Here is a 144,179-nt window from a genome sequence, read left to right on the forward strand (position 1 = left end):
CAATCACGGGTACCATCGTGACATGTGTGTGTTACCTGGGAATCATGGGGGCCCTGAAGGAAAACCGCTGTATGCTCATCACTGTGAGTCTGCACAGATATTCTTTATTTATTTGTTTTATTAGGTCATTTGTCAGAGACCAGGCACAATAAGTCTGTGTCCCAAATGGCACTCTATTGCTGCCTGATCAAAAGTAGTGCACTCTGAAGGTGCCATTTGGGACACAGCCATAATCTATGAGTAATTTGTGATCTGTTGTAATTGCAGTTTTTCATCCTGCTGTTTATCTTGATGTTGGTGGAGCTGGCCATGGCCTGTGTGTTTCTGGTGTACGAGAGGGAGGTAAGAAACATCTAAAGGGTTCTCTGCTGTCCTTATGACATCTATTTATTAAATAAAAGGTGTGATGGTGCTAGTAGAAGTCATATAAATATGTGACCTGTTTGCAATACAGATTGACACTTTCTTTGAGAAAGACCTGATGCGTAGCCTGGAGACATACAAGAATTCTACGTCAGAGGGGAACCTAACCATTAAAGAGGACTTTGATGTTGTCCAGCATATTGTGAGTATTCAGTAGGTGTAACGTTAAATTCATACATATCGCACTGTATACATAATACAAGCTGTACCTAGACCTCAATAACATTCCAGTACATTTCTCAATGCTGCTTGCCCGGACAGTGTTGTTACAGGATGGTAACCCAGTGGCTTTGCTGTGTTCAGTTCAGGTGCTGTGGGGTCCACGGCGTGGCAGACTGGGAGGGCAATGTGCCCCTCTCCTGTTGTACGAAAAACCCCTGTAACATCATCCCCCAACCTAACTGGCAGGAGGTGTGCTTGTTTCTCTGTCAGCATCCCAAAAGGCACCCTATTCCCTATATAGTGTACTGCTTTTGACCAGAGCCCTATGGGCCCTGGACATATGTAGTGCACTATAAAAGGAATAGGGTGTCATTTTGGATGCAGCTTTTGTCTTACATCTTTATTTTGAAGAACTGCCACAGCAATATGACCTCTGTCTCTTTCAGGGCTGCCATAAGAAGCTCAGGAACTGGTTTGCACATAACTTTCTATGCACTGGAGCAGGTGTCGTCTCCCTGTTCATTCTACAGGTACAGTAAACATCACCTTCTACGTCTTTTCTCATTTGGGTCAATGTGATTACCAGCATAGGAATAGAATTACTATAGAAATAGAAATAATCATTATTTGTATGATTACCACCAGCCTGTTTCCTCTTCCTTAGTCTGTATGGACTGTGGTCTGAGTTCAAATGTACTGACTATGCATCCAAAACATGTTTTTGTTCTTGTTTGCAGTTCATTTGCATGTGTTTCACCGTCCCCATCTTCTGCCAGTTCAGTCGTAATGGATATGGTTACAAGTGAAAGGAGAACCCATGAATTTCAACTGGCTTATTACGCAATACAGGATCTCATTAACTTGAGACAAAATAATAATAGATGTAATTTATATAGAGCTTTTCAATACATGAAAAATCTCAAAGATGTTTTGATGTCCTATGTGGCTCAGTTGGTAGAGCATGGCCTTTGCAACGCCAGGATTGTGGGTTCGATTCCCACGGGGGACCACTGCGATGCACTCACTGTGAGTCGCTCTGGATAAGAGCGTCTGCTAAATGACTAAAATGTAGATGTGATAAGGATATCATTTTCCTTCACGTGTTTGGTTTTTGTTTGATTGTTTGTTTAAGCAATAAGGCCCAAGGAGGTGTGGTATATGGCCAATATACCACAGCTAAGGGCTGATCTTATGCACGACGCAACGTGGAGTGCCTGGACACAGCCCTTAGCCGTGGTATATTGGCCACATACCACAACCCCCCGAGGTACCTTATTGCTATTATAAACTAGTTACCAACGTAATTAGAGCAGTAAAAATAAATGTTTTGTCATACCCATGGTATACGGTCTGATATACCACAGCTGTCAGCCAATCAGCATTCAGGGCTCAAACCACCCAGTTTATTACATTTACATTTTAGTCATTTAGCAGACGCTCTTATCCAGAGCGACTTACAGTTAGTGAGTGCATACATTTTTTCATACTGGCCCCCCGTGGGAATCGAACCCACAACCCTGGTGTTGCAAGTGCCATGCTCTACCAATAGAACACAACGCAATATGTGACCTTTTCTGAGAGAAGTCATGTTATGAGTAGTAGTACTTAGCATATGACCAAGCATCTAACAAAATAGATTGGCAAGAACAGTTGCCATTGAGACTTTGAATAATTTGAGCACAGGAGGTTGGTGGCACCATAATTGAGGAGGACGGGCTCATGGTAATGGCTGGAGCGGAATTCGTGGAATGGTATCAAATACATCAAACGCATGGTTTCCATGCGTTTGATGCCATTCCATTTGCTCCGTTCCGGCCATTATTATGAGCCGTCCGTTTTGTGTTTTAATTTCATTCTGAATAAATTGCATCTTAGAGACTAACATGTATGTATGTTATTGTGATGTTTCAAACCTATAGGAAAATAAATGTAAACATTCATCAACTGGATTCTTGACTGCTCATACCTGTCTATTAAACCACTGAGTCGCCATAAAAATGTGGATGCACATAACACCTTTTTACTCTTACAGAGTCACACTGGATTCGGAAAGTATTCAGACTCCTTTATTTTTTCCACATTATGTTACGTTACAGCCTTATTCTAAAATGGATTAAATTGTTTTTTCCCCTCATCAATCTACACACAATACCCCATAATGACAAGCAAAAACAGGTTTTCAGAAAGTTTTGCAAATTTATAAAAAAGAAAAAAATGAAATATCACATTTACATAAGTATTCAGACCCTTTACTCAGTACTTTGTTGAAGCACCTTTGGCAGCGATTACAGCCTCGAGTCTTCTTGGGTATGACACTACAAGCTTGGCACACCTGTATTTGGGGAGTTTCTCCCGTTCTTCTCTGCAGATCATCTCAAGCTCTGTTAGGTTGGATGTGGAGCATCTCTGCACAGCTATTTTCAGGTCTCTCCAGAGATGTTCGATCGGGTTCAAGTCCGGGCTCTGGCTGGGCCACTCAAGGACATTCAGAGACTTGTCCCGAAGCCACTCCTGCATTGTCTTGGCTGTGTGCTTAGGGTCGTTGTCCTGTTGGAAGGTGAACCTTCGCCCCAGTCTGAGGTCCTGAGTGCTCTGGAGCAGGTTTTCATCAAGGATCTCTCTGTACTTTGCTCCGTTCATCTTTCCCTTGATCTTGACTAGTCTCCCAGTCCCTGCCGCTGAAAAACATCCCCACAGCATGATGCTGCCACAACCATGCTTCGCCATAGGGATTGTACCAGGTTTCATCAGCATTCAGGCCAAAGAGTTCAATCTTGGTTTCATCAGACCAGAGAATCTTGTTTCTCATGGTCTGAGAGTCTTTAGATGCCTTTGGCAAACTCCAAGCGGGCTGTCATGTGCCTTTTACTGAGGAGTGGCTTCCGTCTGGCCACTCTACCATAAAGGCCTGATTGATGGAGTGCTGCAGAGATGGTTGTCCTTCTGGAAGGTTCTCCCATCTCCTCAGAGGAACTCTAGAGCTCTGTCAGAGTGACCATCGGGTTCTTGGTCACCTCCCTGACGCAAGGCCCTTCTCCCCCAATTGCTTAGCCGGGCGGCCAAGGATGATCAATGGAAACAGGATGCACTTGAGCTCAATTTCGAGTCTCGTAGAAAAGGGACTGAATACTTATGTAAATCATTTATAAAAATTTATAAAAACCTGTTTTTCGCTTTGTCATTTTTGGGTATTGTGTGTAGATTGATGAGGGAAAAAAATTATTTAATCAATTTTAGAATAAGGCTGTAATGTAACAAAATGTGGAAAAAGTCAAGGGGTCTGAATACTTTCCGAATGTACTGTATACTGTATGATTGAAACAACAATGAGTAAGCTTTTACTTCATTAAATATTTCTGAACTTTGGTTATTTATGGTTGAAAACATAGGGCCCAAATTTCCCTCAGTGTGTGGGAGAACAGGGTTCACAAGTCTTTGCTAAATGTAGCAGAGGAGGCTGGTGGGATAAGCTATAGGAGGACGAGCTCATTGTAATGGCTGGAATGAAATAAATGGAATGGTACCAAACACATCAAACACATGGAAACAACATTGATTTCATTCCAGCCATTACAATGAGCCCCTCCTCCCAAAGCTCCTCCCACCAGCCTCCTCTGGTAGGTAATGTGTCACAGAAGTTGTCATTTTGTCTTTCCCCTCAGTGCTATTTTGAAATGCATGGCCCCATAGTGTGCCGTAGAATAAGGAAGTAGAATGAATTGACATATCCCCTTGCCTACAGTCTACTGAGAATGGAAAGTACCAGTACAGTCAAGTCAAAGTTGCAGTACATCCTCTAAACAACGGATTGTAAAGGGTATTGGGTTTGATTGAAACTTGTATCACTATTTCAACTGACAAGGTAAGCACAAGGTTTCAATTGTATTCATTTACCAAAGCTCAATCCGTACCATTCCCACTCAACAGTGTCATCATTTTAAATGTGAAGTTATCTTTTATTTGCTGTAAAACAGTGAGGATATGTGTCTTTAGATTGCTATGAGTGATGTGTCTAGTCTAATAGACGTCAGGGGATAAGAAAAGTTGTTCCTGTGTATATGAAAAGCACAGGAGGTTGGTGTCACCTTAATTGGGGAGGACGGGCTCGTGGTAATGGCTGATTTCATTCGCTCCGTTCCAGCCATTATTATGAGCCGTCCTCCCCTCAGCAGCCTCCACTGATGAAAAGAGAGGAACTTCAACAAACCTATGAGAATAATCTAAAATTAAATGTTGGGAGTGTTGTATATTGAAAACATGTATATTTAATATAAAAACAACATTTCTCCAGTAAAGTGTTATAAGAAGAAAGATAAGGCAGTTTGGGGCTTCTTAGGCTGTGTTTATATAGGCAGCCAAATTCTGATATGTTTTTCCTTCATTGGTCTATTGACCAATCAGATCAGCTGTGAAAAAGATTATGTGAGAAGATCTGATGTGATTGGTCAAAAGACCAATTAGTGGAAAAAATATCAGAATTTGGCTGCCAATTAAGGTGCCACCAACCTCCTGTGCAATGTATCCAACCCAATATGACACTTATCCTCTGACACCATGCTGTGTCTGTGATTATTAGCCATATTTAAATGTAACTCACCGAGTCAAATTTAAAATACACTTTATATCCTCCCTGACATTGAAATCAATTACTGCCAAACAACCCAGCCTTAGAGGTTGTTTGGCAGTAATTGATTTCAATGTCAGGGAGGATATAAAGTGTATTTTAAATTTGACTCGGTGAGTTACATTTAAATATGGCTAATAATCACAGACACAGCATGGTGTCAGAGGATAAGTGTCATATTGGGTTGGATACATTGCACAGGAGGTTGGTGGCACCTTAATTTGGGAGGACGGGCTTGTGGTAATGGCTGGAGTGGAATTAGTGGAAAGGTATCAAATACATCAAACACATGGTTTCCATGTGTTTGATTCCATTCCATTAGCTCTGTTCTGGCCATTACTATGAGTCATCCTCCCCTCAGCAGCCTCCTGTGATTGAGTGGGTGTACAATTCCACTCATATTTCCATTCCGCAGTGGGATGAAACACTGTTATGATGTTGGTATACTTTCACTGATATTTCCTCAAAGACTAAGGGCTCTATTCAATCTACAGATTTTTCCATAGAAATCAAAACTGTATTGGTCTAAACATCATGTTAAAAGCTATGATGAAAACCCTTTAAAAATGTTTGGCCGTGTCCCCTAGATAAATTTAAAGGAAGTAAACCAGATACAGCATTTCCTCATTCTGTGACACTTGATGACCTCACTACTCACTCACAAACAGTACCCTGTTCCTTTTAATTTATTCAGATGAACAAAATAAAAATCTGACTCAATGATATTCGTATTATTTTTAAACAATTGTTGCTGTGTATTTGTGTTGTATATTATACTGTTTCCACTGATGGTCTCTGTGTTAAAGACACGCTTATCATTGATGTATTGGCACAATGTGTTTATCTGTCTCTTGTTTATTTTACAGGTCTGGAAGCACTTCTGGGAATGGCTCAAAATTGCCTCAAGTGTTTGAAATACACCATGTGTGTGGTTAACTTCTTGTGCTTTGTACGTATCTCCAACATCCACCTATTAGCCTTCTACTCTTACTTTCCTGAATGAGATTGAAACCCATGTTCAGGGTTTGGGAGTAACATGTAATCTGATTACAAAAAGCAGTAACTGGTAATTAGTTACGTTAAAAGCTAAAATATTGTAATCAGATAAACAGATGCAGTACTTTTGAAAAACTACATGATTACTTCTTGATTACTTTTAAATTCAGAAAGGATGTTTGCGGGGGAGAAAATACCTTTGTGTTTTCTCAATGACATTCAATTCAGCATTGAAAAAAGGCACAAGTTTAAGTTTATCCCACCTGAGGAAGTCAGAGACCACTAAGATGACACATTAAATGCATTTCATGGATCCCTTTTGTCTTCTTCTAATGCCTCTTAAGGTTAAGGGGAAAGTAATCCAAAAGTAACCATTACAATTTTGGACAGGTAACTGTAACAGATTACATTTAGAAAGTTACCTACCCAACGCAACCTTGCCCATGTTCAATATTTCAATTTCCATTTATCCTGTATGATGTACATTTTAGGACAGCCTCCTCCTGATAAGCCTGACAAGTCCAGATGAGACTGTCCTAATATGGACACCACAATAATGTCATATGACTCCATATTCTGTATGATGTATGTTGACACCATGTTGTGTTTGGTCAGATTTGTGGAACCGCAGTGTTTGGTTTTGGAGTGTTCATGATGTTGAACTCCAAGGTGTCTGCTCTCATCCCCACCCTGTACTCCCTGAATCTGTCCAACACACTCCTCATCACCGGCATCATCATGACTTGTGTGTCCTTCCTGGGGTTCCTGGGGGCCCTGAAAGAGAACCGCTGCCTCCTCATCACTGTAGGTCTCACATGGAACTCATATTTGACATTATTTTGTATTCATCAGCGACATTGGTCTCGTCATTCACTGTCCTTGCTTTAAACTGACTTACAAACACTTGTAATTTACCTCTTTTTATTTATCAAGGTACAATCACTCATTACAAGTACAACATGCGATTACATAAGGATTTTCCAGAAGGATGTGCATATACTCAGTTTGTCTTGATTTGCAGTTTTTCATCCTGCTGCTCATTCTGATGTTGGTGGAGCTGACTGTAGCCTGTCTACTGCTGGTATATGAGACAGAGGTAAGATATAGTAGGTGCACCATCAGACATTGGTAGGAGGTTAAGGGGTGAGAGAAAATGAAGTGAAGAAGAGAACATTAATACATTACTAATGAGGACTTACAACAGGAAAATCAGGAGTTGAGAGAGGGCCAGGGTTGTGAGGAAAGGTCAAAGATGATAGGAGATAATCAGGTAATGTTTTATGAGACGTTCATACTGCTAAGAAATTAATGTGTGTGCTTAGATTGACAGCTTCCTAAAGAAGGATCTCACAGACAGTCTGAAGATGTCCAGGGACTCAGCTAAAGGTGGGAATTCCACAATGAACACGGACGACTGGGACATCATTCAGACCACGGTGAGTGTGAATTGAGAAACATTTAGACTTTACAATGAAACATGGATGCCCCTCTTTCGCCCTGTCACGGGTGAGAACAAAAGTGAGTGGCAATGTAATGTAGCCTATGTAATTTCATGTGTTGATAACACTGCTTTTCTCATACTCAATTCTATTGCATGTAGTTCCAGTGCTGTGGGGTCAATAACGCAAGTGACTGGAAGGACAAAGCGCCTATGTCCTGCTGCTCCATGAGCCCATGTGACATCAAGCATCCAGTATACTGGAAGGCCGTATGACAAAACATATACAATATCCGCTCATATGAGTAACAAGCCTCAACTGAACTATAAAACTGTAGAAAAACATAGCTGATGTCACGCAATAAGGATATTTTCTCTTCTTCATCTCAGGGTTGTTACAATAAGCTGACGGAGTGGTTTGGGAAGAACTTCCTAGCCACTGGGGTTGGTGTGATTGTGCTCTGCATTATTGAGGTATGATCAGATTCCCTACTAGTTAATACAGGGTGTCAGTTTATATTGACATTCACATACAAAAAAGATGTATTCCTGACCAGAAGCGTCTGTCACCTGAGAGGCCTATATGTTACTCATCTTGAATAGCGTCTAAGAAATATGGTGTGCTTCCCAAATGGCACTCTATTCTCTATATAGTGCACTACTTTTAACCAGATGAACCCATGCAGGGAATAGGGTACCATTTGGGATGGTGTTGCAAAACTACACTATAATTTTAATGGTAGGTTTATTTGAACAGTGAGAGACAGAATAACAACAACAAAATCCAGAAAAACGCATGTCAAAAATGTTATAAATTGATTTGCATTTTAATGAGGGAAATAAGTATTTGACCCCCTCTCAATCAGAAAGATTTCTGGCTCCCAGGTGTCTTTTATACAGGTAACGAGCTGAGATTAGGAGCATACTCTTAAAGGGAGTGCTCCTAATCTCAGTTTGTTACCTGTATAAAAGACACCTGTCCACAGAAGCAATCAATCAGATTCCCAACTCTCCACCATGGCCAAGACCAAAGAGCTCTCCAAGGATGTCAGGGACAAGATTGTAGACCTACACAAGGCTGGAATGGGCTACAAGACCATCGCCAAGCAGCTTGGTGAGAAGGTGACAACAGTTATTATTCGCAAATGGAAGAAACACAAAATAACTGTCAATCTCCCTCGGCCTGGGGCTCTATGCAAGATCTCACCTCGTGGAGTTGCAATGATCATCAGAACGGTGACGAATCAGCCCAGACCTACACAGGAGGATCTTGTCAATGATCTCAAGGCAGCTGGGACCATAGTCACCAAGAAAACAATTGGTAACACACTACGCCGTGAAGGACTAAAATCCTGCAGCGCCCGCAAGGTCCCCCTGCTCAAGAAAGCACATATACAGGCCCGTCTGAAGTTTGCCAATGAACATCTGAATGATTCAGAGGAGAACTGGTTGAAAGTGTTGTGGTCAGATGAGACCAAAATGGAGCTCTTTGGCATCAACTCAACTCAGCGTGTTTGGAGGAGGAGGAATGCTGCCTATAACCCCAAGAACACCATCCCCACCGTCAAACATGGAGGTGGAAACATTATGCTTTGGGGGTGTTTTTCTGCTAAGGGGACAGGACAACTTCACCGCATCAAAGGGACGATGGACGGGGCCATGTACCGTCAAATCTTGGGTGAGAACCTCCTTCCCTCAGCCAGGGCATTGAAAATGGGTCGTGGATGGGTATTCCAGCATGACAATGACCCAAAACACACGGCCAAGGCAACAAAGGAGTGGCTCAAGAAGAAGCACATTAAGGTCCTGGAGTGGCCTAACCAGTCTCCAGACCTTAATCCCATAGAAAATCTGTGGAGGGAGCTGAAGGTTCGAGTTGCCAAACGTCAGCCTCGAAACGTTAATGTCTGCAAAGAGGAGTGGGACAAAATCCCTCCTGAGATGTGTGCAAACCTGGTGGCCAACTACAAGAAACGTCTGACCTCTGTGATTGCCAACAAGGGTTTTGCCACCAAGTACTAAGTAATGTTTTGCAGAGGGGTCAAATACTTATTTCCCTCATTAAAATGCATATCAATTTATAACATTTTTGACATGCGTTTTTCTGGATTCTTTTGTTGTTATTCTGTCTCTCACTGTTCAAATAAACCTACCATTAAAATTATAGACTGATCATTTCTTTGTCAGTGGGCAAACATACAAAATCAGCAGGGGATCAAATACTTTTTTCCCTCACTGTACCAGAACACCATGTAGGCTAACACATCCATTTTGTCTTTTCTATGTTGGTAGGTCCTGGGCATGTGTTTCTCCATGACTTTGTTCTGTCACATAAGCCGGTCTGGACTCGCCTACAAATTATGAAAATTCTGCCTCCCTGGTTAGGACCTTTCTGTTCACACTGAACACATCTGTCTTCAACTGTTTTACAAAGGATTTCCTTATACACGTATCTTTACAACAATAATTTGAAAAGCATTCACCTATGAGATTTTATATAATTAAATGTATGTTTTATTTGTTTTCTGTAACATGCCGCCAGTTCATGCTCTCTGAGGTTTCATTTCATGCTGAAAGGCAGGCACTTTATAATGTAAACCCAAATAATTCAATAAACATTGAGCTTTTAATTCATTTTAACCCCACAAAGATCCTGACTAAAAGTACTTTACCCTCCCGATATGTAACTGTATAGATTTTTCCACCATCAGTAGAATACTTGGGAACAGATTTCCTAAAATAATATCCCTTTGAGCTAAAAAAAATTATAGAAAACTGTCACCCATCACCATCTTTGTAACTATGCAGTGGCAGACTCAGTTGACAGCTGCTTGTCAACATCATAGTTTCCTGTTACTTTCAACCTGCATGGTGAAACAATTTAACCACTTCTTCTTTTAGCTTAGCTGATGGTTTCACTTCACTAATATAACAACGAGGCTGTCAGAAAAGGACCCTCCTTTCTGTGAGAACATTTTGTTGAAGGTGTGATGACACTACCAACTTGTTTGGGCTGGGTTTGTTATGCGAGTTCATTCCCAGAAAATGAAGGATGCTTTCCGTTTTGGATTTACAACATCTCCATTCAGGTCCCTTTCTATGTAGATTTGCAGTTTTTCACACCACCTTACTGTTTTCTCAATCCTGGGGCGAGATATATTTAACTTCAAATTGAGATATGCCGGTACATTTACAAATATACTTAAGAATAAAAACAGACATTTAAGTATTCCATAAGTATTCCACAGTTTTATTTAAAGAATAAAATCCTGCATCCTCAATATTTTAAGACAAAAAAACTAAAAAAATACTAAAATGTCCTTTACATTTTAAAATAATTGTGTTCTTTTTTTAAACCATCACAAAAAATAAACAAGTACAATTTTGTCATTTAAAAAAATGTAACTGTACACAGCAGAATATACCATTTATTGCAAACTGAACACCCCTGATACCTCAGAAACTATACACACACAATTATTGCAATTCACCTAGAGATATGCAAAACTACTCAGACACAGATCATCCATTCTCTTTTCTGCTCTGAAATATGACAGTTGTTAAATGAGTCCGGTTTGTTTCCCCACACTGCCCCTGTAATTACCCTGTGTCTGAAGCACAGCCACTGCTATCTTCAATGTGACGTCATGCCTCTAGTGCAGTCCATTTCAGGGGAGGTCAATTTCTTTATATTTAGTTTGTACAAAATTCCAGTAACTGTGGCACTTTTGTCCTCCTCTCTGAACACACAACAGAAGAAACAATGTCCTCTTTTGAAGAGAGTGGGAGATGCATTTGACTAAACTGAAATGTTAAGATATCTTCTCTTTATTTAATAGGGAGGTCGTTAAAAAAAACAGAGCCCTCCACCAGAGTGCCTCTGAGTAACAAACATACTATCAATTCAGCAGAAACTGACTGACATTATGGTAAAGCAATGCCACCAAACATAAAATGCTAGACTATTCCTGCATCATGGACACCTCTAAATGCACTGGATACTTTAACAGAAACTCTAGTCTATAAAAGGGATTTCATTTGGAAAGATATGTTTCATTCAAAAGCCTTTGGGCTATTCAATTATTTGTGTATGACCTACACCTGGGACAAACTAATGTTTGATGTGCAACGTCTTCAAACAGATGCTCCATGCCTTTTCTTGCTTTTGCTGCATATTGCATTAATAACATTGCAATATTGCAATGACACATTCCATATTTCCTGGTCTGACCAGAGGAGGGTAATGACATAACGTAGCCCAAGTCTCAGGAGGATACTGAATCAGCAGTAGGGCGGGTGTATACCACATTATTCCACCCTAGTAAATAATTCAGTGCTCACTATGGCCATGGGTGAAGTTAAGAGTTGCAGAGGAAAATGTGATGTTGTAATCAATCAAAAGCCAATTAAATGCACTTGCATAACAGAGTATCAGAAATCTGAAGCTCAGTTAGAGTATTTTGAGACAGTACCATGTCTTGAAAGTACATTCCGCTACGTTAGAGAACCCAAACCATTCATGATTGAAATGCTGCAAAGAGTGATCTCTTATCACTCAGTAAACATTTAATCCACCAAAAGGTCCATGACAGCAGATTCATCACACCGCTATCTGCAATGACAATATCAATAAATAAGATGAGAAATGTAGCCTTTTCCAACCCTTGTCTACCAAAATCTCCAAGTCAAACCTATTCACACAACCCAACCATAACCACCAACATAATTGGAATGAGTAAATAACAATAGGGTACCCAGCCCCTCTTTAAAACATTAAAACATCTAGGTTAAAAACCTGTATATCATCTGCTTTTTATTTTAAAAAACTGTCAGTTATTATTTGTTCAGTAACCATCACCCCACGATAGAATCTGCACTAGTTTAAATTGATCATGTCAAATACAGTATCACGAAGTCACACCCTCTACTGTCCAAGCCATTTCCAGCATACATAAAACCAAAAACAACAGACCCCTTATGGGTTAAAATCACAGTTACGATTAGTTCAAATTAAGCATGACACAAAAAAAAGAACAAGTTACCATTGATGATTCAAATCTGCCCCTCGTGGTAACCAGTATGCAGCCAAATAACTGCCATCCCATCCCAGTTGCACCATGGAGCGATCTACTTAGTATCAATTGAAAAAGCCTCACTCAAAATAACAATCAATGCACTTTCATTGAAAGAAGGAAACCAATAGGCCAGGGGTATTCAACTCTTACCCTACGAGGTCCGGAGCCTGCTGGTTTTCTGTTCTACCTGATAATTAATTACACCCACCTGGTGTCCCAGGTCTAAATCAGTCCCTGATTAGAGGGGAACAATGAAAAAAACACATTGGAACTGGCTTCCAGGTCCAGAGTTGAGTCTGAGGGCAATAGGCTAATCACTGTTAATACCAAGCAAGCAAGCAACCATCTTTCACTAGGTACAACAGTCAATTGAAGTAGCAACCCACAATCAACAGCAATAGGAAGGAGGAAGAGGAAAAGTCAATCATTTAAGTTAAAGGCTACCATTTCCTAAAGTCCGGTCAAAGTGTATAAGCTACTACAATCAGGAATTAAGAAAACAACAATGTTCCAAACATTTGGACATTTTCAAGTTATTATACCCCCACAAAAGTTATATTGAAAGCAGGATTCAGATAAACTAGATGCCACGTGATTGATAATGAATAGTCCATTTTAAACTAAACCAAAAACATCCACCGAAGAGACTAGAAATAATATTTTTCACTTCAACCACTGCCATAAGCTTCATGTGTCACAATGAGCAAAAAGCAAATACATATAAGTAAGGCAGCTTGTTTTAACATGATTTGCTAGCACAAGTGCTGGTCCATGGTGCAATGTAGAGTCAAGCTGACTGTAAGCATGTAAAGCATTGAGAATACTCTTTACTTGTTAAGACTACAGGTTTCAGGCCATACAGAAACTATCTGGGCTAAACTAGCCTATGTATTCACTGGAAACAATGCACAGGTTTATACATGTCTGGGTCATATTCACTAGGCACCAAATGAAAGAAAATGAACTGAAACAGGGAGGGACTACCTAACCATGTCCAATAAGAAGTGCTTGTTTTCATATTTCAGTTGCAAAATGTTTTGCTTTGGTGTGCACTAATAAATACGACCCTGCTGTGCCTATTAAAATGGTGCTGTACATATTTGATGCTGCAGTTAACTTGAGTCTCAAAGACAGTGGCATATCAAATCCATGTTGTATAGCAGCTTCTTCATGGTCATATTCTAAGACTGCACGACAACACTATGATTTCCCAAAACCATTATGGGACCAAAAGGACCAATAACTTAAAATATGGTACCCAAAAACCAAGTGAAAGTAATCTTCTGTGCATGCAGTTGTTGTTTTGTAAGCATTTCTCTTTCATCGCTTGCACTCAAAAGCGCAAAACACTGACGTTATTATGGTACGACTACAAAGTCTGGTGTCCTACCCCTAAAAGCAGCCTTGAGAAATCCATAGCCAGGCAAGTAGAGTTACAGTATAGGAATGTCTGGGTTCTGACATGGCCGGGCCAGTAGAGTTACAGTATAGGAATGTCTGGGTTCTGACATGGCCGGGCCAGTAGAGTTACAGTATAGGAATGTCTGGGTTCTGACATGGCCGGGCCAGTAGAGTTACAGTATAGGAATGTCTGGGTTCTGACATGGCCGGGCCAGTAGAGTTACAGTATAGGAATGTCTGGGTTCTGACATGGCCGGGCCAGTAGAGTTACAGTATAGGAATGTCTGGGTTCTGACATGGCCGGGCCAGTAGAGTTACAGTATAGGAATGTCTGGGTTCTGACATGGCCAGGCCAGCATGTGTTCTGTAGTTCCAGTGTGTCTAGGCCTGTGAGCAGGGGGAGCGGGCGGGGAGCTGTGTGGTTCTAATTTGTAGTAGGGAGAGTCTGAGGGCTCAGGGGGTTGTGATGTGCTGTGGAGTGTCAGCGTGAGGAGGGGTTACATGTGGTGGTGGTGTTGTAGGAGCCCCAACCAGTGTCAGAGGAAGGGGAATGCTGGGTTGCGTCCCAAACAGCAGCCTATTCACCTTATAATGCATTACTTTTGACCAGGGCCCATAGGGCTCGGGTCAAAAGTAGTGCACTATGTAGGGAATAGTGTGCCATTTGGGATATAGCCCCTGTGGGTGTTGGGATGGGCAGCTGTCAGTGGACTCTCTCACATGGGAGTAATGCAGCCAACGTTCGCGTCAGTGGTGATGGTCTCTTCTCTCTCTCTCAGACAGAAGGACAGACAACTCCTGGGCCTGGCTTGGCAGAGCTCACAGGGGCATCAGCCGAGTGGTGTGGAACAGGAGTGGGTTCAGTTCCTCTGCATGGACAGCCCGGTGGAGGGAGGGCTCTGAGGCACTCCGCTCGATTTTTGGCAACAGGTCCTGGACCTGCTCAATGCCTAACATGATCTGGGGAGAAACAAAATAAACATTGTTAAGTGGGAAAGGTACTCCCACTAATAAACAGCAAAAACCAAGGAGGCCGACATGCATCAAATAAGACAATAAGAGAACAGTAAATAAATAGAGGAATAAGTCAAATACCCTCTTGTTGCTGACTATGATAAACCAAGTACACAACAAATGCTTTGGCAGTGCTCTCTCACCTGTGGAAATAGGGGCCTCTCGTCACGTTTGAACTTCAGGCAGTCAATGATGAGCCTCTTCATGGACTTGGGTGAGCTACTAGACAGTAAACTGAGGTCTGGAGACAAGTAGCCGCGCCCAACCATAAAGAGTATCTGAGAGGAAAGACAGGATGGTAAACACGATACACAGTACAGCGGTATCGGTTCTTATGCATGAGAGGTTTGAATGTGAATTATCTTAAATGGCATGCATGTTAGCTGCACCCTTCAGATATATACTAAGAGGTAAACAGTTCCTATCTTCCTCTCGGCCATCAAATGTTATATTTATGGTGTTTTGTAAACTTGTAATACTTACATATTTAATAACTTAATTGTAAGTATTTGTGCTTGTAAATCAGCTTGTTGTTGCAACTTGTAAAAAAAACATCCTCACCTGGTCTCGGTTGTTAATCTGGGAATAAGGCAGAGTCCCCGACATCAGCTCAAACAGCACCACCCCGTAGCCGTACACGTCTGACTGAAACGTGTAAGGGTTGGCGTCCTGCATCCGGATCACCTCAGGAGCCTACAACGGAAACACACACATATCATTGGACAGCTAACTCAAGCACACACATTTTCTTTTAGGAAATGAACCTTTTCTAGCTGAAGATGTGTTACAACTGTGTTCTTTATACCGAAATAGTTTAATCACATGAGAAAGGCTACCCAATGAAACTCTAGAAAACTCACCAAACATTACAAATCACATGGCTAAATGTAGTTTGACAGTTGATGTGAAATGATGCTACCCGCAATACCAGGCAGTGATATAATAATAATAATAATATGCCATTTAGCAGACGCTTTTATCCAAAGCGACTTACAGTCATGCGTGCATACATTTTTGTGTATGGGTGGTCCCGGGGATCGAACCCACTACCTTGGCGTTACAAGCGCCGTGCTCTACCAGCTGAGCTACAGAGGACCACACTTGTCATACCTAGGTCATACTCCCTAGACACCAAATGGAAGAAAACAGACAGAAACGGAGAGGAACTACCTGAACTTGCCCAATGAGAAACTCTTGTTTTTGCTGCAAAACGTTTACCATTGCAAAACGGTTTGCTACAGTGTGCCATAATGAATATGACCCAGGAGTGCCAGGAACTTACCATCCACAGAATGGAGCCACTGGGCTGTTCTACCTGCTCAGAGCCACTCCATCGAGACTTCACCGTTGCCAGCCCAAAGTCCCCGATCTTCACAGTCCAGCCCTCATGGAGGAAGATGTCTGACAACAGAGCTCAGGAACATGGCAGCAAGTAGGTAGGTAGGTATATACATTTGTAAAAGCCAATCAATCACACTGGTGATGTTAACACAATCTTCAACACATCTAAATTAGACTTGAAATTGATAGCATTCTACAAAGGCTTGGACACAAAATATCTTTCTCTAATGGGGCTGACAAACGTGATCCATTTTATGTTGAAATGTGACAAATACGAGAGTTTGATCACTTCTTTGCCTTTAAAGAGGAAGAAGAGAAGATGCTCTGGCAGTTTGACGCCTAACAGGCTCACACTAAGCAACAAACACTAAAATTATGATGCAAAGTTTTCACAACTGGACACAGTGACACACTATAAAAACATGAATTTTAGTGGTGAGCACAGCACTGAACGAAATAAATTGAGTCTTTAAAAATACTTCTGTGGTTATTCTTTATTGGCTGCCAACTACGTTTCTGACCCACCACATAGGCCTACACTAGATAAAGGAAGCTCTGACACCCTCACCACAGATCCAAACTCAGGGCCCGTACTCATAAAGCGGGCTCCCGAGTGGCGCAGTGGTCTAAGGCACTGCATCTCTGTGCTTGAGGTGTCACTACAGACCCCCTGGTTCGATTTCAGGCTGTATCACAACCGGCCGTGATTGGGAGTCCCATAGGGCGGCACACAATTGGCCCAGCGTCGTCCGGGTTTGGCCGGTGTAGGCCGTCATTGTAAATAAGAATTTGTTCTTAACTAACTTGCCTAGTTAAATAAAGGTTAAATAAAAAAGTATGATTATGACTGCTGATCTAGGATCAGGGCCTTCTTATCCATATAATTGTATTCATCTTATTCTACTTCAGAGAGAAAAGACCAGCTCAAGAAAGGATACTGTTTGATTTCAGGTCTCGATGAATTATATTCTTGGCATGAAGATAACTGAAAAAAATAATAAAAAGGCTAATGTTATTTAAAACTGTATATAAAAAAGCAGTCAAGCTACAAAAAAACGATAGATCTGTTACTTTTCAGTTGTGACTAAAAAGCACCACGTGTTGTGACAAAATAAGACAGTTGAATCCTGCTCATGAGGCATTTATAAGTTATATACTTCAAGAATCAATTGCTATGTATCAAGAATTTTAAAGTTCAAAAATAGATTGCCCCTTTAATAACTGTGTGTAAAGAGCTGCAGCCTTACTCCATGCCCTGTGCGGTCTGCCTGGCCACGTCGATGCGACGCATGGTCTCAAACTTGGTCTCAGAGACGTGCAGATGGCGGTACAGGCTGCTGCCCTCACACCACTGTGTGATGATGGCAAAGTTAGGCTTAGTCATGAAGCCCATGAACAGCAGAATGTTGACGTGGCGTGTCTTTCTGCGGGGGATGGGGGGAACCAACCATGGAGCAATATTAGTCACAACACACACTGCATAACTGTCAATATCACACCTAAAACTGCATGTTTCACCATGTTCTATCTATAACGTTTGAGTAATGTACATACCGGTACAGCACCATCATCGAGTAATGTACATACCAGTACAGCACCGTCATTGAGTAATATACATACCGGTACACCAGCACCTCATAGAAAATGAATTAATTTGTCAATGTAACAATAAGAAGGCAGCTACTCACCGTAGCACTTGCATTTCATTTTTAAAGGCTTGCAACTGCTCAGGTGTTGGCTCTGTCACTTTGAGGATCTTGATGGCCACGTCTCCGTGCCACTTGCCCTTGAAGACAGTCCCGAAGGAGCCTGCACCTATCCTTTTCTGGATGTTGACTTCTCGCGAGTGGACCTCCCAGTAGTAACTTGAGTCTCTATAACCACCACGGTGCTAAAACACAAACCTGTACTTAACACCATTTTCAACAACATCCCCATCACTAATTAACAGCAAACACCAAGGGTTCAGAGTCTCGGACATCACTTTCTAAAAAAAGGTGATGGCATCTCCCAAAAAGACTGCAACAACCGTTCAACCGCCATCACCTTACATTTTTTGGGACTTTCCCCAGATGAGAACCTCATTCCATAGAAGCCTTTTAGCACTGCCGGCATATCTAATTTCTATTTACCACTTTCTTTTTGTCGTCAGATGAGGAGGGCTTGCGCTCCTTGTGCTCTGAGGGGGATTTGGGTGGTCTCCTGCCAGGGGAGCCCAGGGAGGGCGGGCTGGTGGAGGGTTTGGGTGAGGGTTCAGGACCTGTATATAACACAATACAGTACCAAATGAGCAAGTTATAAAACACTTGCAAGGGGAGAATAATCGAATAATAATCTCAAATAAAGAAAGAAATCGAATCATTTTGAAATCTCACCCATTGTATTGTTTTGTATTTTTAACGCCTCCTAAAAAGAGAAGAGAAACACAGCATAACCACTATCGTCCAATATTAATGAAACATTCAGACTCACATTGATGCCCGCTGTGTGGGTGTGATGTATGATATTGTAGGGGATGAGAAATGAGCAGAAGACATATTTCCATTTCCGCTGTAATAAATGGACTAATGAACTTGCATTGTATAGTAAATCCTGGCATGTAATACCAGGCCCTGCATTGTGGGTGTGACTGTCTCACCTCTATGATGCTGACATCGGCAGGGCCCACGATGCTGATCATGTGGACGTTGGGGGTGGAGGTGGACCGATGCCTCTGTAGGGACTGACCATCTTCACCTGGCAGGGGGAACCGGAAGGCCGAGGTTGGGGACAGTAGTCCATGCCTAAATGACATATAGGAGCACAACAGTACAGGTTAAGGTTCAATTTTGAAGAGTTACCGTTATCCATTTGAGGGGCACCAATACCATACGGTTTCTAGACTGTGACTGCATCCTAAATGGCACCCTATTCCCTTTATAACGCACTACTATGACCAGAGCCCTATGGGACTAGTAGTGCACTATATAAGGAATAGGGTACCATTTGGGATGCATGTGACTATGGTTCAGATCTACTTACCCAGAAGGATCTGGGGTTAAGGCTATGTCGCTCTGGGATATGGAGTTGTCGGGCAACAGTATGGATATCCGAGGGTACTCATCTGGGCAGGGATTAGGTGTGCACCTGGAAACAAGGTACAGTACACACACAAAGGGTAAGGAGCGCTGTTCCAATCACACAATGCTAACAGTAAAACAAATATGAAGTGATATGAGTGACCTTGTGAAAACAGGGTATCTGCAGGTTCCATGAAGTTAAATTTAAGACCTTTTTTAATGCCACTTGGAATGCAATTTAATGCCAATTTTGAGGCCATGTTGGCAAAAAGCACTATTTTTAGGGCTGGCCTTAAGGCTATAGCCTACATGGCTCATATTATCAGGCAGGTGTGCATTTTTAGCAATGAGCCTGACGGATGTAGTAGCATAGTGGCTACTGCCTAGGCTATAGATGGCTGAAGCATGGGGTTGCCCATCTGTATTTGTTTTGGCTACCCCAATGGGGCTAATCATTATTTTACTTTTTTATTAAAAAATAAATGCACTGTTGGTTAAGGGCTGTAAGTAAGAATTTCACTGTAATGTCTGCACCTGTTGTATTCGGCGCATGTGGCCAATCAAATTTGATTTGATTTGATCACAAACTCTAGGTTTCAGAATTTTGGCTTCGATATAAATACCAGCTTAGCATAATGATACTCAATACCATAACGATACCACTGTGAAAAAATGCCTTAAAGTCTAACACACAGCATTGTTACTGTATAAAACACGTGGTCAACTCTCCATCTGGAGAGCTAGGCCACTGGGTGTGCAGGCTTTTGATCACACTTGAACCAGCTTAACAAGGTCCTGTTGAGCAGTGGATTTGTAGAATCTGGTGTGTTAGAGTGGGGCTGGAAGAAAGGTCTACACACACAGTAGCTCTCCTGGAGGTATTATGCTATACCATTAGAAAATTAGCCTACAACCAAAAAGTCAAATACAATAATTCCCTCATTCAGTGAATCAGGTATCTAATGCCTATACTTTGAAGCAAGGTAGCTAAGCAGAGGAGGGCTTTAGACATACTTTTTCCAGTGCCAAGTAAGACATGAAAGAAGTTAGCCATTTCATCTAACATGTTCAGGAAATGCATGATGGATATTCAGAATAATCAGATATATTTTTGTCTCTTTAGAGATTAATTTGCCTGCATGTTTTTTGTGCATATTGTCCTAGGCTACAGCCTACGCTACATAATTTACCACCTGAGGAAGTGGGAACTCAAAACACATTAGCTAGATTGCTAACTAAATATGATTGTTGCTTTAGCCATTAAATTAATCTAACGGTAAATGTAAATATCCTACAAAAACCTTTTATTGGTAGGCCATTCTGAAAATATTTAGACCACTTGACTTTTTCCACATTTTGTTACGTTACAGCCTTATTCTAAAACGGATTAATTACATTTTTCCCACATCAATTTACACACAATACCCCATAATGACAAAGCAAAAACAGGTTTTTAGAAACTTGATTTTACTTCGTCATTATGGGGTATTGTGTGTAGATTGATGAGGAAAAAAACAATTCCGAATGCACTGTAGGCTACTTGATGTATTTCCTCTATATAAACCACGTTTCCATCCACAGTTTTTATTCGAGTAAAATCATACCGTATAAAAATAAATCACGACAGCTTTGATGGAAACAGGTAGGTTCGGTAGAATTTTATAAATGCCGACAGATCATTTGTTTGTTCGACATGGTGGGATCTTTTGGTGTCGGTCAAATTAATTATGAGAGAAATGGTGGTGTAAACACAAATTATGATAAAATAACCATTATATCGAAGTAAACTTGGAGTCACGTGATGATGTGTGGTCCTCCCACTATGACTCGGGAAACTATGCAGTTTATTAGATTAAATAAATTAATGAACGTCACAGGGTGGTGAAAGTCCATGGTGATCTTGATGCTCCTTTCCAATACATTTCAAGGGTGTTATTCTGGTGACATGATGATTGATGCTTGACTGCAGTTTGACGAATACAAATATTCTCGCTCATATCCATAATAATCTCATAATGTAGACTAGCCTACCCACACTGTATCTGCAAGCTATTGGCTAGAGCGCACGTGCCAAGACCAGAGTAGGCACATTTGCTATTTAACGCAACAGTTTTTGTGAAGCGATGGAAACACATTGAACTTTAGGTTTTTATTCGGTAAATGAAAACTTAAGCAGTAAAGTACATTTTGTGTGCACTACATCACGCACTGATATTTATCCGCAAAAACAAGTCCGTTTGGTGGAAAAACACCACGGGTGGAAAAATGCACATATTTTCTTTATGCAGATTTTAGAATATTCACATGAAAATCTGTCGCCAATTGGATGGAAACCTAGCTGTAGACAGTTGAGAAATAATTGTTATACTCACATAAGGCTGAGACTCTCCTTTTTTACAACGGTAACAGTAATCGTTTTAAAAACGGTCTTCTCTGCAATTATATTTCAAAATCTTGCTCAACTGTCAGTATGCTTGCGCTTATCAGAATTAATCTCTCTTCACCCTATGTGCAAAGGGAGGGGCGGGGGTGAGAGCCAGCAGGGAAACAGGGACACTCATTGTAGGAAGCAGGTTAATGCACATTACTGTTAACCAAAATAATGGTTTTAGAACCCAATAAATCATCAGGAACGTTGTGTAGCCTAATCACCGACGTACACAAAATTGCGTCGGTAAGAGGGTTTATCATCCCAGCTCAAGTTAATGTTGTCTATCAAACTGTATATGCTACCTTGCTCTCTCCTATGGCAACGGCCTGACTCACACATGACGTGCACACACAGAGGTGGATAGCTCTCGAACATCTTGAAATTGCACCTACAGTATTATTTGATGATTTGTTTTGTTTATTTTTCCGTGGTGGCAACAATTAAGTAGCAGCACAATATAACGGAAACACTGTAGTCGTCTCTTTCGCATTTTTTAAGAACTTTGACAATGGGATTTAAGACATTTTAAGACTTAAGACCTTTAAATCAGATAAATTAATGTAAGACTTTTTAAGAACCCGCGGACACCCTGTGAAAAACACAACAAAATGAATCTCGAGAACATTGTGGGATTTTAAACCTTCTTATCACAATGTACTGGAGACTCGCCACACTATTGACTCATACAATCTAGGACAGTATCCCTGTTCCGTCTCAATGTCCTCGACAGACTCACCGTTTTGTCATAGTGTCCATGTCCACACACACAGTGGGGACTTTGCTGCTGCAGTGCTGGTGAAACTTGTAGCCGCATGTCTGACATCTGAAGCCGTTGAACAGAAACTTGTGGCAGAAGTCGCAATAGGCCAACTTGAAGAAGGTTTTTCGTACCTGGAATACAAATTATGTGAAATATTTTATCTATTTTTCAGACATTTCAATTGAAGCGATATTGCAATGTTTAAGAAGGAAAGTGAGGCGAGGGTTTTGTGACGAAGTAGTGATAGGTCCAGTATTCTAACCCACACAGTCACAAGCATGTGTTGAAGGTGGTGGTGTTAACCACTACTGGGAAAATTGTGTTGCCATACAATACACGAATGCAGAGTGAAACAATTACAAAAGCTACTTACAAAGTTATGCATGGTGAGGGGGACATCATCCAACACCTCTACCAGCAGCTCTTCTCCTACCAGTGGGGTGATGTCAGTGTTCCAATCAGTTAGTCTCTTGCGACTGCAGGAGGGGGGTGAGATAAATAGACACAGGAAAACTGTATTGCCATGAAAGACAATGTTGCTAGAAATGTATTCTGGGGTTGTACATAGAAAGTTAAGAAACATCAACATCAAGCTCATCAATGCACCACATACAGATGTTATTGTAAAATGACACTGCTAGAACCAGACCAGACAAGAGGCTTAAAAATTGTGACAGTGCAAAACAAGATATTAAAATTGTGTTATAAAATCAGGTTTAAGGTGGAGTGACCCCAAAGGAATCAAAGGAGTCTGCCACAGTTTAGTTTACCATTCAGAAAGTATGACACTGGCACTCACAATATGTCTGAGTCCCAAATGGCACCCTGTTCCCTATATAGTGCACTACTTTTGACCAGAGCCCTATGGGCTATGACAGACACTTACCCCTCTAGGAGTCGAAACACAGCGCAACAGTCCTGGCTCAGGCCCCTTACTTTAAGGGCTTTATCCAAACTGTCATAAACGGTCTGCCCAGGGCGAACATTTACCTGCAGACACAAATAGATGTTTGAACAAAATAGAGTTTTATGGAAGCTAGTTTAGCAATTACAACTAGGGTGTGGAAGTGGCTGCTTGTGTCAGAGAAATAACTACTTTCACGTGATAAAATACAGACTAAAAACATTTAGAGTTATGAAATTGTTTAAGTCATATAGACTGGTTGGTTGTTTAGCAACAAAACCGACACGTGCGCAACTACAGGTCAAAACAGACGGGGTTGGCTTAGATTGTTGACAACATGTAAATTGTATTTAGTCTCCAATGTTTATTGAAAACAAATACATTTGCACAATGAGCACTTGTCTCTCAAATACACTATATATACACACAAAAGTATGTGGATTCTGCTATTTCAGCCACATCCGTTGCTGACAGTTGTATACAATCGAGCACACAACCATGCAATTTCCATAGACAAACATTGGCAGTAGAACGGCCTTAGTGAAGAGCTCAGTGACTTTCAACGTGACACCGTCATGGGATGCCACCTTTCCAACAAGTCAAATTTCTGCCCTGCTAGAGCTGCCCCAGTCAACTGCAAGTGTTGTTATTGTGAAGTGGCAACGTCTAGGAGCCGGGAAGTGGTAGGCCACAGAAGCTCACAGAACGGGACTGCATAGTGCTGAAGCGTGTAAAAATTGCCTGTCCTCGGTTGCAACACTCACTACCGAGTTCCAAGCTGCCTCTGGAAGCAACATCAGCACAAGAACTGTTAGTCGGGAGCTTCATGGCTGAGCAGCCGCAAACAAGCCTAAGATCACCATGCGCAATGCCAAGCATCGGCTGCAGTGGTGTAAAGCTCGCCACCATTGGACTCTGGAGCAGTGGAAACGAGTTCTCTGGACTGATGAATCACGCTTCACCATCTGGCAGTCTGAAAGACGAATCTGGGTTTGGCGGATGCCAGGAGAACGCTACCTGCCCCAATGCATAGTGCCAACTGTAAAGTTTGGTGGAGGAGGAATAATGGTCTGGGGCTGTTTTTCATGGTTCGGGCTAGGCCCCTTAGTTCCAGCGAAGGGAAATCTGAACGCTACAGCGTACAATGACATTCTAGACGATTCTGTGCTTCCAACTTTGTGGCAACAGTTTGGGGAAGGCAGTTACCCGTTTCAACATGACAATGCCTCTGTGCACAAAGCGAGGTCCATACAGAAATGGTTTGTCGAGATCGGTGTGGAAGAACTTGACTGGCCTGCACAGAGCCCTGACCTCAACCCCATCAAACACCTTTGGGATGAATTGGAACGCCGACTGCGAGCCAGGCCTAATCGCCCAACATCAGTGCCGACCTCACTAATGCTCGTGGCTGCATGGAAGCAAGTCCCCGCAGCAATGTTCCAACATCTAGTGGAAAGCCTTCCCTGTTATAGCAGCAAAGGGGGGACCGACTCCATGTTAATGCCCATGATTTTGGAATGAGATGTTCGACGAGCACGACTTTTGGTCATGTAGTGTACATCGTTACAGTTGTTGGTTAGCTAGCTAGCGAATTTTAGCATTGACATGAAATCAGTCAAAACACCTCAAAACAAGACATGGTATCAAGAACAAGATGAAACTAGCTGAAAAGAGCCACTCACTATTCCCCACATGACAGTTTCTTGTCATTATTGCTAGCCATCTGGCCATCCAGAATAAAAACAACTCACGGCTTCTGCCCCAATAGGTTCTAGGGTTGGGTGGTATGCAGATTTCCATACCTTCATAATGTGCCATCCCGTGATATACAGTATTACAGGTAGTGCACACAAGGGGAGCAATTTTTTTCAAACGAAAAAGAAAGCCCAAAATACTTCACTTACCAGAATGCTAACAAAATTCTTACAAGTACTAATGAATCCCCATAGCGGATTCTAGGTAAATGATAAGTGCATGCAAACATTTACTACTAAAGTCACTTCCTCACCAAGTCCGAATATATACCCGCCAGTTCAATGTCAACGCCTATTTTATAGTAGTGTTGCACAGTATGCCGAAACTTCTGTACATTTTCAATATCCCCCCCAAAAAAGCAGTTGGTACTAGAATTTCTGTTATGTTCAGTACTTGTCAAATGTGTCTCACGTGATTGAGAGGATCAAGTCTGTATCAGCGTAGCCCCTTTATAGTGCGATGAGCACTTACTTATTCATTGCTAGAACTGTCTGGGCTGCATTCGCTCCCCAGTCCCCACTCATGCTGCACAGAAGTTAACACACTTGAATAATGCAACACGGTATGTAAACATTTTGAAACTGATCATTACTGTTCACAAAAAATGTATATCCATACAGGCTAGAACACTTTCACAATGCAATGCGATACCGGTAGCTTCCAGCTTTAATTATAGGCTACCTTTCCTTGTTAGCTTACAACTAAATATGCTGATTTCAAAGCAGACTGTCACCAAAAACGTCATTAATTCACTTCGTCTCCCTCACCACCAAAAACTCATTCATTTCATCTTCTTTTGCCTCCTGTCTGGTTTCCACTAGATTCCATAGCCACAAAGTCAGATTCCACTGCCACATTATGCCTGAAAATGACATCATTAACATCTTAAAGAGACAGCGCACACTTTTAGAAAAGAGATTGCTTCTTCTATGCAAATGTTGTTAATCAGTACAATAAAAATTATGTTCTCTTAGCAGTTGCCAATAAAATAAGTCCTAAATAGAAGGGATTGTCTCATCTGTAGCCACATGAAATCAGCAGAACAAGCTCAATAACTCAATGCATGCATTCACCTGTACTGTGAATAAACCTAAATGTATCCTGTTTATAGAGATTTAGAATTAAAATGATTACCATTATGATGTTTTGTAGTTAGATTGGTAAAAATAAAGTCAAATTGATTGTACATAATGTTCAAATGTAATGATATAGTCACTTTAACTATACCTACATGTACATATTACCTCAATTACCCCGACTAACCGGTGCCCCCGCACATTGACCCTGTACCCCACTGTATATAGCCTCGCTACTGTTATTTTTACTGTTATTTTACTTATTTTATTTTTTACTTAACACATATTTTTCTTAAAACTGCATTGTTGGTTAAGCGCTTGTAAGTAAGCATTTTACTGTAAGGTCTACACCTGTTGTATTCGGCGCATGTGACAAATACAATTTGATTTGATTTGATATTGAATCCCCAACGATTGAACAGAGCAGTAGATTTTTTTATTTTTTATTTAACCTTTATTTAACCAGGTAAGCCAGTTGAGAACAAGTTCTCATTTACAACTGCGACCTGGCCAAGATAAAGCAAAGCAGTGCGATAAAAACAACACAGAGTTACATATGGGGTAAATAAAACAAAGTCAAAAATACAACAGAAAATATATATACAGTGTGTGTGAATGTAGTAAGTTATGGAGGTAAGGCAATAAATAGGCCATAGTGCAAAATAGTTACAATTTCGTATTAACACTGGAATGATAGATGTGCAAATAGAGATACTGGGGTGCAAATTAGCAAAATAAATAACAATATGGGGATGAGGTAGTTGGGTGGGCTAATTTCTGAATGGCTGTGTACAGGTGCAGTGATCGGTAAGCTGCTCTGACAACTGACGCTTAAAGTTAGTGAGGGAGATAAGTGTCTCCAGCTTCAGAGATTTTTGCAATTCGTTCCAGTCATTGGCAGCAGAGAACTGGAAGGAATGGTGGCCAAAGGAGGTGTTGGCTTTGGGGATGACCAGTGAGATATACCTGCTGGAGTGCATACTACGGGTGGGTGTTGCTATGGTGACCAGTGAGCTAAGATAAGACAGGGATTTGCCTAGCAGTGATTTATAGATGACCTGGAGCCAGTGGGTTTGGCGACGAATATGTAGTGAGGGCCAGCCAACAAGAGCGTACAGTTCACAGTGGAGGGTAGTATATGGGGCTTTGGTGACAAAACGGATGGCACTGTGATAGACTACATCCAATTTGCTGAGTAGAGTGTTGGAGGCTATTTTGTAAATGACATCGCCGAAGTCAAGGATTGGTAGGATAGTCCGTTTTACGAGGGCATGTTTGGCAGCATGAGTGAAGGAGGCTTTGTTGCGAAATAGGAAGCCGATTCTAGATCTAACTTTTGATTGGAGATGCTTAATGTGAGTCTGGAAGGAGAGTTTACAGTCTAACCAGACACCTAGGTATTTGTAGTTGTCCACATGCTCTAGGTCAGACCCGCCGAGAGTAGTATATAATATAATAATAATATAATATGCCATTTAGCAGACGCTTTTATCCAAAGCGACTTACAGTCATGCGTGCATACATTATTTGGTGTAAGGGTGGTCCCGGGGATCGAACCCACTACCTTGGCGTTACAAGCGCCGTGCTCTACCAGCTGAGCTACAGAGGACCACAAGTCCACTACCACAAGTAGTGATTCTAGTCGGGTGGGCGGGTGCAAGCAGCGTTCGGTTGAAGAGCATGCATTTAGTTTTACTAGTGTTTAAGAGCAGTTGGAGGCTACGGAAGGAGTGTTGTATGGCGTTGAAGCTCGTTTGGAGGTTTGTTAACACAGTGTCCAATGAAAGTCCAGATGTATACAAAATGGTGTCGTCCGCATAGAGGTGGATCCGAGCGTCACCAGCAGCAAGAGCGACATCATTGATATACACAGAGAAAAGAGTCGGCCCGAGAATTGAACCCTGTGGCATCCCCATAGAGACGGCCAGAGGTCCAGACAACAGGCCCTCCGATTTGACACATTGAACTCTATCTGAGAAGTAGTTGGTGAACCAGGCGAGGCAGTCATTTGAGAAACCAAGGCTATTTAGTCTGCCAATAAGAATGGGTGGTTGACAGAGTCGAAAGCCTTGGCCAGGTCGATGAAGACGGCTGCGCAGTAGTCTTTTATCAATCGCGGTTACAATATCGTTTAGGACCTTGAGCGTGGCTGAGGTGCACCCATGACCAGCTCGGAAACCGGATTGCATAGCGGAGAAGGTACGGTGGAATTCGAAATGGTCGGTGATCTGTTTGTTAACTTGGCTTTCAAATACTTTTGAAAGGCAGGGCAGGATGGATATAGGTCTGTAACAGTTTGGATCTAGAGTGTCACCCCCTTTGAAGAGGGGATGACCGCGGCAGCTTTCCAATCTCTGAGAATCTCAGACGTTACGAAAGAGGTTGAACAGGCTAGTAATAGGGGTTGCAACAATTTTGGCGGCTAATTTTAGAAAGAAAGGGTCCAGATTGTCTAGCCCAGCTGATTTGTAGGGGTTCGGGGGGGGGGGCATGGGCAAGTTGCAGCGGAGGGTGCAGAGCTGTTGGCCGGGGTAGTGGTAGCCAGGTGGAAAGCATGACCAGCCGTAGCAAAATGCTTGTTGAAATTCTCGATTATTGTAGATTTATCAGTGGTGACAGTGTTTCCTAGCCTCAGTGCAGTGGGCAGTTGGGAGGAGGTGCTCTTATTTTCCATGGACTTTACAGTGTCCCAAAACTTTTTGGAGTTAGTGCTACAGGATGCAATTTTCTGTTTGAAAAAGCTAGCCTTTGCTTTCCTTACTGATTGTGTATATTAGTTCCTGACTTCCCTGAAAAGTTGCATATCGCGGGGGCTGTTCGATGCTAATGCAGTACGCCACAGGATGTTCTTGTGCTGGTCAAGGGCAGTCAAGTCTGAGGAGAACCAGGGGCTATATCTGTTCTTAGATTTTTTAAAGGGGCATGCTTATTTAAGATTGAGAGGAAAGCACTTTTAAAGAACAACCAGGCATCCTCTACTGACGGAATGAGGTCAATATCCATCCAGGATATCCAGGCCAGGTCAATTAGAAAGGCCTGCTCGCTAAAGTGTTTTAGGGAGCGTTTGACAGTGATGAGGGGTGGTCGTTTGACCGCGGACCCATTACGGACGCAGGCAATAAGGCAGTGATCGCTGAGATCCAGGTTGAAGACAGCGGAGGTGTATTTAGAGGGTAAATTTGTCAGGATGATATCTATGAGGGTGCCCATGTTTACAGATTTAGGGTTGTACCTGGTAGGTTCGTTGATCATTTGTGTGAGATTGAGGGCATCTAGTTTAGATTGTAAGTTGTCCGGGGTGTTAAGCATATCCCAGTTTAGGTCACCAAGCATTATGAACTCTGAGGATAGATGGGGGGCAATCAGTTCACATATGGTGTCCAGGGCACAGCTCGGGGCTGAGGGGGGTCTGTAGCAAGTGGCAACAGTGAGAGACTTATTTCTGGAAAGGTGGATTTTTAGAAGTAGAAGCTCAAACTGTTTGGGCACAGACCTGGATAGCCTGCAGAGCTCTATCATACTATCTCTACAGTAGATTGCAACCCCACCCCCTTTCGCAGTTCTATCTAGATGGAAAATGTTGTAGTTGGGGATGAACATTTCTGAATTGTTGGTGGCCTTCCTAAGCCAGGATTCAGACACTGCTAGAACATCAGGGTTGGCGGAGTGTGCTAACGCAGTGAATAACTCAAACTTAGGGAGGAGGCTTCGGATGTTAACGTGCAAGAAACCAAGGCTTTTATGGTTACAGAAGTCAACAAATGATAATTCCTGTGGAGTAGGAGTGATACTGGGGGCTACAGGGCCTGGGTTAACCTCTACATCACCAGAGGAACAGAGGAGGAGTAGAATAAGGATACAGCTAAAGGCTTTAAGTACTGGTCTTCTAGTTCGTTGGGTACAGAGAAGTAAAGGGGCAGATTTTCCCGGGCGTTGTAGAATAGATTCAAGGCATTATGTACAGACAAGGATATGGAAGGATATGAGTACAGTGGAGGTAAACCTAAGCGTTGGGTAACGATGAAAGAGATAGCATCACTGGAGGCACCGATTGAGTCGGTCTCCGCGTGTACAATAAGATATAACCGAAACAGCAATAAGCAAGGCATATTGACATGGGAGAGAGGCATAAAGCAATCACAGGTGTTATTCGAGAGAGCTAAGACAACAGCTGGTAATGGCGACAAAGTTTGGGCTGAGGCTAAACATAAACAGGATGCGGTACCGTATAAAGGAACAGTCCAGAAGACATCAGCTGTATAGCTGAGTTATCATAAGGTCAGGTGAACAGCAATAGGAGTGTTCGGAGGTAGTTCGGGGGCTGCTATAGCACTGGCGAGCAAGAGGCCACGGCTAGCGTGTGCTAGCGGGCCGGGGCTAGCAGATGGATCTTTGTGGTCGACATCGTAACGGGAAGCCTGTTGTAACCACATCAGACGATTTCGTCAGCAGACCAGTCGTGTTGGATCGGCGGGGCTCCGTGTCAACACTACGAGGTCCCGTCCGGTTGACAGAGAGGTAGATAGCCAGGAGATAGGCCAGGCTCGAGGCTAGCTCAAGGCTAACTGGTGCTTGCTTCGGGGGCAGTGGTGATTAGCCAAACAGCAACATCCATTCGGTTGCGGCTAGCTAGTTGCGATCCGGTGTTAATGTCCAGTGATTCAGTTATTCCGGCAGAAAATCCGATGTTCTGGGTGAAAACCGCTAACGGTGGCTAATAGCAAGTAGCTAGTTAGCTGTCTAGCTAGTTTCAACTGGAGATTCTAGATAAAAGGTAAGTCAATAATAGAATCCGTTCCACATTGAGTGAGGCGGGTTGCAGGAAAGTATATTTTGTAGAAGGATGAAAAGTGTGATAGGGAAATATGTACGAAAAATACAAAAAATTCTAAAATGTCTATTTACACAGACACACAACAAAAAACACGACCGCACTGCTACGCCATCTTGGATTCAGCTGAGTCTATGCCTGGCTCAAGTGCCATTCTGTGACTTTGGCTAATACGTATTTTTTGTATTGAGTATCGTGATGGTATAGAGTATTGTGATGCTAAACCTGGTATCGAAGTAAAAATTCTGGTATCGTGACAACACCATTTTATAGCCATTCAACAAGCAAGAGGATCAATAGCTGCTTCTCTCCCCAATAGGCCTACTAGGTGTTTTCTATTGCTAGAAATAAGTTTAACTATATCGCTGTTCATTGTCTATATATAGGCTACTCGTTCAAGAGCTAGAGAGAAGGGGAATGATAGGCCAGTGAAGTTGCCAGCGGAGATGCGTGAATTGTGCAAGAAAGGAAGAGTGAAGACAGAGAGATGTGTAAGTTGGAAGTTAATTAATATATTAATGCACCATTCATATAGACTATATATTAGGCTATATATTATAGGCCTGCTAAAGTGAATCTTGGCAACCACCTCTGCTATAGGCAACCCTAAAAGACAGAGACAAAAAAAGATCTGCCTGTGTTTACCCTTATCAATAAGTGGTTGCACAAATTTAGATATATCACTCACTCAAATTAAATGTCAAAATAACCACCCATTGCTTCACTAAAATCGATCAGTGGCTGATCATTAGGCTATGGACAGATTGCATGCATGCGTTTCTATTCTCTAATGTCAATTTCATCTTCATATAGCCTATATCCCAGCTGTCTCTCTATATCTCCCCCTTAAATGTTTTCTCGTCAATTTAAATGATAGGCTACATTGATTTAGCATTATCGTATAATGTAGACTAGTTTTAGATATCCTACAGAAATGATTTGAAGCTTAAGCAAGGTTTTTAATACGTTTTTGGGGAAGGAGAAATATGATTTGAGTGAGATAAGCTGCAGGCGGCTTTGATTAATGGGTACTTTTAGGTGGGTGGGTGTGCGTGTAGCCTAAGAGTTCGCTAATTCTCCATGTCCATTCAGAAAGTGTCCTAAAATAGGCCTAGCCTGTCTGGATAGCATCTCTTTAAATCAGATGGAAAGAAAACTGTGGTCAACAAGCGTCATGATGGTCAGCACATGTGCAAGGAATGAAGACAGGTGCCCGTTTTGCATTTTCTCTCTTATTAAACGGGGTGCCACTGAATGAAACGTAGCCAAGCTCTTTTCATGATTCATCCTAATAGGATGAATAGCCTTTTCTCATTTTCAGTAGCATATTATTTTTCCAGTAGTTCAGGCTTTTTCTCTCATTACTGCGTCCTCTCTAGCCACTTTGAACAACATATTGCCACTGAGGATGACTGTTGCAGCGTTGGTGACGTTAAACACATTTTTGGGAAAAGTGGACGGAAAAAATGGAATCTGTATTTTTCGTGATTCGGACGAAAAGACCACAACGCCGTTGGTGAGAAACGGCCATAAGACAGACAACCCAAGTATATCACAATGCAGTTTGCAGAACGCATAAAACAAATATTAGACAGCAGGGATCTTAATCCAGGAGGGGATTGTCTCTGCTGTTGTTACAAAGAAGCTTGATCTTGCAAGCTAACGTTAGCCACTTAGCTAATGTTAGCAAAACCCACCTGGAGATAACTATCTTAAGAGGTGCAAAATAAACTAACTTCATAGTTATAAGATATCTGTCAAACCGTAGTGAATTTCATACAAGTGTAACCTGATCACCTCACTTAAATTGCGCTGCAGGAGTGACTCACATCACGAAGCTGCTGTTATTGCTCGTTGTGCTTCTTTGTAAACATACACGTGACTGGCTCAAACAGCTGCTTTGGGAAACTAGTACCAGTAAGCTTCATAATGAAACAATCTAACAGGCGAAATGATTAACGTTATCTGCTTTATCTACACTACATGACCTAAAGTATATGGACACCTGCTCATTCCAAAACCATGAGCATTAATATGGAGTTGGTCCCCCCTTTGCTGCTATAACAGCCTCCAATCTTCTGGGAAGGCTTTCCACTAGATGTTGGAACATTGCTGCGGGGACTTGCTTCCATTCAGCCACAAGAGCATTAGTGAGGTCGGCACTGATGTTGGGCGATTAGGCCTGGCTCACAGTTGGCGTATCAATTCATCCCAAAGGTGTTCGATGGGGTTGAGGTCAGGGCTCTGTGCAGGCCAGTCAAGTTCTTCCGCACCAATCTCGACAAACCATTTCTGTATGGACCTTGCTTTGTGCAAGGGGGCATTGTCATGCTGAAACAGGAAATGGCCTTCCCCAAACTGTTGCCACAAAGTTGGAAGCACAGAATCGTCTAGAATCTCACTGTATGCTGTAGCGTTCAGATTTCCCTTCACTGGAACTAAGGGGCCTAGCCCGAACCATGAAAAACAGCCCCAGACCATTATTCCTCCTCCACCAAACTTTACAGTTGGCACTATGCACTGGGGCAGGTAGCGTTCTCCTGGCATCCAGATTCGTCTGTCGGACTGCCAGATGGTGAAGCGTGATTCATAACTCCAGAGAAAGCATTTCCACTGCTCCAAAGTCCAATGGCTGCAAGCTTTACACCACTCCATCCGACGCTTGGCATTGCGCATGGTGATCTTAGGCTTGTTTGCGGCTGCTCGGCCATGGAAACCCATTTTATGAAGCTCTCGACTAGCAGTTATTGTGCTAATGTTGCTTCCAGAGGCAGTTTGGAACTTAGTAGTGAGTGTTACAACCGAGGACATACGATTTTTACACGCTATGCGCTTCAGCGGTCCATTCTGTGAGCTTGTGGCCTACCACTTCCCAGCTGAGCCGTTGTTGCGCCTAGACATTTCCTCTTCACAATAACAGCACTTACAGTTGACCGGGGCAGCTCTAGCAGGGCAGACATTTGACCAACTGACTTGTTGGAAAGGTGGCATCCTATGACAGTGCCACGTTGAAAGTCACTGAGCTCTTCAGTAAGGCCATTCTACTGCCAATGTTTGTCTATGGAGATTGCATTGCTCTGCACGGTTTTATGCACCTGTCAGCAACAGGGGTGGCTAAAATAGCCAAATCCACTCATTTGAAGGAATTTCCACATACTTTTGTATATATAGTGTATTACCTAGTGCACAAGTTGACTGCAGGTATTTATTTCAAACATACAAATATTCAAATGTATTTAAAAACTGTATTGGAAAATCACACAGAGGGTATTTCAAAATACCCCGGGATACTGTATATACGGTATACCACCCGACCCTAATGGGTTATCATGTTTGAGAGACAAGATGAGAAATAGATTGGAACTGGGCCTTAGGCACCAGCTGGTGCACAACACCAACTGTCTGCTGCGTAGGGGTTGGGCCTAGTCATTAAAAAGTCGTGAAATATTACTGTTGAAAATAACTCAAATGTACTTGTACGTGAGGGCCCCAAGAGATTATTTTTGAATGTCTTACCACGGTCCTCTGTTTATTGGGGAGGAAGACACGGATGGTGCCCCCGCCTCGGGGCACGTCCTCTGGACTAGTCTCTCCCGAGGAGGAGCAGGAAGAAGAGTTGGAGGACATAATGACAGGTAGGAAGAGCAGGGGAGGCAGCACTGAGATGCTTCAACGACAGGAGAACTTCATGCACTGGGGATCCGGGGGAGTGAGCCCTTACCTGGAACCTGAGACAAACAGTGCTACTAATTAGCTAGCTACAATCCATCTGACGCCAATGACCGAGTGAAACAAATGTGCCCATGATCATAGATCGACAGAATATGTTGCAACTAGCTAGGATGATACCACACTGGTGTGTGTACAGAACTGGTAAATAAACAGAAGAGGCCTCATTTTGACATTCCAAAATCCAGCTGCTCACAATAAAATCATTGACTGGAAGGGTTGCTTGCACCACACAACTGATCTGGTGTAAATTGCCAATGACTCGAGCAAATGTTATTTCTCATATGAAAATATTACTATTTTGACACGTCAACTAAACTTACTAGCTAACCAGCTAAGTTAGCTTTATAGGCAACTTTTCATAGCCTAGACATCTAGCTAACATTAGCTACACTATGTCTCGCTGCACTTTTACTCTGAACTGGAAACATTTAATGTGTATGCGAAATGGCATTAACCAGTAACGTTATTGTAAGAGCCTTGTTGTTGGCTCATCATAGCCCAAAGTGATTAGCCATCTACAAATGCTATAGCTAGCTGAAGTCGCTGGCAAATAAGATAGCTAGTTACGTATCCTAGTTTAGCATAGTGGGATTTGACTGCTTAGCAATATGACTTTTCGAAAATTTGGAAGCCATGTTTGTCTCAGTAAACCACTTTAGATTACAATTCATTGATATTAATTTGATGAAATGACAATACCGCTTCTACGAGGCTAAATTATAAATAGTTTCTTAATTCCTGTCAGGTGTTTTTTCACGTTTGAGTGAGCGCTTTCATGAGGCAGAAAGGGATTAGTTAGCTAGATGGCATGCTAGCTGGTAGAGCCCGAGCTAACGTAGCGCGTTAGCTTGATACTTTTGCTGTCTGACTTTATCACGTAAAGAAAAGCTTGTTTACGCAATAGTATAAGCAACTGTTTTATTCATAATGGACAATTAAAGACCACTGCAAAACGAGTCATTCATAAACAACTAATTGCAAATTTGGTTTTGGAATAAAGTCTTACCTGAAGCAGCCATCTTGAATTCTCTCAATCTGAAGTAGAATCTGTCAAGAATTTCTGGGAAAGCGGAACACCTCAGTGATGCACGCTCCGTATTGGTCCATTCTCACATTTACACTCGCTCATTGGATGACAGAATCGATACGTAAAGGGGGCTGCTGTTACAAGTAAAAATAAATGTGTCATTCAAAGTTATATTGTACAAATTCATGTTACAGTATGCTACACAGACAAATTATTCAGTTTACCTATTCAATCTTCGGGGGAAACATTGTTATATCAGAATGTATCAAATTAAACTAAAGAAATAAGAAGCAAAAAGCAAAACAGCTGCATACCATAAATGGAGTTTGGGCCTCAATGTCAGTGGAGGCTCCTCAGAGGAGGAAGGGGAGGACCATCCTCTTCAGTGAATTTCATTTATATATATAGTGAAACATTAAAAAAGTTATCCTTTTCAGATAAAACTATACAAAATATATTGTCACCAAATAATTGATTAAAACACACTGTTTTGCAATGAAGGTCTACAGTAGCCTCAACAGCACTCTGTAGGTTAGCATCATGGCGTAGCCGGAGGACAGCTAGCTTCCGTCCTCCTCTGGGTACATTGACTTCAATACAAAACCTAGGAGGCTCATGGTTCTCAGCCCCTTCCATAGACATACACAGTAATTATGACAACTTCCGGAGGATATCCTCCAACCTATCAGAGCTCTTGCAGCATAAACTGACATGTTGTCCACCCAATCAAAGGATCAGAGAATGAATCTAGTACTGAAAGCATAAGCTACAGCTAGCTAGCACTGCAGTGCATAAAATGGAGTAGCTGACTCAAAGACAGAGAAAGATAATAGTTGAACAGTTTTGAACAAATTAATTCCTTCAAAAATGAAGGAGGAACAAGAGCGAGAGCTATATTAAAAAAACAAAAAATCACTTTCACCTACTTAGCTAGCAAATGCAGCTAGCTAATTTAGCTTACTCAAACACCCGGCTCAAACAGAGGGACGCTATGTTAGCTAGCTGGCTATGACTATCCAACACTGGAACTCTTCCAAGTCAAGGTAAGCTTTTGGTTTTTACTAATTTATTGCCACCGGTGTACCTGCTAAACTGCTTACTGGCTGTACACTGTGCTGCATGATTGTAGTGGGTTTACTAACACGTTAGTTCTATTAGCTATGTTGACTATGATGTTACTTTAGCTAATATGGTGACCACGATGTAGGCTGTGTGTAACGGTTATGATATGAAGGTTTGGATTGGAAAGGCTTTTTCGCCTGGTCACATACAGCTGATGTGTTGTGCGCTGTGTGAAGGGAAGAGGTAAGAGGAGAGTGCGCAGATGCAAGAAGGTATACAACGAGCTGTTTATATGAGGCTACGAAAGTGAACTGTTTGCATGTGATCAGGGGTGTATAAATTCCACCAATTCTGTTGAAAAATGCTTCTTAAAACGGAAGCAAACGTAACGTGGATAGTCATATCTCAATTTGTCCAATAAAAATTATTGTTTGCAACTGTTGGACTAATGATTACACCCTAGATCAGCTAGATGCAGGCAAGTGTGTCACTGTCTGTTCATGTGTCACTGTCTGTCACCTCAAATCTTTCTCTCGACCAGTGTGCACCTACGTTGTAAACTTTCATTCATAGGCTAGGTTGAAGCAACCTCAAGATGGGTATAGGGACAATTCTAGTATCATGTAGTAGCCTAAACCTATCGATGTTATATTGAACTGGGTGAATGGAATATGAATGACAGTCATCCAATATGCTGTAATAGAAATAAGGCCATGCTCATAAAAAAAAAACATCCTCCCTCATCTGAAACGGCACAGACCGCCAATGCATCCTGTGATAAGGCAAATGTATGATTCAGATTAACAACAGTCATGTGGAAAGGTGGTTTGTATCATAAAAGCAAGGAAAAACAAGGTTAAAACCAGGACCTGCTTTTATTTTGACATATTGCTCATCTCTGGGCGAGTCAATACCTCAGATACAGTACAAATGTAGTACAAAATCATTAATCTGTAATATTGTGAGGCTGATGAGGAAAAATCGACATTTTAGCCCACTGGAAAATAAGTAAATGACTAAAACATCTGACATACATCAATGCCAACAATAGCATTGTTTTTATTTATTTTATTTTATTTTGTTCTGTTAATTTAATGGAAAAAAGCCCAATTTGGAGTTAGGCCATTTGTAGTATACATACCTTCTCTGGTAGAGTCTGTTTCAATGAAATTATTCAATGTCTGATGCCATATTTCCATGAAATACAAATCTGAGGAATATTGTGTAAAACTGAAAACACAACATTAGGCTACTATTTGGTTAGGCTGCTTTGGCCATGGCCTGTTCATGAGAGGGGAAAACTGAGATGTGGCTAACGTTACGCCATGCTGAGAAACTTCCTCTTTTTGGCAGTGTGTGTATATGAGTGGTGGCGGCATTCAACATCCGCTGTAGCCTCATTTTCCAGGGTACCAAGCTTGATCATGTACACTACAGACAGAAAAACAGTTAAATCACTAGTTTATAATATAACAATTACAATTTTGCATGTGCATCATCAATACACACGAGAAAAAATACACAAACGGTATAGGGGGTGCGGTGCAGGAAAGGGTAAAACTAAAATTAATCCAAACTTACACATTGTTCAAAAACATGGTGTTGCTTATGATGAGAAAGGTAAAACATTGTACTCTTTTTTTTTTATACATTTGATTTCAAATCTGGGCCAAACTTCTGACAACGTTCCTGTGGTCCGTTTTCTTGTAAGTGTGATGTCTGCAATAAGAATAGGTCCTTACTTTTAAGTAAATACGAATGTGTAGCTACGTTCCGCTACCTGACTGAGTCTACATTCAACATGTCTGCCCAAGATTCCCAAATAGCTTGTTCAAAGCATCCCTCTACTCACCTGAAAGATACAAAATCCTCCTGGTTGGCAAATGTGATAACTCGTCTACTGTCCTCTTTAGGCACTGGGAACAAATACTTGAGGATATTGGAAACCTGATTGGGAGATATTTACTTACAGTCAGTGTCAGAAACATTTGGATGCACTAACAGTATTGGGGTAAACATTTATTGAGAATTGTGAAGTGCCAAGTCCCTCACCCTCTGGCCAAGTCGTGAGGAGAAGTTGTGAAAAATGAGGTGGGGGTAGGCCTCAGACATGGTTCCAATGTCCGGCACATGGTCCCGTGTAGCTCAGTTGGTAGAGCATGACGCTTGCAAAGCCAGGGTTGTGGGTTCGATTCCCACGGGGGACCAGTATGAAAAAAATATATATATGCACTCACTAACTGTAAGTTGCTCTGGATAAGAGCGTCTGCTAAATGACTAAAATGTAAAATCATGTCTCATTACCATATTGTAAAGGGTGAAGTACGCAGTTGGTCCAAAAGGTAGGTGGCACACCACCAGCCCATCTATACAGTTCACACAGGCAATATAAAAGTAGTTATTTTAAAGTTCCCTCGATGCAGTGTTTTTACTTGGAAAGATGCATTCCAGCCTGTAAAAAATCTAATAAAAGCATATATATACACACATATACATACACACACAAACTACCGGTCAAAAGTTTTACAACACCTACTCATTCAAAGGTTTTTCTTTATTTTTACTATTTTCTACATTAATAGTGAATAATAGTGAAGACATCAAAGCTATGAAATAACACATATGGAATCATGTAGTAACCAAAAAAGTGTTAAACAAATCAAAATATATTTTATATTTGAGATTCTTCAAAATAGCCACCCTTTGCCTAGATGACAGCTTTGCACACTATTGGCATTTTCTCAACCAGCTTCATCTGGAATGCTTTTCCAACAGTCTTGAAGGAGTTCCCACATATGCTGAGCACTTGTTGGCTGCTTTTCCTTCACTCTGCGGTCTGACACATCCCAAACCATCTCAATTTAATTGAGGTGGGTGGATTGTGGAGGCCAGGTCATCTGATGCAGCACTCCATCACTCTCCTTCTTGGTAAACTAGCCCTTACACAGCCCGGAGATGTGTTGGGTCATTGTCTTGTTGAAAAACAAATGATAGTCCCACTAAGCCCAAACCAGATGGGATGGCGTATCGCTGTAGAATGCTGTGGTAGCCATGCTGGTTAAGTGTGCCTTGAATTCTAAATAAATCACAGACAGTGTCACCAGCAAAGCCCCCCGACACCACAACACCTCCTTCTCCACCCACACCGCGTCTCACAAAGACACAGCAGTTGGAACCAAAAATCTCCAATTTGGACTCCAGACCAAAGGACAAATTGCCACCGATCTAATGTCCATTGCTCGTGTTTCTTGGCCCAAGCAAGTCTCTTCTTCTTATTGGTGTCCTTTAGTAGGGGTTTCTTTGCAGCAATTCGACAATGAAGGCCTGATTCATACAGTCCCCTCTGAACAGTTGATGTTGAGATATGTCTGTTACTTGAACTCTGTGAAGTACTTATTTGGGCTGCAATTTCTGAGGCTAGGAACTCTAAATAACTTATCCTCTGCAGCAGAGGTAACTCTGAGTCTTCCATTCGTGTGGCGGTCCTCATGAGAGCTAGTTTAATCATAGCGCTTGATGGTTTTTGAAACTGCACTTGAAGAAACTTTAAAAGTTCTTGAAATGTTCCATATTGACTGACCTTCATGTCTTAAAGTGTTACGCTATGGTTAACCCAGCACTCAGAGAAACAAAACACGACTAAGGGAGTGGAAGAAACAAAAATTATTTTAATAAAAGTTCAATTTGTCTTAGTCCAAAAAACAACTGAAGAAAAGGAACAGAGTGGGCTAGTCGGCTCCGGAGGAAGGAGAGGCTGAGGCAGGCAGGCAGGCAGGCAGGCAGGCAGGCAGGCAGGCAGGCAGGCAGGAAGGCAGGCAGGCAGGTTGGGAGGTATGTCTGAACTGAAGACAAAACAAACGACAGGTTAAGGAGAGTAAAAGCCAGGCTGAAGACAAAGACAATTTAACTTTACTGGTGAGCCAAGTTACCGCTCTAGTAAGAACAACGATCTGGCGCCGGTGGAGAGCCATGCCCAGGAATTAGTAGTGCAGGTTGATGAGAGAATAGGATGCAGCTGCGTAGGCAGGAATCACTGGAAACAACCCGCAGCTGCACAGGAGAGGCAGATCCTGAGCACGCCCCCCGATCCACTCCATACACACCCACATAAAGGACACAAACACACATACAGAAACTGTCACGATTCAGACAGACGACCAGAGGACCACAATTGCGTCACACCAGAAAGTTTATTAAACTTAAGGGAAAAGGGAAGTAGGGAGTGAATGAAGGCTCCAGGGGTAACAGGGATCCCGTCCAATGCGCTGGGTCTGTGCCCCCCCCAGTGGCAGCGATGCGTCCTATGAAGCCGGTGGTGGGTGGTCCAGAAGTCCTGGGGGGGGGGGAGACACAGACACAACAGGGCGGAATGAAACCAGGCAGCAGTACAGTTCAAGGGAATCCAAAATACGTAGTAGCAAGGCAGAAGGCTGGTCAGAGTTACCGGGATTGAAGAGTAGTCAGGAGTCGTAATGGCAGAAGCAGGTCTGGATCTCCTAAGGCAGAAGAGTATCCAATAAACAGGCAGGTCCGGGGGTCACAAAACCAGGGTGAGCCAGAAGCGCGAGCAAACAGGTTCCGGGTGTGAGCTTTGCAGACGATCTGACACCGGAGAGCTGAAAGACAGGGCCTTAAATACTGGGAGAGGTTAGTGGGTAATGCAGCGCAGCTGGCAGAGTAATTAGAGCCGAGCAGAGCAGGGACAGGTGGAGCTAGTTAGGCTGAGTAGAGAGAGGGAGGTGAGCAGAGTGGAAGATAGTGGAAACCAATTAAGGTGGTAACCCGGTGGAGTGAGAGGGCTCATGACAGAACCCCCCCCCCAAGGGACGGCCCCAGAAGTCCCAAGAGCAACACCACGCCGGGCGGGAGGAGGGGAGCCGGAGGAGGGCTAGAACTCCTCCGAACGGTCCGAGTGAACGTCCTCATCCTCGGAGGAAGCCGGAGGGCCGTGGTCGGGAGATGGGACAGGTCCCGAGACAGGATCAGGCACAGGACAGGAAGCCGAGCGGGCCGGACGGTTAGGGACCCCTCTGGGGCGGCCCCTACGGATTGCAGGTTGATCAGGATGCCGTTGGTGGAAAGCGGTGATGAGAGTCCTATCCACAATCCGACTAGCTGGCACCCAGGTCCTTTCCTCAGGTCCATAGCCCTCCCAGTCAATGAGGTACTGGAGACCCCTACCCCTCCGTCTGGACCGAAGCAGGCGGCGGACGGTGTAAACCAGACCACCATCGACGAGCCGTGGAGGAGGAGGACCAGGCGCAGCAGGGACCAGCGGACTCTCATGGATGGGCTTAATCTTAGACACATGGAAAGTGGGGTGCACCCTCAGGGAATTAGGCAGTTGGAGCCGGACAGCAGTTGGGCTAATCACTCTTATGATAGGGAATGGGCCAATGAACCGAGGTGCCAGCTTCTGCGACTCCACCCTGAGTGGCAGGTTCTTCGATGACAACCACACCCTTTGACCAACATGGTAGGTGGGAGCAGGAATTCTCCGACGGTTGGCCCCGGTAGTGTAGCTGGCAACGGACCTGAGGAGTGTGGCTCGGGCTTGTGACCAGGTGCGGCGACATCGACGGGCAAAAGCAAGTGCAGATGGGCAAGTAACCTCCTCCTCCTGGCTGGCAAATAGAGGAGGCTGGTATCCATAAACACATTGGAAAGGGGACATACCGATGGCAGAGCAGGTCAGAGAATTGTGTGCGTACTCCACCCATGTCAATTGCTGCGACCAGGAGTGGGGGTTGCGTGAAGTCATGCATCGCAGTGCCTTCTCGAGCTCCTGATTAGCCCGCTCTGACTGCCCATTGGATTGGGGATGGAATCCGGAAGTCAGACTGACTGTGGCTCCCAGCAGGTGACAGAACTCCTTCCAAAAAGCGGAGGAGAATTGTGGACCACGGTCAGAAACAACATCCCTTGGCAGTCCGTGGATCCGGAAGACGTGTTCCAGGACCACCTGGGCGGTCTCCTTGGCGGTTGGGAGCTTGGGGAGGGGAATGAAGTGTGCCATCTTGCTGAAACGGTCAACGATGGTGAGAATGACGGTCATGCCACTTGAAGGGGGCAGCCCCGTGACAAAGTCAAGGGCGATGTGAGACCAGGGACGTCTGGGCACAGGCAGGGGCTGCAGCAATCCGGCTGGGGGCTGGCAGGACGACTTGTGTTGGTTGCAGATGGGGCAGGCTTGGACGAATTCCCGTACATCCTTCCTCAGAGAGGGCCACCAGAACCTCTGGGCGAGCAGGTTGTAAGTGCGGGTGGAGCCAGGGTGACAAGCTAGGCGGGAGTCATGTCCCCACTGAATGACCTGGGACCTCAGGTTTTCGGGGGACAAAAAGGCGGTCAGCTGGGCAAGTGCTGGGACCTGGCTGGTTACGGAGAGCCTCCAGCACCTGTTCCTCAACAGCCCAGGTCAGAGCTGCAACGATGCAGGGACTTGGCAGAATCGACACAGGGTCCTTGGAGGGGGTGTCATCCTTCTGGAATTGACGGGAGAGGGCGTCTGGCTTGGTGTTGCGTGATCCAGGCCGGTATGACAGAGTGAAATTAAACCTGGTGAAGAACAGGGCCCAGCGGGACTGCCTGGAGTTCAACCGTTTGGCCGTGCGGATGTACTCCAAGTTCTTATGATCGGTCCAAACGAGAAATGGAATGGTGGACCCCTCCAGCCAGTGACGCCACTCCTCCAAGGCAAGCTTCACAGCCAGCAGCTCACGGTTCCCTATGTCGTAATTGCACTCAGAGGGGGACAACCGACGTGAGAAAAAGGCACAGGGATGGAGCTTCCTATCCTCCGCAGCCCACTGAGAAATCACAGCACCAACTCCCACATCCGAGGCGTCCACCTCCACAATGAATTGCCGGTCCACATCAGGCATCTGGAGGATGGGAGCGGAGGTGAACCTCACCTTGAGGGTACTGAAGGCTTTGTCGGCTGCTGGGGTCCAGGTGAAGGGGTTGCTTGGTGCTGGTTAGAGCAGTGAGAGGGGCAGCAACGGTACTGTAGTTCCGGATAAACTTCCTATAGAAGTTAGCAAACCCCCAGAAACTGTTGCAGCTTCTTTCTGTTCTCCGGAACTGGCCACGAAGTGACTGCTGATACTTTGGCAGGATCCATTTGGATACTTCCTTCTGCCACTATGTACCCCAGGAAGGCCACTGTCTTGACGTGAAACTCACATTTCTCTGCCTTGGCGTAGAGGGAATTCTCCAGAAGACGATGAAGGACTTGCTGGACATGGCGGGTGTGTTCAGACAGGTTTCTGGAGTAAATTAAGATGTCATCCAGGTAAACGAAGACAAACTTGTTTAACATGTCCCGCAGTACATCATTCACTAGAGCCTGGAACACAGCAGGAGCATTGGTGAGGCCAAAAGGCATAACCAGATACTCGTAGTGGCCTGTTGGTGTATTGAATGCGGTTTTCCATTCATCTCCCTCCCGGATCCGCACTAGGTGGTAAGCGTTTCTGAGATCCAACTTGGTAAAAACAGTGGCTCCCTGGAGCAACTCAAAAGCAGAGGTGAGCAGAGGCAGAGGGTAACGGTTTTTCACTGTGATGTCGTTGAGTCCCCTGTAGTCGATGCAGGGGCGAAGAGATCCGTCCTTCTTCCCCACAAAGAAGAAGCCAGCACCAGCAGGAGATGAAGATGAACGGATTAATCCTGCGGACAGAGAGCCATTGATGTAGTCCTCCATGGACTTTCTTTCAGGAGCAGACAACGAATAAAGACGACCCCTTGGAGGAGCTGTTCCAGGGAGGAGGTCGATGGCACAGTCGTACGGTCGGTGAGGGGGCAGAGATGTGGCTCTTGCTTTGTTAAACACCTCTCTGAGACCATGGTAGCATTCTGGGACATTGGAGAGGTCAGGAGCGGAGTTAGTAGGTACTGGCCGAGGGGGTAGTGCGGCAGCAAGCAGGCAGGTTCGGTGGCAGTCCTCTCCCCACTCCCTGATCACCCCGGTCACCCAGTCGAGCTGAGGGTTGTGCCGGCGGAGCCATGGGTAACCCAGGATGAGGGGTTGGCCTGGAGAGGGGGAGCAGGTGAAACTGGATAGTTTCTTGATGGTTTCCGGACAGACCCATCGAGACCGGGGCCGTGACATGAGTGACCGATCCGAGTAAGTGTCCGTCCAGTGCCCGGGCAGGAATAGGAGGTGTCAAACGGAGGTTCTCCAGTCCCAGTTGGCGTGCCAGCTTGACGTCCATTATGTTGGCTTCGGCGCCAGAATCCACCAGAGCAGCCAGGGTGTGAGTTGAGTCAGAGAGGCGGAGGTGAACTTGCAGCAGGGGTTTGCGGTCGGAGGACTGGATGGTCATTGAACTCGACCGGACTCCCCCTACGCCCGGTGAGCTTCGGCCCTTTAAAGGGCAGGTTACCACACGATGTCCATCACCTCCACAATAGAGGCAGAGGTTTGAGGTGAAGCGGCGCTGGCGCTCTGCAGGAGTGAGGGAGGCTCGCCCAATCTCCATAGGCTCAGACTGATCAAGCTGACCTGGGTGAGTGGCAGTAGATGACAGGAGCCCAGTCGGATCTCTCCGAATGCCGGTAGTAGGTGGACCTTGGCGCCCCCTCTCACGACGACGGGTCTGTATCCTTCTGTCGATCCTGACAGTCAGTGCGATGGCTTCATCAAGAGTGGAAGGCAGTTCATGGGAGACCAACTCGTCCTTGATATAGTCAGCCAAACTATGGAAGAACGCGTCCACCAACGGTGGTGTGTTCCAAGAACTTCGTCTAGCCAGGGTTCGGAAGTCGATGGAATGGTCTGCGACTGTACGTCTGCCTTGTCGAATACTGAACAGTTCACGAGACGCCTCTGCGGTGGGTGAATCCAGGTCAAACACCTTCAGCATCTCCTCAGCAAACAGGTCGAAGGTTGCACATGCGGGGGTTTGACGTTCGAACTCTGCTGTTCCCCAGAGTCGAGCTCGGCCCGTCAGGTGAGTGATGGCATACCCAACTTTAGCCCCCTCCGTGGCGAAGGTCCTTGGCTGCAAGGAGAACTGAAGTCGGCAGCTAGTCAGGAATGGCCGGACCTGGGTTGAATCGCCGTTGAACCGCTCGGGGTTTCCAATCTTGGGTTCGGAGCAGCGGCTGCAATGACCGGGGCAGGTAACTCGGGGGCTGGGCTGGTGGGCAGACTGGCTGGGGTAAGGTTGGTGAGGAGTTGAATGAGCATGGCGAGTTGTTGTTGCTGCTGCTGGAACTGCTGCTCATGCTCATCGGTTTCCATGTCGGGAAAGTGTGCGCTGAGTCCATAATGGTCAGATCGTACTGTCACGATTCAGACAGACGACCAGAGGACCACAATTGCGTCACACCAGAAAGTTTATTAAACTTAAGGGAAAAGGGAAGTAGGGGAGTGAATGAAGGCTCCAGGGGTAACAGGGATCCCGTCCAATGCGCTGGGTCTGTGCCCCCCCCAGTGGCAGCGATGCGTCCTATGAAGCCGGTGGTGGGTGGTCCAGAAGTCCTGGGGGGAGACACAGACACAACAGGGCGGAATGAAACCAGGCAGCAGTACAGTTCAAGGGAATCCAAAATACGTAGTAGCAAGGCAGAAGGCTGGTCAGAGTTACCGGGATTGAAGAGTAGTCAGGAGTCGTAATGGCAGAAGCAGGTCTGGATCTCCTAAGGCAGAAGAGTATCCAATAAACAGGCAGGTCCGGGGTCACAAAACCAGGGTGAGCCAGAAGCGCGAGCAAACAGGTTCCGGGTGTGAGCTTTGCAGACGATCTGACACCGGAGAGCTGAAAGACAGGGCCTTAAATACTGGGAGAGGTTAGTGGGTAATGCAGCGCAGCTGGCAGAGTAATTAGAGCCGAGCAGAGCAGGGACAGGTGGAGCTAGTTAGGCTGAGTAGAGAGAGGGAGGTGAGCAGAGTGGAAGATAGTGGAAACCAATTAAGGTGGTAACCCGGTGGAGTGAGAGGGCTCATGACAGAAACAACAGACAAAGAGGGGACAAAACAAGGAGGAAGGGAAACAGAAAAGGGAGAGACAAGCTGCCCACATAACATAAAGTAATGATAGACTGTCGTTTCTCTTTGCTTATTTGAGCTGTTCTTGCCATAATATGGACTTGGTCTTTTACCAAATAGGGCTATCTTCTGTATACCTACCTTGTCACAACACAACTGATTGGCTCAAACGCATTAAGAAGGAAAGAAATTCCACAAATTTACTTTTAAGAAGGCACACCTGTTAATTGAAATGCATTCCAGGTGACTACCTCATGAAGCTGGTTGAGAGAATGCCAAGAGTGTGCAAAGCTGTCGTGAAGGCAAAGGGTGGCTATTTGAAGAATCTCGAATATAAAATATATTTTGATTTGTTTAACACTTTTTTGGTTACTACATGATTCCCTATGTGTTATTTCATAGTTTTGATGTCTTCAGTATTATTCTACAATGTAAAAAATTGTAATAATAAAGAAAAAACGTTGAATGAGTAGGTGTGTCCAAACTTTTGACTGGTAGTGTACATTACATTTGAGTCATTTAGCAAACACTCACATTCAGAGCGACCCACAGGAACAATCAGGGTCAAGCACCCCGCTCAAGGGCACATCGACAGATCGCCCACCCAGTCGACGCAGGGACCCGTACCAGCAACCTCTCGGCCTCTGGCCCAACTGTCCAAGCACCCCCGAAAACCTCAGAGTTTTTAAACCACTCCTGCACAGGCACGTTTCACTTGCCTTTTAAACTCTGACCATATTTTTTTGTATTACCTTGTGTGGAGCTTTAATTTCATGACCTCCCCTGTTCATACGCTGAGCCCCAGGGAAGATCAGCTTCACCTCCTGTCAACAGCAATCATTGCACGTCAGCAAAAATTGAGGGCAAGTCATTATTACTTGTATAAAACGTAATCTATTATACTGTCTGCTAGTGCCTTCTTGGGAATAATTTTTCCTGATTACAATATGCTCTGTAATAGAGGTGGAGCAGAGGATAGACATTGAATAAGAATTGAGACATAAATGAACATACCTTGACAAACATCTTGAGTCGAGAGCTGGGGTGTCTTGATGTTGTGACCATGACCTTTAGATCCTCCACTCCAGCCCATTTATACTCATCATCCATGTGAGAGCTGACACCTGCACACACAGAGTATCTCTCAGTCACTGTTTGCTAATTTTTTATGGGATACTGTGGTAAGGCTGCTTTTGCCATTGGCAGTCCATGAGATGTGTTGTCAACATAATAGAGAAGACAACACTGAGGCTGCGTCCCAAAGGGCACCCTATACCGTAGATAGTGCAATACTTTTGACCAGAGCCCTATGGGCGGTGATCAAGAGTAGTGCACTATATAGGGAATAGGGTGTTGTTTGAATGTTGATGTGCAGAAACAAACCTTCTGCTCCCTCATCGTCATACTCCAGCAATTTCTGTAACTGTACAGCTTCTCTGCGAACATCAGTAGGGATGAGACGATTGTCAGTAGGGTAAAACGAAAGTCAATGACTTAGAACTAGTTACAGGTACCCAAATTGTAATTTGTTATCACTGCCATCTTAAAAAGTCTCAAGGTGTTTTAGATTGTTCATCCATCATCCACCCACCAATCTCCTCCATTACATGCAGTCCTCACCATCAAGAGCAGATTTCAGCTTCTGTTTTTTCTCCTCTATCATCCGCACTCTGTCCTCCTGGGTCTTCCTATACAGGTACTCCCGTCTCAGTCTTGTCTCTCGACGAAGCTACAATCATCAGACACAAACACACCATGATGAACATTAGAATGCTGACAGCATTGTACTGTTCATCATGGCTCAGAAATGATACAGAATAGTAATACCACACAGCTGACACACAAGAATTGCAGAAAAAAACACTCTAAAATCAAACACAAGGATTGCTCAGATAGACCACTCTATAATCCAAGATCAGTACTAGTGAAATTACTCACTCACTCACACACACACACACACACACACACACACACACACACACACACACACACACACACACAAGCTACTGCGAGGAAGTCACCAACACTCTTTTCCATTGGATAAGCCAACAGCCAATGGGAGTGTGCGAAACTGGCTAGACCATGGAAGTTAGACGTTTCAAAATAAAAGCCCCAAGTACGAGCTATCAAAGGAAAAGTCCCAAGTACAAGCCATAAACAACGTTGAACATGCACAGGAAATGCATTTCACATTTGCATGTTTGATTCATTAGCTCTTTTTATTTTTCCCAGATCTCAGAAAAAGGTTTAAGTAGACCATATATTTCTAATTGTGTTGCTGCGTACTTAACCAGACGATGAATATGATGATATCTCCTCTCTGCCCAGAAAACTACAATTTAAACTACCATTCACCAGCTCTGCAAGCGTTATAATGTCAAAATAGGTTCGTTACTCACCAAATATGTCTGCTTGCCCTGTCTGCAAACTATTGATAGTTGCAGGCAGGAAAACAACATTTTGAACTAAAACTAAATAAAAACGAGAAAATCGGGTCTGAAAACTAACTGAAACTAAAGTGAATTTGTAATAGAAATAAAAACTAATGAGCTGAAATAAAATATACCAGAAATGTTCCATATGCACAAAAATATTATTTCTCTCAAATTTGGTGCACAAATTTGTTTACATCCCTGTTAGTGAGCATTTCTCCTTTACCAAGATAATCAATCCACCTGACAGGTGTGGCATATCAAGAAGCTGATTAAACAGCATGATCATTACATAGGTGCACCTTGTGCTGGGGACAATAAAAGGCCACTCTAAAATGTGCAGTTTTGTCACACAACACAATGCCACAGATGTATCAAGTTTTGAGGGTGCTCCCCTCCGGCGCTCTGATTCGCCGGTCTACTGAGCCACCGGTCTGAGCGCACCACCTCGGCAACACTGGAATGGAAACCCAATGCACCCTAATCACCTCCAGCGCACCTGCACCTCATCATCTCATCACTACCCCTATTTAGCCCTGGACTGTTCTGTAGGATGTTGTGTGTGATTGTTTTGCTTCGTGTCATGAACTCTATCTTTGTTAATTCTCTTCGTCATTGTTTGAGTAAACATTGACCTTGTTAATTCCTGCGTCTGCGTCCTGCCTCTTTGTATACTCAGTACTCGTCACGGAATCACACACCAAACGAAAATGGATGCAGCAGGAGTTTCCCAGTGCCTCGACCAGCACCAGCAGCAGCTTGCCCAGTTGAACGTCGCTTTGCAGGAAGTGCTCCAAACTCTGCATAATCTGCCCAGCGCTCCAATTCTACCTCAGGGAGCAGCGAGTGCCTCCAATCCACCTGTCTGGGAAGGAGAGGAGGCAGTGGCACTACCCTACCCCACCTTCCTCGCTCGGTTCAGGGTGGTGTTTGATCATCCCACGGAGGGAAAGGACGGGGGTGAGCGTCTCCTCCATCTACAACAGAGAGAGGGTCCCACGTCCGAGTATGCTCTGAGCTTTCGCACGGTGGCGGCGTCTTCCGGCTGGAATGAGCTTGCTCTGCGCACGGCCTTCAGGAGAGGCTTACGGGAGGACATTAAGACGGAACTCGCATGTCGGGACAATGAGATGGACCTTGATACCGTTATCACCACGTCCATCCGTCTTGACGAAATGTTGCGAGAGAGACGGCGTTCCCAACACCTCCCAGGGCTTCGACACTCACCCAATCTAAGCTATGGAAGCAGCCCTGATTCTGAGGCCTCACCCATGGAGGTGGGCAGCACCCCCTACACCACCACGGCACACAGATCTCCTGGCGGCTCCCTATCTAGGCGGTATGACTCCCGTCGCCGCTCCGTGAGTGTGACGTCATCTCCTATCACAAAACCATTGTTTTTAGTTCACATAACGGTGACTGGTGATTCCTTATCTTCCATTTCTACTGCAATGATAGATTCCGGATCAGCTGGGAACCTTATAAATAGGGAGCTGGTTTCTGAATGGGGGTTGCCCACCATGCCACTGCCATCTCCACAACACGTCACCTCATTGGACAATCAACCCCTTGGGTCAGGCACCATTACGCATGTCACTCTCCCCATCACCATCACCATTCCCACACTACCGGAGCACCACGAGGAGCTGTCATTCCACATCGTCACGTCACCCCTTCACTGGATCGTCTTGGGATTGCCCTGGCTCAGACTACACAACCCCACCATCAATTGGATCACCAAGAGGATCACAGCCTGTTCCACCTCATGCCGGAAGACCTGCCTGCCAGTGGTTTGTTGTTCCACGTCAGTGGAGAGTCCGGAGTCCGCCCTCCAGCCCAACATTCCACGTGAGTATGCAGATCTCTCCAATGTCTTCTCTTCATCTAAGGCTTCGTGTCTCCCTCCTCACAGGTCCTGGGATTGCGCCATTGACATGCTGGAGGGACAACACCCCCCGAAGAGTCGCATTTACCCCCTTTCCATGGCGGAGAATGAGGCCATGGAGAAGTATGTGGCGGAGACCCTGAAACAGGGGTTCATCAGACGCTCTGCCTCCGCCATCTTCTTCTTCGTGGCCAAAAAAGACGGAGAACTGAGACCATGCGTTGACTACAGGGGGCTGAACGCAGTCACCACCAAGTACCGGTACCCCCTCCCTCTGGTTCCATCGGCCATCGAGCAGCTACTAGGGGCCCGGTACTTTACCAAGTTGGACCTGAGGAGTGCCTACAACCTGATCCGAATCCGGGAAGGAGACGAGTGGAAGACGGCATTCAGCACTACCTCAGGCCACTATGAATACTGTTTCATTCCCTACGGTCTCGCCAACACACCATTTGTGTTCCAGTCCTTTGTCAATGACGTGTTCCGGGACATGCTGAGTAGACAGGTGGTGGTGTACATCGACGATATCCTGATCTACTCGGCTACATTCGAGGAGCATGTCAGGTACATCCGAGCTGTCCTACTCCGCCTCCGGGAACACAGCCTGTTGGTGAAAGGGGAGAAATGCGAATTCCACCAACAGGCCATCTCCTTCCAAGGATACAGGATCAGTCCTCAGGGGGTGTTCATTTAAGGAGTGAAGACGGACGCCGTCAGGTCATGGCCAGTTCCCACCACCATCAAGGGCCTACAGAGCTTCCTGGGCTTCGCCAATTTCTACCGGCGTTTCATCAGGTCCTTCAGCTCCATAGCCGCCCCACTCACCTCTCTCCTTAAGGGTGGGCCTCAGAAGCTGACCTGGAACCCTGAGACTGACGATGCCTTCAAGATGCTGAAGGAGAGGTTCACCACAGCGCCCATCCTAAAACACCCAGATCCCTCATCCTTTCATCCTGGAGGTGGACGAATCGGAGGAGGGCGTGGGTGCGGTCCTCTCCCAGCGGCACGGTAAGCCAGAGAAAATGCATCCCTGTGCCTTTTTCTCAAAAAAGCTTACCCCCGCAGAGAGGAACTATGGAGACAGGGAGCTGTTGGCGGTGGTCCTCGCTCTGAAGATATGGAGACACTGGCTGGAGGGTGCAGTCCATCCATTCCGGATTCTTACTGACCACTGGAATTTGGAGCACACACGGGCAGCAACACTGATGAACTCTCGACAAGCCAGGTAGTCTTGGGGTACCAGCCGGCCCTGGCCCCTTGGACACCCAGCCAGACCGACGCGCCCGCTGTCGACGAGTGGTTCCACAGGGCCGGACAGGTCTGGGACGCCGCCAATGTCCATCTCCAGAGGGCCATTCATCAGCAGAAGGACCAAGCCAACCGCCACCGCAGTGAGGCCCCTGTATTCCAGCCTTGGGATTGTGTCTGGCTGTCCACAAAAAACCTCCCTCTCCGCCTGCCCTGCAAGAAACTGAGTCCACGGTTTGTGGGGCCGTTTAAGGTCCTCCGGCAGATAAATGAGGTATTGTACCGGCTGCTCCTTCCCCCTCACTACCGTGTCTCACCCACTTTTCATGTGTCTCTCCTCAGGCCGGTGGTTCCTGGTCCTCTGGCGGATGCCGATCCCCGGGGTACGCCTCCTTCACCCCTGGACATTGACAGGAGTCTGCCGTATGCGGTGAGGGATCTGCTCCAGGTTCCATGGGGGACGGCTCCATTACCTTGTGGACTGGGAGGGGTATGGTCCTGAGGAGAGGAGCTGGGTTCCGGCTGGGGACGTTCTGGACCCCAACCTAATTCGGGACTTCCACCGTTGCCGCCCTGACCGGCCCGCTCCTCGTCCTCGGGGTTGTCCTCCTGGCCGGCGACGTCCAGCGGCTGGAGCGCGTCCGGGGGAGGGGTACTGTCATGTCTCCTCCTGGTGCTCCCCTCCGGCGAATTCGCCGGAGGGGAGCCACCGGTCTGAGCGCACCACCTCGGCAACACCGGAATGGAAACCCAATGCACCTTAATCACCTCCAGCGCACCTGCACCTCATCTCATCTCTACCCCTATTTAGCCCTGGACTGTTCTGTAGGATGTTGTGTGTGTGTGTGAATGTTTTGCTTCGTGTCATGTACTCTATCTTTGTTAATTCTATTTGTCATTGTTTGAGTAAACCTTGACCTTGTTAATTCCTGTGTCTGCATACTGCCTCTTCGTATACTCATTACTCGTCACATGCTGACAGCAGGAATGTCCACCAGAGCTGTTGACAGAGAATTGAACGTTAATTTCTCTACCATAAGTCTAGAGAATTTGGCAGTGCGTCCAACCGGCCTCACAACCTCAGACCACGTGTAACCACGCCATCTCAGGGAAGCTCATCTGCGTGCTCTTCGTCCTCACCAGGGTCTTGACCTGGCGTCATAACCGACTTCAGTGGGCAAATACTCATCTTCGATAGCCACTGGCACACTGGAGAAGTGTGCTCTTCACAGATGAATGCCGGGTATGGTGTCGTGTGGGCGAGTGGTTTGCTGATGTCAACATTGTGAAAAGAGTGCCCCATGGTGGCGATGGGGTTATGGTATGGGCAGGCATAAGCTACAGACAACAAACATTTGATCAATGGCAATTTTAATGCAAAGAGATACCATGATGAGATCCTGAGGCCCATTGTCGTGCCATTCATCCACCGCCATCACCTCATGTTTCAGCAGGATAATGTACAGCCCCATGTACACAATTCCTGGAAGCTGAAAATGTTCCAGTTCTTTCATGGCCTGCATACTCACCAGACATGTCACCCATTGAGCATGTTTGGGATGCTATGGATCGATGTGTACGACAGCGTGTTCCAGTTTCCGCCAATATCCAGCAACTTCACACAGCCATTGAAGAGGAGTGGGACAACATTCCACAGGCCACAATCAACAGCATGATCAACTCTATGTGAAGGAGATGTGTCGTGCTGCAAGAGGCAAATGGTGGTCACATCATATACTGACTGGTTTTCTGATCCACGCCCATACTTTTTTTAAAGGTATCTGACCAACAGACGCATATCTGTATTCCCAGTCATGTGAAATCCATAGATTAGGGCCTAACGTATTTAATTCAATTGACTGATTTCCGTGTGTGAACTGTAACTCAGTTTAATTATTGAAATTGTTGCATGTTGCGTTTATATTTTTGTTCAGCGTATAATAACCTTGCTGCGTACTGAGCCTATCTATTTGCCTTTTTTTTTTTAATGACAACATAATGATGTTATTCAATGACATTTAATCAACCCAACTATGCAAAAAAAGAAAAAAAGTATATTAGGCAAGATTACTGTGGTTGGCCATTTCCTGACATCCCCTATATCAGAGACTGACATAGTTTTGTCTGTGTTTTACTTCATATTTTGACTCCAGCAACATTCAGCAACAAAAATGCTTCTTCTGACTACAGTGGTTTTCTGGCTTGCTGGTAAGGACCATGTGTGTGCCATGTACATTTGTATGTTACCTGCACTTCATAGTAAATAGCTTGTGACTCTTTATGTATTTATTTAGCATGTTGCTGCCTTTTAATCTGACCAATGATGGATTTCAGACTGACATTTTCAGTGTAAACTAACCGAAGGCATACTAACAACATGGTTTACAAAGTAATTATTGATTTGGCTGAACTGATATTAATTAATGGAATGAGTCAAGTCAAAATATACTGTACATTTCTTTGTATTCACATTTCTTTGTAAGTGTTTGTTACAAAGTTACAACTCATACTGTCAGATGTTTTCAAAATAGAGAAGAGAAAATGATAGATTCAATAGTTATACTTAATACATAATTATACTTCATGAAACAATTTGGGCTAAATAACAAGTTTCATTCTACCAAACATGCTCTGATCTTGACATATGCTACATGGTTGGTTGTGATATTTGAGACAGGAAATTAACAACTATTCTGGGAACTGATGTCTTCATAGATACTTTTGTATATATAGTGAATGTGGACACCCCTTCAAATTAGTGGATTGGCTATTCAGCCACACCTGTTGCTGACAGGTGTATAAATTCAAGCACAAAGCCATGCAATCTCCATAGACAAGCATTGGCAGTAGAATGGCCTTACTGAAGAGCTCAGTGGCTTTCAACGTGGCAGCGTTATAGGATGCCACCTTTCCAACAAGTCAGTTCATCATATTTCTGCCCTGCTAGAGCTGCCCTGGTCAACTGTAAGTGCTGTTATTGTGAAGTGGAAACCTCTAGGAGCAACAACGGATCAGCTGCAAAGTGGTAGGCCACACAAGCTCACAGAACGGGACTGCCGAGTGCTGAAGTGCACTCACTACTGAGTTTAAAACTGCTTCTGGAAGCAACGTCAGCACGTCAGCATAAGAACTGTTTGTCGGGAGCTTCATGAAATGAGTTTACATGGCCGAGCAGCCACACACAAGCCTAAGATCACCATGCGCAATGCCAAGCGTCGGCTGCATTGGTGTAAAGCTCGCAGCCATTGGACTCTGGAGCAGTGGAAACGTGTTCTCTGGAGTGATGAATCACGCTTCACCATCTGGCAGTCCGACAGACAAATATGGGTTTGGCTGATGCCAGGAAAACGCTACCTGCCCCAATGCATAGTGCCAACTGTAAAATTTGGTGGAGGAGGAATAATGGTCTGGGGCTGTTTTTCATGGTTCGTGCTAGGCCCCTTAGTTCCAGTGAAGGGAAATATTAATGCTACAGCATACAATTACATTCTAGACGATTCTGTGCATCCAACTTTGTGGCAACAGTTTGGGGAAGGCCATTTCCTGTTTCAGCATGACAATGCCCCTGTGCCCCAATGCCCCATACTTTTGGTCATGTAGTGTACGTAACATATAGGTCTGTCAGTACAATTCTTTTGAATGTAATATCCCAAACTATTTATCAACATATCATATACACTCCCCTCCGTATGTATTTGGACAGTGAAGCAACATTTTTAAATTTCGCCCTATACTCCAGAATTTTGGATCTGAGGTCAAATGTTTCATACGTCATAAGTATTTGGACAAATTCACTAATAGTGGTCAAGCTATTACCTTACCAGCTCTTTCTATGATTGAATGGACACCCACCCTGTATTCAAAATAATGTTGTGTTTCAACTGATGGAGGACACAACACAAAAACCTCAGATAATGTAAAATAGGGCCTAAGCTAAAACATATGCGAATATCTTTTTTTTTTTACATCATTTGTAAACCTTTTTTTCAAGAAATTATCAAATAGTTTGACAACCCCGTTTGTAAGCTTTTAAATGATATAAATCTCAACCTTTTATCTTACCCAGTGATGAAAACATGGATGTCTCATGGCATGGGGGGGTATGCAAAATAGGTCAATTTTGAGCAGCTTTATCTCTAGAATGATTTTGCATTCAGGTAAAAAAAATTATAGGTCCACATTTTTTTGGGTATTCAGGTCCACTTTCTGAGCACTTCTATAATGGGCTAATATGTATGGAAGGTTTCGTTCAAATCAAAAGGAGTGCTGTCAAAAAGTGATTGAATTCAAATGGATTTACACCTCTAACTTTATCAATAATCATTATTCATCATTTATTCATGATTTTTCCTTAATCATGGCATTATCAGGATTAACTTAAAAGTGTTCAGAAACGTATTATCTACTCACAGAAAGAAAATGACTACAGTCATTATTCACCATTAATTTCCTATAGTGCAAAATGATCAGAAACACAACTAAAACAAGCTGCAAATGCATCCATAGAGTGTGTAGAGTCAAAAGTTTGATGTAGTCATTGTCTGCAAGTAATATGGGATGAAATACTAAACTTTTGACTACTTTAATACACTACACAGTGCATTTGGAAAGTATTCAATTTTTTAAAACAGAAATACCTTAAGTATTCAGACCCTTTGCTATTGTCAGTGTTGGTGTGGGTGCGTGGAGAGGAGTCAGACGCAGGACGCATAAGCTAAGTCGAACAGGACTTTACTAGATGCACAACCAGTACAAAATAAAGTGCCTCTAACGAGGAGGCAAAACGACAACGCAACACAGTGCGTATTAATAACAATGCCAGAGTACTGCACAGGATACCACCAACAGACAGGAACTAAAATAACACACAACTAACAAACACAACCACAGGAAACTTATAAGGCACATAATCAAGACCAAACGGACAAAGGTGTAACAGACAGACCAAACCAAACGAACATCGAAACATTAAACGGTGGCAGCTAGTACTCCGGGGACGACGAACGCCGAAGCCTGCCCGAACAAGGAGGAGGAGCAGCCTCGGCAGATTCCGTGACAGCTATAAGCCTCGAAATTGAGCTGTTTCCATTGATCATCCTTGAGATGTTTCTACAACTTGATTGGTGTCCACCTGTGGTAAATTCAATTGATTGGACATGATTTGGAAAGGCACACACCTGTCTATATAAGGTCCCACAGTTCACAGTGCATGTCAGAGCAAAAACGAAGCCATGAGGTCGAAGGAATTGTCCGTAGAGCCCCGAGACAGGATTGTGTCGAGGCACAGATCTGGGGAAGGGTACGAAAAAATTTCTGCAGCATTAAAGGTCCCCAAGAACACAGTGGCCTCCATCATTGTTAAATGGAAGAAGTTTGGAACCACAAAGAGACTTCCTAGAGCTGGCCGCCCGACCAAACTAAGCAATCGGGGGAGAAGGGCCTTGGTCAGGGAGGTGACCAAGAACCTGATGGTTACTCTAATAGAGATCCAGAGTTCCTCTGTGGAGATGGGAGAACCTTCCAGAAGGACAACCATCTCTGCAGCACTCCACCAGCACTCCACCTTTATGGTAGAGTGGCCAGATTGAAGGCACTCCTCAGTAAAAGGCACATGACAGCCCGCTTTGAGTTTTCCAAAAGGCATCTAAAGACTCTCAGACCATGAGAAACAAGATTCTCTGGTCGGATGAAACCAAGATTGAACTCTTTGGCCTGAATGCCAAGCGTCACGTTTAGAGGAAACCTGGCACCATCCCTACAGTGAAGTATGGTGGTGGCAGCATCATGCTGTGGGGATGTTTTTCAGTGGCAGGGACTGGCAGACTAGTCAGGATCGAGGGAAAGATGAATGCCGCAAAGTAGAGAGAGATCCTTGATGAAAACCTGCTCCAGAGTGCTCAGGACCTCAGACTGGGGTGAAGGTTGACCTTCCAACAGGACAACAACCCTAAGCACACAGCCAAGACAATGCAGGAGTGGCTTTGGGACAAGTCTCTGAATGTCCTTGAGTTGCCCAGCCAGAGCCCGGACTTGAACCTGATCGAACATCTCTGGAGAGACCTGAAAATAGCTGTGCAGTGACGCTCCCCATCCAACCTGACAGAGCTTGAGAGGATCTGCAGAGAAGAATGGGAGAAACTCCCCAAATACAGGTGTGCCAAGCTTGTAGCGTCATACCCAAGAAGACTCGAGGCTGTAATCGCTGCCAAAGGTGTTTCAACAAAGTACTGAGTAATGTGGTCCTCTGTAGCTCAATTGGTAGAGCATGGCGCTTGTAACGCCAGGGTAATGGGTTCGATCCCCGATACCACCCATACGTAAAAATGTATGCACGCATGACTGTAAGTCGCTTTGGATAAAAGCGTCTGCTAAATGGCATATTATTATTATATTATATTAGTAAAGGTTCTGATGACTTATGTAAATGTGATATTTCCCTTTTCTTTTCGCAAAAATTTATAAAAACCAGTTGTTACTTTGTCATTATGGGGTATTGTGTGTAGATTGATTTACATTTTAGTCATTTAGCAGATGCTCTTATCCAGAGCGACTTACAGTTAGTGAATACATTTTTTTTTTTTTCATACTGGCCCCCCGTGGGAATCGAACCCACAACCCTGACGTTGCAAATGCCATGCTCTATCAACTGAGCTACATCCCTGCCGGCCATTCCCTCCCCTACCCTGGACAAATTGTGCGCCGCCCATGAGTCTCCCGGTCGCGGCCGGCTGCGACAGAGCCTGGATTCGAACCAGGATCTCTAGTGGCACAGCTAGCACTGCGATGCAGTGCCTTAGACCACTGCGCCACTCAGGAGAAACATGAATGGGGAAAACAATTTAATCAATTTTAGAATAAGGCTGTAACATAACAAAATGTGGAAAAAGGCAAGGGGTCTGAATACTTTCCGAATTCAGTGTGACTCTGTAAGAGTAAGCAGGTGTTATGTGCATCCACATTTTAATGGCGACTCAGTGGTTTAATAGAAAGGTATGAGCAGTCAAGAATCCAGTTGATGAATGTTTACATTTATTTTCCTATAGGTTTGAAACAATCACAATAACATACATACATATTAGTCTCTAAGGTGCAATTAATCCAGAATGAAATTAAAACACAAAAATACAGAATGATAGCTCAAATTCACAGGAGGCTGCTGAGGGGAGGACGGCTCATAATAATGGCTTCAACAAAGTACTGAGTAAAGGGTCTGAATACTTATGTAAATGTGACATTTAAGTAGTTATTTTTTTAAATAAATTTGCCCAAAAAATGAACAACCTGTTTTTGCTTTGTCATTATGGGGTATTATGCGTAGATTGATGAGGAATAAAACAATTTAATCCATTTTAGAATAAGGCTGTAACTTAGCAAAATGTGGAAAAAGTCAAGGGGTCTGAATACTTTCCGATTGCACTGTACATTAATTTTGTCTTCAAATGCGGGGACTAGATATATAAAGTGTTTTCATCTCTAAATGGTGAAAATATATATGTATGAAAATACCCTCAAATTAAAGATGGCATTCTATACTGTTGCTTCATATGAAACATTTGATCTAAAATCCAAAATGCTGGAGTATAGAGCCAAATTTATAATTTTAGCTTCACTGTCCAAATACAGTACATATGGAGGGAAGTGTTGGTTTTTGATTTTTCGAATATGAGTCTAAGATTTCTAATATTAATCTATAATTATATTTCACAGGTATATGTGATGGTGTGCAGAGACTGACGTGTCCTTATGATCTAATGGACGAGGGCCTCCCCAGGGTGTGGTGTAAGGAGACCTCCCCACAGTGCTGTACAGGCTTCAGCTTCAGCAGGCAGAGCCAGTCTTTGGATGCAGGAAGTCTGAAGGTGACCCAGGGTGTTGACTCCTTCACTGTGGATGTCCTGAACCTGACCCAGGGAGAGGGAATGTATTGGTGCGGTGTGCTGAGCAGCAATAACACCATCATCAAACTGGCTGAGGAGTACTTCTACAGCAGTAAGTGTGATACCTGCCCTTGACTGTGCACAGACGTCGCCAGATGTCTTGATGTAAGTCAGAGTAACAGTGAGTGAAGAAGTGTCAAGTGAATTTCTATCTCTAATTCAACCTAAGCTTGAATCATTACCAGAGGTTGTAAGGCTCTGGTTTTAATCATCAATGATTCAAGGTCCACAACTCACAAGTCTTATCTGTATTTTTATTCATGGAGAGAGCTCTCCTGCCAATGACACAACATACTGTTTTTATACTTCTTGACAAACAAAGGCACTATGCTCCTCCCACCTTTAGGTGGCTTTCTTAAACAGTTCCCGCCTTCCCCCTTGAATGGTTAGTACCGCCCCCTCTGTTAGTGGGTTGACACTACATGATAATTCTAACATTTATACTGTGTTTGGGGTGAAATTCTTTAGTCATTATTCTTAAAATCCAAATTAATCTAACAATCCACCCCTTTGACTAAATATTCCCACATTCAGGATAAATGTATTTTACAAGCATGATTAATCTCAGAGATCACATCAGAACTAATAAACATTTCATCCAATTGCGGTCTTTCAGGGTCCAAATCCTCGTCATCCACCAAGCCTGGAGGATCGTTTTTCACATTCCCCTGGTCAGAGTCCGAGTCAGTCCATCTCTCATCATTGTTTAGATACTGCATTTCACCAACGCCTGACTCACCAATCCTCGGACACAGGGAACAAGACAACAACCACATAATACAAGAATACCCATACAAACACTGATCGCTCCCTAAGATGGTGGCTGCTAGGGTTTTCCATTTACCAAATATTTCATCAAACCATCTATCCACAATGTACTAACTTCTGAGTTCAGTTCATCCTTCACTTAGTGCAGTTAAATCTGTAAGAGCTCTGGTGACTGTCCCATCCAGTGTGGTGTTGTTAGGGATAAATGTGCAACAATGGCTTATCTTTCTATAGACACTGGCCCTTTCTGCCTGATCTAGAACCAACCTCTACTAAGTTATGAGCAGGATGGCGGATAATCGCTCAGAGATCCCCTTTACTGCATCTCTAGTCTGGTCAATAAATCGTTGTTGGTTGTAATAGATATAATTTATCCAATCCATATTTTTGTTTATTGTCACCCACCAGAAAAATGTTGTAGTAAAACTCTCCCATATTTGATTTATAGCTTTTTATTCGTCTGGAACACCCCTGGGGATGCCTATACCATCTATCCAAATTGGGCTATTTCCTTCCTGACTTATTTCTTTTTCTCCTAATTATTCTTCCTGTCACTGGTCTTTGATGACCAATTCTTACAGGTTGGACCAACAATACTGGTGCACAAGTACCCACCCATCCCTCTGGTGATGTCTGTCGAATGCTCCCTTTGTTAGTGCATGCCCACCACACATCAGTCAGAGGGATGGTTAGGCTCCAAAAAATTTTTTTCTTCCTCCCTTCCTTATCTAAATCAGTCACATTAATTATCTCCTTACAGCCATCAAAATCACCCAAGTTACGGGTGCCATTTCTATGTCTGTAACACTGTTATTCGCCAGGAGTTAAAGTGAATCTAGGTGGGCTGGCCCAGTATGTCAATTTTGCCAGCCCAATCCCTGTGCAATTTGGCTCTTTTTGATTGGACCCCAGGTCTAATACACAGGGAAACATTGCCTTTGGCATTGGGGCGGTCAACATTGTTGGTCGCCCAATGGAGCATGCATAACAATTGGTCTCCCCCAAGGCCCTAGCGGTGTATTTCATCCACTTTAACCAGAGATTCTCATCAGGGACCCCCTCCACTTCCCCATTGTTCCATTCTTGGAGGAGAAAATCTTTCATAGTGGACGGGTTAGTCAAATTGACTCCGTCATCCCTTGACTGATTTACTCGGTCTATTGCCATTAATGGATTAATGACAGTACCTGCTCCCTCTATATCTTTTGACTCCATTAAATGTAATCTTAGACAAGTGTCCCGTCCGTATACGTCCGCGCAAGCCCAGTAAGTTATTTTCATGTCCTCTTTAGTGACCTTTACTATCGTTACTACCATCTCCGTGGGGATGTCGTTATCTTATCCTCCATCTGGACTTCCAGCCCCCCCCGTCTCATATCTCCGTCCCCCACTATGTCTAAATACCTGAGCCCAGGAACAATCCGCCGAGGGAGCTGAACATAAATACAACGGGATCTTATAATCCCATGTTGCTTGCTTATCTGCTCTGATAACATCCCTAATCCTAATTTTGAATCTTACTCCCCACCCTTCTCTGACTCCTATTTTGTAGATCACTCGCCCTTGATGGTCAGTATGTCGGGTCGCTTTCCCTTTATTTCTTACTAATGGTAAGGCCATAGCGTAATTGGTGCGAGGTGGTGGTGGATCTTGACCTACCACGACCATTGCCGAGACTATGATGCAGCTCAGGGTCACCCATATTCCCAAAAACCGCCAACCCTCTCCTGTCTTAAGTCCTTCTGCTCGGTACCACCCCATACTCACACCCTAGGAACACACTACAGTGATGATAGGTCTGGGTAGGAGATCTTCGTTGACAGAGGTGAACCCCGGACCCTGTGGTCCAGTTCTGCTCGTCAACTCTGCGTGTGCTAAGCGGTGCTTGTATGTGGTCTTACCTTCTTGCAGTGGGTAACATGGACCCAGGTTCCTCTCTCTGCTATTCTAATGGCCAAGGTGGTGACCAACATAACCTGATAGGGCCCTTCCCAACAGGCCTGCTTCCAGTTTTCCTTCTAGTGACTGGATGCTCACCAGTCACCTGGTTAGATAGTGGGCCACCTTCTCCTTTAGTTCACCTGTGGGGCACAAAACCTCTGACATACGGGTGTGGTTAATAAACTATCTTCACACATGTTCAGATTAATGTAACAATTTCTGACTGCATTCTCTTTTTAGACTATCTAAAAAATGTTTTTTTTTAAAAGTATTTTGTCCTCTCCTTCGTATATTATCTAATACAATTAGCCTCTTCCCCCCTTTTGACACATAGTTCTGCTTATGTGTCAATTTTTTCCACCTTCCTAAACATTCCCTTAGGTTATTTATCAACCAATTGCCATGCCTTTCATTTTTGAGATTGTTTTTTGCTTCTTTATTGCTCCTCCCACTTCCTTTGTCTTTATGGCGGCTAAATTCGACTTTCATTCAGTTCAGAATCAATTAGTAATCCAATCAAACAATCTCTTATCTTGTAAAAACACTTATGTTTAGTTCAACCTCTGTTCTACCCCGGCTCTCCCGGGCTTGACCTGAAGACTGATTGTTGGACATGACAAGTCCATTTTTTAGGTCACTTAAGTATTCTGCCTAGCAACAAAGAATAAAAACCTCTATGTTCGTGATTAACCCAGTTATCTCTAATAGCCCACCAAAAAAAACCCATCATCTTTAAACCACGACCAATGTCATCCCTCTTTACTCTCTACCATTTGGGTAACATCCCTGATATATTTATGAAAAGCTAAGACTGTTTGGGAAGAGAGCAACAACATAACCTGTTCTTCCTCCTCAGAGTTCCAAATTATTTTACCATGGGCTGCCATTGCCTAAATACTGCCTAACTTCATAAAATCCCTCAAAATTCCTCGAGTATACAATGATTATTTAATTGATTACTCTAAATCTGCTACATGTGATCTCATTCAAATGATCCATTATCAATTATTTGATCCACCCCCTAGTAAAATATCTTTCCTCTTCTATTCTGGAGTTCTACCTCTCCCAACTATTTCCCCTAGTGGCCATTAAATACTCTGCTCTCGTCTGTTCCTTTTACTTACTCTGTTAGTCTCTGCTTTTCAAGCTCCAGAAACTGTTATCTCTGTCTCTCAGCCTGCTTGTTTTTCAAACCTAAACAGTTTCCTTCTCTCTTTTTCTTTTATTCTCTCCCTCTCGAACTTCCTCTGTCTCTCTAAGTATGTCTCTGCCTCTCCTTTTTCCCGCCAACCAGAGCCACAAATCATTCTCCTCACAGCTCTATCGCTACTTCCCTCCTATCATTACTGAATCAATGATAATACATTTACATTCTAGTCACCCAGCAGACACTCCTATCCAGAGCAACCTAGTGAATACATTTTTATTATTTTTATCTTTATATATATTTTTTTACTGGCCTCCCCCCGTGGGAATCGAACCCATAACCCTGGCGTTGCAAACACCATGCTCTATCAACTGAGCTCCATCCCTGCCGGCCATTTTCCCCCCTACCCTGGACGACGCTGGGCCAATTGTGCGCCGCCCATGAGTCTCCCGGTCGCTGTCGGCTGCGACAGAGCCTGGATCCGAACCAGGATCTATAGTGGCACAGTTAGCCCTGCGATGCAGTGCCTTAGACCACTGCGCCACTCAGGATAATAATAACTGCAATAACTATCAAGAATAATTATAATAACTATTACGAATTATATTGTCCTTTTTCTGATGTTCTAATTGTAGTCTTTCATTTTAGTTTAAAATATAAAGTTATTTATAACAAATCCAGAACCCACCACAGGCTGGCCCCATTCCCCCAGCACAACAGCCAATGCCACTTGCTTCCCTGTAACGAAAATAAATTATCGTTTTAAAATCTTCCAACCATTTGTTTTTCCCGCTAACCCACCTCAGCTCGCTATTCAATATCTTTAACAGTTTTCTCTGATTCGGCCCCAATCAACAAAACAAATGCTTGATATTGTTTATCAGCATACACTTAATGACATTCCTACCATTTGAACTATGTCCTGTCTCACTCCCCCCCTCTCCTGCTCCTTCCTACATTATGGGGGAGGCGCGGGTAACTTCCCTACAATCTATCTTCTTAGGAAATAATGTCATTCGTACTTGTAACATATTTTCATAGATTATTTAGAATACTACTAAAGTTATCTTATGCAACTTTTAATACACGTAAGAACTCTCTCTCCACCCATTCTCTATTGAATAAGTGCGTCTTCCTAGTTACCCCATAACCACGCCTCAAATCTTTTATTTAGCATTTAACCAACCAAATACTAAGTAGTATCCGGTTATCATTTATACCCGCCGTTGAATTTCCTCATACACACATATTTCACCTTATGCCATTCAAATGCCCAACACGACAGAATAGTTCAATTCAACTCTCTATTGGTTTTTCAAGTCGCTCCGGACCAGAGCGTCTGCCAAATGACCAAAAATGCAAACGTACATTTCTCTACTTTCTCACTCATTACGTACGTCTACGTTTGTGCGCGAAAGCGCATACATATGCATAATAATATGCCATTTAGCAGACGCTTCTATCCGAAGCGACCTACAGTCATGCGTGCATACATTTTTTATTTTATTTTTTATGGGTGGTCCCGGGGATCGAACCCACTACCTTGGCGTTACAAGCGCTGTGCTCTACTAGCTGAGCTACAGAGGACCACATCGTTGGACTTGATAGGTACCTCTCAAATAATCGCTTTGTGGTGTTTTTAACCAATTCTTAATTGACACGAATCATTTTTTCAAACATTTTACCCGTTGAACCAAAAATATTGACTGTCATCCTCCTTTTCCCCTGCAGTCACGATGGTTAAATATTCCTTTGTCCCCGTTAAAGCATTTTCGCGCTTAAAAAAACACACTCGCTGTCTCTAGCCCCTCCTTTCGCTGTTCTTTCAAATTAGTTCCAGTCTACATGCATCTGTTTGATCATAAATTCTAATTTTTCTACTTCGAGATGCCCAATAAATTCATACCTCTTCTCCCACATGGATCCATAAAACATATTTCTTTCATCTCCCGTTAATTTTTCTGATGATTTAGGTGACCTACACACATTTTAAAAAAGATATGTCCAGCAACAACATGAAGACAGGGGCAGCATATAAGTCAATACCAGAAGCATTTATTGACTGATCTCAAAAGTGTTGGCTTACCAGGGTTGGTGGAGCCCTCAGTTTCATCTTTGCCTCGCAAAGCTAACTCAAACACTCCGCAAAACTTCACACACTGGATTAGCCGGCTGAGGATGTGGCGGTTCTTGCTAATGTCGTAGTAAATATATTTGTTATAGTGAATATGGAATATGATATGTTGAGTAAAATGTTGTGCTAAGATCTATTTAGGTCAGGAGCTGGTTATAAGTTATGTTCCTATCCAATAACAATGGACAAAAGGGTCCTATCTTGTCAGCCTTGTCAGTTTCAGTTCTCCAGTAAACTTGTGATTATCAACACTAACCTCATCGTTGTGGCGGCGGACAGCTAGCCTGTATCCCTCATCCAGTTGAGTGGGAATGTTCACTCTCCCCAAAGCAGACAATCTCAAACAGCTATCCATGTGGGTCTTTGACAGCTCATGTTTCTTAATCTTTCCTGAAAGATGGTGCATGTCCGTTACACACCAGTCGCTGTCCAAGCGGTGCTGTCTGCCGTGCCGCCTTCAGGGTGAAAGAGTAAGCAGGGGGGTAGCAGAAGACTGCATTAGCCACATCGCAGCCTGCTAGCCAGGTTTTTCGTTCGTACCAATTTTTGGAAAATCCTCGGGTGTAGGACTTCCCCCCTTTAGTAGAAACCTGTTGAATTATTAAATTTGGTCTGGGAGGTCCTAATTGTTTCGTTGCCAATTTATCTTCATTTGTTCGCCGACAAAAGGAACTTCTTTCAAAGACACAATCGAGTTGCACTGAAGCCTAGCCATTTTGATAGTAGTAGTGAATTGATTGATGAGGCTACCCGCTCTTTTCTTAGTTACGTTCATGGTTATGTTACGTATGACGAAAGCGCGTAAGTGCAAGCCCTCAGAAACCCATAGAGATTGTATTGAAAGCTCTGATATTTGAAAAAAATAGATTTTACATGGGAGTCTATGACAGACTTCTGGGCGATTTTCAACCTGACTGAAATCGCCCCAAAAGGGGGGCATTTGAAGCACGACTTTAGCCTGATTGGACATTTAGTGGCACTGTGGCAGATCAGACGTCTAGATTACAACACTGATAACTACTGTTGCCGTGATATAATTGATTAGAAAAAAAATCCCTTCCTTTTCCCGTTTGGCAGTGCGTCGCCCATATCGCCCTATTGAACACACCGCCCCTGCCAAAATCCATGAATAAAACTACTGACCTTTTCCTTGTAGTTTGGATTCAAATAATTTTTCAAACTCGTTAACGTCTTTATCGTTCATAAAGAGTAATCACCGGCCTGTTTTATAACCTTAACGTCGAAGGCCAGGACTATTCTCCACGGATGTAATCACCCGGCCGTGCACGGACTTCGGTGTCTTTAGAACGATAAAGATGTATTAAGCTCCGCTCAGAAGGACCAATCTGTCAAGTGAATTTCTATCTCTAATTCAACCTAAGCTTGAATCATTACCAGAGGTTGTAAGGCTCTGGTTTTAATCATCAATGATTCAAGGTCCACAACTCACAAGTCTTATCTGTATTTTTATTCATGGAGAGAGCTCTCCTGCCAATGACACAACATACTGTTTTTATACTTCTTGACAAACAAAGGCACTATGCTCCTCCCACCTTTAGGTGGCTTTCTTAAACAGTTCCCGCCATCCCCCTTGAATGGTTAGTACCGCCCCCTCTGTTAGTGGGTTGACACTACATGATAATTCTAACATTTATACTGTGTTTGGGGTGAAATTCTTTAGTCATTATTCTTAAAATCCAAATTAATCTAACAAGAAGAGAACCCTGAAATGTAGCCTATGGTACCTACACGGATACTTTAATTGCTATCCAACCACTTACAAGTACATCACAAGGTCTTGGATTACATGTGCTCTGCTGTAATGGTCCTCTCCGATATTTCTCTGTATACAGTGCCTTTGGAAAGTTTTCAGACCCAATGACCTTTTCCACATTTTGTTACATCCTTATTCTAAAATGGATACAAAAATTTAACAAATCTCATCAATCTACGCACAATACCCCATAATGACAAAGCAAAACCAGGTTTTTAGAAATGTATGCAAATTAATTACAAAAATAAATAATGAAATATCACATTTACATAAGTATTCAGAGCCTTTACTCAGTACTTTGTTGAAGCACTGTTACGAACCCAGTGGCTTTAAAAGTATAGGGTGGATGGAAAAGAGGCCCGTAACATAACTCATGCGAATCAGGCTATTGCCAAGGAACAGTGAGAACAAAATACGCCAACAACCAAATGCTACCGTCAAACACAAAATGTTTATTATAAAACACACAGTAAATGGTTTGGGGAAAAGGGGCTGAGCTGGACCCAAGGAATGAAACAATAAAGTCAAAACCCCCTAAACTGATCTTGCCTGCCTCAAGAACTACTTAGCTTACGGCTAACCATACAAAAATACAGTGGGTGGTCCGCTCAGGTCTAACTAGTGTGTTTAGACAAGGTTTTCCTATGGGTAGCGTATGCCCAAGGGCGACTTGCTAAATCCCCCTTTTCCCAGGCACAAATAAACAATATAGGTACCATACGGACTAAACAGTTAACGAGTGAGTACACAAACACAAGACACCACCGTATACATACTCACAAACAAAAAGAGTCTCTGTCAGAAAACACAACTGACTAGCTTTTAAAACAAGGGGATGTGTGATATGATTGGGTAAGAAAACAGAAACAGGTGGTGCAATCAGGATAAATGTCCACTGATTGGTCCACCTCAGCAATCAGCAGATTAACTGATGACTGACAGGTGGGACACACCAACGACCTCCAATCAGGAACATAAAGGACACCTGTGTTTAGGGCAGAAGGAGAGGAAAAACACAAAAACAAGCACCTTTGGCAGCAATTACACTACAAGCTTGGCACACCTGTATTTGGGGAGTTTCTCCCATTCTTCTCTGCACATCCTCTCAAGCTCTGTCAGGTTGGATGGGGAGGGTTGCTGCACAGCTATTTCCAGGTCTCTCCAGAGATGTTCGATCGGGTTTAAGTCCGGACTCTGGCTGGGCCACTCAAGGACATTCAGAAACTTGTCCCGAAGCCACTCCTGCGTTGTCTTGTCTGTGTGTTTAGGGTCATTGTCCTGTTGGAAGGTGAACCGTCACCCCAGTCTGAGTACTCTGGAGCAGGTGTTCATCAAGGATCTCTCTGTACTTTGCTCCGTTCATCTGAGGAGTGGCTTCCACCTGGCCACTCTACCATAAAGGCCTGATTGGTGGAGTGCTGCAGAGATGGTTGTCCTTCTGGAAGTTACTCCCATCTCCACAGAGGAACTCTGGAGGTCTGTCAGAGTGACCATCGGGTTCTTGGTCACCTCCCTGACCAAGGCCCTTCTCCCCCGATTGCTCAGTTTGGTCGGGCGGCCAGCTCTAGTAAGAGTCTTGGTGGTTCCAAACTTCTTCCATTTAAGAATGATGGAGGCCACTGTGTTCTTGGGGACCTTCAATGCTGCAGAATTTGTTTTACCCTTCCCCAGATCTGTTTCTCGACACAATCCTGTATCGGAGTTCAATGGGCAATTCCTTTGACCTCATGGCTTGGTTGTTGCTCAGACATCAAATCAAATAAAATTTTATTGGCCACATGCGTCGAATACAACAGGTGTAGACATTACAGTGAAATGCTTACTTACAGCCCTTAACCAACAATGCATTTATTTTTTTATAAAAAAAGTTAAATAAAACAACAACAAAAGTGTTGAGAGAAAAAAAGAGCAGAAGTCAAATAAAACAACAGTAGGGAGGCTATATATACAGGGGGGTACCGGTGCAGAGTCAATGTGCAGGGGCACTGGCTAGTTGAGCTAATATGTACATGTGGGTAGAGTTAAAGTGACTGCATAAATAATTAAGAGTAGCAGCAGCGTAAAAATATGGGGTGGGGGGGGGGCAGTGCAAATAGTTTGGGTAGCCATGATTAGCTGGTCAGGAGTCTTATGGCAGGTGTGTGCCTTTGCAAATCATGTCCAATCAATTGAATGATGATCAATGGAAACAGGATTCACCTGAGCTCAATTTCGAGTCTCATAGCAAACGGTCTGAATACTTATGTAATTAAGGTATTTCTGTTAATTATTTGTATACATTTGCAAAACTTTCTAACAACCTGTTTTCGCTTCGTCATTATGGGGTATTGTGTGTAGATTGAAGAGGAAAATGTTTTATTTAATCATTTTTGGAATAAGGCTGTAACGTAACAAAATGTGGAAAAGGTCAAGGGGTTTGAATACTCTCCGAATGCACTGTAGAGAACTTTTGACTTAATTTGTGTCTCCTCTACTCGCTTCAACCTCAGGTTCCTACGTTTGGGACATTCTTCGCTGGATTCTGATGCCTCTGCTTCCCATGGTGTCCATATTTTCTTACTGTTACTTAAACAGTAAGTCCTTACAACCTCCAAGCATGCAATTAGCCTGAATGCATCCATAAAGTACTGCTCTTCCATTGACAAATACTAGTTCATAACACTTTGAGTAACTAACTTCAACGCTTTCTCTCCAAACAGGAAAACACCAAAACAAGGTAAAGTATTACATCAAAACATTGAATTCCTTAAATAGAATAGCAATTGCCATGTAGTTACTGTTTTTCAACAGCTATAACATACACCTGGTATTTCTTACTTCAGAAGGAGGAGGGCCAACTCATGAACATCGCTATGACCTCAGATCTGGCACAAAATAATCGACAGAATGAAGACTCTGCAGAAGAGATAACTGAGCTAGAATGATGGACATTGCCAAAGGACACACACAATGTTAAAGGCGCATTCAATTCTATGCTGCAAAACAAGACAGCCATTTCAGCTTTTTACAGTTACAAACGTGCAAGTTATTCTAAAGCAATTTGATAATAAAATCCAATGCACCTAATAGCTTATATACTGTACTTCCTTTTTATTTGAATATATCAATGTCAAGAAAAGGTTTGTCTCCCTGGTGGTTACAAGAGCTAAGTGAAAATAATCTAAACTAATAGTTTGTAGTAGCTTTCATGATTTTCATACTGTAAAAATTTAAATGCCATCTATGAAGAAATAAGTTTGCATTTATTAGGACAAGCCAAACACAAGTTTACATCCAGTTAAAACATGGAAAAGTTTCATGGGATGAAAATAAATATCAACGTACCTTTCTATACATTATTTTCTTATTGTACAACATAATCCTCATGCGCCAATTGGAACTTTGCTTTTAGCATTATTTTGCCTAATGAACCACCCATTGAATGACAACAGTAGACAGACAATGCAGCAGTATTTAAGATGAATGCATAGTTTAATATTTTGAAAGATACATTTTAAATCGTTGAGTGTAATCTAAAGTGACAAGTATGTAATAAATCTAAAAGTCTGTCACGTCAGTTAATAAACATACCTTGTAACATTGTGGAAATAAAAGCTATGTACTGTATATCATTCCTGAATACCACCTGCATTTATTTTGTCTGATATGAATTCATGCTGCTCTTAATTGCATTGATGGGTGTCTGTCATCATTACAGAATAGCATGGTATCTTTGCAATGTAAACAGATTTGAATGACTGCTTTCATTTGCAGTGATGTATTTACATAATATTTTTTGTGATGCAACTAGTCAACCTGCTTTAGCACACTAACACATGGGGAATATGTATAAATTTGGAGCGGGCAATAGAAACCTTTTATTTTCAGTCAAACCAGATGACAAAGAACCACATCATACGTATTAATCAATCCCATTTGTATTTCCTCATCAGGAAAACATGATAAAGATAAATGCCATAGATGAGAGTAGTATTAATGAAGCACTACTGTTGTTGACATGTTTAAGTCCAAAAATAGCTGCATTCAATGTAAGTAGGCTGCCATTGAAAAATCTCCACGAAATACAGCAATTGCAAGACATTCTATTTCAAATGGGCATCTGAAGCACAGGTAAAGTTAATGGAACCTCATGATGAGACAGACATGATAACAGTTATGTTATAGTTAACACAAGAACAATAGGAGCCTTGGAATGAAGAAAAAGATTGAGAAAAATTATGAAGTAGCAGTTCATTATTTAAGTTAGCTTATTGTGCAAGCAGTTTATGACTTTTGCAATCATTCATTTATAAACTGGTAGGAGTCCCTTAACAATATAAAACAACATTATCTCCAAGCAGCAGCTCTTTATAAAAGCAAACATTTCCATATATTATGTAGTGTGCTGCCAAGGTTTTGGTACTGGTTTCAGCAACAACAAAAAAAGACAGTATATGATACATTTCAGTGACATAACAGTTACACCTGTCTGAAGCTACTTCCTGTCAGTTCTGATGCATTATAGTCTAGACTTACCATAAGAACACTTAACACATGGTTGATGAGGATTGCAGACATGTACGTATGTTGTATGTAACCTCTTTTTAAGGCATCTAATTAAAACACACTGAAATGTGTACTGAGGCGGTAGAAAAGGTGACAAAGGCAGCATCCCAAATCGCATCCTATTCCTTATATATATATTACATATATATTACACTACTTTGATCAGAGCCCTATGGGCCCTGGTTAAAAGTACTGCCTTGTATAGAGAATAGGGTGCCATTTGGGATGCAGACAAACTGAAAATACAGTCAATGTAGCTGTAAAATGGTGCATTGGGGGACCTGTTCCATTGTGGGGGTGGGGGGAGTAAATGATCAAATGGAGCGAGTTAGTACTTAGTCAAAAAAAAGAAAAACTCAATTAAATTGCAGCACAACTTTCAACAACCATTACATCACTGAGTCAGAGAAACAAAACCAGTGGATCAAAGTAAGAGGACAATCTTCAATATGTGAAATATGACCATCTAACATGTATATACTCCACTACGTAATATCAACACTGTCAAGCAATCATCACTTTACAAGAGCATGCTCTCAAGCAATTTTTACACAAATAGAGGACATTCAGATAAAAACGTTAGCCCTGCCAAGCCCATTTGGAGTGGTTCCATTTAGGAGAGCATAATTTCAAAAGTTAAAAGAAAAGAAAACAGTAAGCAAATACACATTTTAAGTTAAACGTCAAAATAAAAATATTTCCTTAGTGGCTCTACTAACTTCCATACCCAGTAGTGAACATATAGCTTGCATCACAGTGGGTGTCAGTCATTTCCTTCCCTTTTCTCCTCTTGGTTGAAGGTAACATGATTTTATCTTCAACCTAGTTTCTCATCTCATCTCATCCAAAGATCATGTGTTACAGCATCAGTAGTGCTCATGGGAAATAATATTAATGCATCATACAGCCACCGCAGAGTCTAGGTTTTTGCCTGGGAATGGGTGACCATGAACCATGGGTATGGCTTGCGGATGCTGCTTGTGCACAAATGAATCTGGTTCTAGGAACCATACAAGTTTCAAACGACAACTTGGGTTCTGCAGCTCTTCAGAGTCAAGTTCCAAAAAAGGATGACTTGGGTTCTAGAGTTCTTCATAGTCTCCGCCCTCTCTATTTGCTGACCCCTCCCCTCCAGCCAAGAAATCCTCCAAGTCATCCATGTCCCCGGTTTTCTTGGTCCGAGATTTCTTCTTTTTCCTCTCTTTGTCATCACCTGTTCCGGTCTCATCTTTCTCCTTCTTCTTGTCCTTTTTATGCTTCTTCTTGCTGCTCTTCTCATCCTCCTAAGAAAAAAGGCAGAATTATTTTTACAGAATCTCATATTTCTGTTTTTAAAATGTATGTCTACTATCCTGTATAAACACTCATCCATTCACTTGACAAGACCGCCATCTGAAAAGACATCCACTCCCTTACTTCTTTGCTTTTCTTCTTCTTTTTCTTCTTTTCTTTTGAGGAATGTTTGCTTTCCTTCTCTGAAAAGCAATTTATATAATTTGAGAAATTAATTAATACAATGTAATTTGGGGTTTTATGTGATACGCTTTGGTACGGTTCTCTGTCATGTGCTAGGATACTATTCTATGGTACATGGATGTATTCACTAGACGCCAAACGAAAGAAAACGGATTGAATCAGAGAAGGACTATCTAAACTCTTGTCCAAAAATAAACAATTGTTTTTGTTTTACATTGCAAAACTTTTAAATACAGTATGCACTAATGAATGCGACCCTGTTCTCTATAGATTTGTGGTAGTGGACTTGCCTTCTTGGTCCTCACTGCTGTCCTTGGCTTTGGGGGCTTCTTCCTCCTTAAAGCCCAAGCCAAACAGGTCTGTCTCATTCTTGCTCTTAAAGGAGGGCTTCAGGACCGGTGTGGGCTTCAGAGGCTCTGGGATCAGCGTGGCTGGAGGGATGTCATCATCTGACAGCTCCAGATCAGACAGTACTTCATCCCTGACTGGGAAAACCTCCTGTGGATGGATGCAGAGGGAAATAAGTCCAAACTATCACAAATACCAATATACATTGTAACCATGCATCCAAACCAAAAATGTCCATCAAATAATATATTGAAAATTTATTGGATATTTCACAAATGCAGCACTACATATTTGACCAGGAAAGTAATTTCTATAGGTTGACTACTCAATCTAACTATGATGACTTGTAGCCTACAACCCTAACTAACATCCTTTTGACCTAGCTACCTTAGTTATCTTCTGGATGACTGCCTCCTCCTCAGACTCAAAGTCAAGATCATCCATGACGAAGGAGAGCATCTGTTCAGCAACAGGGGCCCCTGGGTCAGAGTCCGAGTCTGCCCCAGGGGTTCCTCCGTTTTTCCCTCTGGGTGGGCCTGGCTGCTCCAGGGCTACTGCAGGTGCAGAGGTCAGGGTGAGGGTGATGGGCTCAGCCACCTGGGGGACAGTGTTCTCCAAGAGTTGGTCAGCAGGTGCCAAAGGCTCCGGAGCTTGGGGCTCCATGGCATGGGGCATTATGGACTCAGTGCCCAGTCTAAAACAGAGTACAAAAACATTACATTTACATTTTAGTCATTTAGCAGACGCCCTTATCCAGAGCGACTTACAGGAGCAATTAGGGTTAAGTGCCTTGCTCAAGGGCACAGACAGATTTTTCACCTAGTCGGCTCAGGCATTAGAACCAGCAACCTTTCAGTTACTGGCACAACGCTCTTAACCACTAAGCTACTTGCTGTTTTACTCTTGATGACAAGAGTCATCTATTAATGTATATGATAAAAATGAGTTTCTTAAACAGATGACAAAAAAAGAAATAAACAACTAGATATGAGTTTATATAATTCTAAATATAACTAAAGTTACTTAAACTGAAATGGTTTACTCTTGATAAGACTACATTACATTAACGGATATGCTGGATATAAGAGGCTTACTGTTTCAGCTCTGAATCACTGTCAAGGTTGAGGTGGTCAACCTGAGTGACAGCAGGTACTGGTGGTGATGGTGGTGGGGGCTGTGCTTCCACCTCCTCCTCATCGCTAGACATAGTGAAGTCTTTACTGGTGAGAAGGCCCAGGGTGTTGGGCAGGGGCAGCTCCTTGTCATCTGGGTCTAACTCATCCTGATAACCTGCCACCATGGGGTTCCCTCTGTCCTCTCCATCACTTTAATAGATGATCATAATAATAATAATAATTAAATAATAATAATAATAAATACAGTATATAGACTACCGGTCACAAGTTTTGGAACACCTACTCATTCAAGGGTTTTTCTTTATTTTTACATTGTAGAATAATAGTGAAGACATCAAAACTATGAAATAACACATATGGAATCATGTAGTAACCAAAAAAGCGTTAAACAAATCAAAATATATATATTTTTTGAGATTCTTCAAATAGCTTTGCACACTCTTGGCATTCTCTCAACCAGCTTATTGAGGTAGTCACCTGGAATGCATTTCAATTAATAGGTGTGCCTTCTTAAAAGTTAATTTGTCGAATTCCTTCTTAATGCGTTTGAGCCAATCAGTTGTGTTGTGACAAGGTAGGGGTGGGTATACAGAAGATAGCCCAATTTGGTAAAAGACCAAGTCCATATTATGGCAAGTACAGCTCAAATAAGCAAAGAGAAACGACAGTCCATCATTACTTTAAGACATGAAGGTCAGTCAATACAGAAAATGCCAAGAACTTTGAAAGTTTCTTCAAGTACAGTCGCAAAAACCATCAAGCACTATAATGAAACTGGCTCTCATGAGGACCGCCACAGGAATGGAAGACCCAGAGTTACTTCTGCTGCAGAGGATAAGTTCATTAGGTACCAGCCTCAGAAATTGCAGCCCAAATAAATGCTTCACAGAGTTCAAGTAACAGGGGGACACGTCTTGCACTGCAGGATTTGAGTCCCTGGTGGCGTAGTGTGTTACTGATGGTAGGCTTTGTTACTTTGGTCCCAGCTCTCTGCAGGTCATTCACTAGGTCCCCCCGTGTGGTTCTGGGATTTTTGCTCACCGTTCTTGTGATCATTTTGACCCCACGGGGTGAGATCTTGCGTGGAGCCCCAGATCAAGGGAGATTATCAGTGGTCTTGTATGTCTTCCATTTCCTAATAATTGCTCCCACAGTTGATTTCTTCAAACCAAGCTGCTTACCTATTGCAGATTCAGTCTTCCCAGCCTGGTGCAGGTCTACAATTTTGTTTCTGGTGTCCTTTGACAGCTCTTTGGTCTTGGCCATAGTGGAGTTTGGAGTGTGACTGTTTGAGGTTGTGGACAGGTGTCTTTTATACTGATAACAAGTTCAAACAGGTGCCATTAATACAGGTAACGAGTGGAGGACAGAGGAGACTCTTAGAGAAGAAGTTACAGGTCTGTGAGAGCCAGAAATCTTGCTTGTTTGTAGGTGACCAAATACTTATTTTCCACCATAATTTGCAAATAAATTCATTAAAAATCCTACAATGTGATTTTCTTGATTTTTTTCTCTCATTTTGTCTGTCATAGTTGACGTGTACCTATAATGAAAATTACAGGCCTCTCTCATCTTTTTAAGTGGGAGAACTTGCACAATTGGTGGCTGACTAAATACTTTTTTCCCCACTGTGTGTGTATATATATATATATATATATATATATATATATATATATATATATATATATATATATATATATATATATATATATATATATATATATATATTGGTACATTAATATAAGACGACACAAAATATGGAACTTCAATAGAAACTTCAGATGAAATTCTACAAAAATGAGAGAATGCTGGAATACTCTTTGGTTCTACCCCCTAGAACGTATAAAATAACAACTATCTATTAAATGAAGCACTGTTTGCGATTCTTGAATCCTCTCCTTCCACAATTTATTCAATGGAAGCATTGAATAAATAGAGCCATCTGAAAACTCTCACCACAGATGGCCTGCTGCAGATGGTACTGTGTGCTGTAAACATAGAGCATGTTTTCCAGCAGGGAAAGAAATAAACCTAGTGGCAATACAGACCACGTCCTAAATGTCACCATATTATATAGTGCACTCATTTTTACCAGAGCCCTATGTGAATAGGGTGCCATTTGAGACGCATCCAGGGATACGTTCTCATCTGTGAAAGTAAGAACCCCTACTCTAATACTACTTACCTGTCACTTTCCAGTGCAGGTTGGGGAACCTTGACTTTAGAGGGAAGGCTGTCCTCCAGGAAGCTTTTATCCAGACCCTCATCTGGCACAAAGTCATCCACACTCTGAACGTTAGCAGGACACACGGGGGCAGGCTCCGGCTCTGAAGACAGACAGCAGTGATCAGAAGAGCCTTTGATGTGTTCCAAATGGCAACCTATTTTTATAGTGCACTACTGTGTGTTTTGACCCTGTTCAAAAGTATTGCACTATATAGGGAACAGGGTGCCAATTGGGACTCATCCTTAGTTATTAATCAACAGCATAGACTTACTTACAATGATATTGTACAGTATTAGGCCTTCCTCATCTCAACATGATGGTTTACATGAAAACAACCAAGCATAATGTAAGTGTGACTGTCTTGATGTGGAGGGAAAATAGGCAAATTAAACCCTTTCTTCTTAACTCTATTGAGTTAAAAGATCAATGAGTTACTTCCCTCAATATAAAGTGTTGTTTTGTAAAACTGCCAAAAGAGTCTGGCGTTAACCACATACAGTTGAAGTCAGAAGTTTACATACACCTTAGCGAAATACATTTAAACTCTGTTTTTCACAATTCCTGACATTTAATCCTAGTACAAATTCCCTGTTTTAGGTCAGTTAGGATCACCACTTTATTTTAAGAATGTGAAATGTCAGAATAATAGTAGAGAGAATTATTTATTTCAGCTTTTATTTATTTCATCACATTCCCAGTGGGTCAGAAGTTTACATACACTCAATTAGTATTTAGTAGCATTGCCATTAAATTGTTTAACTTAGGTCAAACGTTTCGGGTAGCCTTCCACAAGCTTCCCACAATAAGTTGGGTGAATGTTGGCCCATTCCTCCTGACAGAGCTGGTGTAACTGATTCAGGTTTGTAGGACTCCTTGCTCGCACACGCTTTTTCAGTTCTGCCCACACATTTTCTATAGGATTGAGGTCAGGGCTTTGTGATGGCCACTCCAATACCTTGACTTTGTTGTCCTTAAGCCATTTTGCCACAACTTTGGAAGTATGCTTGGGGTCATTGTCAATTTGGAAGACCCATTTGCGACCAAGCTTTAACTTCCTGACTGATGTCTTGAGATGTTGCTTCAATATATCCACATAATTTCCCTTCCTCATGATGCCATCTATTTTGTGAAGTGCACCAGTCCCTCCTGCAGCAAAGCACCCCCACAGCATGATGCTGCCACCCCCGTGCTTCACGGTTGGGATGGTGTTCTTCGGCTTGCAAGCCCCCCTTTTTCCTCCAAATATAACGATTGTCATTATGGCCAAACAGTTCTATTTTTGTTTAATCAGACCAGAGGACATTTCTCCAAAACGTACGATCTTTGTCCCCATGTGCAGTTGCAAACCGTAGTCTGGCTTTTTTATGGCGTTTTTGGAGCAGTGGCTTCTTCCTGGCTGAGCAGCCTTTCAGGTTATGTCGATATAGGACTTGTTTTACTGTGGATATAGATACTTTTGTACCTGTTTCCTCCAGCATCTTCACAAGGTCCTTTGCTGTTGTTCTGGGATTGATTTGCACTTTCCGCACCAAAGTACATTCATCTCTAGGAGACAGAATGCGCCTCCTTCCTGAGCGGTATATAATATAAAATAATATGCCATTTAGCAGACGCTTTTATCCAAAGCGACTTACAGTCATGCGTGCATACATTTTTGTGTATGCACGTATGACGGCTGCGTGGTCCCATGGTGTTTATACTTGCGTACTATTGTTTATACAGATGAACGTGGTACCTTCAGACGTTTGGAAATTGCTCCCAAGGATGAACCAGACTTGTGGAGGTCTACAATTTTTTTTCTGAGGTCTTGGCTGATTTCTTTAGATTTTCCATGATGTCAAGCAAAGAGGCACTGTTTGAAGGTAGGCCTTGAAATACATCCACAGGTACACCTCCAATTGACTCAAATGATGTCAATTAGCCTATCAGAAGCTTCTAAAGCCATGACATAATTTTCTGGAATTTTCCAAGCCACATGTCAACTTAGTGTATGTAAACGTCTGACCCACTGGAATTGTGATACAGTGAATTATAAGTGAAATAATCTGTCTGTAAACAATTGTTGGAAAAATTACTTGTGTCAAGCACAAAGTAGATGTCCTAACCGACTTGCCAAAACTATAGTTTGTTAACAAGAAATTTGTGGAGTGGTTGAAAAACGAGTTTTAATGACTCCAACCTAAGTGTACGTAAACTTCCGACTTCAACTGTAGAAGGTTCTAGCATGCTAACTTAATTAATTTAGTTTTTAAAATCCTTTCCCTCACATGATGTTCCAGTGCCAGGCAGGCCAGTGATCCTTACAAGTACTTCACAGAAATCCAATAATTCAAGAAGATATCCTGTGACTACTTTCTGGTCTAATACACTCATGTGTATAACATGCATAGTCTAGTCCTTTTCCAGGCATTTAGGATAAAATATAGGACAAAACAGACCGACGACAAACGGTTAAAATCAGTGGGTGGCCGTCCTATCGCCTCTGACCAGAACATTGGCCATCATTTTTTGTTTATTTCCTGACGATTCTACATGTTGAATTGCCACACCATACAGGTGATCGCCAGCACTCCCCAGCCACCTGCTCCTTTTAGCCATTCGTCTTTGCTATAACGGAGTAGCGGAACACTGAAGCACCAACCAGACTCACCTGGCATGGCGGCAGGCACCTCTGGGGCAGGGGCGGAGCCAAAGAGGCGTGAGATCAGGCCACGTTTCTGAGGAGGCGGGGCCTGGGCAGGGGCCGAGGCTGGGGGAGACGGTGATGGTCCAGGATGCTCAGGACTTTGAGCCTGCGTCAGAGTTGGGGACTGAAGCTCAGCTGTGGCGGAAACCATCCCAGCTGGCAGGGCAGGAGGCGGAGGAGAGGGCGAGGGCGAGGGGGCCTGGAGGCCGGGGACCTGGGCAGCGATGGGTGGCTGATGAGGGGTACTAGGGCTAGAATTGCCAGTGGAGGCCCCACTTGGAGGGACGATAGGGGACTGGGAGCCCGAGGAGGGGCTCTGGCCGTTGGCTGGACCAGGAGAACCATAGCCTTTACTGCGGGTCTCTATGTTCTCCAAGAAACTGTAAAACAATGGGTGCTGTGCTGTTAGTATTGGCAAATCAGTGCTGCATGAAGAAAGTAAGAAACATGTGTCTACAAGTGTTAATGATCAAAACAAACACACTGATGCAATCTGAGTGAAAATATTGCTGTACATGCCAAACAAACTGATAGAGAGGGAAAATATCACATTACATTTCATAGTTTTGATCCTCAGTCTCCTGCTGCACGGTGAGCTCCTCCAGAGTGGCGTCCATGTCTAACTGGTTGGTCTCGAGCTGCCGTAACAGAGTCTCCCTCTGTAGAGATCAACGGGGAGGGCTGGAAATGACTGACCATGAACCAGAGCACTAACACTCCTTTCAAAAGAAAGGAGAAACCCTTTCACAGGGTTTGTCTGTGGTATTGCTGATCACATTTTCCGACCTTCATGAAATTCATAAGAAGGTTATGACAATAGTAAAGCTATACATTTCACAATACAATGTAGTCTAAGCTAGAACTAACCTGAAGTTGCAGGAAAGGAATGTTGAAAAATCTATGTAAATATTTCAAACCAAATCCATTCTTCATAGAGGCTTCAGCGTAGTGAATATAAGAAGAACCCATGGGTCTGCAAGAAACCATAGAAACCATCAGTCAAGTATATGGACACATTAATCATAGCAAAATTCTGTTAACTTTACCCCAATTCCGAAGTGTTTTTAAAATCTTGGTTGGGGGGGGGGGTTCAGGATTTTGTGCTTATTCCCTCTTGATTCCAGGAATATTCCAACCGGGATTTCAGGAAAATCAGGACATTTTGGTAATGTTATCACAACTTTGCAACTCTAATAAGACTAAAACAGAGAGTTAAATTCACTACCTATTCAGATTAGCGATAACCTGGCGGATGTCATCAGGTAGAATGACACGGTGGTCACCCATGTCCCTGTGGTTACCTAGGACACACACTGGAACATGAGTGGGTACTTTGGGCAGCTCTCTCAGGATGTAGTTGAATGTCCTGCAATGACATAAAAAAAGAATGAAACATCAACTTAAAGCTACTATTGTTTCTCCATAAGTGAGGAATTACAAATATGTGTGTCTCCCCATACTTGGCTGAGTTCAAAGTGAGTACAATGGTAATCTTTTTCACATTGTTCTGCCTTTGAAGCTAAGCAGTCTGAAGCCAGCCAACCACTGTGGGCTAAGTGGTTCATGGCCACACAAAGGCTTACTGAAATCAAATCCCACCCATGCACATTGTTTCATTAAAGTTCATTGACTTATTAATTGAACCATGGGAAAGTCCCAAATGTCACCCTATTGCCTATGTAGTCCCGTGTAGCTCAGAATGTATGCACTCACTAACTGTAAGTCGCTCTGGATAAGAGCGTCTGCTAAATGACTAAAATGTAAATGTAATGTAGTGCACCACTTTTGACCTGAGCCTTATGGGCCCTGGTCATAAGTAGTTCACTTTGTAGGGATTAAGGTGACATTTGGAATGTAACCCATGTTTATATGGACAATACTTTTGCTGTTGTTGCTATAGACCCATGCGACGGCGCACAATTGCTCCTAAACTGTTCTTGAATGTCTGCCATTTTCAGAACATAGTGGTATACTACGAAGCAAGTTCTATTTTGGGTTTTTCTAAAGCTAACGAGCTTCAGTTAGCTTCCATTTCCAGCTCAGGCTTCGTCCTACTACGACCGTGGATATTGCTCGTCCGCCTGCCGCTAACTCTAGCAGGCTTGTAACTGCGCGTGCCATATCGCACATGGCTAGTCGAACTCTTCATTGCTCCAATGCTGAAACGTCATTCCAAAGCGAGTGTGCTACATTTTCATTTGTGCCGAAATCAAAGCGAAATAAAAATTCTTGCAAATTCAGCAGGCTATGATGTGAAATAGGCTTTAATCAATGCCGTCTTTATTTTATAACTTATCGTTAATACCGTCTTTGGTGTGATTTGGTGTGCTTATCAATGCACGAGCACCTTTTTCCCCACTTCTATCACTCCTTCTGTGGAACAGCTTGCTGCGTTGTGGCCATTGACATATAATCCATTGAAGGATTTTGGAACCTCTAAACCTGGCAATTTGACTGTTAAAAAGCATGGGTACGTTCGCAATGACTACCAGTCTTGACTTGAATCGGAACTGCTATCTGTGGGTTTATATGTCTATTGTTGGTTGCGGCTGTCATTTGCTTTTCGCAAATTCCTAAATACAATCGCGCAAAAAACGTACAGTTTGGAAAGCAAATGCTATCATTACAAAAAGTGGCAATTACTATATTTTTTACACACAAAAAACATTTATTAATAAAACATTAATAATCAGTCGTCTTCCTCAAATGAAGGGTATGATAACACAATCTTTGCGAGTGGGAGGGTGTGTGATTTCATTGGTCCTCAACTCATGGCTCAGACACTTCATTCCGGATAAATGGAGTTAGCCTGCCCCAGAAGGATTCTTTGCCGTAGAAATGTACCTGGCTAAAAGGTGAATCACTTTCGTAAAACCGGTAATCCCGCGTTGAATTTAGAGTTGACCAAAGTTACCTCGGTAACTCCTCAAACCCGGTACGTAGTATACCCCTCAGGAATCACTATAGATATAGTTAACTATGCTTTGTGGAAAGTTTAAAACAAATCTGGGGGAAGAAATAGTTACTTTGGAGGTGACTGCAACTATTTGAATACAGATCCCAAAAAAGTACTACTTTTTAAAACTATTTGAAAACAGATCTGAGAAAGCAACTACTTAAAACAAATATTTATATAGATCTTAGGAAGTGACTACTTTTCTGAAACTACTGGATTGGCTGCCTTCAACTAATGGCAGGGCTGTATCTGGAACTGCATGTTGAAAATAGATCGCAATAGCATAGGAGATTGTGTGTGCTCTTCATTCTGCCAGTCATATTTGATCTACACAATACATCTGAACATTTTGTAAATGTACATTCTTCTGAATTTCCATTGCCCCAGATGTACATAATCAAGTCAAACCAATTAACCAAAGATTTGTGTAAAGATTAGTATAAATAAGTTGTGACGCTCAACTACTGTATGGGGCTCTATTTTAACAAACCAAATGCCAGTGGTGTAAAATACTTAATTAAAAATACTTTAAAGTACTACTTAAGTAGTTATTTTGGGTATCTGTACTTTACTATTTATATTTTTGACAACTTTTACTTCACTACATTCCTAAAGAAAACAAATCTTTTTACTCCATACATTTTCTGACACCCAAAAGTAGTCGTTACATTTTGAAGGCTTAGCAGGACAGGAAAATGGTCCAATTCACACACATAAAGAGAACATCCATGGTCATCCCTATTGCCTCTGATCTGGCCGACTCACTAAACATACATGCTTCGTTTGTAAATTATGTCTGAGTGTTGGAGTGTGACCCTGGCTATCCGTAAATAAATTAAAAACAAGACAATGGTGCCGTCTGGTTTGCTTAATATAAGGAATTTGAAATGATTTATACTTTTACTTTTGATACTTAAGTATGTTTTAGCAATTACATTTACTTTTGATACTTAAGTATATTTAAAACCAAATGCTTTTAGACTTTTACTCAAGTAGTATTTTACTGGGTGACTTTCACTTGAGTCATTTTCTATTAAGGTATCTTTACTTTGACTGAAGTATGACAATTGGGTACTTTTCCCACCACTGCCTAACGCAATGGTAGATCTTAGTTCTGGCGGTAGTGCTATAGGTCTGCAGGTGTCAAGATATTTGTGTGTGCATATTTGCTAAATACACTATATATACACAGAAGTATGTGGACACCCCCTCAAATTAGTGGATTCGGCTATTTCAGCCACACCCGTTGCTGACAGGTATATAAAATCGAGCACATAGCCATGCAATCTCCATAGACAAACATTGACAGTAGAATAGTCATACTGAAGAGCTCTGTGACTTTCAACGTGGCACCATCATAGGATGCCACCTTTCCAACAAGTCAAATGTCAGCCCTGCTAGAGCTGCCCTGGTCAACTGTAAGTGCTGTTATTGTGTGGAAATGTCTAGGAGCAACAATGGCTCAGCCGGGAAGTGGTAGGCCACGCAAGCTCACAGAACGGGACTACAGAGTTCCATACCTCCTCTGGAAACAACGTCAGCACAAGAACTGTTCGCCGGGAGCTTCAGGAAATGGGTTTCCATGGCCGAGCAGCGGCGCACACGCCTAAGATCGCCATACGCAATGCCAAGCGTCGGCTGGAGTGGTGTAAAGCTCGCCGTCATTGGAATCTGGAGCAGTGGAAACGCGTTCTCTGGAGTCATGCATCAAGCTTCATCACCTGGCAGTCCGACGGACAAATCTGGGTTTGGAGGATGCCCCAATGCATAGTGCCAACTGCCCCAATGCATAGTGCCAACTGTAAAGTTTGGTGGAGGAGGAATAATGGTCTGGGGCTGTTTTTCATGGTTCGGGCTAGGCTCCATAGTTCCAGTGAAGGGAAATGTTAACGCTACAGCATACAATGACATTCTAGACGATTCTGTGCTTCCAACTTCCTGGCAACAGTTTGGGGAAGGCCCTTTCCTGTTTCAGCATGACAATGCCCCGGTGCATAAAGTGAGGTCCATACAGAAATGGTTTGTCCACATCAGTGTGGAAGAACTTGACTGGCCTGTACAGAGCCCTGATTACATTCATTAGGCTATTGTTAATGCCTAAAAAGACAGTGTATAATTCTAATTAAATTGTAATAAAATGAAACAACTTGTTTGAAATAGGCTGTCTAAATACAGTTATAGGCACCACAACTGCTCCCTGTGGGCGTATAATTTAGACTATGGAGGGTTTTTACACACATCCAAACTTTTCACAGGGGCTGGACAAAGATCCAATATAAAAAGAAAGGGGGAATGTCCACTCACCGTTATACTGCTCCCAAATGTAATGTTTTATAACCATCTTACAGATCATATTTGCAATTCTCCAGCAATAGGAGACGAAATTGCATTGCATTCGAGGCATGCACGTTCTCACCATAAACCCACGGACGGTGAATCTTTCTAATAAGTTAGTTTTTTGTTTAATTTGAATAAAAAAACAATCACTGTTTGAAAACAACAACATTTCTAAATAGGATCGGGTCAGAAGCATGATGTCATAAATCTCTCGTTCCATGAGCATAAGGCAATGTGTGCACACTTAGTCCTAAAGGCTCTTCGGCAGGAGGCATGGATGTTTGTCCTATCCATTGAAGTTAATTAATTAACTAGTTAGGTCCAACGGATGAAAATGGAAGATGCAAAATGATAAAGGAAAAACAAAACAATAAGCAATCTTTTGTATTAACTTAATGTTCCTAAACAGACTTCCAACAGTCACTGACACCTTTCATTCAATGGGCATTGCACATAGGCCTAATGAGTCCAAACTTCTCACAGAAGCTGGCCAAAAATAATGTCCAATATAAAGAAAAAAATGGAATGCATGCTTTATATGATTACATAAGAAGAAATGTATAGTTACAGTAACCTCAAAATGTGGCCAAGGATGTGTTACTCATTTAAAGTTGAATGTTACATTAGTTTGTAAGATAGCCTTAACTTTAGGATATTTACTGTATACAAAAGTAATATTGAATTGTGTTTGGTTGACAATGCAACCAAATATCAACATTTACATTTTACATTTTAGTCATTTAGCAGACGCTCTTATCCAGAGCGACTTACAGTTAGTGAATACATATTTTGTTTTATACTGGCCCCCCGTGGGAATCGAACCCACAACCCTGGCGTTGCAAACGCCATGCTCTATCAACTGAGCTACATCCCTGCCGGCCATTCCCTCCCCTACCCTGGACGACGCTGGGCCAATTGTGCGCCGCCCATGAGTCTCCCGGTCGCGGCCGGCTGCGACAGAGCCTGGATTCGAACCAGGATCTCTAGTGGCACAGTTTGCACTGTGATGCAGTGCCTTAGACCACTGCGCCACTCAGGAGATCTACTGCTTGGATAGTTCCATTTGAGCCTCTGGCTTAATCCCATTCTTTAACTTTTATTTCTGGTTGAGTTGGAGATATGAATCCAACATTACATGTGTTAACTTGTCGACAAGTTAATAGGCTATTTATTGTATTTCAAAAGTGATGTTGAATTGTGTTTGGTTTTCAACACTAAATATCAACATTTGAAGGAGATGTATATTTTACTTGGATAGTTCCGTCTGTGCCACTGACTTAAATCTGTCTAATTAATATGTTGGATTCACGTCTTCATCTCAACCAAAGAGAAAAGTTAAAGAATGGGATTAAGCCAGTGGCTCAGATGGAACTTTCCAAGCAGTAGATACAGTGCCTTCAGAAAGTATTCATACCCCTTGACTTACTCCACATTTTGTTGTCACAGCCTGAATTCAAAATGGATTAAGGACACACCTCAAATATTTCCACCCTCCAACCTCAGCGCAAGCGAGCTGATATAAGACAAGTAAATTACCAACCCTGGCACCAGGATTGGAAAATAGCAGAGCGCTGGCTTTTACAAGTGGAAATCGCCAAAGAGCATGCGTTTGACACTAGTGCTGAAAATACTGCAGAGTAATTCAAAGCCATTTGGAAACATTGCAAACGGCAAATTGGATGCTTAGCAAAAACAACTTTAAACCTCTTTGTCCATCTGAAGGGAAGTGTTCTTGTTTAAAACACACACAATACCAATGTTAAAGGGATAGTTTACTCAGAATACAAACTAGCATGCTGTTCCACCTACCTTGGCTACAGTTGATTCAACAAGGCAGTTTTGGGATATTTTGTTTCCTTCCGACCATATTTTGTTACTGTTATCATTTTCAGTAACACTTAACATTAAACTGTTCTTGTGCCTGTGTAATAAAACTGTAATTACATTTGGAGCAACATTTTATTAGCATGTTGACATAATACTTTGGTAATTGCATTTTAATTCCATAGCAATGAGATTCGTTTTTTTGTAACTACTGTACACAAGAGGAATAGTGACTGTTCCTTATTCCACTTGTAATAACTATTATGCAATTATAAAGCAATTTCCAAAGTCCTATGTAATAACAATGCTGCTATTGTAACAATCACAAAAGTGGTCTACTGTAATGTTGAGGTGATTCGTATTTGTATTTATTATGGATCCCCATTAGCTGCTGCCAAGGCAGCAGCTACTCTTCCTGGGGTCCAGCAAAATTATGGCAGTTATACATTTAAAAAAAACATTGCAATAAATTCATAACAGATTTCACAGCACACTAAGTGTGTTCCCTCAGGCCCCTACTCCACTACCACATATCTACAACACAAAATCCATGTGTACGTGTGTGTATAGAGCGTATGTTATCGTGTGTGTGTATGTATGTGTCTGTGCCTATGTTTGTGTTGCTTCACAGACCCCGCTGTTCCATAAGGTGTTTTTTAATCTGTTTTTTTAAATCTGATTCTACTGCTTGGATCAGTTACGTGATGTGGAATAGAGTTCCATGTCATGGCTCTATGTAGTACTGTGCGCCTCCCATAGTCTGTTCTGGACTTGGGGACTGTGAAGAGACCTCTGGTGGCATGTCTTGTGGGGTATGCATGGGTGTTTGAGCTGTGTGCCAGTCGTTCAAACAGACAGCTCTGTGCTTTTAACATGTCAACACCTCTCACAAACACAAGCAGTGATGAAGTCAATCTCTCCTCCACTTTGAGCCAGGAGAGATTGACATGCATATTATTAATGTTTGCTCTCTGTGTACATCCAAGGGCCAGCCGTGCTGCCCTCTTTGTGGCACCTGACCCCATGACTGAACAGTAGTACAGGTGCGATAAAACTAGAGCCTGTAGGACCTGTCTTGTTGATAGTGCTGTTAAGAAGGTAGAGCAGCACTTTATTATGGACAGACTTCTCCCCATCTTAGCTACTGTTGTATCAATATGTTTTGACCATGACAGTTTACAATCCAGGGTTACTCCAAGCAGTTTAGTCACCTCAACTTGCTCAATCTCCACATTATTTATTACAAGATTTAATTGAGGTTTGGAGTTCAGAGAATGATTTGTTCCAAATACAATGCTTTTAGTTTTAGAAATATTTAGGACTAACTTATTCCTTGCCACCCACTCTGAAACTAACTGCAACTCTTTGTTAAGTGTTGCAGTCGCTGTAGTAGCTGACATGTATAGTGTTGAGTCATCCGCATACATAGACACTCTGGCTTTACTCAAAGCCAGTGCATGTCATTAGTAAAGATTGAAAAAAGTAATGGGCCTAGACAGCTGCCCTGGGGAATTACTGATTCTACCTGGATTATGTTGGAGAGGCTTCCATTAAAGAACACCCTCTGTGTTCTGTTAGACAGGTAACTGTATCCACAATATAGCAGGGTGGAGTAAAGCCATTACACATAAGTTTTTCCAGCAGCAGACTATGATCGATATTGTCAAAAGCCGCACTGAAGTCTAACTGGAATAAGCAATTTCATATATGTGTCAAGTGCAGTGTCTGTTTGCTCCTCATTACACACCACGGCCCAACATATATTCTTTACAAAACTTATTGTATGACCTCTTCTACACAATATTAGGCCCAGCCTTTGGAACTTTGGTTTTCCTAAATATGGCTACTATATTGTGATCACTACATCCAATGGATTTGGATACTGCTTTCAAACAAATCTCTGCAGCATTACTAAAGATATGATCAATACATGTTGATGATTTAATTCCTGTACTGTTTGTAACTATCCTGGTAGGTTGACTGATAACCTGAACCAGGTTGCAGGCACTGGTTACAGTTTGAAGCTTTTTCTTGAGTGGGCAGCCTGATGAAAGCCAGCCAATATTTAAATCACCCAGAAAGTATACCTCTCTATTGATATCACATACATTATCAAGCATTTCACACGTTATCCAGATACTGACTGTTAGCACTTGGTGGTCTATAGCAGCTTCCCACCAGAATGGGCTTTAGGTGAGGCAGATGAACCTGTAGCCATATTACTTCAACAGTATTTAACATGAGATCCTCTCTAATCTTCACAGGAATGTGGTTCTGAATATAAACAGCAACACCTCCACCATTTCTATATTTTCTGTAAATGTTATAACCTTGTATTGCTACCACTGTATCATCAAATGTATTATCTAAGTGAGTTTCAGAGATAGTCAGAATATGAATGTCATCTGTTACTAGCAAATTATTGATTTCATGAACCTTGTTTCTTAAGCTACATATGTTAACGTGGGCTATTTTGGGCACTTTTCTTCTGGGATGCTTACTTGTTTTTATTTTACATTTACATTTACGTCATTTAGCAGACGCTCTTATCCAGAGCGACTTACAAATTGGTGCATTCACCCTATAGCCAGTGGGATAACCACTTTACAATTTTTTTATTTATTATTATTATTTTTTTTAAAAATTTTGGGGTGGGGGGGTAGAAGGATTACTTTATCCTATCCCAGGTATTCCTTAAAGAGGTGGGGTTTCAAATGTCTCCGGAAGGTGGTGAGTGACTCCGCTGTCCTGGCGTCGTGAGGGAGCTTGTTCCACCATTGGGGTGCCAGAGCAGCGAACAGTTTTGACTGGGCTGAGCGGGAACTATGCTTCCGCAGAGGAAGGGGAGCCAGCAGGCCAGAGGTGGATGAACGCAATGCCCTCGTTTGGGTGTAGGGACTGATCAGAGCCTGAAGGTACGGAGGTGCCGTTCCCCTCACAGCTCCATAGGCAAGCACCATGGTCTTGTAACAGATGCGAGCTTCAACTGGAAGCCAGTGGAGTGTGCGGAGGAGCGGGATGACGTGAGAGAACTTGGGAAGGTTGAACACCTTCCCAAGTTCTGCTTAGCAGCAGTAGATGTGCTCATATTCTTTATGTTAGTGCAGGGTGAGCTGCACACAGTGGACTTCCTCCTCGGGCACACCGGCTCAGTGCTAACAGTATAAATCTGCTTCTTAGACACATCATTACTGCATACAATAGCTGTAGGATCAGCAGAGGCATTCAGGGCAATTAGAGGGACATAAATTAGGTTCCTTATACGGTGTCTACCGACACCCCTGGTGTAATGTACATTTGCTGAAGCGTTTTGACAACTCTGCGTCACAATGGTAGGGATTAGCTGAGCTGGGCTTGGGTCATTGTGAAAGTAATTGTCTCAACGCAGCCTTATAATGCTGTGAAAGGATCGAGGAACCCAAATGATTTGGGTGGATCCCATCCTTCTTATAAAACGCGTTTTGTTTCCAAAAGGTATCGAAATTGTCAACAAAAGTTACACCCATTGAGCTGCAATAATCACGGAACCAGTTGTGAAGAGCAAGAATCCTGCTAAAGCGTTCAATGCCACTATTCAGAGAGGGCACAGGGCCAGATATGATGTTTTTTTTGTTAGTGTCTAGCAGGGAGTCAATCAGCTCTGTTAAAATCCAGTTTCAACTGTAAAGAGCTGCCCTTCATAATGTCATTAAAACCCACATGGACTAAGATAGAATCGATTTCCGTGTCCTGGCGTAGTATATTCGGGAGCAGCTTAGTAATGTCATTTACTCGAGCTCCGGGATAGGACATTGTTTTTGCACCAGGAATGGTCACATATCTTACCATGGAGCTGGTCAAAATCACGGCTGGCGAGAAGGACGAGGAAATCAACCCACTCCCACGCTTCACAGGATGCAGGCCTCCGACAGATGGAGAAGCCCTGCTCGATCCAGAGCAGGGACGGAAGGTTGCCGACGTCGACTTCGAAATCGTAGGCACTGCGGCCGCAGACACAGGCACCCTCAGCGACGAAGGTGCAGGAAGATCAGGCTCCAGGACGGCGAAACTATTCGTTGTTTGTATCCGCTCCGGGCCTCTCGTTGCGGGAGGTCGCTGTCTTCGGCTTCCACGGATCGTGACATGATACCATCGTTGATTGCCTTTCTCCTCATGCTGTGCTCCTTCGACGGCGCTATCAGATGGGGGAGCTCCGGGCAACACCGGCCAGTCGGATAACGACAAACTACAAGGCGGAGATACATCCAACAAGCGCGAACGCCGTCCAGCCACAGGCGTAGAAAATGTAAACATTCCACTATGCGTTTCCCCCAGTTTCTTATGTAGGCTGGCGACCTACGTGATCAAGGAAGCCTCCTCAAGCCTTTAATCCTCGGCAAGTAAACAATTGCCGCATTGGAACTCCGAGTGATCCAGTTTGTCCTGAAACAAAGCGTAATAGATACAGCGCTGGAACCGTTCATTTAGTTCTCCAGACAAAGAGGGCTCCATTGTAAAACTCATCTGGTACCAACTTCGTTAGCTTGATGGCTAGCAGCTTAGCGTCTCTGTCAAGCAGGCTTCAACCTGTCTCTAAAGCGGGATTCCGGGACAAGAAATCGCGGTCCTAGCTGTTAAAAGCTAACCGCGTCGTGGAATCCACGCAAAAACAAGTTCTGTATTCGTATTTATGAATAGCCTTTTTATTTTAAACAAAAATAACAAACCGAGTGTTTTCCAGTATACAATGTTCAGCTGCGCACTCTGATGACGAAGTGCTTGTCAAGCAAATCAAATGTCACTCATGTATTTCATTCTAGGCTATATTAAGATTCATATCTAAGAGCCCTCTAAACCATGTGCTTATGATCATACTGTATATTTAGACTAATTCAACTGTTGTCGTTTCTGGTTCTTCATCAAATATTTGGCAGCCAACAAATACATATTTTTTTGTTTTCAAATAACTTAACTATTATTTGGTTTTCTGAGAGGTATTCAAAATACTTTCAAATATTATTTGTTTTTCTGAGATCTGAATATCAAAGAAAATAGTTGCCTTTTAGTAGAAACTTAGTATAAACTATATTTGATTACCTTGACTATTTGAAAAGTTGGTATTTTCAAATAAACTATTTTCTGCCCAGGACTGAAACCTTGTAATTAATGTATTGAACTTTTGTATAATGTATGACACTGACTCTTACCATTGCTTGGTAATGTCAAACATCATGATCACACCGTTGCAGTTCTTGTAAACATCTAGGAACTCTGCATCCAAGGCCACCTCGTCAGACTGCAAAAAATCAAACGTTATTTAGATTATTGAACATTAATGAGTCTTATGAGAATGTGACCTTTGTTTACATCTTACTAGCTACTATACAAAAAAACGCCCAGGGGGACTCCTTAGATGACCCAAATAAAGGAGAAGAGATCTAGTGTACTCTTAAACATGATCAACATGTGATAATCACCTCTTGGGGTTCATTCTCCACTTTCAAAGTGTCCCCTCGCTTTTTACCTCTGCCTGTGGAAAAGCAGAATGTCAAGAAGCTGCAATTCAGAACATAAAACTGGACATTACATTGAACTATTGCCTTCAAGTGTAACAATGTGAGAAAGCCATACCATAGAAATAGAATGACTAGAATGGGAATCCCCATTCAAATAAATGATCTAATGTGGTCTGAGGGGCTATTCTCCTTCTAGTGATTATATTTGTATGAGCCATATATACAGAATGATTACACATGGTATTTATTTTAAAACACAAAAACGTGAATCCCTTTATTTCTAGCTTGGATGTTAGCAAAGTGAAACAAATACATTAGTAACAGAAGCAGAAAAGCTCTTATTTATTTATTTATTGGCAAACATACTCAATTCTGTCCTTTCAAAAAGTGAGAGTCAAACCTTTGACTGTAGCTCCAGGTTATTGTACACAAAGTAGTCAGCAAGCAATCAGCCATCGTTTTATTTTAGCCACACTGCAAACTAAGCAACGACCAACCTTCACTGTGTTAGCATTCAGATAACACAGAAGCACAAGAGGGGCAAACACACTGCACACAAGCAAATAACTTCTAACACACAATGACTCTCACCTACACCCTCAGGGAGAGGGTATTTTTGGCCTGAGGCAAGTGCAAGAGAGGAGCAAGAAAAACAACATTAATATACTGAGGATAAATAAATCCACAGACAAAATACTCTTGCAGTAGGACATGGACAATGGGATAATACATGGACACGTCTAATACAGCAGTAGGTAGATATCAATTTAATGACTCATGTGAGTCTCATGCATGCACCCAAAGTAAGGAATCACACTGACCTTTATCCACCACGTCCCACACCTCCACCTTGACCACGTCATCAGTGGCTGAGAGATACAGAGAAACAGTCATCTCAACAGACAAAGCATCCCATACTCAAGCTCTAACCAATAGTATGTGTCCCAAGGCTCTGTGCACTAGGGCTGGGCGAAATGGCCAAAATATCATATCGAAATATATTTTCAGAATTTTGACTGTATTTGATGTTTTTGAATAATAAAACTGCACTTTCACCACACTGTGAAGTTCATAACTTATTTGATCTGTAGCTTAATAAACTGCATGCTTTCCCGAGTCGTAGTGGAAGGACCACACAATATATCATCACGTGACTTCAAGTTTACTTCGATATGATGGTTATTATATCAATATTTGCGCATCAAGGCATCACCACCGCCGTTTCTCCCACAATACATTTTACAGACACAAAAATAGCCCACCTTGTCTAGCGTATTTTGTTTTGTCGACATTTGGAAAGTTTACCGACAAATTCGCTGTTTGCGGTTTCCATTTGCTGTTTCCATCAGGCCTGTCGTGACATTTTTTTATCCGACATGTACTTTACTCGCATAAAAAGGTTGTATGGAAACCTGGTTTATGGACATGTACAGTGCATTCGGAAAGTATTCAGACCCCTTCCATTTTTCCACATTTTGTTACGTTACAGCCTTATTCTAAAATGGATTTTAATACCCCATAATGACAAAGTGATCACAGATTTTTTGAAATATAGCAAATGTATTACAAATAAAAAACAGAAATACAAAAGTATTCAGCCCCTTTGCTATGAGACTTGAAATTGAGCTCAGGTGCATCCTGTATCCATTGATCATCCTTCAGATGTTTCTACAACTTCATTGGAGTCCACCTGTGGTCAAGTCAATTGACTGGACATGATTTAGAAAGGCACACACCTGTCTATTTAAGGTCCCACAGTTGACAGTGCATGTCAGAGCAAAAACCAAGCCATGAGGTCGAAGGAATTGTCTGTAGAGCGCCGAGACAGGATTGTGTCGAGGCACAGATGTGGGGAATGGTAGCAAAAAATGTCTGCAGCATTGAAGGTCCCCAAGAACACAGTGGCCTCTATCATTCTTAAATGGAAGAAGTTTGGCACCATCAAGACTCTCCCTAGAGCTGGCCGCCCGGCCAAACTGAGCAATTGGGGGAGAAGGGACTTGGTCAGGGAGGTGACCAAGAACCCGATGGTCACTCTGACAGAGCTCCAGAGTTCCTCTGTGGAGATGGGAGAACCTTCCAGAAGGACAACCATCTCTGCAGCAATCAGGCTTTTATGGTAGTGGCCAGACGGAAGCCACTCCTCAGAAAAAGGCACATGACAACCCGCTTGGAGTTTGCCAAAAGGCACCTAAAGGACTCAGACCATGAGAAACAAGATTCTCTGGTCTGATGAAATAAGATTGAACTCTTTGGCCTGAATGCCAAGCGTCACGTCTGAAGGAAACCTGGCACCATCCCTATTGTGAAGCATGGTGGTGGCAGCATCATGCTGTGGAGATGTTGTTCAGCGGCAGGGACTGGGAGACTAGTCAGGATTGAGGGAGCAAAGTACAGAGAGATCCTTTATGAAAACCTGCTCCAGAGCGCTCAGGACCTCAGACTGGGGCGAAGGTTCACCTTCCAACAGGACAACAACCCTAAGCACACAGCCAAGACAACACAGGAGTGGCTTCGAGACAAGTCTCTGAATGTCCTTGAGTGGCCCAGCCAGAGTTTGGACATGAACCTGATCGAACATCTCTGGAAAGACCTGAAAATAGCTGTGCAGAGACGCTTCCCATCCAACCTGAGAGCTTGAGAGGATCTGCAGAGAAGAATGGGAGAAACTCCCCAAATACAGGTGTGCCAAGCTTGTAGCGTCATACCCAAGAAGACTCAAGACTGTAATCGCTGCCAAAGGTGCTTCAACAAAGTACTGAGTAAAGGGTCTGAATACTTATGTAAATGTAATATTTCCGTATTTTATTTTTAATACATTTGCTAAAATTTCAAAAAAACTTTTTTTGCTTTGTCTTTATGGGGTATTGTGTGTAGATTGAAGAGGGAACAATTTTTAAAATCAATTTTAGAATAAGGCTGTAACGTAACAAAATGTGGAAAAAGTCAAGGGGTCTGAATACTTTTGGAATGCACTGTATTTTCAATGGATTCCATGGCAGTTTTTACTTTCGCCACAAGGGGCATTTTGCCAATTTCTAGAGAGCGTTTGTCACCAGGGCCCAGTTTTTCTAAAATTATCTGGATTTCAAATGAAGCTCTTGCTAGAAAATTAGCAGTTCTCAACTGTTAGCAGTCTCTTACTGGCAGTAAGAACGGACGATTGACATCATTTTTTAGAGTTTCATCACTCAGTTATTATATTTATATGACATCTAACAAACCAAACACTGAAATACCTTTATGTAAAGTAAAGTAAAAATCCAAACCGTTACGTGCAACAATACCGGTATATAGTCAAATACGGTTCACCACCCAGCCCTACTGTGCACACATATGAAAGCTGCGAAAAGCAAGCTGGACAAAGTGGTTTCTGTACTACAGGAGGAATTCCATCAGTACCCATAGGCATTTTTATTAATCACACTGTCTGAGGAGGGAAACTGTTTGTGGGAATAGGCCTATTGTGGTCTGGATGTACACAAGAGATCCCACTATTGACACAAAACACTTGTAGGCAAAGCTATTGATCTAGCTAACTATGCAAGACTATTTCACAAACCTAGTGGGCTTACCTAGATATTATTTACCTTTATATGTGCCATGTTCAACTGAATTGAATTACAGTTGCAGGAGCAGGAAAATTACATGTCAGAAGTATACATTGACAACATGTTTGCAGAATTACAGATACTGTAGGTTTAGCCTGGGGTGAATAAAAAAAACATTGGACTAAAACATAGATCAAAGTGTGTGTAAAGTGGAGGAGCCCAATTCTCTTACTTTTGTAGTTCCAATGGATGCTGGTCGCCTGGATCTCTTGAGTGGGTATGTAGTCATCCGTGAATTTCTTTCCTTGCAGTCGATGCCATAGAGTGCTCTTGCCAGTATTTCGGTCTCCGCGGATAACTATTTTCACTTCGGAGAAATAACGAAACAAAGTATGACTAGCCTACCTCTAAATATATGTACAATAGCCTATATTCTATAATACATATTGCTATAAGCATAACAAAATATGCATCACTTACTGTTGTATTGTACTCCTTTGGCAAAGCGTCTCTGTAAACTCTGGTTCATGGACTGCATGCCAGCAGGGATGTTCTTGTCCCTCGGCTGGCCTGGTTCAGAACCAACTAACTTCTTCAAAGCTGAAAACATCTTGCCAGGAAGCTGATCTTACTAACCCTGTCAGAAATGTGTGAAATATAGTAGTGTGTTTGACTGAACCAAAATGGTGGGACAGTTTCTAGACTACTGATGCAGATTTAAATGTTATATTGAGTGATGATCTGTTCAACACAAGTAGGCCTAAGCTATGAATATAGCATTTTAAAGTAGTACTGTATTTTGGTACACAGAAGTAGCATTACACCCCATCAGGAAGATGCATTGCCAGGTAGGTAGGCTTGCATATTTCCAGTATATGACTAGATTTTTCTACTAAGAGGATTCCTCAAGGGCAGACAATAGCTTTATCAGTTGTTTCTTCTCTCATGTGGTTTTGGGTTACCATCATCTGCAAGAAAGAAACCACATACAAAATTGAACTACCAGTGTTTCCCTATTTGCATTTAGCAGTGGCACAGCATTTAGCAGTTGTAGTTTTTTCGGGGGGTGGGGGTCCCACCAATTGTCCCCATATTGGGGAATAAGAGATTTGAAAGTCTAGGTTTGAGATAAAATATGTCACAAATTACTGTTACAAAATGATTTTTTTATTTTTAAATGGGGGAAACCTTTGCTGACCTTTTACCTAATGGTGGTGCTCTAAACATGCGCAAATTCCCATTGGAACACAGCCATTTTAAAAGCGCAGGGCTTGTGCAACGTGCCATACCTTTTTCGTCTAACTGGAATGATATACAGTACCAGTCAAAAGTTTGGACACACCTAATCTTTCCAGGGTTTTTCTTTATTTTTACTATTTTCTACATTGTAGAATAATAGTGAAGACATCAAAACTATGAAATAACACATATGGAATCATGTGGTAACCAAAAAAGTGTTAAACAAATCAGAATATAAGGGTGGCTATTTGAAGAATCTCAAATATAAAATATATTTTGATTTGTTCAACACCTTTTTGGTTACTACATGATTCCAAATGTGTTATTTAATGTTTTGATGTCTTCACTATTATTCTACAATGTATTTTTTTTATTTTTATAAAGAAAAACCCTTGAATGAGTAGGTGTGTCCAACCTTTTGACTGATTGTGTACATATGAGGAGAATCCTGAAGTCTACCTATCCATTGATGTAAATATATCCCCTGTCTGAATCCCAGTTCGTCCACAAGATGGCAGTAGGAGATCACATGACGTCTCTTGGCCACTTGAAACCAGTTGCATCTGGTTTGGGTAGTGAGTCACTGTGCCAAAATGGCTGAATGGATTTTCAAGCCTGACATCTTAAAATTACGTTAGTAATCAGGGCTTTCAAGTTATGGAGTTTGTCTTTTTGAAATAAGACACAGACATGTGAAGAAAAATCTAACTTGTTTTCCTATTCCTATTGTAAATGATGAGCTAGCTAAACATAGCATGTATACAAGGTAATGTGGATGGAGAAGTAAATGCATTGCTTTACAATGACTATCAGGGTGTACCCTTTCCATGCACACTAAATGTTTGCACTTTTGGTAACTTGACCTACATTGCACAACCCATGAATATGACCATAGTGCATAATTTATGTAATTTTTTTAAAGCTCATTTCCTGCAATTCTACGTATTTTGACATGGCTTAGGCCTATGACGACGGTGGAAAATACATATTTTTAAACCACAGGTCAGGTGTATTTAGAATGCTTTGAACATTAAATGAACACTCAAAATTCAACGACTTTGTTACTTAAGAGATTTTTGGGGGGATGAAATTTAAAGTATGCAAACATTTTTGGGGTGGTTTGACACTACTCAGACAGTAATGAAATCAGATAGGGAGATGCTAGAAACAGTGGGAAGGTTGGAAGCAGTGATTGATCCCTGTTCTCAGGTGGAAAGTTGTATGTGGCAGGTGCCGGGGAGTGTTACCACTACACCAAGGCTCTGCACAGGAAATACTAATATTAATCAAAATCACCCAACCTTCAAGAAAAATCTAATGAATATCAGTACTCAGGTGGTTTATGCCTACTAGCTGAAGATCCTTGCCATCATCTTACTCTACATTGACAAAATATTATGCGTTTATGAGTTGAGAGTCCCCCTACCATCTCTGCCTAGCATGTGCACAATACTACACTTTTTATTTTCTGATTCATTGTATTTTTGGGGGGACTCACTGGGTACTGTACAGGGCCCAAAACAACCTCAGACATACAGAAGACACCTTCGTCCATTGACTCTTATGTGTAATGTAATGGACTATTTAGATTTTTCAACTGAGCAATAGGGTAACTTACATAACAGTATGTTTTTCTAATATTGTCAGTGTTAACAGTGTAACACTTTTCCTTGGGCATCAGCTGATACAATATATACTGAACCAAAATATAAACGCAACAATTTCAACTATTTTACTGAGTTACAGTTCATATAAGGAAATCAGTCAATTAAAATGAATTAATTATGCCCTAATCTATGGATTTCTCATGACTGGGCAGGGGCGCAGCCATGGTTGGGCCTGGGAGGGTATAGGTCCACCCACTGGGGAGCCAGGCCCAGCCAATCAGAATTATTTTCCCCCCACAAAGGGGCTTTATTACAGAGAGAAATACTCCTCAGTTTCATCAGCTGTCCGGGTGGCTGGTCTCAGACAATCCCGCAGATGAAGAAACCGGATGTGGAACGTGGTCTGCGGTTGTGAGGCCGGTTGGACGTACTGACAAATTCTCTAAAACAACATTGGAGGCTTATGGTAGAGAAATGAACATTAAATTATCTGGCAACAGCTCTGGTGGACATTCCTGCAGTCAGCATTCCAATTGCACGCTCCCTCAAAATTTGAGACATCTGTGGCATTGTGTTCTCTGGCAACAGCTCTGGTGGACATTCCTGCAGTCAGCATGCCAATTGCATGCTCCCTCAAAACTTGAGACATCTGTGGCATTGTGTTGTGTGACAAAACTGCACATTTTAGAGTGGCCTTTTATTGTCCCCAGCACAAGGTACACTTGTGTAATGATCATACTGTTTAATCAGCTTCTTGAAATGCCAGGTGGATGTATTATCTTGGCAAAGGAGAAATGCTCACTAACAGGGACGTAAACAGAGAAATAAGCTTTTGTGCATATGGAACATTTCTGGGATCTTATTACAGCTCATGAAACATGGGACCAACACTTTACGTTTATATTTTTGTTCAGTATAGTAACAGTTAGCTAGCTAGCTAGCTAGCCGGCAGAGTCTGGTGTAACTAGCGTACACGTTAGTTACCTAGTTAGTGTAATGTTGATCTAGCGATCTGATATGCCCTCTGATTAGATGACTTTGTTAACTTGCTAGATAGCTAGCTACCTATTTCATCGACGTTTTGCGATTGCATCTAATAAGGTCACAAGCTTACCGGTACATATGCTGCCATGACTAAAGTATATACTAGCTAGCTTATGGCGTTATTGACGATGCGGCTGGTTAGTTAGCATCACGATAAGGTAGCTTGCAAGCGATAACATTGACAATGTTGAGTGATGTGCTAAAAATACCAACCGGCAATCAAAGGTTTCTTCAATGTAGCAAACGTGACATGGTTATTTCCAAATCCAACTCCTCCTGATGCATGTTGAAGATGCTAACGTTATACACTCTTAGCTGAACAGCTTGCTTCCTGGTGGTAAAATAGATAATTTTGAGGAGATGGGAAACTCCATTGGAGTCATATAAACGCCCATTGTGTACGTTGCCCATGTGTCGTCAATGGGCTGCGCGGTGCATTGTAGGAGATTTTGGGACAAGGAGTTACTTCAAGGAATTAATGGGAGTCAATTGGGTGCCAACTCAAAAAACCAACATTAGCGTGAATTACGTGAACAAGAAGTACAACATTTGAAATATTTTCCTAGATGTGAGATAATTAACTTGTTTTCTGCAATATCGTATAGCTTTGCAATATTGACATTACGTACTTTTGAGGAAAATAGGCAGGGTTCTCGACTCATACCCTGACTTTTAGACGGGATTGCGTGACGCAGCATGATTACGCAAACGCGATTGGTCGAAATTCATTTCCCGCGGGGATTCTTATCTACTCTTCTAATTTCTCTGGTGGTACTTGTTCCCTCAAGCTTCATGTAGTTGATTTTTTTCAGGCTTATCCTAGCGGTTGCTATGGGTAAATACTGTACAAGGGGCAAATAGCTAGCAACTTTACTACACTTTTCATAGGCTTTTGATGGATTTCTTGCGACCACTGAGCTTGAGCTATATATTAAAGGGATAGTTCACCCAAAATACACAAATTCATATTGCTTTCCTTACCGTGTATGCAGTCTATGGACAAGATATGACACAGCAATCCATGCTTTGGCTTAGTTTCCCTGGCTGTTTCCAATTGCTAATGTTTTAGCATTTGTGACACACATCTCATTCAAGTCATGGTACCGATATTAGCGTTTTCGTGCATCATGTTCAAATTATCTATAAGTGACTTTGTTGAGCTTCACAGTCAATTTTAGATACTTTCGGATGATGTGGACATGGTGCGTGAAAATGGCTAATATCAGTACCATGACTTGAATGGGATTTGTGCCACAAATGCTAAGACACTAGCATTGGAAAAAGCATGGAAACAGTGCCAGGGAAATAAAACCAAAGCATGGATTGCTGTCATAACTTCTATATAGTGGTCCTCTGTAGCTCAGCTGGTAGAGCACGGCGCTTGTAACGCCAGGGTAGTGGGTTCGATCCCCGGACCACCCATACACAAAAATGTATGCACGCATGACTGTAAGTCGCTTTGGATAAAAGCGTCTGCTAAATGGCATATTATTATTATTATAGACAGGTTGCCTGACAATGTCACGAAAATGAGGAATGAGTATCGCAGAGGTAGAAGGGCATGGGTTATGATTCTGAACAGTCAGATAGCCAGCAACAATGACTGACATGGGGAATGGTAGGTGGCTTGTTTCAGCTAGTTGTGTGTGGTTCTTGATACATTGTCTTGTTTTGAGGTGTTTTGACTTATACCAGGTATATAGGCAGGTTTCCATTGACCCAGGTTTATTAGACAAAAGCAATGTCGCAAAAAAATAAACATTGCAACATGTGTAATGGAAACGGCAGCTATAGGAGAAATGTTCTAAAGACCAACAACGTTTTTATTTGTTCGACGGGTGGATTTTTCTTTTGCGAATCAATGAAAATATCGTTAATTGTTGCATGTCGCCTTTATATTTTTGTTCAGTGTAGGTTAGGTTATATTCTATAAGAAACAATGGGTACATATCATTAATTTAAAAGTCAAAAAATGGATGTAGCAACTACAGATTGCCCCTTTTAAAGTAATAACAAATAGATGTTACACACATTTTATGTAACTGTGATAAGCCATTCATGTTCTTAGCAGTTATTATATCTCTAAATGTAGAGCCCCAATTAGACAACAATCACCCCATTGGTGCACCAGAACACATGAATGTAGCAAAAATGTTGCTAATTCGGTTTGAGTTCAGTCCATAGACTGTATGGTTCAATCAGCTGTTCATTGCTCTCCTAAAGCGCCCCCAGCGGTAGCGTCATTCTCTTGCATGTTCGGGGAGAAATGGCTGCACAAGAGCCATCACCACCATCTTCACTGGAAGGCAACAAACCAGGGTTCCCTAAGAAAATTTTGGCGAACAACCTCGAAGAAAAACACTTGTGTAATTATTGTTTGAAAATATTGAGAAGGCCTCTACAAGCCCAATGTGGCCATCGTTTTTGTTTGTTCTGTTTCAACAAAATTGTTAGGTGAGTGTCGTGCTCAGACTGGGTGATGTTGCTCTACAAACGCTAACATTAGCTAGCTCGTTAGCTAGCTACACTTGCCTATAACATTCATGAACAAGCTAACTGTCAGTGTATGTCAACAAGTTGCGAGGCTTGCCAGGTGTTTATAAACTCAGTTAATCTATGGTCAAGTATTGATCTAGGTACTGTCACCCTGTTGTATCCCCACAATGACCTTGTTCAAACACATCAATGATTCTGCAAGTGTAAGCTAACTACCCAGTGGACGAGGATGGATAGCCTTGTTATGAATTGTTCATGTTAACAACAGTCCGTAGGCAATCATCAGTGACTGGTTAGCTATAACGTTAGCTATACATGATTCTGATGTCAGGTCTTGCAACTGGGTGTTAGTTAATTGAGGAGGTAGGCCTGTCAAGATAGAACTGTTGATCTGTATGTAGAAGACTAGAGAAATGGCTGTGCTACATATTTTCTGTATTTCAAGTTCTGGACAACAGAAATGCAGTGCTTGCATCAAAGAGGACTTGTTTGAGGACCCCACATCTATTCTTAAAGAAGGCGGTGTAAGTACCTGTGTAGTTGATTCAGATATTTGCACAGACTACTAAACATAGCTAACAGTAGCTAATATAATTTCAATGATTACCAGAGACTAAGCAGATTGTTTGTAACAGAGGCTATACTTGTGCATTGATTATGCAGTCTGATAGAAACAATCAGTATTTTTCTTACTGACTAGACACTTAATTACATACTGTAGCCCAGTGGTACTAGACAGAGATTGGATCTCAGTCCAGCAGTATAACATACACCTACCTCAGTGGAGGCTGCTGAGGGGAGGACGGCTCATAATAATGTCTGGAATGGAAAGGTATCAAACACGTGTTTGATACCATTCACTCCATTACGGCCATTATTATGAGCCATCCTCCCCTCAGCAGCCTCCACTGCCCTACCTTGCGAGTTATTTGCCGACCCTGTGCTTATGCTTGTTTGGCAACACTTTTCCCATATCCGAGCCTATATCCGTAATCGGTAGACGGTTCTGATTAGGAAGTTGTTGTTTGCCTTGCTGAGCAGTGGCCAATAAATAATTAAATCCAATTGTTAGATGCTACCACCCTCCTCCAAATCAAAACTGAACATGAATGTCAATGTTTGCACGTACATGCTCATTCTACTTATTGTCTGCTTCCTGTCTTGCAAGGCTGATTAGCTAGGACAAACTGGTGTGAAACACAGACGGGTGTCTGCGCAAAGCAGGGGCACAACATTTGGCAAGTTAGTTTTGTATGGCCCGGTGGCCCTGGTGAGTAGAGATTTCATGTAAGGACCATTGGAATGGTCTAAAATGTGCAAACTCTCCCCACCCGGACAGAGTATGTGAGCGGAGAGAAGCGGAGCGTGAAGGCTGGAGTGTCGACCTTCTCGCCCGCTCTAATTTTGCCCCAGTAGCGCTTACTTCACCAGCTCAGGGCATGCCCAGCCCAGCATGCATTTGTAGTCAACTTGTGTGCTGCTACAGCCCCAAATATTTTCATAAAGAAACTGATAAGACACACAGGTGCTAAATCAAGGTGACTTACAAAGATGAGGACCAAGAGCAAAAGAGGGCTTGCGGTGATGTAATGTCCACAACTAAAGAATAATTGTGGAATCTTAAAAGACACGTTTCCCAAAAGCATGATGGTGTACTTACTACGTGCCCATGCTAAAAGAAAGGAACGAGGTGGGTAGATAACAATGTGTCATTGTAGCAAAGTATTTCTAGAAAATACCTATAGAAAAATAAACTCTGCATCTCTGCCCAGCCTGCCCAGAGTGGCCAAAAGGGGGTTTAGCATCCCCTGTGGCTCTGCAAGTATGGAGAGGATATTCTCAGCTGCTGGCCTGCTCTCCAGGCACCATCGCATGAGCCTGAAGTCACAGACTGGCCAAGCTTGTGTTTCTAAAGATGAATTCTAAAAATGAATTCAAAGGCACTAATAAGTCATTTTTCGTTAAATTAAGTTACAGCCTATATGCACAATTTATAGACTAATGATTTAATACAACAAAATGTTGTTTAAATGCTGAGCCCTTTATGTCCCTACCAGCCTATTGTGTTGCACTCGCAAATGCTTCACAATGTATTTCTTTGTAGGCTATAGCCTTGAAATAATTGAAATAAAATAGCCGAAATTCATTTGCGTTCCTTCTTAGGCTCCCTGTTTGGCTCCTGACCTATTTAGTGTTTTTATATGCTGTTTAATACGACATGTAGCCTATTTGATGTGCGCTTCTTACATTCACCTTTTCATTTTTATTCAAATACGAACAACGACTTCCGAATCAGAACCCACTACGGATATAGGCTCGGACGTGGGAAAAGTGTTGCCAAACAAGCATAGGCTCGGGTCGGCAAATAACTTGTAAGGTTATAAGACTAAACTGGGCTAGGTATACTGGTTTGGTGTTCTCATTTACACAGAAAACATGTACAGTTGAAGTCGTAAGTTTACATACACCTTAGCCAAATACATTTAAACTCAGTTTTTCACAATTCCTGACATTTAATCCTAGTACAAATTCCCTGTTTTAGGTCAGTTAGGATCTCCACTTTATTTTAAGAATGTGAAATGTCAGAATAATAGTAGAGAGAATGACTTATTTCAGCTTTTATTTCTTTCATCACATTCCCAGTGGGTCAGAAGTTTACATACACTCAATTAGTATTTGGTAGCATTGCATTTAAATTGTTTAACTTGGATCAAACGTTTCGGGTAGCCTTCCACAAGCTTCCCACAATAAGTTGGGTTAATTTTGGCCCATTCCTCCTGGCAGAGCTGGTGTAACTGAGTCAGGTTTGTAGGCCTCCTTGTTCGCACACACTTTTTCAGTTCTGCCCACACATGTTCTATAGGATTGAGGTCAGGGCTTTGTGATGGCCACTCCAATACCTTGACTTTGTTGTCCTTAAGCCATTTTGCCACAACTTTGGAAGTATGCTTGGGGTCATTGTCCATTTGGAAGACCCATTTGCGACCAAGCTTTAACTTCCTGACTGAGGTCTTGAGATGTTGCTTCAATATATCCACATCATTTCCCTTCCTCATGATGCCATCTATTTTGTGAAGTGCACCAGTCCCTCCTGCAGCAAAGCACTCCCACAGCATGATGCTGCCACCCCGTGCTTCACAGTTGGGATGGTGTTCTTCGGCTTGCAAGTCTTCCCCCTTTTTCCTCCAAACATAACGATGGCCATTATGGCCAAACAGTTCTATTTTTGTTTCATCAGACTAGAGGAGATTTCTCCAAAAAGTACGATCTTTGTCCCCATGTGCAGTTGCAAACCGTAGTCTGGCTTTTTTATGGCAGTTTTGGAGCAGTGGCTTCTTCCTTGCTGAGAGACCTTTCAGGTTATGTCAATATAGGACTCGTTTTACTGTGGATATAGATACTTTTGTACCTGTATCTTCACAAGGTGCTTTGCTGTTGTTCTGGGATTGATTTGCACTTTTGGCACCAAAGTACGTTCATCTCTAGGAGACAGAACGCGTCTCCTTCCTGAGCGGTATGACGGCTGCGGGGTCCCATGGTGTTTATACTTGTGTACTATTGTTTGTACAGATGAACGTGGTACCTTCAGGTGTTTGGAAATTGCTCCCAAGGATGAACCAGACTTGTGGAGGTCTACAATTTATTTTCTGAGGTCTTTGTTGATTTCTTTTGATTTTCCCATGATGTCAAGCAAAGAGGCACTGAGTTTGAAGGTAGGCCTTGAAATACATCCACAGGTACACCTCCAATTGACTCAAATGATGTCAATTAGCCTATCAGAAGCTTCTAAAGCCATGACATAATTTTCTGGAATTTTCCAAGCTATTTAAAGGCACAGTCAACTTAGTGTATGTAAACTTATGACCCACTGGAATTGTGATACAGTGAATTATAAGTGAAATAATCTGTCTGTAAACAATTGTTGGAAAAATTACTTCTGTCATGCACAAAGTCCTAACCGACTTGCCAAAACTATAGTTTGTTAACAAGACATTTGTGGAGTGGTTGAAAAACGAGTTTTAATGACTCCAACCTAAGTGTATGTAAACTTCCGACTTCAACTGCATGTGTTGAATCTTTGTGCTTTAATAATACAATAGTCTAACCTTCCCTTTCCCTCAAGGCTTTTCCTGACAATGCAGCGCGGAGAGAAGTGGAAGCATTGGCAGCTGTTTGTACAAATGAAGGGTGCACTTGGACGGGCAATATCAAAGAATATGAGGTATGGGATTGTTTTGTATTTCTTTATACCAAATAATGTACATGTTTAAAAATGTGTTCTTAGTTGTAGGTTTTAAAAATGCTCCTCCACTTTTAATTTAACGCTAAATGTGATGTAATCAATAAACACTTTTCCATCCACTGTTTTTAAGTGAGTGATATCATACCACAAAAATCATGACAGCTGTGATGGAAACAGGAAGTTTTGGTACAATTTTATAAATGCCGACAGATAATTTGTTCGTTCGACATGGTGGGATCTTTTTGTGTCGGTAAAACAAATTATGTGAGAAGTTGCGGTGGAAACGCTTTTATGTGCATATATTGATATAATAACCATCAAATCGAAGTAAACTTGGAGTCATGGTGTTTGGTCCTCCCTTGGGCTGTGGTGGTCTTGAGATTTTGTCAGCCGGTGATTGTCAAGCAAATAACTGCCGGCCTCACGGTAATTGACCGTTAATTAACATAAACACATTTAGCATCTCCTGGCTTCCGGCCTACAAGCCACATATGCAGACCTATGGAACATCTACATATTAAAAAGTCTAAAAAATCCATGTAATATAGCCTACACCATCACAATAAATCCATTATTTATTTTAGACAGGTCTAAAGAAACTTTATATGAAGAAAATGTAATCTATTTCAGAAGAATAGAATAGCATACTCTGATTTGTCCTTATGTTAGGTCCTGATCTGGCTATGCCAAATGGCTGTGGGCTACACTAGTTCATTTAGCAGACAAGATTTGCTTAGAATTCCGTGGCATTATTTTATCGTATGAAGAATACAATTGAACAAAGCTGAATAAAATAGAAAGGATATTTTCTCCAAACGATTTGAGGAAGTGCACACATGCAGCTATTCTATGTTGAGTGGTTAACAAAGAAACAAGTACTCTTATATGCTTAATTTAGAGTTATTTATGTAACTTTAGTTGTGCTACAAACGTTGGGCTATGTTTAGATTTTTTAATACATTCTAAGGCTGCACGATGCGACTCTAATGATCATTTGAAAAAAGTTGCATTAAAGGCATGAGCTCTGCTTTGTTTTTTGCACAGGCTGTACACACTACATCAATGTCTCATATACAATTTGACAAGCACTTGATAATGCCTCAAATTTCCCGATGGCTACAAGTCAAGACAGACACATCAGGGACGCAACTGCGCGCGTCCTTATCCAATTTCGAGGCGCATATTGAAGATATTTGAAGAACTGTCCACATTTACTTTTCGTCAGCCAACAAGATGAGTAGGCCTAACGAACAGCAAAAGCATTAGCCTATGTCAATCTACTATCCCCCATAGTACAAAGGTTGACCTATTCTGTGCGAGAAATAAATATTCCAAACATAGTCTGAGAGAGTTGTGGGATGTGATAGATCGCAAATTAATGCAACCACTAGCATAAAAAAAACGTTTTGATGCAATGAGGCAAACGCAACAGATCAGAACATTTAGCTTAACATGTTGATAAACTATTAGGCTATTTATTCACATTATAAGCACAGCAATGCACACATAAGCGCAAATTTTCCATTAGCGGGGAAACACCATTATCAAAAGTGACCGCAAATTTGATTATGCATGCAATGCTTTTATTATAAAGGTGCATTTTTATGGTGAAAATGATCTTCCCCAAACTTGAAACTCACGCGCTGCATATGTATGCCAGTTAGTCTCTACACCCGTTGTAAAGCAGATGAATGTGCTTAATTTTAAGAAGTTATTTGGCCACTTTAGTTGTGATACGAACCTTATCAAAACATATAGGCCTATGGGCTAGGCTACATGAGGTGTGGGACTATGATTTGAAAAAGTTGCAACAAAAAGGCTTGCCTTGTTCCTTGCCTTACTGCTCACAAGCTGGGCATCATTCACACGTGATATATTAATATTGTCACCCATCAGACCACTCTTGATTGAATCTTGTTTTTACATATACTAAATAAGATGTGTGAAATTAGTTTTGATTTAGAATGGACCATTATCATGCACCTGTCTCAACAGTGGCACGGGGGAGAAAATACATGTAATCTATACACTTAAATAGCGAATGGAGGATGCTTTTCACATGGTTCATTTTCATGCCAGCCAGGTAGGCTATACTCCTGTTGTAAAGAGAAGCAATGTGCTTAATATTAGGAAAGTTGAGAAAGAAATATAGTAGGCCTAGCCTATAGAAAGCTGATGGAATCCTCCTCTTTTTAATAGAGGCCATCACACTGTTTTCTCATGCAATTGCATAGCCTATAGAAATGTTGCGCTACATGAGCTCATGGGCTCTAATTAAGTGTTTGATTAGATTTTCGATTACATTTGCATTGATGTCGGAGTGATTAGAGGGAGAATAGAGTGCTGAGTACCAGGCAGTTAGCAAGGTTGGTAGGCTACTAATGACCATCAGCAGCATCAAGAGCTTGGAAAACCCTAATTACCGTGACTAAACGGTCACGTGGAATTTGACAGCTGTCATGACTCGTGACTGCCGGTGTGACGGTAATACGGTCACCATAACAGCCCTCCCACTACAACTCGGGACACCATGTCGTTTATTAGGCTACGGATGAAATAAGTTATGATGAACTTCACAGGGTGTTGAAAGTGCATGGTGATCAGCTTCATGCTCCTTTTCCAATAAATATCGAGGGTCTTATTCTGGTGACATGATCTGTGCTTGACTGCCGTTTGACAAATACAATACTTATCCATAATAATCAGCTTACACAGCCAACCCGCACTGTATCTGCGAGCTGTTGGCTAGAGTGCACTTGCCAAGACCAGAGTAGGCACATTTGCTATAAAACACAACAGTTTTTGTGACAAAACTATCAGGAAGGTTGAAAATGCGATGGAAACACATTGAACTTTAGGTTTTTATTTGGTAAATTGTGTGCACTACATCATCACACACTGATATTTATCCGCAACAAGTCAGTTTGGTGGAAACACACCACGGGTGGGAAAATTAGCGGTTTTTTCTTCATGCGGATTTTAGAATATTTACATGAAAATCTGTCGCCGATTGGATGGAAACCTAGCTATTGTCATTTGGATTTTTTGCAACTCTCAAATAGAACTGATAATTTAAAAAAATCTGGTTTCAATTACAGATGAACAACTATAGAATAAATAGCTACATCTACTACATGAATGTTCTTAACAGATTACTAGACCTACAGTATATTAGTTTGTTTTGAAGTATGCTGTTGTCATGTGTTTTCCAGGTGAACCATGAGGGAAAGTGTGACTTCATGATAATTCTCTGTCCCTCCTGTAAAGAACTCATGAGAACCAATGAGCTGGAGCGCCACAATGAACGAGAATGTCCTGAGAGGACTCTAAACTGCAAATACTGCAAAGAACCTTTCCATTTCAAGAACATCAAGGTAAATCACCATACTTATCTGCGTTTAGTTGCATTATCGAAATCAGATATGGAACATGTACTGTTTTGTTATTGGGTGTAGCCTATATGAAAATACATGAACCGTTTTGTTTTCTAGGCTCACGATGAGATCTGTCCAAAGTACCCAATGATTTGTGAAGGCTGCGCAAAGAAAAAGATTCCCAGGGAAAAGGCAAGGATGGACACATTGTTTACTGATTGATTAACCAATTAATAATGTTGTTACAGTGCATCGGAAAGTATTCAGACCCCTTTGACTTTTTCCAAATGTTGTTACGTTACAGCCGTATTCTAAAATGGATGAAATAAAAAAAAAATCCTCATCAATCTACACACAATACCCCATAATGACAAAGCGAAAACAGGTTTTTAGAATTTATGCAAATGTATAACAAATAAAAATTGAAGTATTCAGACCCTTTGCAATGAGACCCAAAATTGAGCTCAGGTGCATCCTGTTTCCATTGATCATTGTTGAGATGTTTCTACAACTTGGTTGGAGTCCACCTGTGATAAATTCAATTGATTGGACATGATTTGGAAAGGCACATACCTGTCTATATAAGGTCCCACAGTTGACAGTGCTTACCAGAGCAAAAACCAAGCCATGAGATCGAAGGAATTGTCTGTAGAGCTCCGAGACCGGATTGTGTCGAGGCACAGATCTGGGGAAGGGTACCAAAAAATGTCTGCAGCATTGAAGGTCCCCAAGAATACAGTGGCCTCTATCATTCTTAAATGGAAGAAGTTTGGAACCACCAAGACTCTTCCTAGAGCTGGCCGCCCGGCCAAACTGAGCAATCGGGGGAGAAGGGAGGTGACCAAGAACCCGATGGTCACTCTGACAGAGCTCCAGAGTTCCTCTGTGGAGATGGGAGAACCTTCCAGAAAGACAACCATCTCTGCAGCACTCCACCAATCAGGCTTTTATGGTAGAGTGGCCAGACGGAAGCCACTCCTCAGTAAAAGACACATGACAGCCCACTTGGAGTTTGCCAAAAGGCACCTAAAGGACTCTCAGACCATGAGAAACAAGATTCTCTGGTCTGATGAATCCAAGATTGAACCTGACAGCGCTTGAGAGGATCTGCAGAGAAGAATCTGAGAAATTCCCCAAATACAGGTGTACCAAGCTTGTAGCGTCATACCCAAGAAGACTCGAGGCTGTAATCACTGCCAAAGGTGCTTCAACAAAGTACTGAGTAAAGGGTCTGAATACTTACAGTATGTAAATTTGCTAAAATTTCCAAAAACCTGTTTTTGCTTTGTCATTATGGGGATTTTGTGTAGATTGACCCCAATTTTATCCATTTTAGAATAAGGCTGTAATGTAACAAAATGTGGAAAAAGTCAAGAGGTCTGAATACTTTCCGAATGCACTGTACATTGTTGCAGTAGAAGTGCTTGGATGTTGCTTGATATAAGTTTGTTCTCTCCCGGCAGTATGTGGACCACATCAAGTTCTGCAGTAAATTCAGAGCACCTTGCAGATTTCACGTCGTTGGCTGTGATATGTCTGTAAGTGGACTTATTTTATCATTACTATATGGATTCCACCTGTATGTTTACTGGGTGAAATTCGAGTGGAGTTTTTAAGATTACCCGTTTTTGTGAATGTGTTGACCTTAACCCTACTGTGTATGTGTGTGTGTTTGTATGCGATAACTTTGCCCAAGGTGGAGAAGGAGAAGACCCATGACCATGAGCGTGCATGTTCCTACGAACACTTAAATCTACTCTTGCATTTCATCATGGGCATCAAGGTGAGCCTGGAGAGCTTGCAGCCCCAGAGCCTGGAGCTCGCAGGTCACAAGATCCACGAGCTGCACCGGGCCTTGAGAGAGCTGGAGCTGAAGCTGGGACAGCTGACTCTGGGTGGGGGAGCCCCCGTGCAGGGAGGCTGTACCCCTACCCTCCCTACCCTGGCCCTCCCTGCCCTGGCCACATCCTTCACCCCCCTGCCCAGTACGGTGGGCGCGGCCCTGGAGTTGCAGCTCCACAGTGAGAAGACCAAGGTGGCAGAGCTGAGCCGGCGGTGCCAGGAACTGGAGCTGAAAGTGGGCACCTTCGAGAACATTGTCTGCGTCCTCAACCGAGAGATGGAGCGCTCCTCCACCACCATCGAGGCCTACAACCGCCAGCATCGCCTGGACCAGGACAAGGTGGAGATCCTCAATAACAAGGTAAGAAGGAGGACATCCCCAGTCCCCACTCTGCTTCTATCGACACCAGTCAACTTGCCTCTCTTGTGTCCTGACTGGTCTAGTGCTAATGCCACAGCCTTTGGCACACATGTCTAAAGTGTCGGTTTGAATCCGGCCTACTGTCATCCTCTTTCACTATCTATTCAATACAATCTGAAAATCCCTTAAAAAATATAATAAATAAATAAATAAAAATAAACTTGCCTCTTAGTTTTTGACACTTCACTTTTGTGCATCCATCCATTATTAATGTAACTGACATGAACGATCACAGATGTACTACATCCTTGTGGTACTAAAAAAAAGGATTGGGTGGACTGTATGAGGAGGTTTATAATGGCTGTTTCAGAGTTCAGAATGCCACCATGGCACATCTATCAGAATGCAGATGAGGTTGATTAGGTGATGGAGCAGGGATCCAAATACTGTGTTTTATTGCACACACAGACACAGGAGCATGTGGGGAAGGGTTGCAGGATAAGGAATTGTTGTGGTTTACTAGGGAAATACAAGAGGGAGATACAAACACTTGTTAAAAGGAAAATAAACTGAAATGCATCTTACTAACAAATTGTACTAAGGAATATGGCAGCAGCATATAAACTATTATCAAACTAAAAGGATCTTAATATTAAACATTTATACATTAATAAGGAAGACTGGGGGAAAAAACTGCTGCTTGAATAGTCAAGGGATGCTAATGAGCATAGTGGGGACAGGTGAGGTGAGTGGCAAGGGAGGGGTGAGGCCTAAGGTTAGGGCTGAGGACATGAGCCTTCAAAACAGGTACAGAATATATTTTCTAAGACAATGGCTAGGTTTCCATCCAATTGCCGACATATTTCTATGCAAATATTCTAAAATCTGCACCAGAGATGTGTTTCTATCAAATTGACTTGTTGAGGATGACGGGGTGCACATAAAAATTACTTTTGTGGTTAAATTCCCATGTACCGAATAAAAAATACAAGTTAAATGGGTATCCAGCGCATGTTCAACTCTACTGATGGTTTTGTTACAAAAAATGTTATATAGCGTATGTGCCCACTCTGGTATTGGCACATCCGCTCTAGCCAACAGCTCACATATACAGTGCGGATATAGCCTACATGAGATTATTATGGACAAAAGAGCAAGATTATTTTTATTTGACAAACTGCAGCCAGAAGAAGACCCTCGATATTTATTGAAAGGAGCATCAAGCTCATCACCTTGCACTTTCGTCTCCATGTGAAGTTCATCAAAACATATTTGATCTGTAGCCTAATAAACTGCATGGTTTCCGGAGTCGTAGTGGGAGGACCACACATGTCACCGCGTGACTCCCAAGTTTACTTCGATATGATGGTTATTTTATCAATATTTGCGCATAAAAGTATTTTCAAACGTAATTTCTCGCCTAATGAATTTTACGGACACAAAAAGATCCCACTTTGTCTAGTGTGTTTTGTTGACATTTGTAAAGTTTACTGACAGATTAGCTGTTTCCATCAGGCCTGTCGTGACATGTTTTATCCGACATGTACTTTACTCTCAATAAAAAGGTTGGAGGGAAACCTGGTTAATTTCTGGCTTTGTTGCTTTAGGTGCGTCAGCTGGAGAGAACTGTGGGCCTGAGAGACCTGTCCATTGTGGAGATGGAGGGGAATATGCGGGAGATGTCGGCAGCTACGTTTGATGGCATCTTTGTCTGGAAAATCTCTGATTTCACAAAGAAAAGACAGGACGCTGTTGCTGGCAGAGCCCCAGCTATGTTCTCCCCCGGTAGTGTATTTCAACCACTTTTATCATTCAAACGTCAAAGTAAACCACTCTATGGTACAACGTGCCTAATGTCCATTCATGCATTCTATATTACCGTATTTTATAATTGTTCATTGGTGTTTGAAAAATGATGGGCCGGTCTGGTTCTGACAAGGCTTACTTACTAATCATGTTTATTCATTTTGTAGCATTTTTCACCAGCAAATATGGCTACAAGATGTGTCTACGGATTTATCTGAATGGGGACGGGACCGGACGGGGCAGTCACTTGTCTCTGTTCTTCGTAGTGATGAGGGGGCACAGTGACGCCCTCCTCAAGTGGCCCTTCAACCAGAAGGTAAAACTCACTCCTATAACATATGCTATATGTTATATATCCTACGTGCAATATATACTGTACGTTAAACACTCATTACCCTTTTGAACAGTATTTCACTCATGATATCTTGAATGTGTTGCTACTTTTTTGTTTGTGTGTGATACTGTGAGAAGCAGCATGTTAATGTCAGCGTTGTATCTACTGTACCTATATCATAATGACTTTAATGACAAAGGTCATTATGTATTTCAAGGGCAGCAACATCACTAGTAGCTATCTGCCCTTCTGCTAGATTTATTCTTGGTATTTGTCTTGCATGGTAAACGTAGGTAGATACATGTTTATTTTCATCTGTTCCTTGCAACTTGTGTATATTTGTAAAACCAAATAAACAATTGTTCATCACAAAGCATGAATGTTGTCATTGAGGTACAGTAGGCCTAGCCTAGATGTTGCGATCTGCCAATCCTCTTGTGTTCAGGTGACCCTGATGCTGCTGGATCAGAATAACCGAGAGCACATCATCGATGCCTTCCGTCCCGACATCTCCTCCTCCTCCTTCCAGAGGCCCGTCAGTGACATGAACATCGCCAGCGGCTGCCCGCTCTTTTGCCCTCTTCCCAAACTGGACACCAAAAACTCCTACATACGAGATGATACTATATTCATCAAGGCTATAGTAGACCTCACTGGCCTCTAGGTGAAAAGTGTGCCCACTGCCCAAGCTCTCTCCCTTGGTTACTCATGTGATCAACTTGTAGGGGTTTGCCATGCCATCCAGGGGCTTTGCTGGGGTGGTTTATGTCTCAAATGGCACCCTATTCCCTATGTAGTGCACTACTTTTGACCAGAGCCTAATGGGCTCTCGTCCAAAGTAGTGCACTACATGGGGAATCGGGTGCCATTTGGGACACACCCTAGATCTTCGGTTAGTATGTGGTTTCTTGGCTGGTTGAAGAGTCCCCCATTCACAGCACAATATTGTGCTAGCCATAATTTAGCTTGACATCATTGTTACCAAGCAACCAATATCACAGTAACATTTTGCGATGTAGTTCTTGTTAAATTGAAAATAGAAAGTGTTTGATATTTCCCTTCAGTTAGTGGGATAGCCGTTTGCTGTTATTGAATTGATACTACTCTGGCAATTTAGCTTTGTAGGATGAAAACAGAAACAGAGCAATGGTCTTGTCATTCTATTAGTGCTAGGCGCTTGTGTAACTGCATTTGATGCTAGGTATTTGGTAAACCATTCATTTCGAGCAACTTTTGCATAGACAGACGTGGAGTTCCAACAACAACAATTGATGCCCATTATCTTACCTTTTAAATGGTCAGTTTGGCACATACTTTGCAATGCATTTAAGAGTAGGAATTTGAAGTCATCTGACATTTGTGTCAAGCGTTGTGTGCCTCTAATCTCAAATCCTGTGTTTGTAGTGGTGGACATTTCTTGAATTCCATGAATTCCGGGTGCAGTATTTGGATTTTGAATCAATGTTGTCTGTGTGCACATTTCCTTTTCTCTTTTTGAGTTGGGTTGCTATATTAGTTTGCATGTTGAATCTGTGGAAGATACACTGTAGTTTGCAACAGGGTAGTTCACTAAACCTGAATAGCAGCGACCGAGAAGTTGTCATCAGCCTGGTGTTATAGCTTGAGGTGGGAAGCTATAACACCTATTGTGAAGAGATCAAGGATTGTTTACAAATCACTAAACAGGGTCTTAGAAATCTAATGGTATTCAAGGGTAAATGTTTATTTGTAATAGTGTTTTCTTCACAGCTTCGAGCTGTTCATTGATTCAAGAAAAAATCTGTGTCCTAGCTTTTACTATAAGAAGTGCCTGCATCCGTCATAAGTTAATTCTGATCAATGAGCCATTGAACCGTTGATGTGCTGTCCTGTGAAATTGATGGATCCAAAAAAGTTTCAGTTGTGTGAAAAAGAGCAGTTATATATCCTTATAAAAACCCTTTACTGTGGTGTATTTTGGTATGTTCATATGTCCAGGGAAATTGATTGTCTATTGATTTCACTACACCACACAGGCCTAAATATTGCACACTGATGAATTCATGTCATTATACCTTGAAGATGGTCTATTTGGGATCCCTCAGTTGATTAGGGGAGTCTTAGATAACTAACAATTGGCTTTACATCTAAACGCAAAGTAACCCAGGATGTTTTCAAGCCAGTCTCGACACATATTGAAACCTCTCTGTGCATGAGGTGTTTCAATAAAGATACACATATTTTAAGTATTGGTTTACTTTAAAGACCAACATTTTATTTGTAATAATTTTTCTTAATATATGATTGACTGTTCTATTGCTAATTTAAGTCACATACGCAAATCTGTAATTTAACAGCATAAGCAGGTTTTGCTATTGATGTATGCAGAGAGGAGAATGAAATATAGTTACATATACACTCCCCTCTGTATTTATCTGGACATTGAAGTAAATGTTTCATATGAGACGACAGTACAGAATGTCACCTTTTATTTGAGGGTATATTCATACATATCTGTTTTACCGTTTAGAAAATGAAAGAACTTTATGGATCTAGTCCCCCCATCACCACTATTGGGCAAAACATAATCCGAAACACAACCAAAACAAACTGTAAATGCATCCAACAAGATTGTGGAGTCACAAGCTTGATATAGTCATTGCGTGCTAGGAATATGGGACCAAATATACAACTTTTGACTACTTTAATACACTATGAGTGGATTTGTCCAAATACTTATGGAATTTTTATTTATTTAAATGGGGGGACTAGATACATAAAGTGCTTTCAATTCTAAACAGTAAAACAGATATGTATGAAACTACCTTCAAAAAGGTGACATTCTTTAGTGTCGTCTCATGAAACCTTTGATTTCAAATCCAAAATGCTGGAGTATATGGCCACATTTGCAAATTTTTGCTTCACTGTCCAAATAAATACGGATGGGAGTTTATAGAATATATATATATATATATATACACAGTGGGGAGAACCAGTATTTGATACACTGCCGATTTTGCAGGTTTTCCTACTTACAAAGCATTTAGAGGTCTGTAATTTTTATCATAGGTACACTTCAACTGTGAGAGATGGAATCTAAAACAAAAATCCAGAAAATCACATTGTATGATTTTTAAATAATTAATTTGCATTTTATTGCATGACATAAGTATTTGATCACCTACCAACCAGTAAGAATTCCGGCTCTCACAGACCTGTTAGTTTTTCTTTAAGAAGCCCTCCTGTTCTCCACTCATTACCTGTATTAACTGCACCTTTTTGAACTCGTTACCTGTTTAAAAGACTCCTGTACACACACTCAATCAAACAGACTACAACCTCTCCACAATGGCCAAGACCAGAGAGCTGTGTAAGGACATCAGGGATAAAATTGTAGACCTGCACAAGGCTGGGATGGGCTACAGGACAATAGGCAAGCAGCTTGGTGAGAAGGCAACAACTGTTGGCACAATTATTAGAAAATGGAAGAAGTTCAAGATGACGGTCAATCACCCTCGGTCTGGGGCTCCATGCAAGATCTCACCTCGTGGGGCATCAATGATCATGAGGAAGGTGAGGGATCAGCCCAGAACTACACGGCAGGACCTGGTCAATGACCTGAAGAGAGCTGGGACCACAGTCTCAAAGAAAGCCATTAGTAACACACTACGCCGTCATGGATTAAAATCCTGCAGCGCACGCAAGGTCCCCCTGCTCAAGCCAGCGCAAGTCCAGGCCCGTCTGAAGTTTGCCAATGACCATCTGGATGATCCAGAGGAGGAATGGGAGAAGGTCATGTGGTCTGATGAGACAAAAATAGAGCTTTTTGGTCTAAACTCCACTCGCCGTGTTTGGAGGAAGAAGAAGGATGAGTACAACCCCAAGAACACCATCCCAACCGTGATGCATGGAGGTGGAAACATCATTCTTTGTGGATGCTTTTCTGCAAAGGGGACAGGACGACTGCACCATATTGAGGGAGGATGGATGGGGCCATGTATTGCGATATCTTGGCCAACAACCTCCTTCCCTCAGTAAGAGCATTGTAGATGGGTCGAGGCTGGGTCTTCCAGCATGACAACGACCCGAAACACACATCCAGGGCAACTAAGGAGTGGCTCCGTAAGAAGCATCTCAAGGTCCTGGAGTGGCCTAGCCAGTCTCCAGACCTGAACCCAATAGAAAATCTTTGGAGGGAGCTGAAAGTCCGTATTGCCCAGCGACAGCCCCGAAACCTGAAGGATCTGGAGAAGGTCTGTATGGAGGAGTGGGCCAAAATCCCTGCTGCAGTGTGTGCAAACCTGGTCAAGACCTACAGGAAACGTATGATCTCCGTAATTGCAAACAAAGGTTTCTGTACCAAATATTAAGTTCTGCTTTTCGGATGTATCAAATACTTATGTAATGCAATAAAATGCAAATGAATTACTTAAAAATCATACAATGTGATTTTCTGGATTTTTGTTTTAGATTCAGTCTCTCACAGTTGAAGTGTACCTATGATAAAAATTACAGACCTCTACATGGAAAACCTGCAAAATTGGCAGTGTATCAAATACTTGTTCTCCCCACTGTATATATAGAAAGATTGTATTTATTGATAACATATTATACTGTATGTTGAGATGGTTTAAAAGCATGTCTGGGCTAATTTGAATTGATGTAGGCAAATCAAGAATATAAATATCAGTAGGAACGTTCCTCGATTTCCTCAACATTTTGAGGGTAAAGACTTGTTCAATTGCAGTTTGCACGCCTTCAGTAATCCGTTTGTACATGCATAAATGATATACTATTTATTTTATCTAGCCAGTAGACAACATGGTTGGCATCTCCCATTATGCAGACTGCATTTAGCGTGTACAGTTGTGTTGATTATAACAGATAAATGCTGCTAGAATTTACAAGATTATTCTCATACTAGTCTAGGCTGAAGTATATTGCATCCATATCTTTGCATTCATGTGCCAAGTATTGCTAATTGATGTATCTATTTTTGTATGTCTTGCTAAAGTAACTTTGTGTTGTAACATTACTTTTATCATCTTATGGCTGTGGTTAATAAACTTTTCAGTTCTTTCCCCCTCCGTAGACATTCAGCAGTGACATCTGATGATCATACTGATCTGCACATGATGTATGAGGTAATTACCTTAGAAATAGAATCAGTAGAACAGGCCTGCAGGAGCCTCAGCCCATGGCATGTTCACTGGTAAACTCATGGGTACACTCCAAATGGCAAACCTTGTATTCTATTTCTATGGGGATAACACTCACCACTCCTTTTTTTCTGTCCATCCAAATGTGTTGAATGCTCTGTTTTGCTGGTTTCATCTTGATCAATCTGTTGCTTTAGCAAGGTTTTGCATGAGTCCTTGCCTGTTAAGGGAAAACATCAAACGTACTGTATGGCCATAGGAAATACCCTCTATGGTTACATTGCAAGACGTTCGTTAGATGTTGTTATTCTTTAGTCATATATAAAATAAAACAAATGTTTCTCTACTCTGACTTCTTTTTGTTGCTGTCTTTTCTCCTTGTTTCTCTTCTCCTGATGTTTCCTAATATTTCCAAACTACTGGCTGAAGGTCAAATCAAAGAGAATTAGTCACGTTTTAAAATGTGATAAAGTGAGTTGGGTTCAAGAACTCATTTCACCACATGGGGGCACACTATACTAGCAGTTGAAAAAATACTTTATGTCTAGGCAAGGAAAATATCAATTGTGTTACATCAGAGACCTGACAAGTTTTGTTGAGAAGAAAACAGAAAGAAATAGGATTTGAAATTGATAAACAAAACGGATTATATTCATATAAAATGGCATTGCCAAATGAAAGAACATGGATCTTCTTATAAGAAACATTCTGGCTAATTTTGACAGATAAATACAGGGGTACTAGAATGTTTTCCTTTTAAATGATCTGTTTGCCCCTTACATGACACTCTCCGCCCCGCCCCCCTCTTCTCTCATGTCACACTCACCCATAGTCCTTAAGGTATGACAGAAAGGACATGTAGAATGGTGCTGTAGAGAGGTCTCCCTCTGTGCTGATGTTTTTCCCAGAGCTCAGTCTTACCTCAGAGACTCTGTGGTTTAGGTCTGTGCAGTGTGTCTCCCCATCTTCCTGACAAAACTTAAGTGTGTGAGAGTGTCTGATCTCTGTTGGAAAGTAGCGGCTCTGTCAAAGCCTCTTTCTTTTCATGTTCCACAAACAATGGCCCCCTTGTATAGAGAGCCCATCCAAGATGGCACCAGATTATTCTACATCTGCTGCTGTTTGTACATCATTGGCTCCTTATTGCTCAGAACAGCTAACAGTGGTTCTCATTCAACGTCTCCCAACATCTGGTAAAGATTTAACTTAGTAGTCCTGATAGAGGTATGGTCTACCATTTAAGATATGTGGCTTTAACTTGACATTGGCACTAGCAAGAAGATATAAATGTCATTCATGTATTAAGGGGTTGTTGAAGGTTTTATACTACTGTAGCCTTTGAATGGATTGGCTAATATGCTAGCGAACAAATCAAGGAACTTGGCAGTAAGTAGTTAGAGCTAGTAAGCAAAGTAATCATTCAGGCGTGTTCCGCCAATTGTCTTGTCATGAGTACAGCAGTATGGGTTTAATACCCACGGGAGACCAGTACAAAAAATGTATGCACTCACTACTGCTCTGGATAAGAGCGTCTGCTAAATGACTAAAATGTCATGTAAAATATAATACTAGTATTAATGTTTTAGTTAAACAATCAGTTGTTATAAAACAACTTTTGAATCCCTTGAACATGTGCATATTTTTTATTTTATTTTAATTTCACCTGTATTTAACCAGGTAGGCCAGTTGAGAACAAGTTCTCATTTACAACTGCGACCTGGCCAAGATAAAGCATATGTAAAGCTACGCAAATACTATAGCACTATTAAAAAAAAAGGCATACATACAATGCGTCCCAAATGACACCCTATCCCCTACATAGTGCAATACTTTTGACCAGAGCCCTATAGGCCTAGTCGAAGTTAGTGCACTATATAGGGGATAGGGTGCCATTTCGCACACAGCCACCAACATATTTATCAATTTCCCTAGAGGGGGGTCAAAGGTTGAAGGTTATGTTTTGAATGCGGAGGTTCAAAGATGGTGTCCACTTTGAGTAAACTATGCACTGCAGGGATTAGAGGAAATGACCAATGACAAGTCCTCTGGAGGAATGGTGAGGGTAGGTTAAGGATGCTGAAACATTACCTAACATCATTGTAAAGGTAGCCTGTATACATAGCTTCTGGTTTAAATATTGAACATCAAAATAGTTCAAAATACAAGTTGGGAAGTGCATGAAGAGGTTTCTCCTGTTTGGAATCTATCAAAATAATCAATTTAAAGTTATGCATTAGTGGTCAGTTATCGGATTCTTTATATAAATCATTTTGCTGTTGGTCCTAAACAGAGTAGCCTGTTGCCACATTCAGGTCATGTCGGAAACCCAGGACCTTAGAGAACATTCTGCTGCAAATCTATGCATTTTGCCATGGGGCTGAGAGTTGATTTAGCAATTGTAAAACTAATTTCATGCAATTCTAGTCATTTTGCCATGGGCGAAGAAAAATAAATCAGTTTTACAGCAACTTCCCTGCAATTCTACACATTTTGCCATAGGTTGGACAGAATGTTTCTGTTTTTTTATGATATCTGACAGAGAATGACTAACAAAATCAATAGGGACCCCGGTCAGAAATGGACCATGATTACTACAAGTTTAGATAGCTGGCCGCAAGACTAACTGTCGGTGACTGTCAGTGACTGACCTAACAAGAGAAAAACTGCTGATGCACAATCAAATTTTGAAATTACACCAAGGATATTCTTTAACTCTCAACAATAAGTTGAGACCCCAACGGACATTTCTGAGTTTCCGGCATGACGTAAATATATATGAGGAGATTGTAATCTATTTGATATAATAATGGGCATTCCGAGTCTTTTTGGTGAGCCAGATGTTTTAGCTCGATTCACCGAAAAGAGACGTTCATTTGGCTCCCAAACTGCCCTTTTTTGTTCCGTAGTGCTTAAAAATGAATGAAAAAAACATGAGAAATAGAACATTTCTAATGTAACGCCTAAAGTGTTGCCTACCATTATGTCAGATTGTGACGTGAGTTAAAATACATTTTTTAGCTGACATTTGTTTAAAAAATGTATACACATTTTAAAAATTAGCGTGGCCAGAATGAGGCTTTCTCCTCACTACCTATGTTTTTATAACCTATGTTTTTATAACTTATCTGCAGAATTACGTTGTCTGGATCTCAAAAAGCAGCAGTAGCAGTATGCAAATCAGAGGGAGCCTAATAAACGTCTCTTTCACAGATGCAATTCGGTTCTCGACGTTCACCAAAAAGAGCCGTTCGTTCGTGTACGACCTCTATATAACGTTATCAGCAAGCAGCGAGCACTATAACTGGTAGATAAGGTATAATTTAGGGATTAACTGAAGAAATACACTAAGGGAATTCGTCTACGTGCCCAGTGTAGTTAAACGAAATAGAGTGGGGGTGGATTTGGACACACACAGACAGACACTTAACTGTAAATCCTGAGAGTCATCTGAGGGAAAAAAAAAAGATACTACGGTAACCATACTGTGCTGTAGGCTTCGATATCCTTATTTAAAATTGACATTGAAGGTCATTTGGGAATGCTATTACCTGAAGCTATAACATGAGATAGCAAGTGTATGACCATAAACAATAGGGTGAATATAGAATAAGTGGGACAATTCTGCCTCTTACGACATCTATTCAACATATTAGCCCAACACATTATACATTTCTGAAATCCTCAAGATGTTTTATAATCACACATACACACAGAAACATGTTGATATCACGTTCACAGGAGGGATGACACACCCATTTGTGTACACTGAGTCAAAACCATACATTCAGTTCGCATTTAGTAGACTGGGACAGCAGGTTAGATAAACTGTGAGACCATTATTGTAGTCCTAATTGTACCTCAATGACAATTCAATTAAATGTTGTGTGATTAGGAAACATCTGAGGATTTCAGAAATGTAGCATGTGTTGGGATAATATGTTGGATAGATGTCTTAAGACGTTACAGAAGACGGAAATGCAAAAAGTGTCCCACTTTTTCTGAATTCTCTCAAATAACAGTACTAACAGTACTACAACAACAAAAATAACAGGATCTAGTACTACAAGAACCAGAGCCCTGCCTAACCTAAGTACAGGGGATCCCTAATGTAAATTGGATCTCTTTCCTCCATTGGAAATGCCTATAAGACTGTCCCACTTTAGCTACTCCATGCTGTCTTACTTTAGCTAGCTATGGACAAATACAAAAATGACAGTTACAAAATTGAAACATAATATTGGCAACTTTTTAATGTATTTTGATCCACCAGTACATTGTATGCCCATTTACATCACAATTTGGCACAGTGCATTATTTATGATGGTTTTATAACCTTAACATAAAAACATTTAAAAAAGCTATGTCACATCTTACCGTGTGTTTCGCGGGGTGAGCTTCCTGTTTGAAGCTTGCTCTGCCCCTCTCTATGATGTCACACCAATGAAGTGATGTGATTTTGATCATGTGGTTTCTCTGCAAGGGCTTAGTAACAATAGTTTAGATTTTCTCTTGTCAGACCAATAAATAAATGTGTCAGGATTAAGTTGTCCCAGTTTATGATGTCCCACTCTTTCCAAATTCACCCTACAGTGCATTCGGAAAGTATTCAGACCCCTTGACTTTTTCCACATTTTGTCACGCTACAGCCTTATTCTAAAATTGATTAAATCGGTTTTTTCCCTCATCAATCTACACACGAAGCAAAAACAGGTTTTTTTAAATTCTTTTGCAAATGTATTACAAATAAAAAACTGAAATATCACATTTACATAAGTATTCAGACCCTTTACTCATTACTTTGTTGAAGCACCTTTGGCAGTGATTACAGCCTTTTGTCTGGGTATGACGCTACAATCTTGGTACACCTGTATTTGGGGAGGTTCTCACATTCATCTCTGCAGATCCTCTCAAGCTCTTTCAGGTTGGATGGGGAGCGTCTCTGCACAGCTATTTTCAGGTACCTCCAGAGATGTTCGATCTGGTTCAAGTCCGGGCTCTGGATGGACCACTCAAGGACATTCAGGGACTTGTCTCAAAGCCACTCCTGCGTTGTCTTGGCTGTGTGCTTAGGGTCGTTGTCCTGTTGGAAGGTGAACCTTCACCCCAGTCTGAGGTCCTGAGCGCTCTGGAGCAGGTTTTCATCAAGGATCTCTCTGTACTTTGCTCCGTACATCTTTCCCTCGATCCTGACTAGTCTCCCAATCCCTGCCGCTGAAAAACATCCCAACAGCATGATGCCGCCACCACAATGCTTCACCGTAGGGATGGTTCCAGGTTTCCTCCAGACGTGATGCTTGGCATTCAGGCCAAATAGTTCAATCTTGGTTTCATCAGACCAGAGAATCTATAAAGGCCTGATTGGTGGAGTGCTGCAGAGATGGTTGTCCTTCTGGAAGGTTCACCCATCTCCATAGAAGAACTCTGGAGCTCTGTCAGAGTGACCATCGGGTTCTTGGTCACCTCTGACCAAGGCCCTTTTCCCCTGATTGCTCAGTTTGGCCCGGGCGCCAGCTCTAGGAAGAGTCTTGGTGGTGGTTCCAAACTTCTTCAATTTAAGAATGATGGATGCCACTGTGTTCTTAGGGACCTTCAATGCTGCAGAAATATTTTGGTACCCTTCCCCAGATCTGTCCCTCGACACAATCCTGTCTCGGTGCTCTACGGACAATTCCTTCGACCTCATGGCTTGGTTTTTGCTCTGACATGCACTGTCAACTGGGGGGCATTATATAGACAGGTGTGTGCCTTTCCAAATCATGTCCAATAAATTGAATTTGCCACAAGTGGACTCGCAAAAAGTTGTAGAAACATCTCAAGGATGACCAATGGAAACAGGACGCACCTGAGCTCAATTTCGTGTCTCATAGCAAAGGGCCTGAATACCTATGTAAATAAGGTATTTCTGTTTTTAATTGTGTATACATTTGCAAAATAATCAAAAAACCTGTTTTCGCTTTGTCATTATGGGGTATTGTGTGTAGATTGATGAGGAAAAAAAGTAATTTAATCAATTTTAGAATAAGGCTGTACCGTAACAAAATGTGGAAAAAGGGAAGGGGTCTGAATACTTTCCGAATGCACTGTATGTTAATGAAACCCAAAATATATATTTTGTGTATGTTGACGAACTTGAGGTAAATGTCCTTTACATACATCAGATACTAAATCTTCGGTGGCATTTCGTTTCTAGCGAAAGGTTATTGAACCAAGAGAGAACTAAATATACCCCGTCATACAGTAGTAAATTGTAGAAAAGCTTTCATAATCAGCATATTTTTGAAAGGCCAGACCCTTTAATGCTTTCAAGTAAAATCCCTTGGTTTTGGCTTAGAGTAAAGGGGAGGAAGATATCATATCTAAACATATAAATAGAAGGAACAGGGAAATGAGGAATGGAACACAGAATGGAAATACATTTGATGAATTATATTCTACTGTAGGGAAAGGGCAGTCATACATATCTTGTATCCCTGCTTCAAACTAAGACCATAAGAAACCAGTAGTTTCAAATGGTAAGTGCTATCAGGGGTATGTCCCAAATGGCACCCAATTCCCTATATAGTGCACAAGTGCACTGAATAGGGTGCCATTTGGGACGCAGTCAAGGGGTGTTAGCAAAGAAAGGGACTGACACCTTAGTGTTTGCCAGGGTGCATGCACTGTGAATATTGCTCTTTGTATCCTCTGTGCTTCATCGAGTAGAAGATAACTGCTTTATGTGTTTCAATAGAGGGCAGACTTATATACTAATTTCACTTCCACAGTATGTAACTTGTACCTACCAGAGGATCCTTGGCTGTAAATAAGGTATTTTCATTGACAAATAAATGTTAATTTAAAAAAGAATCTAATCCAAATGTCTCCTCCTTAGCTTTAGGTCCATAGGCCTACAGGCTGGATGCGACATTGAATGCGTCTCAAATGGCAAAATATTCCCTTTATAGTGCTCTTCTCTTTAGGGTGCCATTTGGGACACTGCCATAGCAGAAAACGAATGCATTGCTGCCTATGGGAGAGCCACCCGTAAGCAGACTGGAACTGTGACCATTTTTTTCAAGGTTAAACGGCCTGAGTGGGACATCTTCATTTATCCATCGTCTTTGACTGAGTACCCAGCAGCATCCCATGAATCTCCCATGAATCTCCCAAAATGATATCACTCTGACCACTTCCTCTGTGCCTATAGGTTCCATGCTGCCACACTCCATTCTGGTTTCCTCCCAGTCTAAGAACAGAGAGGTGTTCAAGGAGAGCTCTCAGGTCTGTACTGAAAGGTACACTAACAACCTTCTCTCTGGCAAAGGTAAACAGTGCTTGGCCCCTCAGGAGCACTACTGACTTGAGTTATATTAGGGGCCAAAGATGTGACTTGCACTTTTTATGTTCTCCCATTGCAGGCCGTGCACCCAGACCAAGCCTCCAGTTCAGATGTTTATTTTGGATCACTCCACACCTATCAATCGCTGGCATTCCTTCAGCTGACACTCAAGAAAAGGACACCACAAGATGTGTTCCCAACTTCCCTCCTTGCATCCCTGGCTTACGGTAAATGCCTGTGTTTTATTGCTCTGGGGAAACTGTGAGTGTCACGCTGGAACGGCTGAGAGGGTCTCGGGGTGTGTACCTGCTGTGAGCTCACTAATACGCCAGAGGGGCTGCTGAGAGGGGCTGGGCAGCCCTCGTCACACACCCCCTGACACTTTATATGTCTGTTCTTACCAGCAGCTCGCCTCACTTTTATATCTGCTGAGTTGGAAAATGTGTGACTGTTGTAAAATGAGCAAGGCTGGCCCCTCAGTTCTAACTTCACAAAGTGTGGTCAGTTGATATCTGTAACAGACGGCAGAGCAAAGAACACCCTGGCCTCCACCATGTAGCTAAGGCTTTTAATGATGCCACAGAGAGGTGCACATTTAATTATAATAGCATGTAACTGACATAATGCCCGCTGATATTCATGTATTGACCTTCATTTGTGAATGATGTTATAGATTGGCCTACTATGAGGATCTATAGATGCATAAACATAAGGGAAAGATTAACATATTTGCTCTTGCGTTGCTGTGTACTGGACAGTTTCACTGTAAAGCTAAACGACATTCATTAGAATAGTTTACTATTCTCTCTCACCAACCTCCTTAAACTGGGATTAAGACAGACAGGGGCATGGCTGGAAAACTCCTGGAGAGGAAAGCATGGAACGATTCCACACAAAACCCTGAGAGGGACCCTTTCATGTGGTGGTAAACAGTATCAGACGCATTCTGCTGGCCTGAGCTCACTTCCAGACCTCCTCATGTGGTCTTCTGCTCATGTGGCATGTACACACTCCTAATGTCCTTCATTAGTCTGACACACGCACACGCAAGACTTCGTCCACACCCATCATGGTCACCCCAGTTAACTACTGTGTTGGCACAAACATCAATGTTCATGGGAGGTCTGATTTCTTGCACACCTCAACAGCTGCTTACTTGTATATTCTGTTGCAGGGTAAACATTACCATGACCACACACACCACAACATCAACACCGCTATTGTAGCCTACATATAGCTGACTAAGCATCCTATTTTCCCTCTTAGACCTTTTTGGTTGTTGTATTGGAATTGTAGCTACCTCTTCCTCACACCATATGGGGAGGCTTTCCTCCAGCATGGCCTTGATGAGACTATGTGAAAACGTAATGAAACAGCTCGCTTTGTTTCTCATAACCCCGGCACCGCCATAACACGATGCCATAGTGAAAATGAGGAGAGGAGTATCTCACTCACACTCCGCTACCTCTGACTGGGCTTCATGCCCGTCTGAGGACTGTCTGCAGCTGCATCCCAAGACCAGTGGTGCGTGTATCCAGTCCGGCACGGCCCGTGCTTGCTCCTCGCACCAAACCAGTGGTGCGTGTCTCCAGTCCGGCACGGCCCGTTCCTGCTCCTCGCACCAAACCAGTGGTGCGTGTCTCCAGTCCGGCACGACTCGTGCCTGCTCCTCGCACCAGACCAGTGGTGCGTGTATCCAGTCCGGCACAGCCCGTGCCTGCTCCTCGCACCAAACCAGTGGTGCGTGTCTCCAGTCCGGCACGGCCCGTGCCTGCTCCTCGCACCAGACCAGTGGTGAGTGTGCCCAGTCCAGCTCCGGTCAGCGGCTCCACTCCAGAGTCAGAGCAGTCCGCTCCACCGGTGCCTAGTCCAGCTCCGGTCAGCGGCTCCACTCCGGAGCCAGAGCAGTCTGCTCCACCGGTGCCCAGTCCAGCTCCGGTCAGAGGTTCCACTCCGGAGCCAGAGCAGTCCGCTCCACCGGTGCCCAGTCCAGCTCCGGTCAGCGGCTCCACTCCGGAGCCAGAGCTGTCCGCTCCACCGGTGCCTAGTCCAGCTCCGGTCAGCAGATCCATTCCGGAGACAGAGCAGTTCACTCCACCGGTGCCCAGTCCAGCTCCGGTCAGCGGCTCCACTCCGGAGCCAGAGTAGTCCGCTCCACCGGTGCCTAGTCCAGCTCCGGTCAGCGGATCCATTCCGGAGCCAGAGCAGTCCGCTCCACCGGTTTCTAGTCCAGCTCCGGTCAGCGGTTCCACTCCGGAGCCAGAGCAGTCCGCTCCACCGGGGTCCTGTTCAGCTCCAGTCAGCGGCTCCACTTCAGACCCAGAAATCAGCCCCTCTCCAGGGTCGGGGCCTCCCACACCAGGGTCCAGACAGGGCTTGGTGCATCGTGGGAGGAAGGAGAGGGGAAGCATCGCGCCGAGGTCCAGACCAGACCAGGGGCGCAACGGGGAGGCAGAGAGAGGGAGAGGTCGTCACGCCCGGAGCCGGATCCGCCTCCGAGGCTGAAAGCCCACCCGGACCCTACCCTGTTAGGTCAGGTTTGTGCGGCCGGAGTCTGCACCTTTGGGGGGGTACTGTCACGCCCTGACGTATGGAACTCTTGTTTGTTGAGTCAGGGTGTGAATGTCTATTTGAGATCTATGTTAGTGTATTTCTATGTGGTAGATCTAGGTTGTATTTCTATGTTTGGCCGGGTGTGATTCCCAATCAGAGACAGCTGTCACTCGTTGTCTCTGATTGGGGGTCATACTTAGGTAGCCTGGTTGCCTACCTTAGTTGTGGGATCTTGTTCCGGTTAGGCTTGTATGTGTATAGCCTGAGGACTTCACGTTACGTTGTTTCTTGTTTGGTTTGTATGTTTATTGGGTGAATAAACATGTACGCTTTTCACGCTGCACCTTGGTCCAACCCGTCTCTCAACGAACGTGACAATAGGGAATTTTATTTATTTATTTTATTTCACCTTTATTTAACCAGGTAAGCCAGTTGAGAACAAGTTCTCATTTATAACTGCGACCTGGCCAAGATAAAGCAAAGCAGTGCAATAAAAACAACAACACAGAGTTACATATGGGATAAACAAAATGTACAGTCAAAAACACAATAGAAAATCTATATACAGTGTATGCAAATGTAGTATGTTATGGAGGTAAGGCAATAAATAGGCCATAGTGCAAAATAATTACAATTTAGTATTAACACTGGAGTGATAGATGTGCAGAAGATGATGTGCAAATAGAGATACTGGGGTGCAAATGAGCAAAATAAATAACAATATGGGGATGAGGTAGTTGGGTGGGCTAATTACATTTGGGAATCAGACTGCATCTATGCCCTGTCAGCTCAGATCGCTGCTCCCTCAATGTGGCCATGGCCAAAAAAAAGCAGATGGTGGAAGGTTAGCCTTAGGTCACTGTAAGGGTTCAATTCCTGGGTTTCAAGGTTGAGGCGAGAGCGCCAAATGTCTCTGACAGTGCCCTGGTTTCCTGTAGAACCTGGGTATCAAATGACAATCGACCCCAGCCCGAGCAGGTCTAGTTGTAACTGGTATGGGGCTGTGAAACGGAGGGGAGGTCAGTGGGTTGGGGTGTTCTGGGGCTTTTCTTTCTTTCCTCTGATAAGACAGGTTGTGGAGGGCAGAGTCATGCAGGGATGGCTGAGGACTGACATCTGGTTGTTGATCATGATTAGTTAGAAAATAATGAGGCCGCACACTGTGACTTTGTGGTCCTCTGTAGCTCAATTGGTAGAGCATGGCGCTTGTAACGCCAGGGTAGTGGGTTCGATCCCCGGGACCACCCATACGTAAAAATGTATGCACACATAACTGTAAGTCGCTTTGGATAAAAGCGTCTGCTAAATGGCATATTATATTATTATTATATTACTTTGATGCAAGACATCTATTGATTATCATTTCGGCAGCAACTACAGCTGCCTTCGTCAGGGTTGTCCAACACTGTATCTCTGTGTGGACACCTAATCTCATGGGGTTAGTGATAAGAAAGCAGCTGTCTATCCAGAGCCATTGGAGAGATGCAATGGCTCGATCTCCCAAACAATGTTTAACTTGATAACAAGCCAGGCAACATCCCCTTTCCCCTGAGTCTGTTTCCCAAATGTGTCCTGCTTTTACTAGTATCTATGTAAATGTAACGATATATTCCTCCAAGTACTCTGTCGAATTTCAATATTGTAAAACTAATGATCGTGAATTATGAGGGTGTTTGAAGTGAAACTGGAGAATTCTTTGAAAGTGGTATGGACCTTGGGGAATGCTGCCGTGCTCCACACAAGCATTATTTTTTTGTACAGAATTAGGAAAGTCACTGACAGCCACATCGGATTTATGAATCTTACACTTTAGATCCTGCTGTGCTGAGATGTGCATTCACTTTCTATTGTTGAACCCTAACTAGGTCTTGTTGAAGCTGGTAAAGAAGTTCAAAGGCTTTGAGAAGAAGTGCTGAAAACAGAACATGGTTGTGCTTGGCATGTGTCATGGACAGTAAAACTGGCATGCTAACTCTAAATATTAAGTGACCCATCCAATATCTTGGTTCTTTGGGAACACCCCTGTTCCACAGGAATACCACCATTTGATAAATAGGTGTCTCCCCTTCTGGCTGCAGGGCAGGTCATAGGTTTACTACCTGTAGCTGATTGTGTAGGTATGCCAATACACTTGTGGATTTGAGGAAAGATTAGAATCACTACTTAAACCGCAGAGATTCCAAAGTCTCAATTTTTCTAATACAAGCTATTCTAGAATACCTGCCGTTTAAATAGAGCAGTGGCCTAGGAGCCACAACATGGGCTTGATTGAATCTGGCATTCTTTGTCCTGTTCGAGTATAGATTTACACAAAGATTAATTGAAGTTAACCTGAAATGTGTGGAAGCAGAAGTGTTCAAGGTGCTTGGAATGTGCTGCCACAATTCAACTGTATATGAATGGGGCGTTTGCAAATACGTTTTCCAAGCAAGAGACCCATAATTTATAGCCATTCAACAGAGTCATGCAATTAGACCAGTCACGCTAGGGAGAGGGTCTCTACAGTTTACAGTGAACTACAGCTACATAGATCCAAAATGAAACAGTGGGTAAGGCCTCTTACATAACAGGTTTCCAATCCACCATTATTCAGTGTTTTTGATTGACATGGCTTAATAACGATGGAATGTGAAAACTATAATCACCAGAGTTTTGTAACCTCAAGAGATAGATGGCTTCACAGAGCCTCCATTCACCTTCCTTTAGGTTGATTTAATTGATTGAATATATAACAAGGAGCTGTTTGTAGTCAGTTCAAGGTAGCATGTAGTCCCTAGTTTGTCATAACATTAGTGCTTATTGCTAGTGATTAAAACTGTGGTGCAAATAGATTTCAGCTTTCAGTCTGCATGTAGTAGTTACATTTGGCAATGCTTGGGCCAAGGAACAAAAATGAACCGAATGTACATTCTCTGCTTTGTGGTTAGTGATAATGATGCTCTTACTGTACAATAGTTCTGTTCTTCAGTTGGTTTTATAACCCTAGGAACATTACTCTGTGGTTGGATGTGGAGAGGGCTGCGTCGCTCTCTCTCTCTCTCTCTCTCTCTCTCTCTCTCTCTCTCTCTCTCTCTCTCTCTCTCTCTCTCTCTCTCTCTCTCTCTCTCTCTCTCTCTCTCTCTCTCTCTCTCTCTCTGTCTCTCTTGCTCTCTCTCTCTGTCTCTCTTGCTCTCTCTCTCTCTCTCTCTCTCTCTCTCTCTCTCTCTCTCTCTCTCTCTCTCTCTCTCTCTCTCTCTCTCTCTCTCTCTCTCTCTCTCTCTCTCTCTCTCTCTCTCTCTCTCTCTCTCTCTCTCTCTCTCTCTCTCTCTCTCCATAGCTCTCTTTCTCAGTCTCTCCATCTCGTTCTCTCTCGCTTCCCCCCTCTCTCCCTCTGTCCCTCTCTCCCTGTCTCTCTCTATACGTCTCTCTCTCTACTCTCTCCGTCTCACTCTCAGCCCCCTGGACTTACATGCTTTATTTTCATTCCAGGAGCAGTATTCCTATGAAGCACAAGGGTCTCTCTCGAGGGCCATGTTTTTCTTGTCAGTGGCTACTGTTTTCTTTTGAGGTCTTATGTTCTCGCTGATGACTGTGCTGATGTGGAGGGGCGCTAAATGAAGAGTTTCCCCCCAACATCTGCAGAACCGAGGCTAGAAGGGGAAAATCCTTAATTGAAAAACCCATACAGATGAACCCCTGTATGGTTCTCATTATTACTAAACATCCATTTATGATGTCTGCTGCATGGGTTGTGCTCTGGTCTGAGCTGATGGCTGCTCCACAGATGGTGGTGAACCATTGAGGGGATTCTGGCCTGTTGACTCTGTGTAGTGGTATGTTAATCATGTTATATGGGTTTAGTCATCTAATGTAGCCTTTGCCTTCTGAATTGATGTCCTCCAGCAGGCAATCTGTATGTTTTACAGTCTACAGATGTGTGCCTGTATTTGAAAATGAACACATGTCCTTAAAGGGAGTGTCATTGGGGGATTTGTAATATTATTACATACAGTACATATTGGTAAACACTGGGGGCTCCGGATATGTTTTTTCACAGTTTAGCAAATTTTGGCTGAATTTCTTGGGTATCACGACATGGAAAAGGTGGGTAGATTCATGTGCTGGTCACGTGTTGGTATGTTACCCAGACAGACACTTGGAGACAGGTAACCTGGGCTGGGATCAGTGGGGTGGGAAAACCTGGCAGAACAAAGTTAATGATACAGTTGAGAACCACAAATCTGCAGAGGCCAGTCCAGCTTTAACGCCTTGGCTCTAAATCACTGTCACTATGTTAATAGCCTTGTTGAAGACACCTAGAGGACCAGGGCTTTGTTGAACATGTGTTAATACTGAATGGTCAGTCATTAAAGTTGTCATTTACAATTTATAGTACACAGGTAACGGTGTCCTTTTAGCAGGGGTCATAAGCTACATGTGTATTAATACAGTTGTTCAAATAATGGATCTTGTTTGACCCTGTGTGACAAATTGACGCGTTTGTTGAGTTCCACTCCAGGCTTTGATCATGCACATACAGCCAAATAGTTTCAGAAGTCTATAGAACGTGGAGCACCTGGAATTGCTTTACATCTGTTTACAAGGTGAGACTTTGGCAGGTTAGTAATTTCCATCATGACTCTTGTTCTGGAGGCAGCACTGCAGAGTAGGTCACAATCTGGCACAGCCACAAAGTCATCAAATCTGATTTTAAACCTAACCCTAACCTTAGCAACACTGCTAACCCTAATGCTTAACCTTAAATTATGACCAAAAAGTTAATTTTATTTTCATGAATTTTTACAATAAAGCCAATTTTGACTTTGCAGCTGGATTATCTAAGGGGAAATCACTTAATTCTGCCTCCCGGACATGACTCGTGACAATAAACGTCAACCTGTGAGACTTTGTGCCTGAACTGATATTGATAGTTATCCTTTTTTTTCAAGTCCACTGCTGTTTGAAGGTGGGTGTTAAAATGGAATGGGCACATCTGAACATTGCCATTAGGTTACATATTGGATGGATGCAGAACAGAGCACTAACAGTGCTGTGTCAGACTCTGGAGACCAGTGAAGGCTCAAGGAGAGGTGGGCAAAGGATGCAGAATGTGATAAATGAACGAGAGGCCCGCACACAGAATGTTGCTGCTCCCGAGTGATTTATTCTTGTACACAAATGTACAAAGTTTTGACTTCACAGACGTCTTCGTCAGGTGAATCTGTGAGAAAGTGGCAGAATGTGGACCCTTTCTCTTTTACTTTTCCAGAGAATCCCGACAGTGTTGGTCAAAGATTTAAGAGACCAATGGCTATGGAAACACAGAAACACAAATTTCACTTCACTATCAGCAGTTTAGCTTCAAGCCCTGAGGAATATGCTTCGATGGCTTTGCCAAAACCCTTTAGCTAGTGATTAAATGGTAAAACCGTACTATCCTTTGGCAGAGCCGTGGCTTTTGCAGTTTGCTCTTCCTCTGTTTTTTTGTTGTTATCCTATCTTTCTTATTTTCAGAAGGTTTGATACATTTGAAGAGCTGTTAGATGACTTACTGGCAGGGGTTCTGGGAGAGGAGATGGTTTGTTCAATATGTATTATATAACTACTTAAAGGTGAACTACAAACATATTATTTGTCCTTATTCGCTTGTATAAATGCCTTTTTTCTTTATGAATGTAACAGAAATGTATTTTTGGATGTCTTTAATTGGCTTTGTAAAACTAAAAGGGTCTTGCACTCAAGAAGTTATGAACATATTATGTCTAGACCAGCACACATCAGAGACTCACTGGTTGTGTCCCAAATGGCACCTGATTCCCAATGTAATACACTACTTTTGACCAGAGTCCTATGGAACCTGGTAAAAAAATAATGCACTAAATAGGGAATAGGGTGCCATTTAAGATGTTGGCCAGCACATATTTTAAACTAGTGATTTCTGCCAGCCCTACGGCAGACCACAGGGGTCAGAGGGTCAAGACTGTGGCGAGCACACAAAGACTGGCCTGTTCCAGAGGATCCTTAGGATTCACTCTGGTTACAGCCAATGAATGATCTGTTTATAGGTTCTGCTCTGACAGCTCCTTTTGGAGAGCATGATGGCCTGTCTCAAATAGCACCCTATTCACTGCATAGTGCACTACTTTTGACCAGAGCCCTATAAAAAGAAGTGGACTGTGTAGGGAATGGGGTGCCATTTGGGACAGTCAACGATGTATCACCTCTGCATGCCATGCAGTGTTTTGCACATGCATACAAGCCCATCAGCTGGGAACGGGGGAGTTTTTGTGAGGTCAGTCAAGTCATGCTCCTCCTGCCCATAACCATATAACTGTGACATAACTGTCACTGACCCATGGTAACGTATCAGCACCCTGAAACAATGGCTCCATTGAGCTATGAGGGGCAAATTCCAAGGGCCAATGTACACAAAATAAGTCCAGAAAAGTAGATAGTTTAATTGGGCAAATTATCATATGGTCCCACAGCTCATTGGGGAAACATGAAAAGTTCAGGTCATAAAGAAAAGGTGGTTATAGATGTTGTAAAATGCTGTTATTTTGTGAGTGTAGTCTTGGTCTTCGCTTTTGCTATTGCAATTAAAGAAGAGACTCTTACTCCTTGAGGCCAGTGGTCAAGACAAGAGAGAGGGAAGTAAGAAGTATTTTGTTGATTGTTTTGTGGACAGTAATTACATCTTACAGTCTACACTTCAGTCAGGGGCAGGGTCCAAGAGACATCTTCAGGATGCATTTCATTATGTGAACACAACAGTTATCTGCTTGTGTCATCACTTAACCTAATTGGGGCTGTGCACCATCCCTTTTCCAACTGGTTCTGTACTTACTCTCCCATAATGTATTGAGGAGGGGAGTCCAGGTCTGCGCCCCAAATGGCACCAGGCACCCTACTACCTAAATAGTGCACTACTTTCGACCATGGCCCATTGCATTAAATAGGAAATAGGGTGTTATTTGGGACCTGTTCATTACAACCCACCATGGCCTCTCTCTGTCGTCCTCCTTCTGAATGTTCTATTGTTGCCAGGTGAAGTGACTCCTAGCAACAGCAGTGTCTGTTTAGGGTGGAGATGAGACGACATGGAGCAGAAAGATAAACACAGTTCGACATGATTGATTTCATCCCGCTGTCAACATTTCTGCCATTACCTTGAAAGCCCAAGAGAGAGAGAGTAACAGTTTCTGAGAGAAGATTAATATGACTCCTCTCATTTCCAAAGATGTCCCCTCCGTCCTCTGATATTTTCTCTGGTTTGTAAATCAGAAGCTAAGTGAGTTATTGACTATGGCATCTGATGGAATAAACATGGGGTAGTATGATGCAAACACTTGCAATGAAATACCATTACAGCTTATTCAAGCTTGTCTCCATTCCAAATGTACAGATAATCAAGTTGAACCAAGATGACTGTATGACGTGTGATGGTCATTTTGAATGCATCCAAGTGTGACATAGCATGACAGAGGTTTCTATAAAAAGCTCTGCCGAATTTGTTCTTAGTATTTATGTACCAGGGTCTTTTTATCCATCAATGGTAGACCTGCTTAATTATTTTACCATCACATTACATTTTAAATATGTTTTCGCAACCGACAAAGCTAGTGCTCAGAAAGTTTCATATGATGAATAATTGAATAGAATTGGTGTATATTTATTAATGTACATTCTAGAGTTGACTAGTGCTAATGGAGTCCCTTGCAGTCTGTGTCAACATCAAGGTTATTTTGTGCTATTTTGATAGTGTTGTGTCAACCATTAGAGCCAAACGGTGGAGTAAGAGTACTAAAGCTCCCATTTGAAAGTCTGGCCCTTAAAGTAATTTATACTCTATGAATTAGGAACCGTCAAACACTGGGGCCACTTTCAAAGCTTCCACTATGCTCTGAATCTGAAACCTAGGCCGATGTATTCATTACGTCTGCAGTGTTCCTAGTCTGTTTAATTGCAACCATTTATCAAACTTCTATGGCTGACTGGCCAGTGGCTGGCTGTGGGAGTTCCCTGGAAGCGTCCCAAATGACACCCTATTCCCTTTATAGTGCACTTCTTTTGACCAGGGCCTAAAGGGATTAGGGTACCATTTGGGACGTAACCCTTGTCATTCAGTACTTTTCAGTTCCACTGTTACATCCCCTAGACTGTTGATACAGTGGGTGCCAGATTGTGGCTCTCCGTCTCAGGTAATGTACCTGTCTGTAGTGTTCCCTTCGGACAACATTATTTGAACCTGCTAATGACCAGATAAGTGTTTTAGTGGGGTTCTTCTGGAACCCCAATTAAGGATGATGTTGTGTGTTTTCCCTGACTCCAGAGGTCAACCCTTTTGGGGTGTGGTGATCTGAATGTTTTGTCTGGGTCTCTGGATGGAACCTGATCTGCCTTCCTGCATTCTCATTCAAGTGCAATTGTATTTTGGGCTCTTGTAAATTGGAGATATGACTTTACAGTCTGCTAAGTCTAGGATAGCAAGGGTGGGGGTTTTGTGTTCAAATCTACTGGGATAATAGAAAACTCTTGAAAACGAATAATACTGACAGGGAATTGAAATCCAGGGTTATTTTCCAAAGTGCATGCTCTGTTGAATCTAAACTTTTAAAGCAATAAGGCAGAATCAGGAGGTGTTTCTGAGATTTGTTTCTAATGTTATGGTGATGTTATTACAACATGCAGACCTTTGTTAAAGTTCATCCTAAGAAATAATAGTGTTCAATCAACACTCCACCAGAAACAGAGATACAGCATGCTAAACCAGTGATTGAATGGCTCTGTCTACAGTATGTCTAGCAACCCATTTCTCTTTCTCTTTAGTAATATGATTTTCCTGTGGCACAAAATTGCTCAATCGATTGGATCTCAATTCAGAGATAATGCTACTGGTTCTCTAATTTCCCATTTCTGTCATGCACACCTGAGCCCAATTAGTCGGGAAGGTCTTGGGAAAATGTTGTTCAGTTTTCCCAGAACTATTGATATTTAAACAGAATCATTACCAGATGCGTTCCGTGCTGCTCTAGCCTTTAAATATTTAACCCTGTGCAGAAGTGGAGGCCAATATTAAGATGCAAATTGCACAAATCCTACAGGAAAGAAATGGTTGTGTCTCAAATGGCACCCTATTCTCTATATAGTACACTACCTTTGACCATAGGGAAGAGGGTGCCATTTGAAACGCACACAATGGCTTTACATTCATGGACTCTCCTGCATGGTTTTCCAATAACTTGTTGTCATATGGGATCTGTTATAACTCAGTCAGACAATTGAGACAGTCAGTAAGTCATTTAAATGCAGAGAGCCACAGTGTAGCCTACTACTGTATATAAAATATGATTTCTGGTCAATACAAGCCTAAGGGAAAAGAGAACTATTGACTGAATCAACGTTAGGTGAAGTTGGTTAGGAGGGTTAGAAGGTCCCAGGGGACATAATTGGATCAGCTGCTGGCTGTACTGCACCTCCTAGTGAGGAGAAAGTTGCAGCTTAATTGATTAACCTTCACTTTTCTCTCTCTCTCTTCTCTCTCCTCACTGCCACAACCTAATTGGGGCTGTGCACCATCCCTTTTCCAACTGGTTCTGTACTTACTCTCCCATAATGTATTGAGGAGGGGAGTCCATGTCTGTGTCCCAAATGGCACCCTATGGGCCCTGATCAAAAGTAGTGCACTATATAGGGAATGGGGTGCCATTTGAGATGCAACCTGTATTTTGGAAGGGAGTCCATAGCTTCAGGCACTCAAATCTGGATCAAGGAACCCTCCAGCTGGGTCACTTTATTGTAGTGGTTAAAACTAGCAGAGATCCTACTTTGGAACTTTGATATGACCGTAGAGTATATTATGTTCAACAATATATTGAAAAAGTATCAAAAATGATATATTTTCAATATTCATGTTTGTACTTTTCAATATTCATAAATGAATGTAAGAAAATTGTTATTGAAATCCTAATACTACTCATATTACAGAGCAAGCGGTAAAGCTTCATATAACACAAACTTTTACTTTGTAGCGCCTACAGATTCAATATTATGGAGTCTTAAAGGAGGCGTGGGTAAGGCCAAAATGTCACAAATGTTCCAACTTCAATTAATTATCTCTCAATTATGCTTTAAGATATATATGTCAACAATCCTTTCTCCAAAGGACCCTTCTATGGATTAAATGTAGTGAAAACCCCCAAAATCATCCACAAGCTGTTCACTGACTCATCCCTGGCTAAAGTGTCATAAAGCATTAAACTTTTTTTGTATGGGTAAAATATTTTTTACTGACTGAAAGCCATTCTGGATAAGCTATATAAGCTAAATATATTTTTCATTCCAATTTGCAGTTATGCAGAAGGACGTATTGTCCTCTGTATGGAGTGATTACAAAACCAGGTATATGTGTTATCAAAATGTTACTGCAGTTTACTTTTGGTTATATCAGCATATGAACAGGATAATGATTTGACATGCTTATTGCAGCTATGTTCTGTATGGTGACTCTAATGTTTTTAAAAGGTTTGTTTTCATGTATGGGGTGTTAGTGGTACGATACAGAGTAATGCAGGAGGCATACTAGGCTATATTATGGTGAAACCTTCATTACTTTGATCTTCACTACTTTGGCAAACGGTATACTGTTCCAAGATGCACCTAGCCTACCGTCCAACACAAATTACACAGAGGTAGTAAAAGTATGAAAAAGTACGAAAACGTATCCACTCACTACTGTAAATTGTCTGGCTAAAAGTCTGGCTAAAATGGCTAAAATGTAAATGTAGTAAAATCGCATGCATGCAGCACTCACTCTAGTCCAGTCCAGGTTTATAAATATATTCTATCTGCTTCCCAAATAATAATAATAATAATAATAATAATACATTTATTTGATATAGCGCTTTTCATGCAGAATCTGAAAGTTGATTTAAAAAACTAAAAACTACACATTCAGGGAGCTGGCAGTTTATAGGAGATGGTCTTCACAGATAAATGATCAAATCAAATGTTATTTGTCGTAGACCTTACAGTGAAATGCTTACTTACAAGCCCTTAACCAACAATGCAGTTTTAAGAAAAATAAGTGTTAAGTAAAAAATTTATAATAGAAAATAAAACATTATTAAAGAGCAGCAGTAAAATAACAGTAGGGAGGGTATACAGGGGGTACCGGTACAGAGTCAATGTGCTGGGGCACAGGTTAGTCGAGGTAATATGTACATGTAGGTAGAGTTAAAGTGACTATGCATAGATAATAAACAGAGTGTAGCAGCGTAAAAGAGGGGTGGGTAGCCATTTGATTAGCTGTTCAGGAGTCTTATGGCTTGGGGGTAGAAGCTGTTAAGAAGCCTTTTGGATCTACACTTGGCGCTCCGGTACCGCTTGCCAGTCTATGACTAGGTTGGCTGGAGCGCCAAGTTCAGTAAAGGTGCAGCTTGAGTGGAGGTGGCGTCGATGGTACTGCCAGGAATGGAGAAACAACAGAGCTCTTCATCAGGCTGTCTCTGAAGTTCACAGCTACTCCTCCTCTGTCATCCCCTCACCCCATAGTCCACATCCTTCCAGAAACCAGAGCAGGTGGAATAAAAAGATGGTGCTGTGTTGATCAGGTGTTGATGTGTCATTCAAATTAGATTAGCCAGCCAACTAGCTATGGCTAGCCAAGCCAAGTAAACAGACTTGCCATCGTCAGTTCTTCAACTCCATGAGTCGCCACCAGACATTTTAGCTCAACCCCCCAAAAAATATTTAAAAAAATGCAACAACAATTTTTTATTTATTTAAATAACACGTATAATATTTACAGAGCTCTTTGCCTAGGCTTCTTCACGTCACCATGGCAACCACAAAATAATGACACCCTATTCCTTATAAAGTGGGGAGAACAAGTATTTGATACACTGCCGATTTTGCAGATTTTCCTACTTACAAAGCATGTAGAGGTCTGTTTTTATCATAGGTACACTTCAATTGTGAGGGACGGAATCTAAAACAAAAATCCAGAAAATCACATTGTATGATTTTAAAGTAATTAATTTGCATGACATACAGTGGGGAAAAAAAGTATTTAGTCAGCCACCAATTGTGCAAGTTCTCCCACTTAAAAAGATGAGAGAGGCCTGTAATTTTCATCATAGGTACACGTCAACTATGACAGACAAATTAAGAAAAGAAAATCCAGAAAATCACACTGTAGGATTTTTAATGAATTTATTTGCAAATTATGGTGGAAAATAAGTATTTGGTCACCTACAAACAAGCAAGATTTCTGGCTCTCACAGACCTGTAACTTCTTCTTTAAGAGGCTCCTCTGTCCTCCACTCGTTACCTGTATTAATAGCACCTGTTTGAACTTGTTATCAGTATAAAAGACACCTGTCCACAACCTCAAACAGTCACACTCCAAACTCCACTATGGCCAAGACCAAAGAGCTGTCAAAGGACACCAGAAACAAAATTGTAGACCTGCACCAGGCTGGGAAGACTGAATCTGCAATAGGTGAGCAGCTTGGTTTGAAGAAATCAACTGTGGGAGCAATTATTAGGAAATGGTAGACATACAAGTCCACTGATAATCTCCCTCGATCTGGGGCTCCACGCAAGATCTCACCCTGTGGGGTCAAAATTATCACAAGAACGGTGAGCAAAAATCCCAGAACCACACAGGGGGACCTAGTGAATGACCTGCAGAGAGCTGGGACCAAAGTAACAAAGCCTACCATCAGTAACACACTACGCCGCCAGGGACTCAAATCCTGCAGTTCCAGACGTGTCCCCCCTGCTTAAGCCAGTACATGTCCAGGCCCGTCTGAAGTTTGCTAGAGTGCATTTGGATGATCCAGAAGAGGATTGGGAGAATGTCATATGGTCAGATGAAACCAAAATATAACTTTTTGGTAAAAACTCAACTCGTCGTGTTTGGAGGACAAAGAATGCTGAGTTGCATCCAAAGAACACCATACCTACTGTGAAGCATGGGGGTGTAAACATCATGCTTTGGGGCTGTTTTTCTGCAAAGGGACCAGGACTGACTGATCCGTGTAAAGGAAAGAATGAATGGGGCCATGTATCGTGAGATTTTGAGTGAAAACCTCCTTCCATCAGCAAGGGCATTGAAGATGAAACGTGGCTGGGTCTTTCAGCATGACAATGATCCCAAACACACTGCCCGGGCAACGAAGGAGTGGCTTCGTAAGAAGCATTTCAAGGTCCTGGAGTGGCCTAGCCAGTCTCCAGATCTCAACCCCATAGAAAATCTTTGAGGGGAGTTGAAAGTCCGTGTTGCCCAGCGACAGCCCCAAAACATCACTGCTCTAGAGGAGATCTGCATGAAGGAATGGGCCAAAATAGTGTGTGAAAACCTTGTGAAGACTTACAGAAAACGTCTGACCTGTGTCATTGCCAACAAAGGGTATATAACAAAGTATTGAGAAACTTTTGTTATTGACCAAATACTTATTTTCCACCATAATTTGCAAATAAATTCATAAAAAAATCCTACAATGTGATTTTCTGGATTTTTTTTTCTTATTTTGTCTGTCATAGTTGACGTGTACCTATGATGAAAATTAAAGGCCTCTCTCATCTTTTTAAGTGGGAGAACTTGCACAATTGGTGGCTGACTAAATACTTTTTTTCCCCACTGTAAGTATTTGATACATCCGAAAAGCAGAACTTAATATTTGGTACAGAAACCTTTGTTTGCAATTATTGTTTCCTGTAGGTCTTGATCAGGTTTGCACACACTGCAGCAGGGATTTTGGCCCACTCCTCCATACAGACCTTCTCCAGATCCTTCAGGTTTCGGGGCTGTCGCTGGGCAATACGGACTTTCAGCTCCCTCCAAAGATGTTCTATTGGGTTCAGGTCTGGAGACTGGCTAGGCCACTC

At 42.5% G+C, this 144,179-nt stretch overlaps 6 protein-coding genes, 1 non-coding gene and 1 pseudogene across 10 annotated transcripts in view; 5 read left to right on the forward strand and 3 right to left on the reverse strand.

The window, feature by feature from the left end:
- Window positions 1-1,781, forward strand: part of LOC121584216 (leukocyte surface antigen CD53-like) — a 7,577-nt gene extending 5,796 nt beyond the window's left edge. The window contains exons 3-8 of the mRNA XM_041900046.1: window positions 1-83; window positions 268-342; window positions 455-565; window positions 727-834; window positions 1,032-1,115; window positions 1,323-1,781. The exon at window positions 1-83 is cut by the window's left edge and continues 106 nt beyond it. Coding sequence (XP_041755980.1) covers window positions 1-83; window positions 268-342; window positions 455-565; window positions 727-834; window positions 1,032-1,115; window positions 1,323-1,391 — 530 coding nt within the window. The 3' untranslated portion in view covers window positions 1,392-1,781. The remainder of the gene's footprint in view (window positions 84-267; window positions 343-454; window positions 566-726; window positions 835-1,031; window positions 1,116-1,322) is intronic.
- Window positions 1,782-4,250: 2,469 nt separating this feature from the next.
- LOC121585054 (leukocyte surface antigen CD53) lies at window positions 4,251-10,283 on the forward strand. Its single transcript, XM_041901395.2, has 8 exons — window positions 4,251-4,447; window positions 6,076-6,158; window positions 6,821-7,009; window positions 7,227-7,301; window positions 7,528-7,641; window positions 7,806-7,913; window positions 8,034-8,117; window positions 9,936-10,283. The coding sequence occupies exons 2-8, from the start codon at window positions 6,096-6,098 to the stop codon at window positions 10,005-10,007; spliced, it is 705 nt and encodes a 234-aa protein (XP_041757329.1). The 5' UTR covers window positions 4,251-4,447; window positions 6,076-6,095; the 3' UTR covers window positions 10,008-10,283.
- A 2,655-nt stretch (window positions 10,284-12,938) lies between these two features.
- On the reverse strand, window positions 12,939-36,082 carry araf (A-Raf proto-oncogene, serine/threonine kinase). The gene is made up of 16 exons (XM_041901396.1): window positions 36,029-36,082; window positions 34,807-35,018; window positions 23,611-23,714; window positions 23,098-23,200; window positions 22,701-22,855; window positions 19,496-19,600; window positions 19,113-19,257; window positions 18,850-18,880; window positions 18,607-18,734; window positions 18,163-18,365; window positions 17,722-17,898; window positions 17,413-17,459; window positions 16,416-16,534; window positions 15,695-15,826; window positions 15,277-15,411; window positions 12,939-15,079 (listed from the first exon to the last, which is right to left on the reverse strand). Exons 2-16 carry the CDS (start codon window positions 34,915-34,917, stop codon window positions 14,939-14,941), a joined length of 1,836 nt encoding a protein of 611 aa, XP_041757330.1. The 5' UTR covers window positions 34,918-35,018; window positions 36,029-36,082; the 3' UTR covers window positions 12,939-14,938.
- Window positions 36,083-38,150: 2,068 nt separating this feature from the next.
- Window positions 38,151-53,332, reverse strand: LOC121584001 (annotated as a pseudogene).
- Window positions 39,244-39,319, forward strand: trnac-gca. The gene has a single exon. It is a non-coding gene; the product is annotated as a tRNA-Cys (tRNA).
- Window positions 53,333-54,786: 1,454 nt separating the features above from the next.
- Window positions 54,787-71,982, forward strand: si:ch211-102c2.4 (uncharacterized protein LOC568178 homolog). Its single transcript, XM_041901402.2, has 5 exons — window positions 54,787-54,878; window positions 60,378-60,659; window positions 70,861-70,944; window positions 71,071-71,087; window positions 71,194-71,982. Exons 1-5 carry the CDS (start codon window positions 54,842-54,844, stop codon window positions 71,293-71,295), a joined length of 522 nt encoding a protein of 173 aa, XP_041757336.1. The 5' UTR covers window positions 54,787-54,841; the 3' UTR covers window positions 71,296-71,982.
- On the reverse strand, window positions 71,595-101,245 carry rabl6b (RAB, member RAS oncogene family-like 6b). Of its 3 annotated transcripts, none has more exons than XM_041901398.1 (17): window positions 101,056-101,245; window positions 97,433-97,589; window positions 97,185-97,319; window positions 94,223-94,270; window positions 93,993-94,022; window positions 93,363-93,415; window positions 93,093-93,181; window positions 82,015-82,155; window positions 81,657-81,762; window positions 81,345-81,448; window positions 80,754-81,169; window positions 78,062-78,203; window positions 75,835-76,065; window positions 75,128-75,434; window positions 74,683-74,890; window positions 74,333-74,391; window positions 71,595-74,199 (listed from the first exon to the last, which is right to left on the reverse strand). In XM_041901398.1, the coding sequence occupies exons 2-17, from the start codon at window positions 97,560-97,562 to the stop codon at window positions 73,999-74,001; spliced, it is 2,400 nt and encodes a 799-aa protein (XP_041757332.1). In that variant the 5' UTR covers window positions 97,563-97,589; window positions 101,056-101,245; the 3' UTR covers window positions 71,595-73,998. The 3 variants fall into 3 exon arrangements, with proteins under 3 accessions (XP_041757332.1, XP_041757331.1, XP_041757333.1); XM_041901397.1 differs by having other exon boundaries at window positions 97,433-97,920; XM_041901399.1 differs by lacking the exon at window positions 93,993-94,022 and having other exon boundaries at window positions 97,433-97,920.
- Window positions 101,246-103,068: 1,823 nt separating this feature from the next.
- LOC121585058 (TNF receptor-associated factor 2) lies at window positions 103,069-117,268 on the forward strand. Of its 2 annotated transcripts, none has more exons than XM_041901400.2 (10): window positions 103,069-103,296; window positions 103,784-103,862; window positions 107,462-107,560; window positions 110,794-110,955; window positions 111,073-111,147; window positions 112,419-112,493; window positions 112,652-113,158; window positions 114,766-114,943; window positions 115,132-115,280; window positions 115,744-117,268. In XM_041901400.2, exons 1-10 carry the CDS (start codon window positions 103,109-103,111, stop codon window positions 115,960-115,962), a joined length of 1,731 nt encoding a protein of 576 aa, XP_041757334.1. In that variant the 5' UTR covers window positions 103,069-103,108; the 3' UTR covers window positions 115,963-117,268. The 2 variants fall into 2 exon arrangements, with proteins under 2 accessions (XP_041757334.1, XP_041757335.1); XM_041901401.2 differs by having other exon boundaries at window positions 112,739-113,158.
- The last annotated feature ends 26,911 nt before the right edge of the window (window positions 117,269-144,179 follow it).

Source organism: Coregonus clupeaformis, chromosome 16, assembly GCF_020615455.1.
Source record: "Coregonus clupeaformis isolate EN_2021a chromosome 16, ASM2061545v1, whole genome shotgun sequence".
Lineage (NCBI taxonomy): Eukaryota > Metazoa > Chordata > Actinopteri > Salmoniformes > Salmonidae > Coregonus > Coregonus clupeaformis.

What these genes read in the sequence shown, in the direction of transcription:
- LOC121585054 (XM_041901395.2), top strand. Translation starts at nt 6,096, where the DNA reads ATGGCTCAAAATTGCCTCAAGTGTTTGAAATACACCATGTGTGTGGTT. An exon ending in TGGTTAACTTCTTGTGCTTT is followed by an intron (nt 6,159 to 6,820) that starts GTACGTATCTCC and finishes GTGTTTGGTCAG; the next exon opens with ATTTGTGGAACCGCAGTGTT. An exon ending in ACCGCTGCCTCCTCATCACT is followed by an intron (nt 7,010 to 7,226) that starts GTAGGTCTCACA and finishes CTTGATTTGCAG; the next exon opens with TTTTTCATCCTGCTGCTCAT.
- araf (XM_041901396.1), bottom strand. Translation starts at nt 34,917, where the DNA reads ATGTCCTCCAACTCTTCTTCCTGCTCCTCCTCGGGAGAGACTAGTCCA. An exon ending in AATACAAAACAATACAATGG is followed by an intron (nt 18,735 to 18,849) that starts GTGAGATTTCAA and finishes TGTTATATACAG; the next exon opens with GTCCTGAACCCTCACCCAAA. An exon ending in TCGAGACCTGAAATCAAACA is followed by an intron (nt 16,535 to 17,412) that starts GTATCCTTTCTT and finishes CTCTGTTGTCAG; the next exon opens with ACATCTTCCTCCATGAGGGC.
- si:ch211-102c2.4 (XM_041901402.2), top strand. Translation starts at nt 54,842, where the DNA reads ATGCTTCTTCTGACTACAGTGGTTTTCTGGCTTGCTG. An exon ending in AGTGGTTTTCTGGCTTGCTG is followed by an intron (nt 54,879 to 60,377) that starts GTAAGGACCATG and finishes TATATTTCACAG; the next exon opens with GTATATGTGATGGTGTGCAG. An exon ending in TGAGGAGTACTTCTACAGCA is followed by an intron (nt 60,660 to 70,860) that starts GTAAGTGTGATA and finishes CTTCAACCTCAG; the next exon opens with GTTCCTACGTTTGGGACATT.
- rabl6b (XM_041901398.1), bottom strand. Translation starts at nt 97,562, where the DNA reads ATGTTTTCAGCTTTGAAGAAGTTAGTTGGTTCTGAACCAGGCCAGCCG. An exon ending in CATCCATTGGAACTACAAAA is followed by an intron (nt 94,271 to 97,184) that starts GTAAGAGAATTG and finishes TGTATCTCTCAG; the next exon opens with CCACTGATGACGTGGTCAAG. An exon ending in CCCTCTCCCTGAGGGTGTAG is followed by an intron (nt 93,416 to 93,992) that starts GTGAGAGTCATT and finishes GCTTTTCCACAG; the next exon opens with GCAGAGGTAAAAAGCGAGGG.
- LOC121585058 (XM_041901400.2), top strand. Translation starts at nt 103,109, where the DNA reads ATGGCTGCACAAGAGCCATCACCACCATCTTCACTGGAAGGCAACAAA. An exon ending in TGTTTCAACAAAATTGTTAG is followed by an intron (nt 103,297 to 103,783) that starts GTGAGTGTCGTG and finishes CTGTATTTCAAG; the next exon opens with TTCTGGACAACAGAAATGCA. An exon ending in CTATTCTTAAAGAAGGCGGT is followed by an intron (nt 103,863 to 107,461) that starts GTAAGTACCTGT and finishes CTTTCCCTCAAG; the next exon opens with GCTTTTCCTGACAATGCAGC.